Consider the following 144,179-nt stretch of genomic DNA (forward strand, 5'->3'; position numbering starts at 1 on the left):
CGAGCGTGAGAATGCCCCTGAATCTGGGTGAATGATCTAAAAGCACGGCAGGACGCCCCTGTATCAACCAGTCCCGCATCTTCTGTAACACGGAACAAAAGTTCCCCACTCCTGTCACTGCGTGCGTCTATACTAGAACGATCTATGGGGTGTGGACAGCATCCAACGGGCGAGAGGGAATGCAAGAACAAGTACAAGATGCCGTATGTGCTCAAAAAACGGCAATGGGAACGCAAGATGGAAGCCAGGCAGCAACAACTGGATCCGAAAAGCTTTCCGCCGCTGCGAGAGCCGTCTGCCGAGAGACCCCGCGGAGATTCGAGGCAGCGCGACAGCAGCCGCAAGAGGGACAACAGCAAGGGAGGCAGGAGCGCCAGCCGCCACAGACCGTCGCAATCGGGGGAAAGAGTCGCCTGGGCCGAAACAGTCAAGGCAAACATGGCAGAGAATAGACAACTACTGGCGCAAAACGCCACGAAGAAGTTCCAATAAGAGAACGGGGTGGTAATAAAAGCCCTAAGAGACGAGAACGAGAAGCTAAAGCAGAGAATCGCCGAACAGGACGCAACCATCAAGGAAATCAACGCGAAGCTAACGACATTAATTGCGATGCAGCAAAAGCAGCAGCTGCTGCCGAAGCCCGCACAAGAGAGGAAACAAGAAGAGATAACCGAGGACGAACCAGAGGTCGAGGTGGACCCGAGAGCCACGAAAGCGGCGGGACCGGCTCCCAAGAGGAGAGCCATAGAGGGCGCCAAGGAACGAAAGACAATGGAGAGAATCGAAAAACAGGACGACAGACTCGACCGTCTCGAGGCGATCAGCAAGGTAACCAACGAAAGCCTTACTGCGCACGCGCAAACGGTTCAGCAGATGACAACGAACATACAGAGCACGATCCAGAACATGATGGCGCAAACGCAAGCACAGCTGCAGACGCAGATACAGGCACAAATACAAGGTATGGAAGCATAGATCATCGCCAAACTGCAGCAATCATGGACGGGACAGCACATACAGCAACATCCACACCACCAGTGAGAGACCTCTTGGTCTGGCACTGGAACTGCAACGGCTTTACCGGCAAGAGAGCGGTGCTGCAGCAACACTTGCAGCAACTAACGAGGAAACCAGACGTCATAATGATTCAAGAAACACACAGCGAAGAGACGCCGAGACTGCCGGGCTACCGATCGCACGACAGCCCGCCGAGCAAAAGGGACACGTCCAAGGGCAAGGGCAGAGGGGTCTGCACCTTCATTAGGAAAGGGATCACCTTCGTGGAACACGAAATGATCGGCAGAAGCGCCATCGAACATTGCACGGTGGAAGTAATCACGGGCAAGAAGAGGAAGGAGAGCACTTTCCTCGTGAACGTCTACAGCAATCCGTCCCACGGACAACAAAAATTCAAGGCACTGCTCCACAAGGCAACTTCAGTCGCGGGGAGCAATACGCTCGTAGTGTGCGGAGACTTTAACGCTCCGAGCCAAGACTGGGGCTACCACAGAACGACGGTCAAGGGGAGAGAGCTGATGCAAGACGCTACCGACGTCGGACTGAACCTAATCACGGATCCGGCCTTTCCCACCAGGATCGGCGCATCTGTTACGAGAGACACAACTCCGGACCTTACCTTCGTCAAAACTGACGGAGGATCAAGAGAAGCGAAATGAAGAAACACGGGCCAAGAGCTGGGCAGCGATCACTACATCGTGGAGGTCGTCGTACCGCTCGAAGGCCAAGGCAACACCGGCATAAGGAAGCATCGCATTACGGACTGGGACGCCTTTCGAAAGGCGCTATCCGCGGTGCAAGTGGACATTACGGACATCGAGCAATGGGCGGCCAACGTCGTTGAGACGACGGAAGGAGCCACCAAAGAGCTAGAGATGGACGAACGGATAGACAAGATGGACAGTCGGCTGGCCCACCTGATAGAAGCCAAGCAGTCCATAAAGGCGAGGTGGCAGAAGCGACGAACCAACCGAAGTCTAAGGAAGAAGATCGCCGAGCTCAACAGGCAGATCGAGGTCCACTGCAGGGTGCTATGCACCCAACAGTGGAACGAGGCCTGCAACGAAGCCGACGGACAAATGCACAAGGGCAAGACGTGGAACATGCTGCGGCACCTCCTCGACGAAACCAAGACCAAGGGCCACCAACACAACAACCTGGCCAGGATCCTACACAAGGCAATCTGCGAACACGGGGAAGACGAGGTCAAGCGGCGCTTGGACGCCAAGTACCTGCCGACCACCCCCACGGAAAGACACCCGGATTACTAAGGCAAAGAGAACGAGACGCTAGATCGCGACATCCAGACCTGGGAAGTCAGAGTTGCCCTGCAGGATCTCAATGGAAGGTCTGCCGCGGGTCCCGATCGAGTGACCAACAGAGCGCTCAAGAACCTCAACGAAGCGGCCATCGAAACGCTCACGAACTTCTACAACAAGTGCTGGCAAGAAGGAAGGCTACCCAAGCAATGGAAAGCAGCCAAGACGATCCTCATCCCCAAGCCTGGCAGGCCGCCCAACATAGAGAACCTCAGGCCGATCTCGCTCACTTCGTGCGTGGGAAAGGTCCTCGAGCACGTTCTCATGAACAGGTGGCAGCGTTACCTCGAAGAATCGGAGTTTTACCCAAATTCCATCATCGGGTTTCGGAACAAACTCGGGACGCAAGACGCCATGATCTTACTGAAGAACGAGATCATCGACGATACGACGGGCACCGAGGACAACAGAGCCGTACTCGGGCTGGACTTGCAGAGCGCCTTTGATAAAGTGAGGCACTCGGCTATCCTGGCCCAAGTATCCAGGCTAAACATGGGCAGGAGGACATACCAGTACATCAAAGACTTCCTGACGGAACGGACCACCGAAATTTGTGCGGGAGACCTGCAGCTCGAAGAGAAGAAGCTGGGCAGCGTCGGAACTCCGCAGGGGTCGGTAATCTCCCCGCTACTCTTCAACCTCGTGATGATCGGGGTGGCCACCCAGCTAGAAAGAGTAGCGGGAGTCCGGCACACCATCTACGCCGACGACGTTACGCTATGGGTACCGGGAGGAAGCGACGGACACATCGAGACAACGCTGCAAGAAGCGGTCAACGCCATCGAGGAGCAGCTGGACGGGTCTGGACTCGTTTGCTCTCCGGCCAAGTCAGAACTGCTGGTGATTCCCCCGAAAGGATCGGGCAGGAAAAGAAAGAATATGGAAGTCAAGTAAGAGCGTCCCAAGATCACGGTCAAGACGGCGGGAGGACAAGTAATACCGGAGGTCGAGAAGATTCGAGTACTCGGGCTGCTCATCCAGCGAAACCGAGCCAACGGTGAAACGGTCAACAAGCTCGCGGGCAAAGCGGCTGCGGCAATGAGACCCATCAAGAGGGTGTCCAACAGAAAAGCGGGGATGAAGGAGGAGAGCCTGACTAGGCTCGTTCAATCCTTCGCAGTTAGCCACATAACGTACGTGGCCGCCTTCCACAACTGGAGGCCGAGTGAACGTAGCAAGATAGACGCCACCATACGCAAGGCGTATAAGGCGGCACTCGGTCTCCTCGGGGGCACGAGCACCGAAAAATTCATGGCGCTGGGAGTCCACAACACGCTGGACGAAATAGCTGAAGCACAGAGAACGGCGCAACTCGAGCGTCTCTCTTAAACGAGAACCGGAAGACAGATACTGCGGAACCTTGGCCTCGAACCGAGGGAAGGCAAGCAGCAGAAAGACGTACCTATACCAGATAGCATCAACAGAAAGCTCAGGGTCTTCCCGATCCCGAAGAACGTGAACCCCGAGCACAACAGGGAGCGGAGGTTGGCGAGGGCCAGGGCTCTCGTAGACCTCCACGCCAGAGAAGAAGGCGCCGCCTACGTGGACGCGGCGGAGTATCGAGGGAACACCAACGCATACGCGGCAGTGGTTGTCGGGGCATCTACGGGTGCAACGAGGACCGCGGTGAGCGTCCGGACTCGAGAAGCGCACCGGGCGGAGGAGGTGGCCATCGCCTTGGCCGTTTCCGACCCCGGATGCACTACAGTGTTGTGTGACTCTAGAACGGCAGTGAAGAACTATGCCAAGGGTAGGGTATGTAGTGAGGCCGCGCGCATACTGCGCAAGGCCGAAGACATCGGACGCAAAAGTCCTGTGGTGATCAAGTGGTTTCCGGCCCACATGGGCAGTGACGTGTCGGAACGCGGAAACGTGAACCACAACGAGACGGCCAACTCGGCCGCGCGAGGACTAACCAACCGCGCGGCTGCAAGCACGGCCGACTCGGAGTCTTGGTCGCGGCGCAGTGCCAAGGACAAGATGACCACCTTCAACGAAATAGTGAAATGGTACAGACTGAACAGACAGACTATGCCACCACCTCACCCGGGGCTTACCCGGAAGGAGGCAGTGTTATACAGACAGTTACAGACGGGGTCCCTGCTCACCCCGGTGCTAGCTAAGCACATGTGTCCGAGTGTGCACGCGAGCGACATGTTTAGACTGTGCTCGAAGGAGAGAGCCACCGCGGCTCACATCCTTTGGGACTGTAGCGTAAATCCGCGCGAAGCCAGCGAGAAGACGACGATCCCGCCGTAGCTAGAGGCTGCAACGAGGAGCTGTGATCAAGAGACACAACTCAAGGCCGTCCAGCAGGTCTCGGCAGCTCTAGAGAGGCAGCGACCGAGCGAAACCGAGGAGAGGTGGGGCAGCACCCCCAAGAAGGGGGCGGCGGCCCTCTCGAACCCGCGGAAGTAGCGAGGGACGTAACAAGACCTCAAGGAGCACAACGCACGAGACTGACGTAGTGGCCGCATCACGGTAAAAGCTTGTCCTCCCTGCTTGGAGGGAGCCTAACCGATTCTGCAGGCATTTTAAATAAAAGTTGTTCTCTCTCGCTCTCTCTCGCAAACACAGTTGAAGTCACCCATTAGCACAAGATGTCGGTCACAGTCAAGTAAGCTGGCTATGTGTTCAAAAAAACTTATGCGCTGTGTCACAGTAATAAAAGCGTAAACATTAATTATCCGCCATGGCTTCCTAAAGAGTAGTGAAATGGAAAGAGAAAAAGAAGAGCCGCAGTGGAGGGCTGCGGAGTAATTTCGACCACCTGGGTATCTTTAACGTGCGCTGCCATCGCCAACAGACGGACGCCTCTTCATTTCACCTCGACCGAAACGCAGCCGCCGCCGGCCGGGATCGAGCCCGAGTACTGCGGTACAGTAATTGGGCGTCTTGCCACTGCACCACCGCGGCAGGGCGAAACGTAACAAAATTCAAGGACACTTTGGCGACTAAAGTGATGAAAGGCGAAAACCTGAGTGCTGCATTCTGTAACGCGACTGTTGCGCATGTAGCGATGAATGCTGCTACGAGTAAAGCGAGCGCCTACTGTTTCATGCTCTGCGAGTGCATTGATTCAGTGAATTCTGCTTGGCAGCGACAAGATCGTGCTCCTTGTATCTTCGTAGTTCTACTTTTACTTTTGTGCGGATGATTTTACCGGGTGCGCGGTACTAATTAGTAATCAAATAATTACACAACTGTAACAAATTAGAAATTATTATTTAACTAGTCCTTACTGAGTAATTATTCAAGCAGTCAATATTCAGCACTTAGTAATGAATTAATAATGAATATTTATATAATAATAAATAATTAGTATCTTATCATTGATTGTCATATGGCCATATAAGGCGCGCATTCGCGCATACTGTGGTGGCGCTCCGTGATTGGTTGATACCTCCATGTCGTCATCCCGTCTCGACCAATCAGAGCCGCCGCAAAAGCGTGACACTTTTGCTGACGACAACGATAAGGCAATAAAGGCTTTTGCCTTAATACAAAGAAGTAAACAGAGAAAGAAGGAAGTTAAAAAATAAAAATAGAAGAAATTCAATCCGAGTAAGAATAAAAGGGGGCAATACATATATAGAAAATAATATTGCTACCAATAACAAAAATTTAGATGATAGGAAAATTGAAAGTAGCGCGTAAAAGGTAGCAAGGAAAGAGTGCAGATTAACTAAGTTCTACTATACAACTGATTTTCCGTAACACCACCCAGTAGACAGGACAAAGAGGCCAAGGAACTTGGAAAGGGTCCCCTGTCCTCTCAAGTCCGGTCCACGGGGCAGGATAATCGGAAAATTGCCATAGTCATTTTGGGCCCGCAGGTGCGCAACCCGCATCCCAAGAATGGGGCACTCCGCATGACCCACGCGCAGAATTTCGGCGAGAAAGTTCGCACTCATGACAACAAATAGAACTATCACCCAGCTGCGAAGTGGAATCCCTACTGCTATGAGGGCCCATGCATTTAATACATACTACCTTGGTGAGATCGCTTCGCTTCTGCCGCCGTCTTTCAGAATGACCACATTTCACGCGAAAATTACACACCGGAACATGGAAATCTCCCTTAACCTTGGCAATAGTCCATTCAATAGCGAACTTTGAGACCTATATTAATTGCTTCAAATCGGAAAGCAAAAGTCTAACACGCGAGCACACGATCCATATGATATGATATAATAACCCTACTACTTCATTCAAGCCGAATATTTGAATTTCTTTGATTGATTTCTTGAACAAGAAATTCAGAGCGGTTGTCAAGATCCACACCCGGAAGCCGGATGTAAGGTTCCCGATTTTTGAGCATCTTATGGTGAACAGCGGCTTTGACAAGGGGTGCCTCCTCAACTGCTATCTGTAAAGCGTGAAGAGAGTTCTCCTCGTCAGCTACTACAATGAGACCACGCGGGCCATTTTTCAAGGTATTTAATTCCTATCCCTGCCTTCAAAGGATTAATGTTCCTCTCAATAATGTCAGAGGCTGTCTTAGCGGGATACCCTGCAGGGCTGACAGGATCAATAAATAGAACATGACGTGATTCTGTAAGCTGAGGGGAGGGGACAGATGTCAAGTTGCTGACTTCAAAAGAGAGCGCCTCGCTGTGAGATCTGGCTACCTAAGCATAGCAAGGACAAGGAGGGTGACTACTGAGAACACTCAACCTTGAGCGCACTTCCTCCAACCTAGCAGATAGAATATCTATCTCGCGGTGAAGGCCTTCCGCAAGGGTTACCATCTCACCTAGCATGCTGAAAATTTGCAACCATACTGGGTTCATGCAATTGGACTTCTTGTCCATTAATACCGCTGACACCTGAAACCTCAAGTCAGCGAGCTCCCGCATCATAGGATATTCAGCGACAGGTACGATGGTGCTGTCACCCGCGTCAGAAGCAACGTCCGTGGAATCTAAGTCCTCTTCTCGGTAAGACTCTCCGCGCAATAGATCTGGCATGACCACGAAGAAACCGTGACCAGCCTGGCTACGCAAAGAACTGACCGGATGGGTAAAGCGTCAGAACAATTAGCCTCAACCTTACCTGGAGCAGGAACGGAGGAAGTCCACGGAAACAAAACACAACAGAAAATACCAGGGAATAGAAAAATAACTGAAAATGTGAGTCAAAAACACCGAACGAAAGAGAACACAGCCTACAACTTCCACACCTTCATCTTCATGGGTAATAGCGTGGGAAGGCCGGGAGTTGATTGGTGTATTCATAGGAGGTTGTAGCCAATCACTACGCCAGGGTAACCATAACCTGTTGTGCGGTAGTGCTTTTCCGGAAATGGTCAACGGCATCAGGTTGCGCCCTAAGCCTGCTTATACAACTCTATCAGCAGCGGTGTTTCTTCAATCCGGTAAAGAATTGCGCGGCAACAGGATTTCAACCACGGTCCTGCATTCCGACCAGGGCATTTTGAATGAGGAAGTTCCACGAGACGAGTCGTATGGGCAGCGGAGGCAGGAAAAAGTAGGCAGGGGAATGGAAAGCTATATGGCATTGTGTCAGGTAATGTATATTTGTGGGAACATGTGCCGGTGGGAATGAAGGTTGCCAGGCGGGTGAAGAAAAAGCAGATGTAGAAAAAGAAGCGAAGGAGCAGCAGAAGAAGCGAACGCAGCGGCGCCAGACATGCGAAGAGGAAACGAGCGGCATGGTGCACTGCTGGGCACGTTCAAGGCCATATAAAACACACGCAGACCCACTATGAAGGGGCGTACTACAGAGCATAAATGTTCACTTTAACCCAGCCATAAGACCACATCTACGTGCTCCTGAGCAAGCGTTGCCCAAGTCGAGATCCAAGGGTCCTGCAAGACTGGATTCTAATCTTACCCTCTAAGCTCAGAGGCGACGCTTCTGTTGGCGACACCTATCAACTGGACCACATCATGCAGTCTCGTTACGTTACACAATTTGACAGCCAGTTGACGTGATACCACGGTATGCCAGTTCACTTGATATCCCATTCTAAGGTCATGCCTGTATTCCTCCCTCAAACCGCATATGCCGGCGCCAGATTTTCTCCGGGACCAGGCTTTAAAATCATGGGATTAAACGCATGTTCGACTGTACCCTCTCTGAAAACGTTGCCTTTTCTTCGCATGGAGCATGGTTCCAACAAGAGAAAATTCTGATGTGTCTGATGTAGCTACTGAAATAAATATTTCCAATATCGCCTTGAGTTTTGTCTATGTTAAACATTGAGCAGAGGCGCCTATTTCGATGTGTGATGAGGTTGTTTGGTTGAGAGATATGCATTTTAATAACAATGTTTCTTTGAATATTTGCCACAACCGTTTCAAAATACGATGTCAATATCAAAGCATTCCATTTGTCATCATTTGAATTGAATCATGGTTTGGCTCGCTTACGGTATACAAGCAAAGATATTATCCTAGACGTCACCTTGAGTGTTTAGTGGTAACGAGCCGCGGTCCGAAATACCAGTAGTTCTATTTTGAATCTTTTAATGCCTAGCAAAGGTCCATTTTCAGCTGAATCGGCAACTTTATTTTGTCACTGGTGCCAGTTTAAAGCAGCTGCATGTGCACTATTCACCTGTTTATGGGTATTGTGTTGCTGTGCTGCTTTGTTTCCGAGCAATGCTGTTCTCTCTGATGCAGCTCTCGCAGATTCGAACCAAGAAGCTGGACCACCACCTGGGCTTTGGCGTGCATCGCGTCGAGTACGACTATTTAGGCTGTGGCAATGAACCAAAGGGTTACAAGCGGCTCAAGAAATTCCAAGCTGAATCCAGGATTTCAAGACAATAAATGAACCTCGACACATCAAACCCTCGAGGCCGTCATGGTTTGTTTCTTAACACAATGATGCGAACTCCAAACAAATCCTGAGGTTTCTGTTCACTGCTTACACTGTCGTAACAGCTGCCCTAAACACGAAATATTTTTTTTTTCATGGTGGAGGAAATGATGAGTAAAGGCTAAGTTTGTTATCTTCCTTGTCTTCCTTGTGTTCTGCACCTCGACTGACCTCGAATTGAAAGCAGCAGGTAAACTAGCTTTCTAAATAGCAAAAAGAAAATAGTAAGCATACTTAGTTTCGAACAGAAAGACGAGTACACTCCTATAATAAACATTTGCTCACAACTACGCTCAGTTCCACGAGCTGGCACGCCAAAACGACACTTCAACACTCGCGGCTGCCTTACCACTACTTTCTTTTAAAGCCAGGGCCCGCCTGCTAGCGCTATCGCAGCTTCATCCAGAACCGACCCTCCCAGTTCGATGGGCTCCTAAATAACCACGCCCGAATTTCCTGGAATCCAACATGGGCACACATAGAGAGTGCAAACACCGCACCTCTCGCGAAGTTATGCTCCTCTTCGGTCTGCCAGTGGATACCCGAACTTCCTTGCAGAAATCACGACGGTGAGCTGCATTCCATAAAAGAGGAGAACCGCGGCTTGCAACGGGACGCAGGCGCAGGCGAATGCGCTTTCTTGCCCATTGCGGATGGTTCCCGCGGCTTCCACCGCCGTTCCACCCCCAGCTCTCATCATAGCGCAGGCCGTACTCTGGCAAATCTTGCAGACTCGGACTGATCCATACCCTACACTTCTACATGCCCGATAGCAAACCAGGAGACTTCATACACGTCCTTCTTGCATGCCCCAACTTTCCTCATCCCCCATCACTGAACATCGCAGAGCCCTGCTGAGAGTCTCTCATCAAGAGCACTTCAAGTGAAGACGAACGGAAGATCATTTCCAGTGCTATGAGGAGGATTGCTCTCCAATGACTTTCTTTTGCCTTATATAGTGTCTCCCATGTAGTAAGGGAGCACCCAAGTGCCATGCTGGGGCTTCGCCTTCACTATTTGTTCCAGTGGCAATATAATATTTCTACCTCCATCGAATGGGCTGGCTTCCGTCTCGGCGGAGGTGAGGAAGCTCGTGCATGGTCAGGGGCGCGTAATCGGCCCTGCTTGCTTTGGGAAGTTTCTCACTCTGTCCATTTGCGTAGCTTTCTCCGACTGGTGAGCCGGACATTTCTAACAAAGACGCGTCATTATTACCCCTTTTGTGCATCTTCGCACGATTACTAGACGAGCCGCTTACTAACCCCTCAACTCGAACATGCGTATTTCACAATTACAGCCATAAGTTAGCGCAGTAATCTGAAGGGCCATCCAGCATTGATAAAAAGCCCCGTTTCAACCACGCAATTGATCCGGCGATATGTTGTAGGAAATGGAGTTTACTTCTTCGGACACTAGGGACGCTTTATAATGGGGTTAAAAGGGTCTCCTGCACTAGGCAAGAGAGTATTGAGACACATTTTCTCTTAGAACGCCCAAGTCCTTTTCAACATTTCATCTCACCAAACTTCATGGGAGCTCAGTTCATCTCGACTCAGGTCACTGAGTACGTCTTGCCTTTACATCAAAGGAAGCGTTTAAGTCACTTTCTCAACATCCTGAGTCAAAGGTTCGGACCCAAAGGAAAAAAAAAGATGAAGCCACTGAGAAATAATAATTAAAATTCTAAAATTCTGACATGGTGAGGTTCACTCGCCAACAGCGGGTACCGTCCACAAAGTAGTTTGAGCTCTCCTCTCATGGCGATTGCTGTCAGACGCACACTCAAATCTGAAGCGCGAAAACCAAACAAAACGCAACAACTGTCACCTTCACAACCGATACACACGGGTGCACTTGGGCCCTGCTGGCCGTATGCAAAGCAGGGCCGTACGCGAAGCGCGCGCCTGTCCGCCACAGGCAACGTTCGCCGCAGGTAGTTGCATAGTGCCCTTACACGCCAGCATCGTCCTAGCGCCAACCTCAAACTTTCGCAGCCACCTTCGATGCCGCTGCTCACAGGGGTCATGGAATGGTGCTCTCAGAGGCGCGCAGTGCCACGCGGCGTTAACCCACTTTTCAGTTTCGTTTCGCACCCAGTGCGTTCGCAGCGCGCCCAATGCTTTCCTCCTGTCTGCTGTGCGGGATGCAGTGACGTCCGCGCCACATTTTCAGTCTGCAAATTTGGCGTTGGGCGTATTTTTGTCACGTTTGTGCTTTTTCGTGGATTTGCCGACATGCCAAGGAACTGCAGATCTGCTGGGAACCATTGCGTCATCTTCGAACGCAACAGTAACTACCGTAAGAGAAAACAGTTAGCAATGTAAATGTGTGAAGCGCATAACCAGCCGCGCCGGCACTGCAGCTGCAAGCTTTTTCACCTTCGTTGATTTACTGCGGACGAAAAGCAACGGCGGCTTTGGGTAGCAAACAGTATTAGAGAAGCATTGTCGCCTTCGTTATCGTCGCGCGTTTGCTCAGAGCACTTCATCGGTGCAAAACAGACAGACGTAAACACGACGCCAATGCTTCGTCTCAAATTGCCGCTCCCACATTCCAACATGGCGACGAATTGGCTAACTCATAGACGATGCTGCGCATGCAAGATGGCGGCGCCCCGGTGAAATGTGGTACATTATTTAATCCGAAGCCTGGACCTATCCTCTCGGCTGATATTTCCTATCGACAATCCCCGTTCGAACGTTCGTCCTGTGTATAATCAGTCAACAATTCTTACACGAGATGCACTTACGCAAATGTTACACGCACCATGATCTTGGCGACATTTCGGAGAGGTGACCAATAAGGGTAGTAAAGCAATCTCCAAACAATGAATGACCTGCGGCGCGCGACACTCGGCAACGTCCGCGGAACGCGTCGCATCAGGGCGCGCCCCTCAGCCGCCGACCCTTCCCCCCCCCCCCTCTCCAATTAAGGGCTTCTTTCAAACATAATTGTGTCCGCTCCGTCTCCGCCCATCAGCCTGACAACACATATCACCCGGTCCAACCGTTACTACTGGCTTGCTGTCAACGGAACACCTCTTATATGATCCTGGAAGCCCCACTCGAAAACGCTAGAATCAACAATGGTTAAAAATAACAAGAAATGAGAGCTGGCTAGCAGCTTCGGTGGGCCCTCCTCCCGCGCAGAGGCTCGGTATTTGAACCCAAGCTCTACGAATCTGGTCCCGTTGCCTACATATTTATTATCCATCAGCCGCATTATACCCACTGCATGGCGAATTAAGGCGTCTCCCATATTCTTCCCATTGACCCGATTCTGTGCTACCTGCATCCACTTTGCCCTTACGAACTTCTTTCTTGTAGCCTAACTTTCTGCCTCCCCCTACTACGCTTTCGTTTCCTTTGAATCCAGTTTGTCACCCTTAACGACCAGCGGTTCTGCTATGCTCGCACTATATGTCCTGATTATGCCCTTTTCTTCTTGATTTGCACTAGATTGTCATTATTTTCTTTGACCCAGTCTACACGCTTCCTTCTCTTAACGTTACATCTAGCAATTTTCATTCCCTAGCTCGCTGCGTTGTCCTCAACTTAAGTAGAACCCTTTCTGTTGGCCTTCACGTTTCAGCCTCATAGCTGAGTACAGGTAATATGCAACTATTATATAGTTTCCTTTTGAGCCATACCGGTAATCTGCAAGTCATAATCGGTGAGTACTTACCAAATGTGCTTCATACTAATCTTATTATCGTTATTTCCCTTACTTAATCCGGATCTGCGAATACCACTTGCCCTAGGTAGACATATTCGCCTGCCACTTCCAGTGTTTCTCTGCCTATTGAAAACAGCTGTTTCTCAACAGGCTGTTGAATATTACCTTAGCCTTCTACGTGTTAATTTTACGCCTACCTTCCTGCATTTCCTGCCTTCGTCATCAATCATTGTTTTCAATTATTCCCCTGGGTTAATTAGCAAGCCAATGTCATCAGCAAATTTTAGATTACTGGGGTATTACACATCAACGATTCCAATTATTGCTATCTTGCTCTTTTCTCGCGATATGTAATCCTTGTCAGTAAGCGATGCCGGGGGATGGGCATGAAACAACCAGAACGATTGAAGACTTGCGACCAGAACTCAGAACAGAACTCAGAAGTATAAAGGATGGTTGGCATGATGTGACACAGCTAAAAGATAACAGTGAACAGCTATTAACAGAAAATGGCGAGCTCAAGATCGAAAAGGCAATGCTATCCCGCAGGCTGGAAGACGTAGAAGGGTGGCTGCGCTCGAACAATCTCTAAATCAAAGGCATGCCTCTTGGTGGTGAACCGATTGCTATGATTAAGAAAATTGCGGAGCTATTCAATGACGAGGCCACAGAGGCTGATATCGACATCTGTGACAGGGTTTCACTTTGTCGACACACAACGAAACCAGCATAATTATCCGGTTTGTCGCTAGGCCCAAGGGGAACGCCGTACTCAGCAAACCAAGAAAATTTATTATGAATGCTAAATAGCTAGGTTTGGGGAAATCTGGTGATGTCTACGTTAACGAACAGCTGACTAGATATGAAAAGCAGCTTCTTGGTGTATCGAAAGCAAAGATAAAGGAAAGTTTATGTGGACGAACACGGAAAAAGTTCTTCGCAGAGAAAGAAGAGCAATCAACTGCCCTCAAGGTCACTTTCAAAGGTGATCTAAACGAAATGACTGCCGAAGGAGCACAAAGAGCTCTTGTAACCACTGATTGAAATCAACAAAACAGACACTTGAATATATTCGCTAACAATGCATGCGAGTCTCATGACAGCAGATTTAATAAGCTAGCCTAGGATGCACACAAGCAAATAAACGTTTTTTTCATCGTAACATGGAATTATACAAAACAAACAGGGTGAGTTACATTACTTATTTCAATAGTTCGACATTTATTATTGCATTATTATTATACTTCGATCTTTTATTATTCACAAAAATTGCCTGAAATTATATGACGACCCTCTCTATTTTAAGAACTATGCTTACAGAGTGTTAGCGCCGTCTAGCGACAGAGCAGGCGGTGCAGCTGTGTACGTGACGCAAATGGCAATGCACGAAATGATTCACGAATTTTCAATAGCACAGTATCAAGCATGCATATGATGCGCCTAGAAACAGCTTTCGTTGTGGCAATTTATAGGCGTCTAACGGGAAGTAAACGTAACTTGTTTGAAATCTGGACGACATGCTTTCTTAGCTGAGCAGGTCAGGTCTGCTTTTTATAATAACGGGTGACATATAAGTAGACATGTGTTATCTGTGTTATCTGATAACGGTTTTGATAACGTTCCAATAAAATACTTCTCTGATATATCCCCTGTTATAACCCACATTATTACCAGAATGTTTGAAAATGCCGTTCTTCCCGATCGATTAAGGTGTAATGTACAAGCAACGCACAAAAGGGCGCCAGTATAGGTATTGCAGCTTTTTTTAAGTATTTGAAAGTAGCTTGACCAACGGGCTCAATTTTTTTTCCCACTACATATATGTAATAAATGGCATGCAGTATGGGTTTCGATAACAAAAATCGACGGAACGAAACATAATTGACAACTTTGAGAGCAGACTTTATACCCTTAGCTTATTTCTTGAATTAAAAAAGGCGCTTTATTCTGGGCCTAACAACATTCTCCTAAGTAAAATAAATAAGTACAGAGTGGCCGACATATCCAAAATTTAATGCATAGGTAGTTATCAGAATGTCTTCACACGCAAAGTAAAGAAAGATGTCCCCAAAGTGTCTATTCTTGGACCGTATTGTTCATAATCTATGTAAATATACATAACACCCTTAAAATAATTATGTATGCAGACAACCTTAATGTTTTCCGCAAGTCATTCACTCATTTTTCTTCAAAATTACGTTAACGATTACTTGAAACTCCTTTCCAGCTGGCTTGACATAATTTGCAGCTGAGGAGCACCAAGCGGAAGTATATATTTGCTCCAGTCAACAAACCAATGGCACCTGATAATCACTTTAGTTATCATAGTTAAGATATTTTTAGGCGCTTTGTTTCAGGACAACTTGTCATGGAATATTCACGTGATGAAAGTGGCAGTAGACTCGAGCAGGGTGGTAAACTGTCTCTATAAACACTGTTTATTAATACCAAAACGGCTGAAGACTTTGTTGTACTATAGGATTTTATTCTAGATTATCATACTGCTCGCTACTCTGTGGAATGACCACACAAAGAAACATTCAAAGTCTTAATGCTTTACAGAAGCGAGTACAGCGTATAGCGAGAAAGATGAAGCGCACTCTCAATATTTAGAGAGAAGTCCACGCTTCAAAAAGCATTCACAAAAAAGCCAAATACACTGGTATAGGCTCTTCCAACATGTGCAAAAATAAACTTTCTAGTATTGCAATCTGCTCGGCAAAGTAGCACGTTGCTTTTTCATATTGTGCGCAAGTGCTGCGGCGAGTCTTACTTTCTCAGACTCGTACTTGAGCATCTGGTGGGCAGCTCAGCGACCTCTTTACAGCCTTAACATTAAACCCTTCGTTCAAAACATGTAGCAAGTTGCATGACTGTTCTCAAGAAATTAGCATTGGCACAGAGAGTGCAGTCTTTTCCTTAAACTGAACCGTAATAAGGGAGTAATTACTCATTGTCATCCACCCGAACGCAGGCATACGGCTACAAAGGAAAGCTATACAGCTTTCTCGGAAACTTCGTAGTTAGAAAAATTCGTCCTTATGGCTGCGCTCGGATGCATGTCAATGAGTAATTAATCCCTTATTAGAAATCTACTCCACCTTGGTGGTTTCCACTAAATATTTGACCTAGACTGAACCGTTTAACTTTTATCCAAGCTAAGTCGGCGGAGAGATCGGTCAGGCAGCTGAGAAAGAGCTGCGGATAAGGAGCGGCGTCTTACAAGACGGTTGCTATAAAGGTTGCAAATATTGCTGGCTCATCCACAGTTACCCTTCCAGTCTCCACAAAGCCACAGCCTTCAGACACGAAGACCGCGGTACAGCAAGGTGAGTTGTAGTTAAGGCGTACGGCAAATATCAATATAATAAATGTAAAAACCCAAAAACACGCAACCACAAAGCACGAAAATACTACGTGAAACCAACCCAGCATTTTAACTGAAAAAGAAAGAGCCTGAAGCAGTTAACCACACCTGAATGATAACAAGCAGCACGACAATCACACGCGTAAAAAAGGAGTCTGGATATGAACCTCAAATGACAGACAAATCAGCTCGCCCGAATTAAAACAGATACTTAGCCCCAGAAAGCCATAGAGACCGGAAGCTGATACACCGACTGCCGCATTTCGTTATGCGGTATGCTTTGAAGCTAATACGTGAACTCTTGTCAAGGTCGAGTTAAAATATCCCGTTAATATGAGCAAACGCGTGCAGAAAAATAATGTCAGAGATACCAACTCGCTGCGATGATGAAAGATCCAAAGGATTCTTGCGAACTGTTATGCCAAATATTAAAGCACTAAACATAAGATTACCTAAAAAAACTAGAAATTAAATATATAATATTCACACGCACAAATGAATGCAGTTTAAGTTTTTTGCTGAAGAAAAAACGTGCCACATTTGTAATAAAAAATTCTAGCGGGTACTTTGGACCACTAAAGCACGATGAGGCAAAAGCCATTATAGCGCAGTGGATTGTAGCCCTCCACTACGGCACCTCAATCTCCCTCTCTTCTTTCACTCCCACCATCCTTCCTTCCTATTATGGCGTGGTACATATGTTGGCGGGCCTCACCTGCTCACCGAGTAAATCAGAACTGTTGCTCTTGCACCCTTCAAGGTGCCGCACAGACATGGGTCCACCGCCTAATATTAGAGTTAACATTGATGACCAATAAGTCCCCGAGGTTGATAAGGTGCGTGTACTGGGCACCATTATTCAGAGCAACGGCAAGAATACTGCGACTTTTACTAGGCTCAGAAACACAGTCCACCAGACCATGAGACTGATTAGACGAATTGCGAACCGTCACCGGGGGATGCGGGAGAACGCCCTCCGCCGTCTTATACAAGCGTTCGTGGTGAGTCGAGTGGTGTACTCTCTTCCATATTTGTTTCTTTCCACGGTGGAGGAAGAAAAAGTAAATTCACTAATCAGGGAAGCTTATAAAACGGCCCTAAATCTACCCAGACACACGTCAAATGCCCGCCTGCTCCTTATGGGGGTTCACAATACCCTAGACGAGCTTAGCGAAGCCACTCACACAGCACAAGTTGAACGTCTATCATCCACTACAACAGGGAGGCATATTCTCTGGTCCTTAGGCCTCAACCCTATAAGCTCCCTCAGACCCATGCACGCAACCCCGAGAGAAATTCAATCTCTTAACAATCCATCCACTCCCGAAAGACGTCAGCGCACGTTAAAGATCCCCAGGTGGTCGAAATTACTCCGTAGCCCTCCACTACGGCTCCCCTTTCTCTCTTTCTACTTTCACTCCCACCTTCCTCCCTTCCCTTACGGCGCGGTTCAGGTGTCCACAGAGCAAGTGTGACAGATACTGCGCCTTTCCCTTCCTGTGAACCAACCAACCAACCCGAAAGACGTCCACCCGGTCCATCACCTAGCTCGGCGAGAAGCTAGAGCCGCGGCGCTGCACAAACAATACCACGCTGATACCAGTGCAGTCTATGTGGACGCTGCAGAATATGCTACTCATCAAGCCTATGCCTTAAGCGTGGTTTCCAACACACGTCACCCTACAGTTTCTGGTTCGGTTAACGCTGCATCCTCGTTAGAGGCAGAAGAAGCTGCAATTACGTTGGCAATCTTCTCAACCACTGCCACACTAATCTTTAGTGACTCAAAAATAGCAATCCGCAATTTCGCACGAGGCAGGATTCACACGCCCGCTTTCAAAGTCCTTAATTCTATTCAACCCCTGACCGGATCAGTTGAACTCCTATGGGTACCTGCTCATGCGGGCAACTCTGGGAATGAAGCTGCCCACAACGCAGCAACGAACACACGTCAACAGAGCAAGGCCAGCTACAGACCAAGACAGCACCCGCGAACGCTGGTTACCTATAACGAAATTACTCTCCACTACAGGGAGCAACGACTCCAGTTCCGCCCCCATACCAATCACTATCTAAACTCGAGCAGGCGACCTGGCGCAGCTCCAGGCCCGTACCTTCCTATCTCCAACACACCTTTCATATCCACCACGGCCTTTTCTCCCCTGTATGCACCCTCTGCTGGGCACCCAAAGCAGACTTTCATCACATCCTCTACATATGCTCTGAGCTCCAGCCACCCCGCAATTGGCAACTAATAGGCAGAGAGCGATGGGAGATCGCGGAGTCCATATCGGATCCAGCTGCACAAAAGGAGTTGGTGGGCTGGCCTCTAAGAGTCGCTGAGAAGCACGAGCTTACGGCCACCCTGCGCGATATCGAACCGACCCATCAATGCATACAATAAGGCTTAAGAATCAATAAACCCTTTCACCACCACCAGATGCGGCCAAATAACTCTGCTGCCCTTCCACTACGGGACTTCTCGCAAATCTGGCAGATACTGCGCCTTCCCTTTCTTATAAACCAATGTATCAATATACAAAAAATATGAAAGCATAATCTTGACCTGTTTATGTGTAGGTGCCCATAATTCCATGACATCCTCTCAAAAATATCAGGCTCCATTCTTTCCCCGAAAAATACTGCCGTCGTCGAATAAAATACCGGAAATACAGCGGCAGATATGCCCTATCGATATGCGACCTCAATTGCATGCCGAACAAAGGGGAGATGGTTACAAATTTGGACGTGAGCATCTTGCATGCCAGTAGCCGCAATTTTATGACCAGTGAATTCCTTCTGGAAACTTACCGGCTTTGGGTTGTTGGTGAAAATGGATGCGGCTACATTCGAAGCGTCGTGGATGGCGGCAGCCACGGCAGTTTTATTCGTGAGGACATAATCGAAATGTCTGGGCCTCCAGACCTCTCAACAGAGCACATTCGGGACAGCCAACTTTGCGACTAAAATATATCGTCTTGTAGAGATTCATCTTCGCACTCATTACGGGGACAAGGAATACCTTATCGAGGCTATACAAATTCCTCTCTATTATGGGAATGTAACGCAAAGAAGACAAGGGTAAAAAAGAAGGGAAACACTCACGAGATCGATTCCAAAAATGATTTCACAGGAATTCCACAATGGTTGATGAACCATGATTCATCATTGAAGTCACAGATGCACGATCTAGCACTTTGCAAAAAGATCATAATAAAGATTTTCCACCTCTAGGCTGAAAGCCCACAGCCAGCCCCCTCATGATGGATGTCCATAGATGCTGGACAATTTTGTCTGAATTAGAGACCACCGATGGGTCATCTATTGCTAAGAATGAAAGGCAGCTGAGCAGAAAACCTGAAGTAACTTGTCACTAACCAGCTTCGAACAGAATCGCGTGGAACGGTAGGTCACGCTTACTTTTTTTACCAAGAAAAAATTAGCAGATATACTCCCTTAGTCCCTGCAGTTGATAGACAATCCAATCTCATTTCTTCAAGCAGGGATATCGCCCTTCGCTTGACCTTAGCTGTTTTGACGGAAACCTGGTGGAAACTCTTCTGAACGGCAATGCGGGTCTCTGTCACAAACACGTCATCAGGAAGCACAAAGTCAACTTTTGTTGGCTGGAAGGGATCTTTATTCCTGCAAAAATCTGGGATGTGCGCCAGTTCGCGTGTAGCACCAATTCTGTCAGACATTTTTTTCAGCCAACTCAGTAAAGCAACTCAAAATAATCTTGGCGGTTTTTCATTAAGCATTTTTCTTTACGTTTACCCTTATTTAGTTCTCCCTTAAAATCGGTTTAATCACATGGTCGATGATATTTTAGAAGTTTAAACCATCCAACGTCGTGTTGCGGTACCTGAGGAGTTAAGGAGCACTAACTCTGCATCAGCAAATGCGTCCAACACAACACTTCCCCGCACAGTAGAGATAGGGATAACCCAAGTTTGATGAGGGGCATTACATTCCCCTCCAACCAAAATAGGAGATCCCGGGTATGTGTAACGAAGCTGCACAATCCCTCCCAGCTGTAATTTAGGTGCTCCACTACTGTACGGACGTATGTAGCACGAGACAAGAATTATATCAGTTCGAAGGAAGCGAACTAGCACAGCCCCTACCTTTTGCCATTTGTTGCACCATAACGTCAGTGAAACCTCAGTTTTCGTGTAACAATGGGCTACATACATGGCCGATTTGCCAGGTGTCTTGGACGTAGCACCGCATCGACAGTCTGGGATGAGTTTACCAATGCGCAGTCGTGTACGAATCTCGTCTGCCTTGTTGACGAAATTCTGGTAGTTCCATTGCAACACGTAGCTCTGAATTTTCAATGTTCAATCCATGTTTGGGAAACGGGAGGAAGGTTAGCAATTAGCCCCTTTGTGAGTTGTTACATTTGCTTTTCCACGAAATGAAGCAGTTAAACAGGAGACAATGTGACATGTGCTTGTGGTTCAGAAGGGGCAAGCGAACTGTGAGCAGGTGATTGAGACGTAGTAGGACGATGATCAGAAGGGCGAATGAACCATCGTGTAAACAAGGCTCGTCTCCGGGAGAGACGTTGAATCGGCTCCTGCGGAACTGTAAGCTATCTGTTCAATTCGACAATTTCGTCTGTAGGTTCATCAGCGAAGTGTGAGTGTTGGGGCCGCATCGCAATGCTTGGTCATATGTTCGTGTCGCGGAAAAAAACCTTCATTTTGAGAAGGTTTTGCAGTGGTCTCATCTTTCTTAAGTTGAAGCAGTGAAAAACGGTTCGACGTTGGCAAGGGATCATTTGATAACTCTAGTGTTGACTTCACGCGATGTTTCTGGGAGCGCATGCGGCGTTTCTCTTTTTGGCCCACTCGTTTGGCGCATAGACTACGACGGACAACATGTGTGTGAACGGCGCAGTGACCGTGTAGATTTAAACCATATGCTGTGTGGTTGTGCATCGAGCGACGTCTACGCCAAGAGCAAGGAACATTGAGACAAAGTGTTAAAAAGTGCTTCACTACATCATCAGCTTCGGGCTGTCCAGGAGGCCCGCGCGGCGGCGGAGAGCTTCGGGCTATCTGTGCTGCCGACGTGGGAGCTGCCCTCTACACCTGGCGCCTAGCCGAGTGTCCTCCAGGACCCCTACTGTGGGAAATAAAGTTTTACCAAACCAAACTAAACAATAGCAAAAGGCAAAGCATCCAAATGAACCACAAAAAAAGTTTCCTAAGTAAGCGATAATTGTTAGCGCGTTTGGAGCGCTTAAGACAGGTTTCTCAGAAAACCCACTCTCTGACAAGCAAATAAAATAAATGATCTTATAACAAGCACGCGTAATTGGCTGGTTGCGTCGAAAGCACATCCTCCACCCTGAATTAATCTACATGTATTGAAATCTGAGATTCACTTGCCGGAACAATTCAGGATTCGTCCTAAATGTGGACCTGCGGTATTTTTCTGCATAATATATGCAGAAAAATACCGTAGATCCACATTTGATAGAGAAGGCCGCCAGTAATTTTTGAAAAGAGGCTTTTTTGGGTAAGGTAGATTATTGTAATACCAGTGCTGCCGGAATTCAAAAGAGATGTGGATCATCATCATCATCCATCATGTACCCTTAAAAGACCCGTTAAGGGCATTATATGAAAGAGTGAGGAGAGAGGGATAAGAGCGTTTAGTGGTCACACATACATACGAAAGAGGGAATAACACCTAGAGTCTGATAAGGTAAAAAAGGGTAATGAACTCAAATTGACAAATATGGAAATAGAAAACAACACACACACCGCAACAGAAGGCTCCAGCAATATGAAAAAGTAGTCTGATCCTCATTTTAGCATACAACAGGTGATTTTTGTAGAGATGTGGTTATTGCCCTAAAAGGTCATTAGAACCTGCCTTAATCTGGAAGAATTGACTTCAATGAAAATGTTTTCGGACAGCTTATCTTATTCCGCCATCAGCTTAAGAACAAAATACCTGGTTAATGCATTGGTAGAGCCACCATGATTGTTACATTTTGCCTATTACAGGTACGCCCCTAGTTGAGGACCGTTAATAATAGTTCAATTTCTTAAACTTTCAAAACGAAACAGTTCTTGGTGCTTCAGCCCCATACATTAGGTTATATTTCTACAATTGAAAAATCACACGCTATTTACGCACCCTTACAGCTGATCATTAAATTGCGCCACTCCGGTCGCAGTGCATGCAGTATGCGAATTCAGAAAGGAATAGCGTAAATCTTTTGCTTGATACCACCGAGAATGCTTGTATTTGCAAAACCAATTAATCATGGTTTTTAGCAATGCCGCCAAAGAGATAGAAAACAATCAGGGTACACCTAACCGCATTATTTATTAATTTGATTAAACATGTTTTTCGACATATGCCAATGATGGTACTATTTGCCTTAAGACCCATCGTTTTACTTCAAGATCCTTATTCCTAACATTTTACCGCTGGCTCCCTGATCAACCGGAAAAGTACTGCTTGCTTCACGTCTAATATTTGCGCCTTGGAAATAGTACTATCTCTTCGATGTATACTTGTACCTGATTAAGAACTCCTCCCTACCGATATATATACAACGGCTTTGGTGCGTGATAAACGCAAGAAACGAACTGAAAGGCCGACAAAAGCGTTGCACATGTTTTATATTATTTTGAACACTCAAAAATTTTTTTTTCGTGAACATTTGCCTCCATCTTATGCACAGTTCACAGCACACAGCAGCCTTGTCCACGTGCCGCTTTCACGCCAGGCAGGGTGTCACTGACGCGTCATGTACACGGGATCCTTGCGTACGACCCCTTTGATCACCTTGCCGGTGTCCGTGTGGGGCAGGGAAGACGGAAAGAACACGCCACCAATGAGATGCTTGTGCTTGGCCAGGTTGTCTGCAAAACATTTAGAGCCAGGAAATCAGTTCTACCTCGCTCAATTCGGTCTCTCGTAGGTATTCTAAAGGTTGTTAGATGCCCTTCGCCCAGGCTCCCTTCAGATAATGCAGAAATTTCTTAGATACTATAGTTTCTGAAATCAGGCTCAGTGTCGAGCATCCCAGAGCTTCTGAGACAGTGAAAAAAACGGATTCGAATAAACTATTCCAAAGGCATGCTGACCCTTCCTTGGACAAAAAAAAAGGAAACACAAATGCATTGGCCTCTCTCTTGCAATTGGCATGGCGAAGAAGCGGCAGCTCTTGAAATCCTTTCCGATCCAAATTAAGACAATTTGAGATAAAACAAAACTTAAACCCAATCATATTTTTTTGCTTACGAAGAGGGTTAGTGACAAAAAAAATAATAAAATATGGGCTTTACTTTACCTACAATCACTTTAATGCGCAGTTCCTATTAGAATCAGTAGCACCTGAAGTTATACATGCAATTGGTATGGTTCTAGACATAAAAATAATTTAATAGCAAAGGCGTAGAATAATGCTAGTCTCTCTACAAGTAGAGATATGTGTCCCGTTCATCACATCGATCACGCAATTTTAGCAACAAGCAGAATATCTATATCTTGCTAACATATGCAGTGTAGCGGCCAGTGTTAAGCTCCGGTTCGGCCCTGCCTAGTAAGCAAAACGACCATGTTTATTTCTCCTCGATTTTAATACCTTTTGTACGGTCTTGACAATCTGCATTCGAAACTGACAATAGTTGTCTTTCTTCTACAAAAAGCCTGAAACTTTGAGGCAGCGCTTAATTTGTCTATCTACAACCGCGGTGGAGCAGTGGTTAGGGCGCTCTATACTACTGGGCCGAGCGCCCTAAACGGATCGACTCGCTTTATTTATGTTAACAGCTACCATGCTACGTCGTAGGATGAGTTGTTTTTTTTTTTTTCTAACAACTTTATGTTTGCTAATAAACCAGTGGCGCCGATTCACGAACCATCCTTTTTACTCATTTTCATGCAGGTTTAATTTCATGTGATACGAGAGGCTAGATCTATCGCAGCATCGCCGGTCGTCGCCTTGAAAGCAACGAAAGCAACGAGTCGGAAGCCGCGAAAAGGAAAACCGCACGTGGGAACACGGTTGAGATGACGCCTGGATACTCTGCTTGCTAGTTGCGAAGTTGAACCTCCATGTGGCAATTGGCGGTGACGAAGGCAAGAAATGGGCTAAAAGGTCCAAGTAACAGAAGTCTTTCGCAAGCGTCATGAAAAGATTTTAGCCAACGCTCCTGGTCCGGTGATAAAGAATGAAATCGCGGACATTTCATCATCATAATCATCATCATAATCATCGGCCTGATTGTACCCACTGCAGGGCGAAGGCATCTCCCATTTAACCCAACCTAAATCTGACTGAAAGGTGGAGGCTAATGAACAGGTTTCTACTTAAGTTTTGGACAACGCAGACGACTATGGAACACTGCGTATTTTCTTGTGCGAAAGCGTTGTAGTAGCTGCGTGCACAGCAGTGGGATTCTACGCGAGGCTCGGGTCAACTGCGTGATGCTATTGTCCCTTTAAGTACAACGTGCCATACACATCGGATTTTGATCGTCACAGTTACAGAGACAGTCGATTTTGCTGTATTGGTTTGTGCTGTTTAGCTTAATTCTAGTACCAGGAGGATGTTATTCACAATGCTGTAAGCAACGTCGGAGTTGTTCCTTTCATTCCTAGTTTTGATATCGTAGCGAGATTCGCAATGACCATAAAAAGCTTGTTTGAAGAATTAGAGTGCGGAAGTAGCTGTTTGGGCTACACCGTGTGTACAGGTGTGAAGCCTGCGGGGCTTAGTAGCTACCTAGATTTAATTTGTTGACTACCAGCGTTGTACAAAGCGGGAATAGCTTTGCCACGGAGCAAGCCGTCGCCACTTGCAGCAAAAATAATAAAATCGTACGGCTTCAAGCGTTTTCAGCATACTGACAATTAATTGAAACACTTTTTTCGAGTCCGGCACTGTAAAATAACTCATCATTTTTTGAACGAATTCGAACCGAGTGAATAACGTTGGTGGAAAATCAGCGCAGAAAGTAAACGCCGTGTATTGGACGGCGTCATCGGCACGATGCGATGGCACGGGATGCGTTTGGTGAACGTTCGCGTGCGATAAAAAAATATAAACTCGTGGTATTCTCACAAAGTGCATAATGCAACACATTACATCTGGACTTCATTCTTCCCACGAAGCTGAAATGTGCTTACCCAGCGCAGGGAAGCGCTTTCATTTTGTTGACCGAGCCAACGTGGCCGGCGTAATTCCATGCGCGCGCTCCCCTTCCGCGCATCGGGCACCCTAGGCATATTGTCTACTGGAACGATAGAATTTATGCATTCGCAATATTCGCGGAACGGAACAAAAGCGACTACGGTAATTTAATATCTGTTGCCTGCTTTCACAATTTCTTTCCTCAATCAGTTACCTCCTTTTCACCTTCCTAAGGCTCGAGACACCTACGTGGCTATTATGCCCGTACTCGCGTCGCATTTCCCATAGCAACGTCAGCGCGCTTAAGCAATAATTCCTCACTGGTGCAAGTTCATTACAGAGCATTTTAAACTAGAGTTGCAGTGCTAAGAATTTTATCACCAAGTGCACGTAAGAGAGAAGTCTACGGCGCTCTACTGTATTATTTCGCCTTGTTAGGACTGCTCCTCAACGGGACATATATGGACATAAAATATGGTGAGGCAACCATAAAAGAAAGTAGAATAATAAGCCTCTGCCCATGCCACTAGGTATAACAGGCTCAATTCAATCGAACGCAAAAGATTTGGTCCCAAAGGACAAGCTTGGTCTGTGTTTTGCACCCGTAGGCGAAAGAACTCGAAGGCTTTAAAAAAAGTGGGGGAATTCTACGTAGCGGCCCACAGCCGGAGAGCGGGCCCGGATAGATCCCCCATGATCTCCCCTGAGAAGTAGGAGGAGGGGATGGGGCTAGAGAAAGGAAAACGGGATGTAGGGTAGGGATTATAGAGTTTAGGAAAGATTGGGGCAGCTTGGGGATTTTCTCAAATGATCCTGATTCGATTCGAGCTCCCATTCCTGGGCCTCAGTTGAGGGCGAGCACTCGCCTTAGCCGAAATGCGCGACCATCCGCCTTCAACCGTATGCACAACCACATCACGCTCGCCGGGTCTCCGCTACCAGAGACAGGTTGCTGTGCCACTTTGGGGTTCCCCGTACCTCAAGTCAGATTCCCCCGCCCCGACTGGACTAGGGCTACTGGAGGGGCACATTTTGGCAGACTATGATTCTTTCAGCCCTATATTCCAATATACTTGGAAGTGGTGCCCAGAGGCTTCCCTGTTGTAGACCCTCAGTGGTTTCCAATCAATGTTTTCTCTCCAACATAGTATGTTTGACAGGTACTTCGTCAGGTTGGGATACCTGACCCCATCCAGGTTGACCAGTCTGCTTTGGTCCGCCCAATACTCGTGCGCGCACCTATAGAGATACGGTACTAAGGGGTCACCGCTCCCGTTTTTGGCTCTGAATCAGCGAGGCGCGGTTGTTTTAGTACTACGCGAGCAGCGCCACCGGGCCCTTGGCAGTGGGCTGGGCTTTCCCTCGGCCAGCCCTATCGCCCAGGACCAGAGGTTCTCGAACCCCTCACCTAAAGCCTTAGTCAGCAAGCCACAGTTTCTTGAATACTACGCGGACAGAGCCACCTTTAGGCGACCGGCTGGACTTTCCCTTGGCCAGCTCTACCAACCTCGGTTCTGCGAGGGGTTACCCCCTGAAGGAGGTCCAAGGCAGCGAGCCGCCTTTCCTCTCGTACTATGCGAGCAGTGTCATCGTTCCCCTTGATGGCCGGCTGAGCGTTCCCTCGGTCAGCCGTACCAACTTGATTCCTCGCAAGGGGTCTCCACTTCCCCTTACGTGCGAGTATATGAACCAGCAAGCCGCGGTTCCTCGCGTACTACGCGACTGAGCCATCGTTTCCTTGACAGCCGGCTGGGCTTTCCCTCGGCCAGCCAACTGACTCATATCATCGCGGCATCTGACTCCCCTGAATAATTGTGCGTTTTCGTTGGAGGTACTGACTGTGAATGGCACCAGTGCTTTAGCACCGGCACAAAATGCTTTGGCACAAAGTGCTACCACTGTTCTTTTAACAAGTTTCGGACTTACTAGAGATCACATAGCCTACTCTGCCACCGTCTTTTTCGCCTTTTCGACCCTAAAGGCAAGTTCCCCAGAACCTGGACTTGGTTCGCCCCAGCCGCGGCCCCTCGAAAACCCGTTCTCTTCAGCAACGGAAACCAACGCGTCTGTGGTTGGGAGATGTGCTCTCTCGCACCGAGGGGTTTTTGAATTTGTTCTGCTTTTAATCGGATTGCACGTGCCCAGTCCGGACCCCTATTTACCTACCCCTGTGCCAGGCAACAGGCTACGTGGGCTCGGCACGCTCACAATGCCGCGGGGAGTAAGCTGACAATCTCCACGGGGACTCGTACAGTATCTGTTCCGGCGCGCAACCATACTGACCGCTGGCGGTGCAGCTGGACAAAGCCTAGCAGCCTTAACCGCTCCAGACCATCCAGCTGGCGGGAGGGACGACGAGTACATCGCCAGATTGAGTCCCCCCCTCAACGGGACATATATTATGGTGACAGCGGGAACCTGCCAGAACTTAAAATATGCCTTTTAGGAGAGGGACTTACTCCGTGATCTCCCGCTTACGTGGCTCCTTATTTCCCGCAATGCAATTCAGTGCACTTGAACCGCGATTCCCGTGTCGGTAATTTTATCAGCAACAGATCAATGAGAACTTGCGGAGCACAGAACTACCACCAGTTTACGTTTTTATTGTTCTTAAAAGAACCGTGAAATTTGCCGGTGACAACGCCCTCTTGCAAGGTAGTCATTTGATAACGTACAAATACGCGGTTTAGTTTACACCTCCTCAGCTACTGACGTAACAATGAACTGCACTTCTTGCACACATGTCGGATTGACGACCTCCATTTTAATGAAACAACGGCGATTCGATACAATTGGCGAGCATACTTAAATGTTTTATCAATGCCAGTGCTCATAATCAAACATAAAGGAGGAGCTTATTTCAAGGCCTGAAATATTGAACGCCCACCAAATAATGTGCGCTTTTCCATCTTGCCCCAAGGTTATTACGAGGTTATTTCATACACGATGTATATCTGAAATATAACCGAATTTTCTTTCTGCCTATTGTCGCCGAAACTATATTTGATCACGCAGTTCGCTTTTTTCATCACAACCATTATGCTAGGCAGTCATGCAAGGTTTCGAACGATATCGTTAACTCCGGATTAGAAGGCTACGGATACAGCTTTGAGGTCGGGTATGTAAACGTATGAAAATTTACCGGACACAATTTTTTTGATGTCGTCCTCGGTGACCTTGCCCTTGTAGGCGTCGTGCAGGATGACGAAAGCGGTGGCCACCTCACCGAACTCCGGGTGAGGTAAACCCACCACAGCTACTTCGGCCACGCCGGGACAGCTACGGGCAATCAAGTCCTCCAGCTCAGCAGGCACTACTTGGTTGTCCATGCACTTGATCATGTCCTTCATCCGCTCCACAAAGTGTATCCGCCCGTTCTCATCGTAGAATCCTATGTCACCTGCACTCAACAAGCGCGCTGCTCATGTACTTCCACTACGTGTCATTTCCAAGCAAGTACCTAAGCTTGGACCATTAAAAACATTGTACAATAAAAGGAAAGATCGTGCAAATAAACCTTAGCAAGGTGATCGAACATAACGCGGTGTTTTCAAAATTATCGAAGCTATTCGCTTGACATTTCCCTTTTATTTTCCGAAATTGTAGCACGAGATGACATCTCCAGGCAAAGCGCTGTCAAGAAAGTAGGTGCAGAATGGAAACGCGCATCTTCGGCTTGGAAATCATGAAGAAAACAAGCACTCAGAAACGCAAGTCTAGACTTATTCGTCTGGGCTATAAAATATCATTTTCTTCACACGAGCGGACTGTCTGACAAAATTACGAAAATATTTTTCACTGAGAACAGCAACGCGATTAACTACAAAAACGCACCACAGAAGCACCGACAGGTTGCTACTGCAAAAGCGCTGCATTCTGTTTAGCGCTTAGACGCATTTGCGCTCGTGGCTAAGTTACTAGACGCTAGAGCCGAATGCAGCACAAACATGCTGCCAAAGGCTGCCTCGCATATAGAGCGGAAGTTACGGGATCTCCCCGCTCCTCCAAGTATGCTTCAAAATGACTCTCCGGGGCAGGGACCGGCCAGCGCGCGTCCTTGACCATGGGTCGCAGCTCAACCAGGCGCGAATATAAAAAGGCAGACCGCAGCACGCCCACGGCGGTGCGCTCTGGGAATATTCGGTCTTCCGGGCCTCTCTCGCGGCTGCTCGCTCTGAGAAAGTGTCTTGTTTTTCACCGCGCCCGCGATCAGCTCATCGTTCTCCTCATCTGTACGGCCGCCGCTACTGATCAACAATGTGAATACGACGTCTCATCGAACAAGAAAGTCGTGAGAATTCTTTTAGCCACAGACTGTCGGTGAATTGAATATTGTTTTCGCCTTTGTTTAAACCTTATTCTAACATAGTATTTTTACGCTGCGTTTTCTGTGTAACTTTTGCCACTACTTATTATATCTGGAATACTTGCTCAGTTATTTTTATCTTCATTTATAGCAGTGTTCTGTTCATTGTGTTTTCCCTCTCGTCATTTACCCAGTTGTCTTTTATCACTATCGTGTCATGACGTTTTTTTCCCTATTATTATGCAGTGTAACATGGATTTCTAGCTATAAATATTCCATTGTTTGTTAACAAAAAGTTACTTTCTTGGACTTATTCTTCAATCATACACTGACGCACGTACTTTACGGGATGACCGGCCTAACTTTTAACTGTTTTCTCAAACCTGATATAGGGACGACGGGTAGCCGTAAATAGGATCCCGCGCCTCTTTTGACCGTAAAGGCGGGAGTTTGCGACACATGCGCTGAAACATGCACATGATTCCCCCGGTCAGGTATACTGTAAGTGCCCAGTTAGTTCATAATTCGACATCGGCCCACAAAAATGCTGTGAACCAAAAATGCAGAGGTGGCGTTTTATTTACGGACGTTGACTTGTACCTGTTGCAGCATCTAGGCTGCTACCCAGATCGTCACCCCTGGATCTTTTAAGTGCACAGCGTTCTGTTTGAAATTTGATTATAGCACGACCAGAAGGGTGAATAAAAAGATGGCAGCTTCTCTGCTACTCCGTCGATTTGAGACAAAGGAGGAGCTGTTATAAGACTTCTAAAGCATTACAGTGATTTTAAACGCGACATAACTTTACTCTGTCGATTTTAGACAAAGGAGGAGCTGTTATAAGACTTCTAAAGCGTCACAGTGCTTTTAAACGCGACATAACTAAGCTCCCATTCAGCGAAATCAGCTTGCAGAATCTTGACAAAACTGCAAAGGTACAATTGGCTGAAATGCTTTACGCCACAAGTGGTGTAGTGGAGGTGAATAAAAGTGTTCGGAGTTTAAGCATGTCTTGAGCCTAGTTATACGAACTTAAGCTCTGATAAGCAAGATTGTGCATGGTTTGACAGTTTGAATTCGAATAACGATTGTTCTGCTCTTCGAAGACTTCATCGGTAAGAGCCATCAGCGACGTTGCCAGCCGTACAATTAAGGGGTCAGCTGCCCGTCGGCAGCAGCCTCCATATTGATGGCTCTCCTCGTCCTCGTCTCACTTCTGTCACATTTTTCTCTGCCTCCCGTTGCAGGTATCAATCATCACGGGCTTATTGCCGCATTGCCTCAGCTACCTGTTCAGCGCAACGAATGCGCCACTCAATCGGAGTCAACGAGACTCGTTTGTTAGCAGCGAGCGTTGCTGTCTTCGCAAGTCTGGCAGAATTCTTGTGGTCTTGTGCTCCTAGACGCCGTCGCTGTGCCTCTCCGGAGTCAAAGCATTTGCGACGCCTAGCTCGTGGAGCCTTGCTTGTAGATGGTAAACTCTCCATTGCGCAAACACAACTATCAGCAGAGAAGTGACAGGGTAGTGAGATTGTGCAACCCCGCTGACCGCCTCCTCTTTCCTACGCTTGCGATGCCACGCGAATCCAGTTTGCCTCCTGCCATCCCAAGCCTGTCATCGTAGATCCCTCCTCTGCTGCGCTCCATTTCCGCTGCTGTGAAGACGCAGCCATCGCTTCAGCCCACCGAGACATATCCCACCTTCCGTTGCACTCCTTTTTTTTCCTGCTGTGCCGGTCGCCTCAGTGTAGACACAGTCTCTCAGCGCGTCGACATCTACCATCATCAATCGCACTCCTCCGCTACATTCGGTCCCTGCGAGGAGCTTTAAGGTCAGCTGGTGCGAGCGGTGTGAAATCTGAGGTTGCTCTACACTAAATGGACTCACCAGGATTTCTTATATATCAAGTGAGACACATTGCCGACACCATGCATGTATGCAATTAAAGCTTGGTTAACTGGGGCTTCACATTGTGGCGAAGATTTGTGCTGTTTGGTGACGCATACGGCCACTCACATGCGCCTTTCTCACTTTTTCGCAGTGTGAGAGGCGTCCTCGCCAGAATCATCTTAAAGGCCTCAGCGAAGAGCATATTCTTTCACCTTGTTTTCATATTGTTGTAGTTACTTTTGAAACATTACCTTGCGTTTCTTTATCTAAATTTAAAATGAGCGCGACCAAGATCTGCGGCCTTCGATAGAGCGGACGACTACCTAGCATGTTTGCTTCTATATCACCGCTGAGTTGTGCACTTATTTTGCGGGCGCAGGTGACTGTAATACAGTTTCTTTCAAAGCCATTCCGTTTCTTCCTAACTGCCAAACTGCCATGACCACATGACATCTGGCGGAAGCGCTGAATGACGTCAACGTTACATACCGCCGACGATCGACCTGTTTTAGAGATACCGACTCTTGTTTGCGTGCACCTCCGCAAGCCCCTTATGTCCTAATATTTGCTCAATGAAGGCGTGGTAATCTAGCTGGGCTTATCAAACAGCACGCGAATGTTTAACAGACGCAGGCACTATGGCAAGCTTGCGTGCACTTCAGGAGCTCCTTTGTATCTGTTATAAAAATCTTGCAGCCGTTTTTAAGGATTGCAGCGCATTGTAAAAGTAGCTTTTGAAGGTTTTTTGAGCGTCCAATGAACAGAAAAGGCTTCGTCTGTGTTTCAGTGAAGACGTCAATTCTTTAACGAGTCCATCGTCGCTCATATAGAGAGATAAGGTGTCTCAACCACTGCGCTGCTCCTGACATGATCGAAAACCAAAAGCGAACTTGCTCGTGAGCGGCATCAAGTACCAACCATTTGCGGGTTGCACCAGCTCCCAGACGCTGTGCAGGATTTCAACAAAGACAAATGGATGCCTGGATCTTCCATTACAATAGAACACTTCATGTGTTCTACGCAGTCACGATGACATCACAGCTACAATTGGATAATCTCCATGACCACAGACCTGAAATCAAGGACGTCAGTAGCGAATAAGCTCATGATACGATTGCTTCCGGTGATCGACGCATCCACTGAAGCTCAAGCAATTAAAATAGCCGCTAGAGTAGGCAGCGTTTATCCCCTCCAAGACTTCCAAATCGTCTTGGACATAAAGCAGCTGTTCTAGAACACTGCATTTAGCCCCACCCAACCTGCCTACAAGCAACACTCAAGTCATAGAAAGGTTACGCTTGAAGGAGCAGCAACAACGTCTCGCAGGTTTTCCATTGCGGTGCGGACCGTCATGTATTTCTAGGCAGCTAAAATGCACCACAACGCTACTTTATTACATACACGAAAAGACTTATCCGCGCTTTTCTTCGTCCCTGTCTTAAATATCCGCTGTGTTGGAGTTTATTAGCCAAGTATTTCAAACCCCTCCGATCAGCAACTCTCGAGTATTCTTCTTTACTGCCCATTACATGACTCTGCATTTGGGACTTAGCATTGACTTGCCCCAACCATTCACATCCAGCGACTACAGGAAATTGATAACTGCCTGTACAGGAGAGAGTAGGTGTCGTATAGCAGTCTGTGCCAATTGCTACCATTGTTTAAATTACGTCTGCTCAAAACGGCGTCGGTTACGATGCGCTGGGAGAGGGCGAAGGTTCCTAGCACAGGTAGACGAAACTGAGGAAAGCAATCTTTAGATATGGAGTTCCTTCGCAGGAAAATAACGAATATTCTTCGCCACTCAAGAAGAATAGCACCACCGAATAAATAAGTGGATGCCAATGAGATCTGCACAATTTAAAAAAGGCTAAGCCCCAAACTGGAGCATAGGCACTGCCTAGGATGCTAACGCCAAGCATAGGCCGTAGTCATACCGCATGACGAACCCGAGGCCGGGCTACAAGACCAACGTGCAAGGAATGCAAGGACGCGAAATTCGGCCTTGAAATGGCTACTGACGGTTGAAGCTAAGTGCCCTGGTGGGCATTGCAGCTGACTACTGCGTCATCAGTGCACAGTTCGCCATTCACTCGTACAAAGCAACCACTAGTTTGAATGCCCCTTAATCCGCATCGCTGGTATGCCATCCGGGAGATGCATCACAAGAGTAACTCTGAATTCAAATGCTAATCCTGCGAGCTTCGTTTAGCAGCGCTCAGTAACATCTCTTGGGTGTAGAATTTTTAGTTGCATTCAGGAATCAGTGACATTTAATCGAAGCTCATCTTGATTCCCACGCACAAATTGTAATCTCAAACTACAACTCTGAAGCTCATTGGTGTTCTAAATGTCCACAGTGAAAAAATGATCTCGCATTCACCGATCGCTACTCGCGTCGCCGCCCCGTGGGTAACGGAGACATCACGGCCCTTATCAAGAAAACCGCCCAGCTACACCTGAACCCATGACTAGTAACCGCAAGAGGCATTGCGTGTTTCCGGAATTGGCAAGCTCAGGTGCTAGTGACGGAATTCACCGAAAGATAGTACAAACGACGATGACTGCGCGACCTAGGGAATGCCCAACTAGTCTGCATAAAGCACACCTAAGCAAGGCCATCAAACCAACTTCGATATCAAACTAGCCCTACCGTGCAGCAGTGAAGATCAGATCTCCATTCTTCTTCAAACTTACAGCAAGTGCTCTTCGTCATCTTCGAATGTGCGAACAATGCCGATTGCTTACAACAACGTGTTTTTGGAGAGCATGCAACACGAAAGCACCAAAGCCATTGAGTGAAAGCCTCCAATGGGCCTTTAGTGAAGCCTCTGAAGGAACGCCAAGGCGTTCAGAAAAACAAAATTGGTCTTATATGCGTCGCAGCACAAGCATAATCCAGATGCAAAAGTTTTCACGAAGGACAAATGCAGCTGGCAGCTGAAATGAGATCGTCGTTTAAGAATTCGCTTTCTAATCAGTCCTGTGATCTTAATTCATATTCCCAGGCGGCCATCTCGAGCAGCTCCCACAATCTGTGAAGGTAGTGGATGAGCTAAGTAATATTCCAGATTTAGTCAGAAAGCTGGATCCCAATTCCAATCGCTTTATACAATGTCACCACCGGGTTCCGGGCGAAAACATGCTTGCACCGGATCGCATTTATAGTGTTCCATAGCTGGAACATAGATTCTAATGCGAACTCGAAACAAATCTACAGCGCCCATCATTATATCATTCCACTGAGGACGCTGTTGTCGACCTTTATAATTTATCCGATCCCGAAGTACGCCACCTAGTGTAGTTGGTTAATTCCTTCCTTTCTGAATCTGCACACTTGCATCATGGTGGCTGCGTTGACGTTTTCTCTACAGATTTTTCCGTTTTGCAACGTTTTCGAAACACTCATGAGCATTCGCTTTGGCATGAAGCATGTTCCCTTGCAGGCCGCCGAAGAGCCCATTTGGAATGTTTGTCATGCAGAGTTTATGGTCGATGTGAGGATAGGCCGACGTCTTATGCCCACGTAAACATGAGCGGCACTATTGTGAATGTGAACTGGAAAAAGCGCGAACCATTAGCTCCAGAGGTGCTATAAAGTTTTGCGAAAATTGACAGAGCCCATTATGAATTTCAGCTAACTGTCTGCGTCCAGTAACCTAGTAACAAACGCCCAGAAAGCGCCATGAAGGCTTGTCACAGGAGCGCTGATGGACACGGCAGCGCAGATGTCCACGACCTAGTTCAAATTTTCTAAAGTAAGCAGCGGATTATATCTGCTGGTAATGTTAATTCTCGTTGCTCCGACGCTGCTCTATGCTAAGGTACGCATGAACGTTACCGTGCTTCCATATCTTAAATAAGATTTTGATCGATTTAGTGGTTTGTATGTGTGAGACATGAGAGCAGATATATGTGCGCATGCATATGTTGTATGTGATATGAATACGGAAGAAGGAAGAGACCGTGTGTGTGACTTTGGCCTCTGAACAAGTTATTCAGAGCTACATAAATACACAGGACGGGTGCTTCTTGTTTCCGCGTCATTAACGCGCTATAGTTATTATAAGTTTACGCTGCAAAATTAAGAACGACATAGGGGATGGAGTTCCACGACGATGAGGTGTGAACGAGCACGGTAGTTGCATTTATTAGTGCATCACTGGCACTAGTCAATGACAACCGTTTATTTCAATAATGCATCACCAGCCATAAATTGTAAAATTACAGTCTGATTGTTATATCTTGTTGTGTTACTATGTATAACCGGAATATGGCCCTGAGGGTATTTGAAAAAAAAATGAATGAAAATAGGTACAGTAAAAACGTTAAATCCTGAATCACTAAAATCACATATACAAACCGTTTTTGTTTTATATGTGTAGTTGTGACCTCACAGATTTAAATCAGCTAAAATATACAGATATGTGCTTATGATTTCATATATTTATACTAATTCAACATCTTGTAAAACTGCTGCATCTACTTTATTCTGATATCATTTCCAATATTTTTTGCGTTGTGGGTATTTGTGACGTGGCACTTTGTGTGAAATTCGCACAAACGAAATTTGGCAAAATCCCACAAAGTCACCCAATGGCAGCATTTTGAATTTAGTGAATGAGTGTACGTCTGCAAAGAACAAAATGCTTAGCCAGATACGTGTTTTCTCTGCCTACACCCAAGTGATCTGCTTTGTAAAATGTGCGATAGTATATGCATGCCAAGTTTTTGCCGTAGTGCTTTCTTGCAGGGGAGAGCCCGTGCAAGTCCATTTCAGTGAAAGGTGGTGCATCAAGATAAATTGGCAGCCTGTAAACACATGTGAAAGACCTAGAAAAACTCCGTGGCATTACGGCGGACAAGAAAATGTGTAAAGCAATATTTTGCATCATTGCTGCGTGCAGCAAGCTCCACGAAATTAAAATTGCAGTCCCAGACTTGTACCATGGTCAAGTAATTTTGTTACATATATATCTATTCATAAAACGATAAGTGACGAGTGGCGTCCGTGTGCTGTGCGATGTCAGCGCACGTTAAAGATCCCCAGGTGGTCGAAATTACTCCGTAGCCCTCCACTACGGCTCCCCTTTCTCTCTTTCCACTTTCACTCCCATCTTCCTCCCTTCTCTTACGGCGCGGTTCAGGTGTCCACAGAGCAAGTGTGACAGATACTGCGCCTTTCCCTTCCTGTGAATCAACCAACCAACCATGTTTAGATATCTAGAGTATACTGACATTGAAGAGTACTCACCAAGAGAGAAGTGCCCTGCTGTTTACTACATCCCCATCTCTAGGGACAGAGTAGCACTGATTACTCGGCTTTGCACTGATGCTCAAGGCAGATTTGTGGACCATCCTTAGATTGGAAGTTTGCAGGGCGGCAATCCTGACACTGGGCATAAACTTTGGGAGCTCAATTTAATGCAACGAAAAGTTGTCATTGAGTGTAATTCTGCTAAACGATTTTTATTTGCTTAAGTACTCCCTCACGTTCTGTCCATGTCCTCCACAATTTTTGTAAATATTGTGTGACCGTTTATTGCATAGTTTCAAAATACATTTCTAATGCACAGAGCTTTCTTTCTTATTTCTAATCTGGTACAGGATAATGTTTTTAAAAGGCTGAAGCACCCTTTGAGTGGCAACTCAGGCCTAATGACAACAGACGTTTCTAAAAACTGTTATTATAATTTCAGCTTGATGGGAATGTACCCAGTCAACCACACTTCGCGTGAACATGGTTCCGCGTGGCCACGCTTGTGGTTTGCGTCATTTCACATAACCAGTTCACAAATCAATGCTGAGAGGCGCGCGATTGTTGGGACCTTGAAGCGGAGCTTCGTGATACAAGCCATTTTGAGTGCAATGACTACTGCGTTGGGCACGCAGAGCCGTGTTCGCGCTAAGTGTGATTGACACTGTACGCTGCATGGGAGCTACGGTATGCCAAGAAGATGCTGATGCCAATTAAAGACTGAGTGTTTACATGGCAGAGCCCATCAATGCCACTCAAAAACGCCTACCTGGTGCAGGCAATTCACAAACTGAACGGCTACTTCGCTAGTGTAAGCTTTGTACTGGAGACCCACCACTCCCCCACAGACTTGGTTAAATAACAAAGCCAGTTAAAAGTGGCACTTTGCTAAGGTAGACTATGGCTCTGCAAACATACGCTTTTGTAATTCGTTTAAGGAAAGGAAATCTGAAGGCAAGCAACTAAGCCTCGCATTCCAATTATATCCGCCATGTGTGATATTTTCGTGGATTAGTGTCGCATATTGTTAGTTCGTGAAGAGCTGCTTACCTCGGAGCAATATTTGCTGACCTCATTAGCAGGCTCTGCTGAACGTTTTCTCACCTAAATGATTTCAGGCAATCCAATTTCTTTTTAGCATTCTAGCGATTCTTTTTTCTTTTTATATGATGCTGTGAATCCCACCAGGGATTGTAACAGGAAGGGCTGTGAGCATATTACACTAAAGCAAAAAAGCATGCATAATAATACATGGTGAAGAGTGTTACATGCAGCTTACAACAATCGAGGAACACAGGGTATATCACATATATTAATTACATGATTACGGATGATAACTAGTACAAAAGGTTTATGGCGAGAAAAAGTTCAGTCGCAATGTCAGCGAGGGGATCAGTATCAGTTCTAATTGACAGTCAAGGCACAATCAAGGTTTAAAATACTAAAAAAGAAAAAATCGACTATAATGAATTTACAACTTGAATCAGGCGCAAATAGGCAAGTGAAAATAACAAAAGAAAAAGGAAGCATAAAAAAAAAAGGAATACAATTGTTACTGCAATGGGTATAATTCATCTGCAACAAGGGAACAAAACTCAGCTAAGGACGTGCTGTTAGTAATGCGCGAGTGTAAATTGTTCCATTCTCGTGTTGCCCTTGGAAAAAATTAGTAAAATATCAGTATGAAATGAAAATTCGCCCAATGTATGCGTAAGGTAATAACGGGTTGATCTGTTCGAGGACGTCGGGATGTACTTTGTAATAGGCAGTTTTAGTTGATTGTGTATTACCTCGTATATGATTTTAAGTCTTGCAAGATAGGCTCTGTTTTCTAAGGTTAGAAGTTCTGCACGTTTGAGTACTTCTGTTGATGAGTCTGTAATGAAGTGTTTATTATATATAAATCTTAGTTCCTTTCTTTGTACTGCCTCCAATTTTTTAATGAGCTGTTTAGTAAACTAGAACCAAACGGTATTAGCGTACTCTACTACCGGTCTGATAAGTGTTTTATATGCAAGCAACTTAGTTTCAGGTGGTGCTAGTTTAGGACGCCTGTTAATAAAGAATAGCTGTTTTAGGGCGGTTGACGTGGTGTTGTTAACGTGAGAGTTCCACCGGAAGTCAGAAGTTAGTGACACACCAAGATACTTATGCTCATGAACAGATCCAAGGGGAATGTTGTTAAAGGTGTACTGAAATGCTAATGTATGCTTTTTTCTTGTTATAGATAAAAAAACAGACTTTTTTAAATTGATATTCATTTGCCAGTCCTGGCACCACTGATACACTGCAGTTATGGCGTTGTTTAGAGTTAGATGATAATCAATGGAGTTAATTTCCTGATAAAGAACGCAATCATCAGCAAAAAGTTTAATATTATGTGAAGCGTAAGCTGGTAAGTAATTTATAAAAATTAAGAATAATAGTGGGGCTAGTTAAAGGAGATTTTTCTCGTTGTTAATTTCAACAAATTGTGTGCGATTACTAAGATAATTTTAATCCAATCTAGAACAGGACCAGGTCCCAAAGTTAGCTCAAGTTTTACCAGACGTTTCGTGCGTGATACGCGGTCAAATGCTTTAGAAAAGTCTAGAAATAGGAAGTCTATTTGTTTCTGTTTATCAATGCTCAACGATATATCACGTGTTAATTCAATTAACTGAGTAATGGTGAAAAGGCCCTTACGAAACGTGTTGACAGGAGGTTAAAATATCATTTACTTCTAGAAAGGCAATTATGTGTTTTAGGATAATATGCTCTAGCAGCTTGCATACTGTGCTGGTTAATGATATATGTAATGCCATATGTAATGTCATATGTAATGCCACATTCATGACATAAGGTCTTTGAAATCCCACATGTGTCTCTTATCGGTGAAGGAACCAAACGAGAACAAAATAGCAAGCCAGAGGACATTTTATGGTGTAAGGTGAAGCGTTTTGACGGGCAACAGAGTGCACTTGCTTCATTAGGAACTGCCCATTATCGTCGGCTTCTTGCGAGATGTATTAGAACAAGATCGATCAAGCATCACGGTTATCCGAAGAAAGGCCGTCGCAGCCAACCAACCGAGGAAGCTAGCCGAGGTTGGAGTCCCTCATGTAACGCAGTGGTCTTGTCCGGGCGTGTGGAGTCGGTACATAACGAGGAGCAAGTATTCGCTTGTCTGCCAAACACCCGAAGGAAACCTAGGGAATGAGCGCAGCTGGCATCCTCGTCATGTGCAAGCAGCTCGTCTTCCTGTCACAGTCTCTTGCGGCGGGGGCTCTTGTGTGAAGAGATTTATCCCGGCAACCTTTGTCAGAATCCTATGCTACCAAAGCCAAGCTGATCAGCACTTCGCGAGCTTCCCTGGCTGCCAGAAGGCGGCGGCAACTCATCTGTACGAGCCTTGGACTGCGCAGCGCCAGAACACTGCATTGGACTGCTGCGGTCAGAGGCTCAGCGTATAAAAGGCGAGCCTCAAGGCCCGATGAGAAAGAACGAACAGCAACGAACATGACCGCCTGGAGGATGGGTCAAGAAACCGTTATGGCATCGAACCCCGAGCGTGATTCCGGTGCTAACGTATTGTCGGTGTTTTGAGTCCTGAGCAAAAGCTTGCTGTAGATCAGCCGTATATGTGACTACTATACAGCAAATACAGTTATCCATTGTGGCTACCCAGCTACGACAGTTATTAGTAACAAAACTAGTAAAGCCCCCTACAAGAATGGTGTTAACCAAGGAGAAGCGATCATCTCGATACTATTTACCGCATGCTTACAGGAAGTATTCAGAGACTTGCAATGCCAGCAGTTAGGAATGAGGGCTGATGGAAAATACTTTAATGATTTCTGATTCGCTGATCACATTGCCTTGCTCAGTAACGTAGGCGACCAAATCCAAAAACAATTATCTGGACAGCAAAATTAGAAAGGTATCCCTAAATGTGATTATGCAGAAAACTAAGGTTCAGTAGCTATGGAAAGGAAAAGCAGTTTACAATGCGTAAAGAAACACTGGGAGTGGTAGGCGAATATTCCTGCTTAGGACAAGTAGTAACTACAGATTCGGACTACGAAAACAAGATAACTAGGAGAATCAGATTGAGAAGGGGCGTAGTTCGTAAGTATTCGCAAATAATGACTAGCAGCTTGCCAGTGCACGTGAAGAAGAAAGTATTAACAGCTGCATCTTACCAATTCTCAGCTACGGAGCAGAACCGTGGAGGCTAAGGAGGAGGGTTCTACTCAAACTGAGCACAATGTTGAGAACTACAGAGCGCAAAATTATAGGCGTAGCGTTGACAGATAAAATGCGTGCAGATCTGGAAACACACTCAAGTTCATAATATTGCAGCTAAAATCTATAGAAGGTCAAAGGGCATGCGCAGGACAATAATGTGAAGGTAGGGTAATCTATAGTTGCTAAGGTTAACAAATTGTATTCCAAGGGAAAGCCAGTATAGGCGGTGCGACAGAACATATAACATGATATAACATAGGCGGTCAGATGAGGTTCAGAAGTTTGCAGAAATCAAATAAATGCAGCACAAAACCGGGTTTTTCGCCCTGCAGTGAGTATAATTAGGATTATGCTGACGACGAAGGCAACAGCGCTGAAGGTCTCGCTCCACAAAACACTGGCAGCTGCCAGGTGCCATCACGAGTCCACTTACCATGGCTAGCTGGCAGGCACTGCCACGCGGGCTCCGCCTCTCAGATAGAAGACGGACATCGGGATGAAACCCTTCCCGACCCTTCGTAAAACTTCGCTGACCCTAGGCTATACCAGCACAATTGTACACCTTGGCTAGAGAGGCGCTTTATAACTACATCGGGTATTCTTTCACATCTCAAGGCATCTCCCCACTGAACCTAAACTGTACGTGCGAGATGATAACGGCACAAATAAGGGATTAGTGATAAAAAAAATTAGCTAAAGCAAATATACTCTACCAGAATCCGTAAAGAGCTTTCTGCACTGCCGCACCCTGGCCATAAATTCGGAGTTTTAGTGTTTCGCCGAATGTTTCACATAATAGAAAAACAGCGCAACAGACGTGGACGGAGGTGAAGAACAGACAGCGCCCGTCCTGTCTGTTCTTCACCTCCGTCCACGTCTGTTGCGCTGTTTTTCTATCATGTCACCATACCAACTCGCCCAGATGTCTCTTCTATTACAGTATGTTTCACATAAATGCGGTATATGAAGCTCTTCTTTCCACGAACGACTTTCTTCTGTTTCTCCCAGTGTAGACAGTCGGATGCCATCCGCTCAAACAGTGACATCAACCGCGTGATGTCTCTGACCAAAGAGCAAAGGCGCAACAGCAGACCCCCCCCCCCCTCTCCCCTCTGACGCAGCCAATCGGCCAACATGGCAAGGATTGTTTGTAATTCCAGCAAGAAGCCATGCTGCTGTTATATGAGTACTATGCATACCAATCATGTTTTGCGCTCATGAACAACGCCGACGAAACCGGACAGTAGCGACACGAGCTCCTTAACGTTGTTGAGTTTGTACATAGGACATCGACTACACCTCAATCGCAACGCAAGCGACGGCGATACTGGCGTCTTTATCCTCTGCCGTGTTTCATCGACGAAAAAACCGCAGAGCCAATGGATCTCGCCATAACGCGCAACTGTAGCCAGCATCAGAGTGTAACGAACTACCACATTGCAGGACACAAACTGTCATGCTATCGCGAACTCCGCTTCAGAACAGTTGTAAGGCAGTGAGATGTCAATGTCACTTGACGCAGGCTTGGTGTTCTCGCTTTCTTTCGCCGGAGAGCATGAGCCCAAAATCATAATGAAAACTATTACAATGTTGGCTAATTGTACTGGGGACTTGAATGCAAAACGTTTCAGGAACTTAATTTTGAAATTTTCTCAAGAACCTAGCAACTTTGCCCCTCAGAAGAAAAGGTGAGAGTGTTTGTAAAGGATACTGCATCCATGTTTCTAAGTAGATTGTTTCTCCCCACTGTTCCTTTAAGGCACTTTGGAGACAACTATCGGCTAGCATTGTGCTCGCGCGCACGCGGATACTATCGCCGAGTCTGCCGGTTCTCTCCGACATTGGATGCCTATCAAGGAAGAGTTATGTTACACTGAATAATATCCCCCATTATTAATTATTTTATTCACAGTGCACCTGTATTGGTGTGCACACTCCCAGGCATCCTTAGAGTGTGTGTGTGTGTGTGTGTGTGTGTGTGTGTGTGTGTGTGTGTGTGTGTGTGTGTGTGTGTGTGTGTGTGTGTGTGTGTGTGTGTGTGTGTGTGTGTGTGTGTGTGTGTGTGTGTGTGTGTGTGTGTGTGTGTGTGTGTGTGTGTGTGTGTGTGTGTGTGTGTGTGTGTGTGTGTGTGTGTGTGTGTGTGTGTGTGTGTGTGTGTGTGTGTGTGTGTGTGTGTGTGTGTGTGTGTGTGTGTGTGTGTGTGTGCGTGCGTGCGTGCGTGCGTGCGTGCGTGCGTGCGTGCGTGCGTGCGTGCGTGCGTGCGTGCGTGCGTGCGTGCGTGCGTGCGTGCGTGCGGGGGTCTCAAAAAAGTGCCCTCGACTTGCGTGACAAGCTCAGCCGAAAGTCAGCTACTTGTTAAAGAAGAAGGCCGTTTGGAGCCCAGCTTTCGCCAGTTCAAACCAGAGTGAGGGTCAGCCTCAGAATTAACAAGCAAAACAAACTTTATACAGCTATAGGCGATACAGAGGAATTCACACTAAGGCCTGTTACACGTGCTCCGAATTTTGCCCCGCGACACTGCAATTCTCGTCGGTCTAGCCGCAGAGCGAACGTCGCTCCAGCCGCAGAGGAAGTTCCCACCGGTCGAAATTGAATCGCAATGTCGGTTCGATCATTCTGCGACTGACAAATAAGAAGCCGAAAAGCGTCGCGACGTCATGTTATGTCTGGTGAGGTAAAAGGAGCTGGCGAGGCAGAGCCACGACCGGTATCGGAGAGCGCGCGCATCCCATGAGGCCGGCCGTGGCAGAACAGAGCTATATTATATATCGACGCCTACGCGGCCAGTGCTATTTTCACGACCGAGTGGTTTCATTCGGCGCAGCAATGCACTTTTGTATGTGCTGAAATACTGCCCGTGTTCGTAAATACTTATGAATTGTCACTTAGCATCCAAAATACAAGTGAGTATATGAAATAAACATGCTCTGTGTACGCATTTTCTAAAAACACCAAACCACCTTAAGGGTATATCTCGCCGACTTCGCACGCGGGCTTGCTGGATGTAAAATCACTGTGCGAAAATCGCCCTGCGATGTTACCGACTGCACCGAAACTTTTTGCTGTAGTCGCAGCAAGTGTAACAGGCCTAACACTTGAAATACGCAGACGAAAAGTTCACAGTGAGGCAATCTAAAGCATGCAAATAAACAGGCTTTCAGTAAACGCAGAGGCTTTACAACACTAGACAATACACGGGAAAGTCAGAACAAATAAACACCAAATTTTTTACCGGGCACAGTTGCAGAGCGATGTCTGAAAGTCACATTGTGACTGTCCAGTAGACGAGCGCCGCACCCTCGCAGATCAGTGGGCTTGCCGAGCAGCAGTTTACCCCAGGAGCTAAGTAGTAGCACTCATGGAGGAAAAAAAGAACTAAGGTGGGAACGCGCGGCAATACCCTTGAGACCTAGTCATACAAAATAAAAGGAGCGAGTCGGTCCCCGCGTGATTAGAACATCGGATAGTGTGCGGTGTTATCTACTACCTCTGCGCGTGCGCATGTGCGAATCGGAGCCGCGCGGGATCCGCCGCGCGCGCAGCACCAGGGAATCGGCGAGGTCCCATTCTCGCCACTGCAGACAGCCGCGCGCCAGGGCAGACGCCCGCACTGAAACATACCGACATCGAAACATTAGGGACTGACTCGGAGAGCGAAAGAACGCAGGAGGGAACGGCTTCCTCGGCGCTTGCCTTGCAGAGGTTGGCCACGTGACGTCACGCTCTCTCCTTAGATTTGTTTTTTTTTTACCTCCATGGTGCACTCGACGCTGCAACACTCGCTGTAACTAACGTTAGTAGTAACGTTGCCTGTAACAATGGATGACTGAGTGAAGCGACGCGAGCTCAATACATAGGGAACTCCCCCCGTCTGTCTGTTACAACGCGCCAAAGTCCATGCAGGTAACGTTCTCTCCTGCAGAGTCCTCTTCTTCCGCCGAGACGCATATCGTCAATGCTCAGCTTCCGCCGAACCTTCTAGAGGGATCTGGTCGCTTCTCCGGCCGAGTGACCTCACCGTCGCCGCCGGGTAATGAGGAGGGGGTGACGCCGATGCGCGCAAGGCTACGGGTTATCCTAGCGCGGAAACGGAGACGTTTGTACAAGGTGTACTGGTGTTCTACTGAAACGCCTGACGCAGACGACGCGCGGTCGTCCTGCGCGATGCGCTGAATAATAAAAATGTATGCCGATTTGGTAAAAAGGAGCACCATGGCAGAAAACATTATAGTAAATACTCCGTGTACTACGTGCGAGCGGCATCACTGAACAAACTTACCCGAGTAACACCAACCGGCGGAGTCGATAACTTCGGCTGTGGCCTTGGGCTTTTTGTAGTAACCGCGCATCATGGCCGGAGTGTGGAACAAAATCTCCCCGTTCTCTCTCGGTCCCAGTGGCTCCCGCTTGTCCAGACTCACGAACTGCGAAGGGGCACCATGGCAACAGTGAGGCCCCGCGCGAGTACAGGCACGATGTAATGCACAAACATACGACAGTGCGCCGCCTCCTCATTGAAAATATCTGAGGCAAATACAGCCTTCACGAAACACACATAGCTGTGTCGACCTCTGTGACTTCTGTGTATGTGTATATATATATATATATATATATATATATATATATATATATATATATATATATATATATATATATATATATATATATATATATATATATATATATATATATATATATATATATATATATATATATATATATATATATATATATATATATATATATATATATATATATATATATATATATTTTATAGAGAGAAGTGTACGCTTCATTTAAAGAAACATTTTATTTTACACGAGGTTTCGACCGACCAGAAGCTGGCCTATATATATCCAGTGCGTGTTTGTGTTTTCATTTGGTTCGCTTAGACGTACTGATCTGGTTTTAATAGGTTATTTGGCATTCAGCCACGTTCTTTTCAAACGAGAACACCTTCTGCCGAAGGAATTCGGTTTCTTTCTTGGCGCTCTCATTTTCGCTGAGCGCCGCCTCTGCGCTACAGTTTGCCTCATCACACGTCTTATATATGCCATTATTGCGCAACATCTGCAAGTTAGCTTTTGTCTTCTACTCTAGCATTTCGTATCAAGGCCCCGCTCTCTACAAAATGAGGCGCTGGTACTCCGAGCGAAACATCGCGAGGATATATTTTCAATGCCCTCATCGCTCAACGCGGATATAGAATGGAGTTCAAAATAGAATAAAATCCTCCATGTAGATTTGTTTTTTCAACCTCTCTCCACCGGGGTGAGCTTACATATTAGGAGTATTCCCTTCAGCTCCTAACGCCAAGGTCATGTTTTATTATACTGTACTAGGCTCTCACGCTGATTTATCAAGTGCGTCAATATATTGCCTTTGAATTTCGTCGATGCTGTACGTCAATCTCCACAAGCAGTAGTATCACTGAGGCTGTGTCTGGCCATGAAAGCTTCGTCCTGTAGATAGCGTACAAAGCTTTGCCTTGTCCTTTCTGGTTCTTTGTTATATTGTCGAGGAGAATGAACCAGTTATAGGGAACCGTGTTTGAGTGTGGAATATTTATCGTTTGACTGTAGTTACGGTGAAATGAAACGTATGATATTCTTTGGAACCAAAGGGACCGGATTGCTTAGTTATGATAATATACTTTATGTAAAAGTGGCAGCCAACATAAGTTTCTTTGAGTCAATAACAGTAGTTTGTAGATGCAAGTATGCACTCATGTTTGCAACGCTGACTATCTGTTCATAGTTTAAGATGAATCAACGGGGGCGATTTCGTATTCTGTGACCTCACGAGGTGACATGACATAGCAGAATACGCATACACTGTCAAAGCTAGCTTCATCTTTGAGATTTGATGGTGAGATTAGATATTAAAACTCCAAGATCTAAGGGTCTCGGCCTAGACACAGGCAACACAAAAACTTGGTATGACTTCGTAAATCGATGCTTTATTTCTATCTCTGGTACTCATTCGTCTATTTTTGTACATAATGACTGTGTGCAAATGAGTATCTGTGGATATAACACGTACAAATTAAAGCATTGTTACTAAAGCCAGCAGTAAAGTTCATGTACACTAAAGAGGGTGCGCAAAAAGGGATGCTGACGTGAGCGTTTAAACGCCTTGCGCCCCACACTTAAAGCTCGAGCTTGAGTACCAACAGAATTTTACGCGAAGCTGCTTCGGTTGAAAAGCCGTCGCCGTGCTCCAGTTTAGGCTCGGGTTTTGTCGGAAATGGTTGGAAGTATTCGGAACATGGTAGGAGGAATGTAGGCCTGTATCTGAGGGTTTAAATTGGATTGAATGTGGATGAAGCTACATTATTGGTCGATAAGAGAGTTGTGAATGGACAAAACTAGAATAAGTAAAATGAAATGCGAATTAGGGTAGTTTTGATTTAGAAGTGATAACAGTAGACGGAATTTGTTTAAGGCTGATGGCAATGTTTTAGGGAGCGTTATGTTGGAATAATCAGGCTAGGTAGGAATGAGGTCATTAGTTTAATTAGGATGAATTACATTTGTTACATTTGATTAAGGGTGATTACGTAGGTTAGGATAAGATTGCTCTTGATTAAGAGTGATTATTTTGCATTAGGGTGGATTGAGGATATATTAGGTATATTTATGTTTCAATCAGGGTTGTTCCATAAAATTAGGGTGGATTAAGATAGCTGCAAACAGTATCCGCTGGAATATGGTACATTAAGCTGGCTTACAGTGAATTAAGGCAAATTAAGTTGCCCTGGGGCGGGTTAATTCTATCAAAGGTGATTTCATGTATTGTGTGGATTACTGGATTACTTTGCATTAAAGGTGAAAACATCAAATTAGGATGGATTAGCTTGCACTTGTGCTGATTGCGTCTCATTAAGCGTGGTTACGTTGGATTATGAATGAATAAGTTGGATTAGGGAGGATTATATTTGTATAAGGGTGGTCACTTTGGATAAGGTTGTATTATTGTGATTAAGTTGGATTAGTGCGGATTAGGTTGAATTAAGGGCTACTTGCTTCAGCATTATTAGCACGTAGATAGCCCCAACTTTAGAAGCCCAAATAAAGGGACCAGTAATTAAACGAGTGGGAACTAAATGTATGCGAACGTAGAACTAAGTGAAGCCTCAAAGGAAAGCTATTGCAAGCATCGCGTCATGCCCTCAAAGGCGAAGCTTAAGAATTCCTTAATTTGTGAAGTACCTTAAGTCTTCGAGCTGCTTCGCGAGAGCCATGTGTTGCAGTAATGAGTTATGTTTAGCTGCATCATTGCAATTTTAAGATATTAAAGGAACTATGAAATGCCTAAAATGAGGCAATGAGCAAAATGGTCGAGAGATCAGTACTATATAACCAGTTAATTCATCGCAAGAATTTCCCAGCTGGCTTCAACACCGGAGATATCGGCGATTAAAATGGCGTTTCTCCTCTTCCTCGTCAACTCAACACTCCGGGACATGTAAAAAAAACAGCTTGGGAACTCAGCCCCACCAATGAAAAATTCACAGTGGCTTAGCTGTAGTTAAGCCTAGGAGATTGAGAAAGCAATAGCCTTGGCTACACATGTGTCCACTTGTGGTGGTGCCCATTCTAATCTCCCACCCCGATAAGTCTTGTTCTGCTTCGGTGGCTTGAGAAGAAGCACGCATTCGCCGAGCCGCATATTGAGCACGACGTCTGGCTCGACGCTCTTCATGTTGTTCTTCTGTCTCTGTAGCTCGCTGTCGCTCCCTGGCTTCACACTGGCGAGCCGCCTTCTCCCTCTGTTTCTCAGACAGCCTGATGAACTCTTACAAGCACTGAAATGGCATGCTTTATATAGCGCAGCCGCTCCTCCTCTACCTTCTGAAAAGAGAAGTGTCTCCAATGGAAAACGACACCACCTGTTAGACCACAGCGCATCTAGTGGGAAAAGCGCGAAACACCCGGCGTGGCTACGAGCCACGCTACGCTGAAGAGCCGACATGTTAGCCCATCTTCGCCTCGCTTATGACGTCACACCACCTGTTAGACTACAGCGCACCCAGTGGAAGAAGCGCGGAACGCCGGGCGTGGCTACCAAGGAGGTTATATATATAACCTCCTTGGTGGCTACGAACCACGCTATGCTGAAGAGCCGACTAGGTAGCCTATTTTCGCCTCGCTTATGTCGTCACACCACCTGTTAGACTTCAGCGCACCTAGGGGGAGAAGCGCGAAACGCCCGGCGTGGCTACGAGCCACGCTACGCCGAAGAGCCGACTTGGAAGCCCAGCTCTCGCGCTGGTATGACGTCAGTAGTGACGTGGTTTAAAGCGTAACTACCGGACCACGCTACGCTGAAGGCTGGAAACCTGGCGTAGTATTGCTTTCGGAATAAAAGGTCATCAGGTGACGCTCGGTTCGCAGACTTCCGGTTGTCGCGAACGTTTTCCCGAGCGTCACCCACGCATTCATTGGTCTCAGCCTTTCCCTTCCCTTCTGCGCTTGCAGACCTTTCAACCTTGCCTCGTGTCTTCCTCGGCCGCTGGCTTCTGCACTTTATTGACATCTCGGAATTGTGTGCGATAGTAGTCCGAACGACCTGGATCGTTAGCGAGCGCATGTCTGCGATCGTTCGCAAGCGCATAGCAGCAGGCGGGCAGCCTGCTGTCGACACCGGCAGCCGCTGCGGAGAAGCACCTCCCTTCGTATCGATGTCCCATTGAGCAAACATTACCGTGCACTCCTGCTAAGTATGGCTTTCTACAAGTACTCTCTTTTCTCGCACTGCCGGTCAGTCTCCCGTGTCTGTAGCTTTGGTACCGTCTTCTGCGGTTTGACCAACGTCGGGCGGTTTCCTCGCGGAGTTGACGCGATAGCAACGACTCGGCATGGATGCTAGCAGACGCGCGTGCGAGCTGCACGCGTGCAAATATGCCATCGTCGTTTTTAGCCAGGCATCTCTTGTGGTGCATAACGAATGGAATGTACGTTTCGGCGGGAACATGGACTGATCATTTCAAGAGATCGCTACGAAGTTTGGATATCGGAATAAAGTTGTGTTAATTATGTGCAAAAACAAACTCCACGTAACTGGTAACCCTGCTCATACACATACGCTCACCCTTCGCAGACAAGTGCACAGAAAGCCTCGAACGAGCACAAATAATGGTAAACAACATTTAGATTACCAAATTCCACTTCTTTTGAATAAACTGTCACCTGATGTCGATTCGAGCAAGAGAATGAAGAAAAAAAAAACTGTAAAAGCACTGGTTATGGAGAAAGAAATTCAACACCAGTGACTTTTACTTGCAATTCTTGCATGACCTCTGTAAAACCGTGATTTTTTCTTTTTTCCTGGGTTTTGATGTTACCTTTTTTACTTTTTTTATCTGCACACGTCTGTCCAGATGACTGAGCTTTGCGTCTGTGTTCATCGTTTTGGTTGTTGTTTTGTTGTTTGACACCTGTACGGCAATAAGTCTCGTATGTGTTTGTATTATACCCATGACGAAAGTCTGCATGACAAAAAAGTGTTTTTGATTGTATTTTAAGTGTCTCACAGTAATGCTGCCGAAACTGCTAGCCTCGTCCGGCTAGCAGCCTTTAGCCTTCCCTTCATCAACATTATTTTATTGCGAAAGCAATACTACTCACACTTTCGTGACCCAGCCGCAGTTACGTCTTACCCACGTGACGCTGTGACGTTACACCCCACGTGACACACGGGCTGGCAGGCGCTACATACTTGGTTCTCTCGTTTCACATGGAACGGTTATATCAGAATCAGCCTGCTAGGACCCTGGCATTCACGTTACTCCTATAGGACACTAAGGCACGTTCATATGAGTTGGTTAAAGCGGGGCTTTATATGTGGGCTGAGGAAGAGGAAAAAGAGAAGAACGCTCGGTCATCCGCAGCTAATGCTTTCGCTCAATATTTGGTTCAGCAGCGTTGAACCCTCGTAATTTTTTCGAAATCCTTTCGCACATCGTTTAGAAATTGCCAATACGTAAGCCGCACGCGTGTCTTATCTCATGTGTACACATTGTCCGAGCCAGAATCGACGTGCAAAAACGTCAAGAAAGCAGCTCGGCACATGCGTTCGGCAGCGCAGGTTGTTCCCGATTTCCACAGCGACACGCAGTAATCGCGTACAGGAGCACGTGCAGGCTACGCTAGAGAGGCAGCGAAGCGGCCGATTCCAAAGCGCCATCCGTCATGATTTCGGTGCCATTTGCACGGCTACCGAGAAACTCATGCAATTGGGGATACATAACACACTAGAAGAAATGATCGAAGCACACCTCACGGCGCAGTACGAGCGGTTGACCGCAACATCGACCGGAAGACAGATACTGCAAAAGACCGACATACACTACGAGGGCAGACACTCACAGGTAACGTCGGTTCCCCGTCCAATACACAAAATACTGGTAGTCCCTCCACTACCTAAGAACATGCACCCGGAGTTTCACCTGCAGCGTCGGGTAGCAAGAGCCCAATCATTAGAGAAATACTATTCCAGTCTATCAAATACGACATATGTGGACGCAGCAGAATACGGGAATAAGAGAGCCTATGCCCTGGCACTAGTCGATCACAAGTATCGCTTACAAAATTCAGCGACGATAAACGAAGTACGAACGCCAGAGGAGGCAGAAGAGGCGGCTGTAGCTCTGGCGATTGTCACGACGGACTCTAAATACATTTTTAGCGACTCAAAAACAGCCATTAGAAATTTCGCAAAAGGTAGAATCTATCAACCAGCAGCCAAAATTTTGAATTTTTTTGATTACTCTAAAAACGCACGTTCGATTAAAATTTTGTGGGTCCCCGCACACGCGGGTCATCCTGGAAACGAGGCGGCGCACCAGTATGCCCGAGGATTCGTCGTAGGCCGGGAGGTGCGTTACCCCGAACTGAGATCTGTTCGCGAGAGAGACCCTGCGTACAGAGGAATTACGACTTGGTATAAAAACAACAGACTGAAATATCCGGAGCCCCACTATACACTCAACAAATCACAACAAACACTACTTAGAAAACTTCAAACAAATACGTGCTTTAATCCTTATAAGCTAGCACAATGGTATCCAGGCGAATACAGCCCCTCATGTTCACTTTGTGGTGACCAGAGGGCAGATCTCGAACACATCATATTTAAATGTGAAAGCATGCATCCGCCGGAGGGCCTGCAGATTACCAATTCGGAACAGTGGGAGGCCGCATTGCTTAGCTCTGATCCAAGCCGGCAAAACGCAATCACGGCTTGGGCCAAGGAGGTCGTCGAGCGCCATCGAGCGATGACCACCCCTGGGGCGGCTTGAGGAGAAGCGAACTCCCACGAAGAAAGAACTTTCCAAATTCTCCTCAATAAAGTTTCCTCCTCCTCCTCCTCCATGCCAAACACAGAAGGCCTAGTGGCGATCAAGGAGCAGCGCACGGCCGGAGGAGTGCCGTCGGTCGTAGCGCTCGCGGATGACGTCTCTGCGGTAACCTGGCGGCATCCGGTGCTGAACTTAACCGGTGAAAATTTGTGTACTTTCGCGATGCCGCTGATGACGGACGTTTTCTTATGCACATTTTTGGAAGACGGGGCTACATTACGCTGTTGCTGCACCATCTGTCGGTAACCGAAGGTTGACGTTGCCTATTTCACGTGGTGCTCCTGAAACGTGATCTGAAGCAGAAGTGTACAGTCGATATGATGTCGAATCGGACCAGCTGCCACCATCTTCTCAGTTAACGTCGCGAACCGAAGCGCCAACATAAAGGGTTCACGCATGCAGTGCATGTAGCAGTCGAGGAGACGACTTTCGCTGCTACCGAAGAGTGCTCGTGACATAGTGGCCGTCCTGGCTGCAGCTAATGGTAGCCCGTCGCTCTCTGTAGTTGTGACGTATGACAGTTCCAAATCTCACCTCACCGCGAGAACCGACCAACCCGCGAATTTAAAAAAAAACGCTGCTCTTAAACAATAATAAATCACTGGCTCTGCTCCAAGGAGTTGTACATTAGGCGAATGCTCGGAAGCATTCGTTCTGCGCATGCAATACGTTTATCAATGGCCTTTCTAGCAATTTTATTGTCCACTTATATAACCGAAAAGAATAATAAGTGTGTGTGTGTGTGTGTGTGTGTGTGTGTGTGTGTGTGTGTGTGTGTGTGTGTGTGTGTGTGTGTGTGCGTGTGCGTGTGCGTGTGCGTGCGTGTGTGTGTGTGTGTGTGTGTGTGTGTGTGTGTGTGTGTGTGTGTGTGTGTGTGTGTGTGTGTGTGTGTGTGTGTGTGTGTGTGTGTGTGTGTGTGTGTGTGTGTGTGTGTGTGTGTGTGTGTGTGTGTGTGTGTGTGTGTGTGCGTGTGCGTGCGTGCGTGCGTGCGTGCGTGCGTGTGTGTGTGTGTGTGTGTGTGTGTGTGTGTGTTTATTTTATACTTATTCCAACTTCGTTTGCGGATTTGCGTTGCCCTGGCACGGATTTGTAGCTTCCAGCTAAAACTAATATTTGTGCTTTATCAAGTGCAGAAGTTTATTATATAGGCAGATGACCTGATGCCACACGCTCTTCTGAGGGCGTTTGTTCTACTAGCTGTTAGTAAGCAGTATATTAGGAGATAGATTTTTTTCTCAGCTTATTCCTAACTTAGATAAGCGTTTCACTTTCAAAGTCTACAACATTAGGCAATAAAAGTAGCGCCTAAGCGTGTGCTTGTGTTCAAGTGGTTAGCACATACAAATTGAGAGAAATGCATATCAATCAGTGCCCAGACGTGAGAATGTTGGTACTTGTATACTGAACCTTCATCTCCACATTCGGGGTGGGAACTCCAAGATCCTTGTAATCGATCTCGTCCTGTCCAGGGGTAACGAGAAGGCTGCAGCACTCCGTGAGACCGTAGAAGTTGCGGAAGTTAAACAATTTGGGAAACACCTCCAACGTCTCCCGGGCGAGCGCCTCCGAAACCTGGCTGCCACCGACGGACACCTTGCGAACCTTCTCAAGTTTCACATTCATCCGCTTCATCTCGTGCACAAGGCTTCGCAGTCTCGTGGGGAAGCTGAATAGCGCCGACACCTGCGAAAGAATTTTTGAAAAAGGGGGCGCTCAAGCTTCGCCTTAGAAGCAGACACGGCAATGACTTTAACACCAGTCTGGACCCATCTCTCTCTTCCTGGGAGAGTGCTCTGCTTGCCGCCTACCTGATAAACTAGCGAACGGGCGAGGAGGCGGCCAGAAGGATCCCAGACATTTACGAGCCCTTCCAGGATACAAGAGTATTTTTTTAATAAAATGTATTTCTCTTCCTCTCCTGTCGCCTCTAGCCGTCGGCCGCAATCTCTTTGGAAAAAGTACCAGCAAGGGCTTCACCGATTACGTCCTGCTGGACGTTAGGGCCTGGGCTGAATGGCAAAACCTCCCAGGATTCTAGGCTGCGTGAGCTGTCGTGCTGAGTCGGACATGTCCAGATCATCTAAGACCAAGGTTGCTGCCTCATCAAAATATTTACACTTTGACCTGAAGACATCAGGATTACCCTGCAAGCAACATCCCGACATAGGGGGGGGGGGGGGGGGTAAAACCCCCGTCTGTAATGTTCTACAAATTACCGCCTCTTATTTAGCATTCTGTTTGGGGGTGGGTAGATCTTATAGATTTAGTAATTTAATCTGAATGATTTAGTAATTTAAATTCAGTCGGAATTATCTTTTTTCAGTGGCTCGAAATACGAGCTAACAATTCATTGATTGTGTGTTTATTTTCAATACGTACGTTTATTTCTAATTGTAATGTATGTATTAATTTGCAGCTGTAGAAATATGACATCCTGATGAATTTTTTTTTTTTTTTTTGCTTTGTTGTTGTGCCATTTCTTGAATACTCACATTGAATTACCTGCACTAAGCATAGGAGTACTGTGATTTTGTAACTGTTTTTTGTAACCACCCTGTAACGGCCTCTGGCCAACAGTATGAATAAATACAATAAAAATTTATTTATTTTTCGAACGTAGATTGCTATACTGGAAGGGAGAGATGCTGTATCTATTTAACTTTCTCCGTGGACATCTGACCCACACCGCGAGAAAAGGAAGAAATTGCTCAACCTTGGGTACATGTGGGCCGTCCATCTTAATTTTTATGTTCGATGGCGTCTTGAACCTGAGGTGCTTCGATTTATATATAAATAGTTCGGATTTTTGTGGAGAGCATGGACTCGGAAAGGTTTTAACCTGACCAAGTGGAGCATAGAAGCTGCCAAAGAAGTTACGATAGCGTTGGCTTGCCAAGGAATGGAAGCACGACTATTAATAGTGGACAGCAAAACTATCATCCAAACTTTTTGCAAGTAGAGAATCTGTCCTGCTGCGGCCAAATTGCTAGGCCAGAGAAAGTTGAACCGTATGATTCAGATAATCTCGACGCCGGCGCGCGCAGCCATCACCGAGAACAAGCTGCCCCCACCAGACGCTAAACTAAATAACAGAGAGGCAATTGCGTGGATGATTACAAGCCTGCAAATGCAAACACTGATGAGAGAGAGACCTGCGATCACATAATTTTGGGGGTGTTGGCACTCCCCCTGTGGAGCGCTCACAATAGATACCTGGGAGATATTGCTGCGTAGCTCGGACCCTCAGAACCAGTTCCTAGCCATCCGACTGACGGAAATGCCACCGGGACAGAAGACCTCCCAGCCAGTACTGGAGCGGTACCCCCTCCTGCCCCGTAGGTCAGCAAGCTGCGAGGGGTCAGGCCGGACCAGCGATTTTTTGTCGCAAATAAATGTCTTTCCATTCCATTTCAGTTCTTTTATAATATTTTTTATTGTTATATCCCGGCCTCGGCGGCCGCTTTTCCGTCGAGGGGAAAAGCAGGGCGCCCGTGTGCTGTGAGATGTCAGTGCACATTAAAGAACCCCAGATGGTCGAAATTTCCGGAGTCCTCTACACTCTCATGGCCCGAGTCGCTTTGGGACCTTAAACCCCACAAAACAAAACAAGACAAAACAAACAAACAATTGGTTCACAGGAAAGGAAAGGCGCAGTACCTATCAATTGTTCTGCGGACACACTCTATCTGATTGATTGATTTATAGGAAGGGCAAGGCGCGGTAACTGTCTCACTTGTGTTCTGTGGACACCTATACCGCGCCGTAAGAGAAGGAAGGAATGTGGGAGTGAAAGTGGCAATAGGAGCCGTAGTGAAGGGCTACGGAGCAATTTTGACCAGCTGGGGATCTTTAATGTGCACTGACATCGCACACCACATAGACGCCTCTTCGTTTCGCCTCCATCGAAACGCAGCCCCAGAGGTCGGGTTCGAACCCGGGTACTCCGGCACAGTAGTCGGGCGTCTTACCACTGCACCACCCCGGCGGGGCCCACTATGGCACAAATAAAGCCGTCTCTCATTGCTAAACATGAATGACCCCAACGAGCTCAGCCGGGGAAACTTATACCTCCCGCTACGTGTATCCTGACCTAGCTCAGCTAAGCCATTCCCAATTTTCCATTCCTGTAAAACATCTTTTTAATTAAAGAGATCCAACTGCCAGTGGTTGAGTTTCGATGCAGGCGTAACGAACATTCATCCTGTGACTGTGCAATGTCAGTGCATGAAGATCCTCAGGTGGCCGAAATTATATCAAAGCCCTCTACTACAACACCTGTTACTCTCCGCTTTCAGTCCCACCTTCCTCCCTTCCGTTAAGGAGTGTTCACTGTCCACAAAAAAGTATGACCGATACTGCGCATTATTAATCCTTTCCACAAAACCTAACTGAAATGCAGAGGGATCTCTGTGTTTTTATTGTTGTTGCGACAGAAGGAAGAAGCAAAGGAACATTCACGGGCCTGCTACTGACTGTAGCTGAGACACCTCAGCTGCCTCGTGCGGAGAGATGAGAGAATAGAAAAAAAACGTAAAATGGGGAGAGAAAGACGCGCGTCGCCACAGCCGTCATCCAAGCGGGTTCAATGACGACCTAAAACAGATAAAAATGCGGTGGCAGGCTAGCCTCCGCCGCAAACGGCAGTGACCAACAAGTCCCAGCCCCGTAGCGCCAAGAGCAGCTACACCCTCAGCCCTATGTTGCGCAAGGGCGATGTCGTTTTGTTGTTGCGACTGTAGGAAGATGGAAAAGAAAATGTACGGATCTGCTACTGGTTCTGTACCAACGCCACCTCCGCTCTCTTGTCCTGAGAGAAGAGAAAATGGAGAAGAAATAGGAGAGAGAAAAAGGCGCGCGTCGCAACAGCCGTCGTCCGCCAACGAAGTGGTGGCGGGCGCAATGACGGCCTACAATAAGTACAACCACCGGTGGCAGGCTAGCCCCCGCCGCAAATGGCGGGAACCTATCATTCCTAGCCCCGTAGGGTCAGGAGAAGCAATCCCCCCCCCCCCCCCCTCCTCAACTGCCCGTGTTGCGACGTCAGCGCACGTTATACAAGCCATCCGCCTGGCGGAGGAAGCCGCGAAAAGCCAAGACCTCTTTGCCTGCTTCTGATCGCGGAGGTCTCCGCTTCCATCCCTTGGCCTGCGTGCCGGTGGCGGGGATTGGGGGCCTCCTTATCTGCTGGAAAAATAAATTTGTTATCACATCACATCAAGGTCCCCACGTGGCCGAAATTACTTTGTGGCCCTCCACAACGGAACCACTCCCTTCGCTTTCACTCCCACCTTCCTCTCTTTACTCACGATGCGGTTCAGGTGCTCGCTATGTCGCCCCGCCGGGGTGGTGCAGTGGTAAGACGCCCGACTACTGTGCCGGAGTTCCCGGGTTCGAACCCGACCTCGGCGGCTGCGTTTCGATGGAGGCGAAACGAACAGGCGTCGTGTGCTGTGCGATGTCAGCGCACGTTAAAGATCCCCAGGTGGTCGAAAATACTCCGTAGCCCTCCACTACGGCTCCTCTTTCCACTTTCACTCCCACCTTCCTCCCTTCCCTTACGGCGTGCTTGCGGTGTCCACAGAAAACAAGTGAGACAGTTACTGCACCTTTCCCTTCCTACAAATAAATCAGTTTGTTTTTTTCGCTTGTCTGAGAGATACTGCGCCTTTCCGTTCTTTTAAACTGTTGCGTTCTACCGGCCAAAGGCCGGCAGCTACGCGATGAAAACCAGGCAGATTCGCAGAGCGGAAAAACGATGCTTTATTTCCGCCTCGGAAATATATAGAGAAGGAAAGAAAGGAGAGGAAGTAGGAAAGAGGGACTATCTACGCATGCGCTGGTTATCTGCAGCATTGTTGTCAGCAGCATAAACCAAATTATATTTCAGAACAATAATTTTTTAATTGGTTCACAGGAAAAGAATGACGCAGCATCTGAAAACACTTCCTCTTCCATACGCTAAGGTTAGCACGGAAAATTGTGACAGATGCTGCGCCTTTTCTTTCCTATAAAGCAATTTGAAACGCCGCTGATGCCTGCTGTACTATGTGTGCTCCTGTATGATGTGTGGTACTGACGTCTGGATCGGACGTCCGGCGGGGTCCGCTTCATATATCCGCGAATCGCCTGGTAACGTCATGAGCGGATGTGACGTCATCATGAAGTTAGTTCCAGTTATTAGATATGGCGGGATCATGACGTCACCAGTTGACGCCAAAGACACTAAGTCATTATCATCACTGCCACTATCCCTAACTGTCATTGTCGGTTACTATCAACCACTAACTAGTGGTGGCAGTCTCCATTTTAACCGCGCTAGCATGACTCTAGGCAAGAACTGAGATCCGTTTCTAACGTGGCCAGCGAGGTTGTCGAGATGATTGACAGCTATAGTGAGACAGGACGTCGGACGTGAATATTAGGCAGTAAAGGCTTTCGCCTTAATATAAAAACGTGACCTTCAGCTCATTAGATGCAGGCGTCCACTATTCCGTGCTGTCAACCCAAGATTAAAGGGCGACTTTTTCCCAAAAATATAAACTTAAAATTGTGAATAACACCGCGTATTCAAAAAGACAGTGTTACAGGGGCTATCGGTGCAATACTCACAGCTTTTGCTCTGTTGTTTGGCTGGTGGTTTGGTTTGTGTTTTTAACGTCCAAAAGTGACTCTGACTGAAATACGCCATAGTAGAGGGCCTTGGAAATTTCGGCCGCCTGGGGTTCTTTACCGCGCGCTGACATCGCACAGCACACTTCTAAAAGCGGCCGGGATTCAATCCCGCAACCTTGAGCACCGTAGTCGAGCGGGCCACAATGTTCACGCAATGCTTAAACCCCCACAATTTGTTTCTACTGGGTTCCGAACACTTCCAATAAAACTGAAGTCGAAACTGGGGCACAGTGACGGCCTTTCCATCGAACGAGCTGTGTACGCTCTCGCGTTAAATATAAATTGCATAGGCGAAGGGTGTATTGTAAGGGCGCGCATTCCATTGGAGACAGACGCACTTTCTTTTGGTTTGGTTTGGTTTGGCTTGGTTTGTAGGGTTGGTATGTAATGCCCTATTGGGCCTTTAGGGTATTTCAAATAAATAAATAAAATAATGTCCCAAAGCGACTCAGGCTATGGGGCGGAGTAGTGGAGGATTGCGGAAATTTCGACCAGCTGGTGTTCTTCGACGTGCACTGACATTGGCCATGATTAGGTCGACATTTTACTCAGAAACTTCTTGAGCCCTTGTTTCAAATTGATCAGGTAAGCTCGAAGATAGCTAACTTGCCCATCAACTCATCTCATGACCGCTGACAGATGAATGATTATATTACTACCTATACAATCAATAACAACCTAACTAAACGGACTAACGAGAACAGCAATGTGAACTAGTTGGACAGGATTCATCTTAACGCAGCGCGAAATGCGAGACGAAGTGGAAGAAACATTCGTGCCGTCCCTTATTAATTCCGCCTTGTCTCGCGTATCACGCTCGTTTAAGATCAACTCACTACAAGACATGATTCTCCCCATTCCCTTCCTGTCCTGTCGCAGATGTGGCATTCTTATTCCATGAAATATTGTTCTCCCTAACCCCACCAAGAATCTGTCGCCACCGTGGCATTTCTTTCTCTTATTTGTTCCGTTGCTCTTCCTAATATATATGTAAAGTTTCTGTCATAAGTTTAGAGTCCTGGAGTTCTGCTTCTATAGAAAGCGGAGTAATGGCAATCCTTTAGTATTATTGGAAGTACTTCTCATTAGAGAGGGTTGGGGGAAACATCTTTTTGCCTTGAGAAGATTTGCAGAATAGGAATGCATTACGAGTCACACGGTGTGGATCAGAGGCGTATTCGCTGGGCTCTGAACTTTTGATAAATACTGCACATCTGTTTAAAGCTTCGAGCACAGTTTCTCCCTTGGGCATTGATCACAACTGGCATCTCGCGCCAACGAAGCGCCTACACAGGCTGCGCGGAACCCATCTTTTTTTTCTGCGAGATACATGGGTCAACAGCTTTTGTACAACGCCCTATTATAAGGTTTCCAACTGCCGAATTTTCAACTGCATTCAAGGCCGGACATTTCAAGAAGAAATAGGAAAATCGGGAACTCTTGGCCTCAACTGATAATATATATCACCTGTACATTGTCGCGCTCGATTTGGCTTTTGATATCATTTTATGCAATTTGATATTTATTCCAGCGATACTGAAAACTGTTTTCCATCACTGGAGGTTGTACATCGGCAGAAAATAGATATTTGTTTTTCTTTCGGTGCACAGTAATAAGGCAATTCGAAAGTTTTGTCCACTCTCACCTGGTATTTGGTACAAACATCGATGAACTGGTTGAAGGTGAGTGCGGGTGACACGATGACACACGTGGAACCTATGCAGGCGCCCAACATTGTGAACAGGAATCCAGACATATGAGTGATTGGGTTCCACGCTAGAAACACGTCCGTCTCGTCCGAGGCGGTTACGCTCCTGCGTCAAGCAACAGTTTGCGAACTGACTCGCTTCTCATCAATTTATCTATTTCTCCCCTCACCTAATCAATCAATTCATCAGCCACTCAATGCGTCATTTTTTTTTTCATAGTACACTAAACAATGTTCTCCTTTAGACCTGCATGAATAAAATTACTAGGGTGGGTTGCACATTTCTCTGAGTAAAAATATTTTATACAAGGATGAATACGTTACGCGTTTTGAAACAATTTAGAGACCGGTAGGTTACAAATATGTCAGAATAATTCGTTCGCAATAGCTGTTCTTGCTTTTAATTGCATCTCGTACACTATTAAATTGAATCCTTAGCAAGTGGCCAGTGCATTTCGGCAGCTGCATGGAGGCTCATCCAGAAGACGGTGGTTCTAGTTTTTGACTTCATTAAATCTTCTGAAATATACCCGAACTCACTCTTATTCCATCATAACCCACCTAATCCAAATAATTTCCCCTCTATCCACCGTGTCAAAGCTTAATTCATTATAATCCACTTCTAATTTCAACAATTTAAAACTACCACAATCCAACTTATTCGCATATTCTGCCCGAATTTACTTTTAACTGCGATATTTCAGCTCTCTCCGCCTTACTTCACCTTAATTCACCCTATTCGAACCTAATCCTAAAATGTCCACTACACTGTCTACTATAATACTCTAATTCCCCTAAACAAAACACAATTCACTGCTATTACAACTTGGCCTATTCACAGGCGAGCATGAATCCAATGTTGTACACCGATAAATTTATGAATTTCTCGTTCCCTTCTGAATGTGGCGCCAGTAACTGATTGGTCTTCGGGCTGGTGGTGTTAGCCCTGCTTGACCAAACTGCTCTTTTGGTACAATGCTTTGCATTTGACAACTAGCCACCACGTTTTGCTGGAGATAAATCATTCACATTTTCTCCTCAAAACCTTTACGTGAAGAGAGTCCTTGGAAAAGTGTTGCTATCAGTAATTCACATTCTAGGATAGACATACCGCAACAAGAATCCCTGAAACCAGCGAAAAACTGATGCATTCCAAATTTGCTTCAAAACTTTATTTCTAGTGCATGCTATTTTCTTTAGGTCTGTGAACAGTATAGCCAATATTGCACATGTATTATAAAGTATTTGTTCAGAATTTTGAGTACATACATCGCACGATTAATACTTTCGTTCTTAGGACTGTCTCTCCTGCCTTCTGTCGGCTTAAATAAAAATTTCAAAAGCACCCCTATCTTTTTTTACTACAAACTTCTGACTGCATGCACTTGCACATGCCGTCGCGCAAAGCCTTCTTACACTTCATCTTGGTTTGCGGCCAATCCTGCACTCATACCACCGGTCTTAGGCGGGATTGCAACGCTGCTGGAAACGTCGTCCTCTTAGTTTCAACTTGACCGCTGTCCTCAAAGCGCGGTCCTCAGCCACCATCAAAGCAATGGGACGTAAATACAGTGAGACATGGAGGTGGTGCTTCGTGTGGCCTGCCACTTGGCTGCGCAGTGGCCCGCCACTTAGTTTTTTGCGCAGCCGGACCTGACACCATGGCGTTTTAAGACAACGACCGTGTTCAAACGAAGAGCGGACGACCATGTACCCCTTTACATTGTGCCGATCTTTTGGATTAAATTTTCGAGCAGTTCACATTTCAGGTAACATTTACTCTGTCTTCGGAGTCCGTCTCGAAAAGCTACGATTCGTGATGTCTCTTCTCGGTAGGTTCTCTGTTTACATTCTGTGATGCTCGTTTCGTGATGTTGCGTCCAAATCCTGCGTTCGTCCACGACAGCATCAGCACTTAGCGTGGAAGCTCGGCTACCTCGAAGAAGGAATCGTTGTCGGAAATATTCCTGCACTTGTTCACTTCGTCTCGGAATGCAACGAGGCTCGCGCGGCAGTTAAACCTAATGGGAGTGGGTTTTCTTTGCGGTTCAATCGCAACGATTCTTTTGCCGTAAGTTTCGTAAGCGGTACTGACGAGTCTTTAACTACACACTCCGGTGCGGTAATCTCCATCGTTATAGCCACTGAGATGCTTCGTCCTCAAACGCGCCCGAGGACAAAGTTGGTCGCTATCTTCGGAGCTATACGCCTGACGTCCTGCTGCAAGCCCATCCTGAGCAACTGGATCCATCTGGGTCGCCTGAATAAACACACTCCTACAGTTTTAATTTACATCTCGAACTTCAGTACCCTGTCTTGCAACTCAGGGTCCTTCAGCAAGTATGTTCTTATTTTCTGTGCTTTACACATTTCCATTCGCCGGACCGCAAGCCCTGCAGCAGCATACACGACAATTGCATTACAAAACACCGCGCAAATCAGTTCAAAGCTTATTTCGCCTGCTCAAATATTCGCCACTTTGACATCGTAGTGATGTCAGAAGCTCACGCCGACGTTCTCTTCCGGAAATCAATATTGCAGAACTTGGTCTATTTGAACATTATATGTAGGCCCACCAAACAAATTAGAAGGGTTCAACGCTGCTGGACCGAATGTGGAGCGAAGCATTAGCTGCGGGTAACCGAGCATTATTCTTCCTCTTCTCTTCTTTCTTCGTCCTCTTCGTCTTCTTCGCGGCTGTTGAAGGTCATTCGTGGCTGCGGCCACGGCACACACGACGAGTTGAAACCTGGTGTAATGTTGCTTTCGCAACAAAACCACTAAACAAAAACCGAGACCCTAAAAACAGCTTAAGATCCCGCCTAGCGCAATACAACACTTTTCATCACTAAACGGTGCAAAAATCCCTAAATTTAGCAGGAAAACCGCAATCTTGTTTACACTAGCACTGGCTGTCCAAGTATTTCTATAAATTAAACTCGCTCTGTTAGACACCATATAGGCACGCCTGATAGTTCTTTAGGCATGCCTGATAATTCGTCCACGCTTGGTCGGCTCACCGATATCAAATGCTTTTCTGTTGGAGGGACCTTAGCCATGCCTCATTAGAATATACAAAGAATGAAGCACGCGTTTTTATGAAAGCAAACAACGCGAAATTGGCTATAACTTAGAACAAAAGGAGTCCTGGAAAGCAGACTTCACCTGCAGTGGCAGCATCTGTACATTTACGTCGACAACAGCAGAAACCCTCTCCTGGTGAATACAAATAAAGTAAATTTCTCTTATAACAATACTGCAAAGCGAAGGAAGTACCATTGTTATGACCGACAATCCTTAGGCCAGTTATGCAAAAAAAAAAAAAAAGGGAATGACAAACTTCAGCGCATTCGGTGATAAGGGGCCTACAATGTTTTTTGCATTGCAGAAAACATCTGACTGCTTCATGGCAGTTCACATTTTTTTGCAGGACGCCTAACTACCGCAGAAACAGGAGTAGGCAATCGTTTGCATAAATAGAGCTGCTAAGTAATTCTACCATTTGTAAGGCTTCTTTTTCGTAGGCTCCTGTCCGTCGTCGCAGTTAGCAAACGTGAGAGCTGAGATGATTGCTTCCTCGCTGAAATCTTCGTTTTTCATGACTCCACCATCCACAAACAAAACTCCTACGCCTCCACAAGCTGCTTTTATCATTAAATTACATCGAAGTGTCATTTCTCCTCCCTTGCACAGCCATCGTGTCCTCGCCGAGCAAAACGTTTGCGCCTGTGACCACGTGGAGTTTTCAGTTTCACTGAATAGGGGTGATCCATCGATCGGCTCCACCAGCTCCTCATACAGATGTTTTTTTTTTTTTTTTGTTGTTGTGATTGCGCTTTCACTGGCTTCGTTGCATTGTTTGCCTGTTCGTTTCTGATACGATTGACACTCAAATATTACATTTAATTTTTATAGTTGATAATGCGCTATAAGCACTGGTATAAGCGGTTAATAGACATGAGTAAGCTGATGCCGTGCAAGTTCATATTCAGATTAGATATCATGCTCTCAGCTTGATAATTGGGTTTGACTTCATGCCGAGAGGTTCCGAGATTCGAGAATTAACCGCAACCTAGTATTAGGAAAAGGTCCCACAATTATAATTTCGCGGCTTTTTCGATTCCAGGAATGGTACCAGCACTGCCTTCATCCAATAATGAGGCATTTTCTAGATGCCCTTTTTAGCAAAATGGGTCTCTACCGCAGGTTTTGAGAGATAGACTATCATATTCATGTAGGCTGGTGGAGTTTGTTTACTGACGGAAAGTACTCTCCGATTTACTAAAAGGGTAGGTAAAATATTGTAAGTCTCGTCGGCACTGGCATTTATGGCAATATCTCACTGTTTTTAGTAGAGTTTTTGTACCTCAAAAACAGTATAGAGGGTAAGGAACTGAAACCTTGAAAAAATGATTCCCTATGGTGTCTGCCTCTTGTTGATTTCTGTATCATGCAGAGTGTCGCAAACAAAATCGTGTAAAGGGAGAAGCTGCTATTTGTTTTGTAGGCTTACGCCACCTGTTTCTCAATGTGATGGAGCTATATAAGAATAATAGAAAATTTTGAATAATTTTGCATTAAGACGAAATACCGTGCTTTGGCCTTCTTAGCTCGATCACAAAGAACAAGCGCACACAACCCCAAGACGTAATAGTGGTAATGAGTTATCAAGTGGACGAGGGAGCTGTATGTCGTAATGAGAGCTCATAAATACCGTATATCTCGTCGTGCGATGGACACTGACTGACTAAAAAACTTTATTGACAGATAAATAAGGTTAAAGTGTGGGTGGGGTCCAAATTTAGGGACTCCAGCGGCTGCAGCTGCTATCAAGGCGCGTGTCGCGGAGGCCATTTGGGCCACGAGCCCGCTGCTGGATAGGGCAGCTTCCCACCCCTCAATAGTTGGTACTGCGTTTCGGTCGTCCGGTGGACTGCTGCGGCAGATATGTACCATGTGATGCAGGCCTGGCTTCTCGCCGCAAAATGTGCATTTGCGGTTGAGAACTAAGAGTTTATTAGGTTTAAACAAACTGGTGAATTTATGTAACTGTCTGTATGCGTCGCCATCTCTCCTCCTCCGCTTTGAAGACTCCCTTGGCTGGGGCAGATATTTTCTGCGAGAGTCTGCATGCTTGTAAAATCTCCGCGTACATCGCCAAGGGGCCGATGAGGGGTGAGGTTGGAATGGAGTGGTCGAGTCCCAGGGGAGGGGAGCTCGGGCAGTGGCAAGGGCGCACTCGTTCTCTTCCACTCCACGGATGTAACGGTGTTCAAACGAGGCACTTCTCGCCGTGGATACAAGCACAAAGCTATCGTTCTGCTCTGTCACGATTCCACCCTGGCGCCGTAAAAATACTCCATGTGTCCGAGCCTTAACGGGGTTCTTGAATGTGCATTCGCACAATAATATTTTAGTTGGCGGAGCTGAACACATCCGCATTTTAGGTGTTTTTGTAGCCTTAAGTGCTTTTCTTGGAGGTGCATATTGCTATTGGGGAAGGTTACGGCTAAATCTGTCACGCGACTGTACTCTTTAGATGCCATCAACAGTTCCAGGATAAGGTAAGAACCTGGGTTTGGGGCTCTCTTGGACCTGCTACTGAAATTCTATCCCTCGTTAACACTCCAAACATTTTTCTCCGGCTCTGCAGCAGGAGCGACGGAGACATTGTGTCCGTCACATCCTCAGATGCGCTGGATGACTGGGTGGAAGACATAAGTAGGTTTCCAACAGTCCTCGCCTCATTGGCCTAGGGACCCCCTGATCTGGAGGTCCGAGCAGCTGGCTTCGGTTGCTGTGTAGTAGCGCTAAGTAACGCCACCCGAAGCGCATATGCCCGTACTCACTACGCGTGGTCTGGATGGTGCCGAAGACGACTCAGTGATGCAGCGCTGTCACACTGCGCAAGAGTAACTGGGATTTTGCGCCGCTTTGAACCAGAAAGAAGAAGGAACTAGCTTTTGGTGCTCCAGAATATTTGGTTTTATCGAGTCCCCAGGGTCCCTTTTGCCAGTGCGTTCCCCCGTCTTCTTCAAAGAGACCCTCCGGAGGCCTTCTACTGGCCGGAGGACTTCTACTGGCATCCTACCACGCTGCAGCGATACTTTGCAACCTTCAGTGCTCAGCTGGCAGCCTGGCTAGGCCTGACAGTTGCTCAAACGACCATGGCCGACACGGTTGCTGTTGCTGGCAACGCTCACCTCTCTGTTGATTCTACCGCTCACCCTCCCGCCACAGCGGTCTCTTCGCACAGTAAGACTGACCTTCCGGACGTCATTCCTTTCTTGGAGGATTCTACCCCAGAAGTGAACGCTGATTCTGATTCGCATTCGCCTTCGGAGGCGAATTTGACTCATCTGACTGCCTTACCGGGCCTCTCCCCGCATCCTACTGCCATTGGGCCGTCCAAAGATCTTGATGAACTTCCACTGGGTTCCGACGCTGCCATTTTGAGGGCACACGAGCCGCTGATATCTACAATCAACGCCAGCAAAAGCAAGATTGTCCCTGATATTCGCGCTGTCCTCGTCTCCCTGGCTTCGCCTCTCAATGCACAAGCAATGCAATTTTTGGTTATGCTGTTCGGGACAGGGAGCATATCCGTTCTTTACACGACTAAATTTCTTCTCGCGACCGGGAAATATAAGCTCTTAATGCCCACAATGCGGTGCTTTCTTGTAGGACATCTGCATGCGGAGTTAATCCGCTGAGGACTGGACGTAATGTTTCTCGGACCTTCGCAGCAACTTTGCGGGCCGCTCCAGATTCCGTGGCACCACGCGAAGCAATCCCCAGATCCATGGATGGTATTCAGGACTTTATAAGACCTCATGAGCATCATACTATTGAGCCTCACAAGATGGTCTTGACGTCTGCGGCCGCTACAAATCATGTGGGACAGGAAGTTGAAACTCTGCTCAAGGCATCAACAGACCCAGAATACGAGGGCATTGGCGCTCTCAACCTCCGGCCCACGCGTCGTGCCCTTCTAGTAACTTCCAAAGACCCAGGAGATGGTGAGCGTTTTAGCGCAGCCATGACCCGCATTGAGGCCACCAACGTCTCAATTAAGGTCCGGGCTCCCTCGAGGATGAACCTGCACGTTCGGCTGTCAGGTGTTGACCCGGACGTCCTCCCGGATGATTTGGTGGCGGTCGTCAACCATAGAAACCCCGGATTATGCCTCAATCCTGAAACTTGCAAGATCCGACTTTCTTTTACTCAGCGATCTGGGCAGCGGGTTCACCTCATTGACGTCGACCCTCCCGTCTTCTCCTGACATCGCGCCGCACGTGGACTTCAGTTGAAGTTCAGGAGGATCTACATTTGCCTTTATGTACTTTGTGTGCACAGTATGGTCATCCCCTTCGAGCTTGTATACAAAACATTTCTCCGGATAATGCGTGTTGTACCCGATGCGCCGGTTCGCACGCCCTTGCGCAGTGTCCCAGATCGATTAAAGACCCAAACATAAAATGCGCCCCATGCGCAACGGCAGAATCGAGTGCCCATCCTGCTGGTGACGTCTCCTGCACCACCTTGCAGGATCAAGTGGCTCGAATACGGGCAAGAACCAACTATGGCTTTTAGGACCACGGCAACCCCTCATCCCAACCTTAATGTTAAGTTCTTACGAGTAAATTTGGATCACACACGTTGTGCAACTGCCCCGATGGTTAATGCATTCCAGATAATGACATCGCAGTAACTGCTCTCTGCGATCCACACATTACCCTTAAAAAAGAATTTGTAGGAATTCCCCCTTCATTTCATAAAATTTATTGTACTGAAAATCCCCGCTGCGTTGTATTGCTCCCAATACTCATTTTGATGTCTTTCCTACTTTTGTTTCTCCTGAGCTTGTTGCCATTTTGTGTTCGATATCGACTTATCAATTTCTTGTCGTAGCAGTATATATACCACCTCGCCCAGATATCAAAAGCTTTCTTGCTTTGCTGGCAACCTTTGTACAGACTTCACCTACAGATAATATTATCATTTTTGGCGACTTAACGCAAAAAATATCTTTTGGGGTGGAAGTGTTACGGACCTAAGAGAAACTCACGTTCAAGCATTTGCCGCATCCAGTAACGTGGTTGTTATCAATCATCCAAATTTCTTGCCAACATATGAAACTCCGTACGTTTCAAGTTGGATTGAAATCACATTGGCTTCCCCAAACTTACTTAACGAGGCCTATTTTTGGGAAGCTATGCCAGATTCACCGCTTTCTTAGTACAGATTTATTTCATTTTCTTTCATTTCTCAACTTTCATCACAGTTTAAGAGGCTTACTAGAGCCAGTTCATGTCGCTTAATTTCACAGTTTTTGAATTGGTTTCACCATTTTTACAATCATCAGATCTATTCAGCGCCTGCCCTTGATAGCGTCCTTTCAAAATTTAAACAGATCTTTATCAAACTCTACAACGAAAACTTACGAAAACATTTCTTGAGGGGTCTATTTAGTGGTCGGTTGATTTGCGCATAGAGCGCTCACATGTGCGGGCTCTTCGACGTCGTTTTCAGCGTATTTCCGATCCTTCACAGAGAATTTACCATCGCTCAATTTATTATAAAGCTCTTGCTGTCTATAGAACTAACATCAGGCGCACACATGAGAATTATGTAAAGGAACTTTGCTCAAATGTTACAAGGAAATTCCTTTTTGGCGAGCTCAGGACTCCCTCAATAATTCTTATGCTGAGATACCCTGACGGTACCCATACAGAGACGTTTCAAGACACTATAAAGATTCTGCTGAATACGCATGTCGCTGTGGACGATTTTGCTTTAAATCTACCTTTACATACTCACGTTAGGGATATAATTAAGCAGCCTTATAATAACTCAATCCAGGATCCACCTTTCACTCTTGAAGAAATTGAGGCTGTTATACCTTCAATAAATTTATTGTCTTCTGGCGGCCCTGATCTTATCTCTCCTCGTTTTGCCGTTTCCTTGTTTATGTTCATCCCTTCTTTTCCTCTATCTTCAACTCTTCGGGTCACTTCCCTCAACCATGAAAAATAGGCAGAGTTATTCTTATTCCCAAACCCAATAGACTACCGGACCTTCCCAGTTCATACCGCCCGATTTGTATTAATTCTTCATTTGGTAAAGTACTCGAGTGCTTGCGTTATGGTCGACAGTACTACTTTTTATCACAAAATAACTTGCTTCACCGGAATCAGTATGGTTTCACTCACGGCCGGAATTCTGTCCAGGCCCTTTATAACTTGCATGAATTATTACAAGATTACAAACAACAGAAGCACCCAGTGGTTTTAATTCCTCTCGACTTTAAAGGTGCATTTGATAGTGTTTGGCACCCTTTAATTTGCGTTTTCTAAGCCAGCATCGATGTCCAAAAATATATATATTTCCTTTTAGCTTTATTCTTAGATGACTGGCATTTACCATATCAATCTCCTCCTTGTTCTATTTTTGCTCCTTCTTCTCTTCTATAGCCCACAAGCTTCGCCTCTTTCCCCATTACTTCGGAACATTGTCCTTTATGACCTCCTAAATATGTATCTACCTCCCCCAATTCGCATTCAGGCATATGCCGACGACACCATCGTCCTTGTACCTGGTAAGACAGGTCGCGAGTTACCTACAAGGGCAACCAGCGTCCTAACTTTAGTCCACCAATGGTGCATCGAAAATCTTGTTCAGTTAAACGCACAAAAATGTTCTTATGTTTTATTTCATAATGGAGCACCAGCATTACATAAGCATAAACGCACCCTCCGTCTTGGATCTCACAGCCTTACGTGCGAGCCAACTATCAAATTATTAGGGGTTGTTTTTTATTCGTACCTTACCTTTATTCCCCGTGTAAATCACTTGCAAACTAAAACTTCGGCCTCTACTACTGTCACCCGTTAATAATTAGAGGGTATTATTAGACAGTTTTACTTTCACGTACGTGGGAGCTTCACGTACGTGAAGCGCCTACGTGTGACCAGTGCGCATGCGCAGAACGTGAAGAGTCCGCGGGAGTTTCATGGACGTACGTGAGATTCGGATTTTCACGTTGGCGTCTTCACGTTGCTGGCGTACGTGGAGTTGACAACATGGCGACGCCCTGCCCGCCCGCTTCACAGCAATAACAGCTTCGCCGCTAATTCCTCGGCGCGATATCGTGTTCTAAACTGTTGTATTCGCTTTAAGCTTACCAAATCTTACCCTCGCGTAAAGTTTCAAGTGACAAATAGCCTTTTTTTTAGATAGAAGGACGATTTTTCAGCTGTTAAGCCTGACGCAGAAGCGTTTGTCGTCGTCATAGCAAAGACCTCGCGAGGTCACGCCAGACCGGAGTTGAGCGAGAAGTGGCTAGAGAGTGCCAGATGCAAGCCGGCAGCCAACCAGAGGAGCCAATCCGTTGTAGGGGGAAGGTTGTGAAGTTGTAAGCATAAGTTCTGTTGGTTCCGTTGCCTAGCGAATTCGCTTTTCCAAAAGCGACGATCTGGATATGCTTCACGACGTGAGAGAATGCAATCCATTCGAAGACTGCATGCGACACGATGTGCGGTGGACGCATATAGGTATGCGTCTTGCTAATTGTTCACTGTAGAGCAACGACGTTGAAAACAGCAATTTCCAATTCGACCGACTCTTGGCTACGGCCGCAGCGTGGCTCGGCTCAAGGCAGCTAGCGACTGAACAAAATTAGTTTGGTTCATCTGTACTTGATGGCGCGGCATAACAAGTACGTACAGTTTTTCGAGGCTTGTATGAAAGGTCCATACATTTTGCTTCACGTACACCACGTACGTGAAACTAAAAGTAGTCCTGGCGAAATTCGCGCAGCGCACGTAGACTTCTCACGTTTGCGTACGTAACTCTGTACGCACATGAAACTAAAACTGTCTATTAACGATGCCCCCTAACGGTGCGCACACTCCCAGACACCCTTAGAGTGAGTGGGGGTAGCTGTTCCGGTCGCAAAGGAGATGCCCTCGACCTGCGTGGCAAGCTCAGCCGGAACTCAACTACCTTGTAGTGACAGAAGGGGGTGGCCGTTTGGTGCCCAGCTGTCGCCGGTTCAAGCCAGAGTAAGGTTCGGAGTCAAAAGTAACAAACAAAACACAATTTATGCACAGCAAGAGACGATACGAAGAAATACACAAACACTAAATTTGCACAGAAGAGGGGTTCAAAGAATAACAAATGCTAAGCATGCAATTACAGAGGTATTCAATAATATAGAGGCTTACAACACAGGTGAAACACGAGAGAGTTGCATAAACAAACACCAAATTGTTCACAAATTGTTCACCGGGCACTGTTGCAGTCCGACGCCTCAAGAGTCACGGCGGCCGCCATACAAAACGAGCGCCGCTCCCTTGCAGGTCTGTGGGCTTGCCAGCAGCGGGTGATCCCCGGGAGTCCAGCCGAAGCACAGGCGAACACGTCGCAAACACTGACTGACTGACTGACTGACTACACAAGCGGCGCGCTCTCTTTAAATAGGGCGCGCCGCGTCTGTCTGTTAGCACGCGCCAAAGCTAGCGCGCACACACACTTAGCTTCGCTGGTGATAGCGCTCTCTCCTCCTCCCGTCGAGCCGCGCGTCGTCATTGGCTAGGTCCCATAGAAGATTCTGGAATTTTCTGGCGTATTCCAGACCGACGAACCACCGTCCTCCCCGGGCAATGGGAAAGAGGGTGACGGCAACGCGTACAAAGCTACGCGCGCTCCCGCGCGTGGAAGGAGGCTTTTCTCTCCATGCTTTCCACGCAACGCCGCGCGGGCCTCGCGCCGTACCGGCTTGATGAAAATGTGCGCCGATTTCGTGACAACTACTAAGCTCCATAATTGGTTTTATTTATTCTTTCGTGTTTCACCTTCTCATTTGCATCAAATTTATCACCAAGTCATTCTCCCTCGATTACATATGCTGCCCCTGCATGGTGGTATCACTGTCCTCTTTCTGAACCAAGAGATCGCATCCTATCACCACAACGAATACCACTCCTCGCTCTTACTGGCGCCTACGCAACAAAGCGAACAGCTGCACTTTGTGTTCTTGCAAATATTGCTCCATTGCCTATTCATCTAGACCAGTTATGTGCCGAAATCAAGCTTTTTACACTCCGGCAACCTATAGTTACATACAACCATTCTGAAACACAGCCACTGTTCAATCCCTAGACTGATCATCCCTCAATGAAGTTTAAATTTCATTTTAGTAAACTTACCTACCAGGAAGCCATGTTTTGTTCTTCTCAACGCACACTGCATATCTATACTGATGGGTTGTTCACACTTCATCCCCGAGGGCGCAGCTTTTGTAGTGCTTAACTCAACCCAAAACATATCATTTGTTCATCGCCTTTCTTTGCGGGCCACCTTCCAGTGCGTATGAAGCGGAACTTGTAGCCTTCAATTCTGCAGTTGATTATGCAACTAACAACCCTCCCACTACACCTGTTCATTTCTATACAGACTCTCTGTCTCTGCTTTCTGCCATCTCTTCAGTATATTCGTTTAACCCCACAATTATTACCATTAAAAAGTCCCTGTCGCGCTTATCGTCTCTCGCTCCATTCATGTTAGTCCATATCCGGGGCCACTCCTGCATTTATGGCAATGAGTTGGCCGACCAAGCAGCTGGTAGCGCAGGCCAATACGGCCGTTTAAATCCTTCTACCCTTTCAAGGCGTAATGTCCGTTCACGCTTACATCGTTCTTCCCTTGTTTTCTGGAGCACATATTGGCGCGAAAATAATGGCGCCACCGAATTATTTAATTTGTATATCGGATACCCTCGATATACCACACATTTGTCCGCCCCGTAATATGCTAACAACTCTATACAGGGCATGGCAGATTTTTTTTCTGTTTTAAACGAGTACGTCTATCCTCCTGTTCACTTTGTTCCTGTGGCAAGATATGTAATGACGTCCGTCACTACTTCCAAGACTGCTCCCTTACTGCTCCTTTTGTTTCTCGCCTAAAGTCTTTTTGCTCATCAGATATTACAACTTCTCAATACCCGACGCTGCTTCGGAATCCTGTCGCTTGTGCAATTTTAATTCAAATAGTTCAACACATAAGCAGCCCTATACCTGACTATTGCCGCTGACATTCTTCTCTTATGTGAACTATTTGCTTGCTATTTCGCATTCTTTAAATCATATGCCGCAGGTCTTATTTTTCTACATATCTCCTCTGAAAGGTTACCTATGTTGCTGTTTTTTTCTCTTTATTTCTGTCCTAATCCACTTTATATTTTTTTTTTCGAAACACGCGTTCCAATTATGTACCTAATCATTTAGAGTTGATTTCCTTTTCTTTTTTCTCTAATATTTTTCTTGAATCGTTTTTCTTCTCAGGTATCCATTATTTTTCTCTATTTTTCTGGCTGCCTTATTACTTGGGTGCATTTTTGACCTGTTTCCTGTTGTGGCGTGCACGCTGCTGATGCAAATAGTCCATCCTTAGCTTTACAAGCACCAGTGGATTTCCATTAGACCCTGTATTTGAGTCTGGCAATGAGGGACTCCTCAGAGTATCCTGCCGACCCCCAACCACGCTCTGTGAAGAGGAGGAAGATTGCTTTTCCTTTCAGCCTGTCTGATTGGGAAACGCCCACTTGCTTGCATGGAGGCGCCTGCTGTAGTGCGCAGGTCACTTTTGCCTACTGGATCACAATTCTACGTGTCCATTGGTATTTCGTCCTGACGTGCCCTTCGATGCCGCCAACTCTTCACCTTTGTTTTTACAAGCACCAGCGGTGACCTGCTGATCCTGTGCTTGAGCCTGACGGTGGTAGGGCGAGGGTCTCGTCGGAGGATCCTGCAGACCCCTTACCACGCTCTGCACAAGGAAGGGCTCCGTGCTCCTGTGTTGAGCAGAGTGCTTTAGGCATGCCTTTCAGTTTTTCTGGATGTGCCCGTGACTGTAGTCACTCTTGCCTACAGAGCCAGGTCCGCATGGGCAGCATGCATACTGCTATGAAATGAGTGGAGTGACTTTTTTGTTATTCCTCTGTGATATGATACTTCTTTGCCTTTTCTACTGCAGTTGTCAGACGAGTCCGGTACAGTGGTGCAGTAGTTTTTTATGTATTTTACTCCATCGTTTCTCTTACCGTGCATTTTGCGGTTAATATAATCTGGTTTAGTGACGGACGTCTTTCACATCAGACTAAGTTTAATAGTTTTTTTTCTTAATGTTTTGTCTAGGTTTTACAATTCTTTCTCATCCCCTCCCTCTTGTCTGTGGTGTCGGCACTTTCTCAATTTTTTCAGTTTTGATTCTTCTCCTCCTTTTGTGGACCAACGATTACAATGCAGTAGGAGACCGCAATTCTTTATTGTTCACCCGATTTTTATTTCTTTGTTGGGGACTGTCCTGTATACTATTCTACCTCAGTCTCCCATTTTTCTTATGTTTTGGGTTTTGTACGTCTGCCTCTCTCTCCGTACGTTATTTGTAATTTTTGTATGACTGCTGTTTTGCTGCTGTTCCCTTCTTTTCTGATTCTGGTTCCTGTTTTTGTTTCATTTGCAGGTCTGGATACTAGCTTCTGGTTTTTTTTCTTTTTATTCTTCTTTAAGCCAGCATGGACCACCTTGCGACACGGACCTCGAATTTTGTTTTATCTTCTTTCGCTTTTTGGAGAAGGGTTTTTTTTATCTCGAGCTTCTGCTCTCTTTTATTTATTTTTAATTGGTTTTACTCCTGGCAAAGCTTTTACTGGTCCGAGCTCCTTCTCCTTTTTTAAGGTTTTTTTTTCTCAGTTTGAGAGGACGATTAAAGTGGTAAAATGGGCATCACCTAGTTAACCTCCCTGCTATCCTATTCTACTATTTCTCTCTTGCACCAGCGACAGTTGCTTTCGTGCTTCCCAATATGAGACATTTTCTGTTCCCCCTAGTGTCGCGGTTTCTGTTTTTCATGTCGAGAAATAACTGCACTAATTGGGATGGCCGGTCTTCTATTCCATGCAAAGTTCGATTTGATTTCGCAATTTTGAAGGGAATTTTTATCAGGTGGCAAATTATACCATGTCGGTCGGCCTCTGAACTCAGCGAGCCATTGCCGTATTTTCGGCGTTCGTATCGACATCGTGGATTCAAAATGTTTGGTGTAAGCTAGATCTTGGCACAGCCTCCCTGCACGGATTCTGCAAGCAGTGCTGACGCAAAGGTGAGGACAATCTGCTTTGTTTCAATTTTTTTGTTACCAAGCCTGGCCTCGATCCTGCAATTATATGCCATATTGTGTCCTTTCAGGTCGTTGAGTTCTTTATAAAAATCGTTAAGGTACGTCAGGCCGCCAGATGACTCCACAGACAGTGTTCATAGAACAGTGTGAGCTACCCGGTACGGGAATTTCTGCAAATGATTTACTTGACAGAACTTGACAGCTTTTCATGTTGACGGTTGTACAGTACTAATAAAAGGTTGTTGTTTGCTAGTTTTCTAATCTTCCAGCCCGGGCATTTAGGCTCGGTTAAAGTACTTCTAAAAAGAAAGTGTGAAGCAATTCATGCAGTTATTTCAGCGCGTTAGCTGTGAGCGGCGTGAAAATGGGAAATGTTTTTCTTCAGAAAAAATTCTGAATTTTTCTAGGTACACCCACCGCTCAGGGAGGAAAAACAAATGTTATGTTCCATCACAGTGCCAGGCACCCGCCACCATGCCCATCAAATTGAACGAACAGGAAACTGGAAAAAGCCAGATTCAGCTTTAGCCAAGCATGGCATGAGCCAACAGCCAATGTAGCAAGAAGCATCACTGGTTCACTTTGGGCTGTTAATCATTTAAAAAAGAACACTGAATGTTCTCCTCGGTATCAACTGCTGCTAGCTCTCTCTGTATCTACCTCGCAACAAACGTCTTCTTTTTCATTTCTTTGCTCACAGCCCAAAAAGAGCCTCGAATATGGTAGCCTTGTTGTAATGGGTAAATTAAGAGGATTATCCAAAGCTCGCACTTTCCCCTTTAGACCACGCTCAACGTGGTATTCGCGTCACCATCAAAACAATGTCCACTTCCGCTGCTATGCACGATGGTGGCACTAGTGGACACTCAAGGATGCGTTAAACCTGACATAAATATCCCGAAAAGTAGAGCAATAACACCTTCCACCGTTTCTCTGGCGGTAGAACTCCGGTCACGAAATTGGGAGATTGTGGATTCGGACCTCACCAGTTGCATGTGGCTGTTTTTCCTCTACTTTGTAATCGTTTATCTACATGCCACTACAATTTTATTTCACAACGATCGACACTGAAAAAGACCCTGCGCATTCCTTGGTGTCAGTAGCTGTTGTCACAGAGCGGTAACAACAGGACCAAGCAGGATCTCAGATTGTTGCTTGGTCGCGACCGCTAATACCTTCGGTATCCCTGTATGATCGCTGTCTTGACACATACGCTGAAGGCAGTGCAGAGGAGGTGAAATAGACGCCTAAGGAGAGGGCCAACTGTTCACAAACATTCAGGAGGATTGAGGACGCAAGAGCTCGAGTTGACATCGCCACTACTTCCTCTGTCTTCATTCCTGTCAGAGGACCTACCTTTGAAGTTATCCGACCCATTTTCGACTTCTAAAACCAGGAGCATTGTAATATTACATCAGGCACCGAGTTGAAATTTACGTTGTGAGAAGGACATTGTATGTGTTTACGCAAACGCTTGGAGCAAGTGGCCAAAATTGCACTTCCTTGCCTGTGTGGACCAATACACATTCGAAATTGCAAGGTTTTCTCACTGAACTTATAGCACATGTCTTACCACGAAACTCAATCATTTTCCTGTAGCCTTTTTTCGCTATCTGCTCGCCAAAGCCATTTTCAACTAGCCTGCTTACCTGTCCTAGGTCGTTAAAGTGTCCTCGTGCATAAAAATCTATCCACCCGACGAAAATGAAGCAGTGTCAGCAGGCAAGAAAACGACGTTGGCAAACCGTCGGCAGGTACACCTAGTGTAGAGGCTCACGCGCTGATAGTGGGTAAGGTGCCCGTCAACGTCGCTGGTAGAACTCACGAATGTTTACGGTTCTCGGTAATGCTAACACGAACTACTTGGCAGGGGCCTGCAAGCGTTCCGTATGCGGACATCAGGAGCAATAAGATTCAAGACCAGCAAATCGACAACTCCAGTGTAGTTTAAGGTGCGGATCTGTCTTCGAAGGAATGGTAAGCTCCGCACTTCAACTAAGTTGTTGCGAGCAGAGATGCACTGGCTGCGGAGCGTACGCTTCAGTCCAACTGATCGCACTTCCGTGTTCGGTCACGAGTTACCTCCAGGGCATTATCTCCACCTTCTGCGTGGTGACCGTAGCCTCCTCGTCAGCGGCACGATATGGTGAATCCGGCATCTCTGGCATAAATCTTCGTTGTTTGCAACTTAATTTTATGTTTCCAAAATCTACGTTGGTTTTGTGTTTTAAAAACTAAGCAAATAGCTTTTTTGAAGCGTGTACGCGCTACTAGGGATAAACTTTTTGGTCTGAAAAAAAAAAGTGATAAATGGTGCCTGCTCGCTTTAAACTTGAATTGACGACAGAAACTTGAAACGTCTCAACAAGGTACTTTGACGAGCCTTGGCACTGTATACAAAACGGTCATTTTTTTCCTTCGCTGGATGAACGCATTCCAATGCACACTGGCTGGCAGGGCGAAGACTATGCAAGCCAACTCATTACCATGGCGGGAGGGGCGGGGGGGGGGGGGGGGGGAGTGTTCAAACGCATGGCTATAATCCCGCGCCTGGCATCTGAATTCAGACAGCAGGTTGTATGAATAATCAAATCTCCCTCTGTGATTCCGGTAATGCTGAAGGTGCGCATGTATAGAGGGCGCCTTACTTGGACAGCACCATGTTTGCAACGAAGGAGAAGTGGCTGATCTCTACGCCCTTGGGGAGGCCAGTAGTGCCTGACGTGTAGCTCAGGCCCGCCAGGGTGTTCTTGGGGTCCGGCACGGGCACCTCCCGAAACAACTTGGGGTCCAGCAGCGCGAAGCCCAGGACGGAGATGAAGCCTGGAGCCTCGCCCAGTATGCAGCGTCCCTGTAAAGTGGCGACCACTCACGAGCAAATCTCCACAGTTGCGGCCAGCCCACAACCTACCTCCTCACTTGATAGCTATTTCTATAGCGGGACTACGGCAATCGGTGCTGCTCACTCACTTAGCGTCCCCAACTAGAAACGCGAGTGGCAGACGCTAAGACAAGCTCGACAGCCCAGTTGAGCAGTGCTGTATCTGGCCGCCTCTAACCCAACACCAGGCTCGGCAAGGGCAATGGCCATTTCACTGTACTCTGTACAATGGCTATGCCACTACAAGATAGCTGACGGGTGAGCTCGCACAAGCAACATCCGGTAAGTCGAGGGCGGTCAGTCGCTCAGCGAAACGGCCCCCGGGCGGAGGCTAGTAATCACGCCCGGGACCTACAAGAACTTCAAAGCATCTACCACATCATCAAAGCTGGGTGTCCCTCCAAGTAACCCCTCCAACAAACTTAGAAGTACAATAAGAAAAGGGAAGGGCAAATAAAATCAGTAGGGGGCAACAACACTAACAGGAGATGGCCGGGGGCGGGGGTGGGCTTTCGCGATCTCGTTTTCCTCTCCTCGTTTGGGGGCGCGGAGAGCGACTACCAATTACAGCAAAAATAACAATTTAAACTACCAGCCAAGACAACACCCTAACTTCATCTAAAATTATTAACTCGTTTTCCATTCCACTGCCCCTAGAACGACCCAACCTCAACACCTCCCCCAATTTTCTTCCCACACCTCTCCTGCTCTCCTCAAGAAGAGAGAGGGGAGGGGAGAGGAAAGGAAACAAAAAACATTATTTCGTTTCCCTCTTTTTCTTCCTTGTTTTCTGCCTTGCATCTCTTTATCCTCTCATTCTCTCCTACCTTAATCTCCTTCCTACATTGCATAATCTTCAACCAAGGGTCCCATATCATCGGGCCCGATTTCAGCTAGTCTTCCCCCGGAACCCCCGGGGTTCAGAACCGTTAATCAACCATACTACAAAAACGAAGCGCCACTCACAAAATTGAAGCATACTAGGTGTGGGGCGTAGGGAGGGGGACGAGGGCGGGAAGGGGGAGGACAGAAGGGAAAAAAGGGGGAAAACAGTCAACCGGAAACAAAACCAAGGGGCGGGAGGGACTCTAACTTCCATTAAGAATTCACAGATTCCCAAGCCAACAGCTGACCAACCACCACCCCAAGGAATCAATATCCGGGCAATTTCAAGCCCGGGACCTCCAGCCTCCTCCAACCGACGCAAGCCCGGCCCATTCATCCACCCCTCTCTCCGACCTGGAAAACAACCGTCTAACGAAAATGTTAGCATCAAGAATCGTGTAAAGCACGCGACAACAATTCGAGATGAAAACAACCACAAAAACCGAATAAATAAATCCGCGATAAGCTGGGCCGTTCCCGGGGCGACGGTTGGGCTGGATAGTGGAACTTATTTAATTTTTCCCTTCCCCCCCCTTTTTTTTCTTTATTTATCTTCAATGCAGAATTCTTTTAATGGAGCAATCCCTATTCATTATTCTTGCTATTGGTTTAAGCCCGTTATACCTAGTGGCACGAGGAGAGGCACATTGTTTTCTATTACTTTTAGGTAACCTCACCATAATATATCTCCTCGTCTTCTGGATATGAGTAAAGACGTGAATATCTTGACTATAGATGATTCTTTGCTGACAACAGCAATTACTTTGGAGCACACTGCGTCGAATTGACTAAGCATTTCATATAATTAGGCTGAATATTGTCTTTCTAAACCAATCTGCATACCGTATCCTGATCCTGTGCTGAAATCGTCTGCACTTAAGTTGTCAAATAGCTGTTAACCCATCCATCATTAGTTCTGACACTAAACCATTTACATAGGTAAGCATGGCTATATATTCTATATGGCGGTATCGCTCAAGAGAAATGTATACAACAGTTGCATCTTATATGTATTCACCTAAGTGCCTGAAGCATGGAAGCTAACGAAAAGGATTCTACTCAAGTTGAGGACAAACCAGAGGGCTATGGAACGAAAAATGGTAGGGGTAACATTAAGTGATAGGAAGCGTGCAGAATGGGTCAGAGAAATAACGCGAGTTAATGACATTCTAATCAAAATCACGAAGAAATGGACACTGGCAGGGCATGTAGTCTGAAAAGAGGATAACCGATGGTCGCTTAGGGTAACAAACTGGATTCCGAGGGAAGAAAAGCGTAGCAGGGGGCAGCAGATGTGGGTGGATGAGGTCAAGTTCGCAGGAGTCAAGTGAATGCAGCTAGCACAAGACCGGGTTAATTGGAGGAATATGGGAGAGGCGTTCGCCTTGCGGTGGATATAATCCGGCTGATGATAATGATGATATTCTACAGCCTCTCTTATTTCTAATTTCTAGGAACGACTTATCTCATTGTGATCGTCTCTTTAATGTTCCTAATTGCGGATGATTCAAATATACATCTTTAAACATCCACCAATCATGTAGTACCATCCAGTCAAAGATATGCCTTAATAACAAATTTAATGTGTCTTATCAAGAGCTGTTCATCAATCCTGCAAAATAGAAAACCATGATTTTCTGTCCGCGTCGCCAAACATATTCTTGCAATGCCCCAGTGACCTTTAATATTTATTTCTCTTCCACTATTTTCTGCCAGCCGCGGTTCGTTTGTGGGCGCAGTACTGTATCAATAAAGTTTCAGTGCTTTTTTGTTTCGCGGTTAAGCTGTATATGACGTCGGCGTTCTTCTGAAGGACCGGCGCTCTTTTGAAGCCTGACACTACTTCTACTTGTAATCATCATGAACGCTGCATTACGGATTCAATCATCGTGACTTTATTTATTACATCACGGGAAGGTAACTTACGTATCATGCTGCACAGCACGCCGCTACGACTTTCGAAACTAAACCCGAACGCATGCTTATCTTCAGCTTATACTGTAGCAATATTTCTGCACAGTGACAGCAGCTTATCATTTGTCCGAATTGGGCGTTTTCATACATCCTTCTGATAGGAAACTTAATCTTCTCCTATGCATCGAAAAGGTTTTACGAATCCTAAGTTTTGCGAGAAGTAAATTCTTCTTTCGTAAGATCCACAATAATTAGCCAACGCCACAGTTGGATTCGCATGCAATAAAGCACGAAATGGAATTACTTTCGAAAATACATTTAGCTCACCGCTGAATTTGCTTAAGCCATCGCGGTTTAGGCGCTCTTTATAAACCTCAATTCGTTAGTCATGATAAGTTTTCATCTAAAGACAAATTGCACAGCGATTCAAGTAGTCGTTTCTACCTAAACAGTCATGACAGCGCACATTTGTGCTTCTACTCGTATTTTGATAGTCTGTTTTTGTTTTAAAAGCAGAGATGGCAGAGCAGAATTGTCAGAGAAAACGGCTCTGTGCTTCTTCTTTGGTCTAGTTTTTGGCGCTGCAGAATATTTCGAAACAAAGACACATACAGCCTTTATCAAAAGCTTACAGCCCAAGGGGTCTACTTCTGAGCTATACTATGTGGCTCGTAATGCATTCCCAGGTTTCCATACTTGCTGAAGGCAAGAAGATTTTATTGCGAAAACAAACAAACAAACAAACAAACAAACAAGCAAGCAAACAAACAAAAAACACTACACTAGATTTCGAGCCTTCAGTGTTGCGCGGCGGTAGCCACGTCTTACCCACGGGACGCTGTGACGTCCCACCCCACGTGGGCTGGCAGGAGCTGCCAACTTGGTTCTCTCGTTTCACATGGGACGGTTAGGTCAGGATCAGCCTGCAAGGACCCTGGCATTCACGTTACCCCTACAGGCCACTAAGGCACGTTCATACGGCTTGGTTAAAGCGAGGCTTTATATGTAGGCTGAGGAAGAAGAAAAAGAGAAAAAGAACGCTCGGTCACCCGCAGCTAATGCTTTTTCGTCCTACCCTCTCCGATGGCTAGGACTTCCACGATTATTACAGAAGTCGAATTATACGGCTTAAAAGCAAACCCTCTGGTATGTCAACTTTTGATAAAGACTGTACCTACTCATATCCTTCGCTCGCAGAAGAGCGCCAGCGTACACCTTACCTTGTCGGGCAACTTCAACTCGTCGCACACCTTGCGCACTTTGTCCGCGTTTGGTGGGTCGGTGACTACGTATGTCGCGTCTCCGTCGCTCATCTGGTACAGCAGTTCCCCTGCGCCAAATATTTGGTTTGATGCGCACCTTACGTTTTCCGGACAGTTTTGCTAAGGATAAACGTCATGGAAGCAACTTTGCCGCATAATTCAGCACACCGCGTAATCCCCTAAGTTTCTTATTACATTCATTTCGTAAGCTTAGACTTGCTTCTTCTTATCTCGATCTGATCCTTATCAAATATTTTCTAATTCTCAATGCTAACCGCATTTCCATACGCCCCACGTATTCACTACCATTTTTGTTTTGTGCCACGCAAGTAATTTAACCATGACATACAACAAATTACGATACCCAGAATTCTTGTCCCACGATCCTTTCGCACAGGTCAAGGCATTTGGGGACGGACTGCATGGTTCAAAGCTATATTTCATGAAGCTATATTTCACCTTCCTGCGTTTGTGTGATTGAATTGGAGGAACGATCGGGAAACTCCAGTGTGTTAAGTATTTATTTATTTAAATATTTTAATATTTATTTGTTTGTTCGTTTGTTTGTTTTTTTTTTGTTTGTTTGTTTTTTGTTTGTTTGCTTGCTTGTTTGTTTGTTTGTTTGTTTGTTTGTTTGTTTGTTTGTTTGTTTGTTTGTTTGTTTGTTTGTTTGTTTGTTTGTTTGTTTGTTTGTTTGTTTGTTTGTTTGTTTGTTTGTTTGTTTGTTTGTTTGTTCCTCACAGGCCTCAAAAAGCATTGGGTGAGGGGTGCATATAAAAAAAATTAACATACAGAAGTATTTCGTAAAGTGCCGGCCAGTTGGTACATACTTCTTTGCAAAGCAGCACGCACGTTAAGACATAGACAAGTAAGCATACAGTGCATACGACCACGTAGATACGACACAACTAAGATAACTTTAAGACGCTAAACAAGGTAAAAGACGTATAGCTTATGTAAGGTAAACGACGCGGAAATATTTCACGGGAGGATCACGACAGGTCTACAGAAGTCGGAAGCCTAGACACTATCGAAGAAAAAGTAGGTATGCATAGATTTCAGATATACGCATGAAGACAAAACAAGAGCAGTAGCTTTGGGAATGTAGATGATAATGCTACAGTACTGCAGTTTAACACCTATTTGTGCAGCAATCGATATCGCCATGACCCTAATCACGGAGGGACTGGCTCGCAGCAGAAACGTGAAGGGAGTGAAGAAATAGTGTTATTACAGGCTTCAGGCGAAAGCCTGGTACAATGGCTCTGAGTTTGTCCGCAATGAAGGACTTCGATTAATCATCATCGCCTGCATTCTTTTTAATGTGGACCGACACTGTGCAATTAACCGGCTCTTTGCATTCACCGAAATGCTGCTGGCAAGGTTCCTATTGCGTCCAGAAGCATCGGGCATAGGGGCCGAGCAAAGCGGCCACTAAGTCACAGCCGCGAATTGAAGTAGGGACAAGCAACGCGGGGAAGGAAAGCTGTCGAAAAAGGTGAAACAAACTACAGATCTAGGATAGGTTGTGCTATAACAAGTTACCTCTACATCTGATGCCCAATTATCTTGAACCTACCGGAACAATGAAATAACGTCAGCATTAGCCTCATCCATAAAAAAGTGGTATAAAACAGTACAAACTTCGTTGAGCATTTGAATAATTTAGACACGAAATACGACACTAGGCACTGAAGCGCCAACTCACCTAGTGTAGTTTCCGTGTTTAAGTTTTTCAACAGCGCAACGATGTTTAAACATGTTAATCACCAACTAGCCCGACATGAAACCCTTTTGATGAAAGAGTGGCCAGAAACACAGACTTATTGTAATTGGCTTATTACTGCAAGATAGTTGCACCGCAACAACTAATGAATTAAACGGCACTATAACCTTGTGCTGGGCTAGTCTATCGCTCATTGCTTGAATGTAATGGAAGCGCCTAACCAGACAAGGCTACGGCGCCCTTTTCGTTTAATGAGCGTTCTTTCTCTCGTGCCCTCCAGCACTTGCTTTTAAGGCGACAGCCTTTAATGGCTCATGCTGTCGTGGAAAGTGTGTGTCGTGCTTTTGCAGCGTTCTGATTGACCGAGGCGGGATGCGTCCATGAATCTGCAATGCCACACTTGAACGTGCGCCAAAGAACGCCACGCGACAGGAGAGTTGGTGTACTGTCTAGACTCACACTTAGCGGAGAAAGTGCGATAGATTCTGCGCCTTTCCTTTCCTGTAAAACAATTATAATTATATGTAGCACTGCAACGAATGCCGACAAGAAACTGATTTATTTAATTTTAGGAAGAGAAAGACGCGGTACCTGTCTCACTTGTTTTCTGTGGACACCTCAACCGCGCAGTAAGGGAAGGGAGGAAGGTGGGTGTGAAAGTGGAAAGAGAAAGATGAGCCGTAGTGGAGGGCTACTGAAGAATTTCGACCACCCGGGGATCTTTAACGTGCGCTGACATTGCACAGCACACGGACGCCTCTTCGTTTCACCTCCATCGAAACGCAGCCCCCGAAGTCGGGTTCGAAACCGAGTACTCCGGCACAGTAGTCGGGCGTCTTACCACTGCACCACCCTGACGGGGCGAATGCCGACAAGAGGCTAACGATTGGAGGCAAATTATAGGATAGAAAGGATAGGCTTTGTTGTTGTTGTTGTAGCTGTAGGAAGAAAGAAACAAAAATGCACGGGCCTGCTACTGGCTCTGTAGCTGAGCCACCTCGGCTGCCTCGTGCGGACTGATTGATTTATTTATTTATAGGAAGGGAAAGGCGCAGTCACTAGTCTCACGTTTTCTGTGGACATCTCAACCGCGCCGTAAGGGAAGGGAGGGAGGTGGGAGTGAAAGTGGAAAGAGAGAAAGACGAGCCGTAGTGAAGGCTATGCAGTAATTTCGACCACCTGGGGATCTTTAACGTGCGCAGACACCGCACTGCACACGGACACCGGCCTTCGTTTCGCCTCCATCAAAACGCAGCCGCTCGTGCGGACTGGAGAGAGTGTCGAGAAGAAAACAAAAAAAAATTGGTCTGGCTTAGCTTATGGTTAAGCCTAGGATGCGAAGCATACTAGCCCAAAAAATTAAACATTACCTGGCTATACCTGGTTAGCCATTCATAGACAAGACATTACCTGGCTATACCTGGTTAGCCATTTCATAGACAAGAACAACTCATGTGTTACTCTGCTTCTTCCTTTATTTTTCTCAAACCAATAAATACACTATGCTGATCAGTCTTCAGCACGCATTTTCCGTTTGGTAGCATTTCGCCGCTTGAACCGGGTAGAAGTACTCGAAGCTTCATCCTTTGCCGTTGTCAGATGGGGAGGGGGATTGACACCCGGAGGTGTCGTGCCCCAGAGTCACACATAACTCATCAGCCCATCATCATCCATTCAACACCTCCGGCAAAGTCCCCCCCAGGGCCAAGTGGGGTCTGGGAGAGTTTTTTAGTTCGAGGTGAGGGTCCTACCCGGACAAGGGGGCCGCCGCGTGATGCCCTCACAGGAGTGAGTGTCATCAAACGCAAAGACGGCCTGCAGCGCCATCGTGGCATCGAGCCGACGAGGCGAACCTTCATGACAGCACAAGTGTCACTAAGGACAACCAATCCCTGTGAGAAAATCATAATGACACAGAGAGTGTTCCACCCTTAACCGAAAAAATCACAGACGGTCCGCACCAAATCTTCGAGAACCTCTGCTCGCCAAGAATGCGACGTTCCCGCTGCAGGCAGAACCAGACCTCTTTCCGTACTTTTGCAATTACTTCATGGAGGCCCGGAACTCTGCTGTTGTATGCGGCCGCGCAGCGTGCCAGCCATACTTGGTACGCGCACTCTACGAGCAAGAGGACGAACTGGTTAACGGCCACGCCTGGCAACGGGTTCAGGTATTGCACGGTCTGGTACGGTATACCCGGAAGCTGGAAGAGGTTAGCTACACGCAAAGAAGCGCTTCAGGAAGGAGACACTGCGAGAATATGTGCACAGTGTCCTCTCTACCACCACAAGTCGGACAAGTTGGTCGCAGGCTGGTCCGTGTAAACGCCGGCGCCTTAATGGGGAGGACTCCCCTGGCGAAGCGGTACATAAAGGACGCTCTGCTTGCTTCCAAAAAATCCGCTGTGATATACCGCCAGCTGGGCTTAACATTAGCGAGGTCGTAAAGACGGAGGTGAGGGGGGAGACTGGGAGTCAGAAGCCTAACTAGTTCCTTTAAGGGAACCGAAACCTTCACCTCGGCATCGGTTGTCGAACGCTGCCGTCTAGCTGCATACTGTGCATGTCGCTTGGCAAAGCCGTACTTCTCGTTCTTCTTCCGTTTCCGTGGCTGTTTGTAACTTGCGCTTTGCGTTCTGGCGAGCCGCCCTTTCCCTGGCCGACATCTCGCTGCTCAACTGACTCAACGAGTGCGTCGCCTTTTATACAATTGCGTGACGTCAGTATCTCCTAGCGGTAGGAGAGGGAGTTAGGCCGCCGGCGGAGGCTGCGCGTCCGCAAGCGAGCGCACGAGTTGAGCCCCAGCATTCACAGCTGTTGTGACGTCATATCACGTGGTGCTCCGATGTAGGTCAAGTGGTAGCTACGCGGCCGCGCGCGGCGCAGCAAGGAAGAGCTCGGTTGTGCGGCTAGTATGCTTCGCATAAAAGAGGGAGAGAAAGATGCACGCCGCAACAGCTGTCGTCCACCACCTGGGTGCAATGACGTCCTACAACAGATAAAAATTCAGTGGCAGGCTAGCCCCCACCGCAAGCGGCGTTGACCTACCTGTCCCAGCCCTGTATGCCAGAAACCCAACCTCTACCACCTCCGGCCGGTAGGCTTTCGCCATGCCCCTCTTAGGACATCTAAGAGACGCTCTAATTTTTTTCTGCTCTAGCGTTACCCTCATTTTCAAATAGTCGTTAAAGCTACCATAAACCTAATAATAATAAATTAATAAATTGGTTCACAGGAAGGGAAAGGCGCAGTAACTGTCACACTTGCTCTGTGGACACCCGAACCGCGCCGTAAGGGAAGGGAGGAAGGTGGGAATGAAAGTGGAAAGAGAGAAAGAGGAGCCGTAGTGGAGGGCTACGGAGTAATTTCGACCACCTGGGGATCTTTAACGTGCGCTGACATCGCACAGCACACGACGCCTCTTCGTTTCGCCTCCATCGAAACGCAGCCGCCGAGGTCGGGTTCGAACCCGGGAACTCCGGCACAGTAGTCGGGCGTCTTACCACTGCACCACCCCGGCGGGGCCTACCATAAACCTCCAACATCAGAAAAGCAATCGCTCTCTTTTTTGTTGCATAAAGCACCACATTCCCGCTATCGACATTGCCCCAAGTAACTAAGATAAAACAGCCAAACTTTTTAATCAGGGGTCCTGGCGGAGTTAGGTCACCCTAAGCCTGTTTAGAGTCGTTGACCTGATCTGGAGTCCAATGTTTTGTTCTGGAAGTTTCATTCCAAGGTAAAGCCTAGTCAGCCGCCAACCTTTCCATGATTAAGAATGTGTGTCAGTTCATAGGGAGTAGATAATCCTGAACAATATCCGACTAAACCTGCTACACCAGGACATAATTTACGTAGCTTTACTAACAGACTGTAAACGAAGGTTGCCTTGCGACGTCTTCCGGCGCATGTGTCTTCAGTTACCACGTATGTGCCCGATGAGAAGAATGCTCCAGAGGAAGCATAGTTGGCTCTTTAGGCGCGTTTGCACGGGTAAAGTAACATTGATGTGTCGTAGAAACTTTGTAATTTGTGGCTGTTATAATGAGATTTTCGAGTGATGAGTAACGAGAGACGGCTGTCTCCAAATGGCGAGCGAGGGCAGCTTGTCGGCTTCCAAACGAAGTGCGAGATTTGGGCTGGCTTGGACGCTGGGGCGTCCTCCACTCGACACAGCGCCTTTCCAGATGGGCCTTGCACCCAATGACCAGTGTGCCAACTGCGCTGCTCCAGAGAGCCTCTCGCATGTTTTTTTTTGTTTTTTTTTCGAATGTGTAGTTGCAAGGACAATGTGACGGCTCGCATATAGAATGTTTAACGTCCGCATGAACCCTTTCATGAACGTCCGCGCAACCCTTTTGAACACATTGTGTTCACTTTTCTGTTTGCGTTGTGGCGTCGCAGGTGCCTCGCTGAGACGCGCCGCACGGTTGTGTATCCTAAGAGGCTTAAGAATAAGGGACGAGGACTCTTCAAGCCAGGTGATCTTGCCAGTAGAGAGCGTGAACACCTTCGAGTCAAACCACTCCCCAAGAACATGCAAGCGGATCGCCACGAACATTGGAGGAGTACCAGGGCGAAGTCTTTAGGCAAAACGTATCAAGGGCATGATAGTATTTTGCATGTTGATGCGGCAAAATACAACATTACAAGAAATGAGGCCTTCGCTGTAAGTGCGGTGAGCATTTCCCGCAGGGTAGCAGCTACGGTGGTCACGGGCCGAGTAGAAGAAGCCGAAGAGGCCGCAATAGCCCTAGGAATTGTTCAAAACGAAACCAGCATCATTCTCAGTGATTCCAAAACGGCCCTTCGCAACATCGCCAGGGGTCGCATCTCCGCCACTGCATTCAAAATTCTTACTGCGTTGCCAAAGATAGGAACGTAGTGGATCTCGCATGGGTCCCGGCTCACTCGGGCGTCCCGGGGAACGACGAAGCTCACCGCTCGAGGTTTTGTCAGCCGAGCTGGTGAGGGGATCTCGGACGCGGTTTATTGATTGAATGTCCTTTATTGAATGCGAAGGCTCATGCCCATGGATGGGGATAAAGGGGAGTAGACAGAATCTTCATTGTTTAGGTCGTCACTCAAATCACATTGCTCTAATCAGGCCACTAAGCGAGCCATACTTGGCAAATATCGTCTGTGTGTTAGCATCAGTTTCTAGAAGGGAACGGTAGTTCAGGCCGTAGGGTTCGATCTCGGGGCGTCCAGTAGAAAAAGCAGGGCAACCCCAGAGTAGATGAGATATGCCGCCGCGAGTTCGAGTCGTACAGTTGGGGCACGTAATCATTTTCTCTGTATACTGACGCCAGCGGGCCATAATACGTGGTTTCCCGATGAGGTGAGTCACTGAATACGTACCAGGCCATTACCACGTATTACAAAGAGATCAGGGCGAGCCTGTCTCATCCGCACGCTCCGCTCCGCCGATAGCAGCCTACCACGCGGTCGTAGCCAAACCCCTGGACTTATGCAGAAATCTTTCCCCACTTAGTAAATCCATACTGCCAACTGTGCGGCGAGCCTACCACCATATACCATAAAATAAGGGATTGCGCAGAGGATACGCCTCCGGTAGATCTAGTACCAACTCCCTCGCTGGAAAACTAAGAAGCTGTTCTCACCAGCCGGGACCCAGACGTCCAGTCCCGGGCCTCGGCAAGAGCGCAAGAGGTCGCTGACAGACTTGGACTGCCGGCCACCTGGAGCAGCTGAATGCAGCCCAAGGCAAAGACAAACTAAATCGCTGACGAATAAAGCTTTCTCTCTCTCTCTCTCTCTCTCTCTCCCGCCCGTGCAATGTACCCAGCCTTGCAGAGGCTGCGCCTCGCCATTTGGAAGTATCTGTCTGGACAGTTAGACGCGGACGTTGAGACGCGGTTTCTGCGGCGCTGTCACACGCGCTTCTATGTTGTACGGGGGAGCAGACGTGAGATGCCTGTCGTCCTTTATTAGAACCCTTCCCCCTTCTTTGTTTTCCCCTCTCTGGGGAATCATGTTTTTCAGTTTATTATGCATGTGTATATCCTATGGTGTTTTGTATAGCGCTTTGGTACGGGAGTAATGAGCGTTTTTGTATGTATGTATGTATGTATGTATGTAGGTATGTATGTGTGTATGTATGTATGTATGTATGTATGTATGTATGTATGTATGTATGTATGTATGTATGTATGTATGTATGTATGTATGTATGTATGTATGTATGTATGTATGTATGTATGTATGTATGTATGTATGTATGTATGTATGTATGTATGTGTATGTATGTATGTATGTATGTATGTATGTATGTATGTATGTATGTATGTATGTATGTGTGTATGTATGTATGTATGTATGTATGTATGTATGTATGTATGTATGTATGATGTATGTATGTATGTATGTATGTGTGTATGTATGTATGTATGTATGTATGTATGTATGTATGTATGTATGTATGTATGTATGTATGTATGTATGTATGTATGTATGTATGTATGTATGTATGCATGCATGCATGTATGTATGTATGTGTGTATGTATGTATGTATGTATGTATGTATGTATGTATGTATGTATGTATGTATGTATGTATGTATGTATGTATGTATGTATGTATGTATGTATGTATGTATGTATGTATGTATGTATGTATGTATGTATACCCAATATATTCTTTATATCTCAAGGTCGACGCGACATCCTAAACACTGTTGATCGTTTCCCGCTTTGGATCGAGGCTATACCCATTTTACACATTTTTGGGTGCAAAAATGGTGATCGAGTGTCCTCGGGCTAATACCCTTTGTGAAAACTGACAAGGCAGGGTTAAGGAACGGCGTTAACAATCATGGGCATCCGGTTGGCTATCCTGCGTTGTAGAAAATGGAAGAGGGCATATGAGAAAAGGCGAAAAATATGATCTGAAAGTCAAAAACCACTGCAGTAGTGTCCAGAGCACTGTGACAGCTGCCGCCAGCTGAGGCCTCAACCATACACATAATTCGCTTTTCGATCAAATAACGTTTGCACAACGAAGAACGTTCCACAGTAAAGTAGTGCTGCTCTATTCATAGGGTGTCAGTCCGTGACAGTGTTAAACCTTTGAGGGTGTAAAAGGGTTCAGTGTGTGCATGGGTGCCTCATGTTGGCTGTCTCGACATCGTCATAATAGGCAATGAGCGCTAGTTCAAGTCCGCCCATTTTGCTTGTCCCATCCTTGTTTTTGGTGCCAGTAATTGCAGCACAGCTCTGTATACTATCAAAGCGTCAGGACTATTTGATGGAATGCTGTGCACTATAGGTGGTGGTGGTACAAACTTTATTCATTGAAGGCCAAAAAATTAAAAAAAGTAAAATTATGTTGCCGCCGTTCCGTGGGTGGCCTTCCGGCTGCTGGTCGTGGCCTCCAGGTCACGCCTGGCGGCGACTTCCGCTGCCCAGGTCGTAAGCCGCTGTTGAATATGCGGCTCCGAGCTGGCCAAAGCAGCCTCCCACAGCTGCGGGCTGTTTATTTGCCAGGAGACGGGGGGAAAGTGCGCCGGACAAGAGTAAAGAATGTGAGCATAGTCTGCTCGGGGAGAGCTGCAAAGCGTGCATTGGGGCGAGAAGGCACCGGGGTGAATAAGGGCAAGGCGTGCAGGGGAGAGGAAAGTGTGGGCCTGTAAATGGCGCCACGTATTCTGTTCGATTTTAGATAGGGACTTGTGAGGGGGAGGGAGGGATAATCGGGAGTTGCGGTAGTGGAGGGTGATGTCATGGAAGGTGAGGAGGGAGTCACGCGTGTCCATCCCGGGGTGGAGGGGGCCAGCTCGGTCGGTCATTTCGCGAGCGATAGAATTTGCCGCCTCATTTCCAGGGTGCCCCGCGTGAGCCGGAACCCAAATTAGTTGGATAGATCGGGAAGGGGGGGAGGAGTGCTTAAGGATATTGAGCGCAGAGGAAGAGATTCTACCCTTTGCAAAGTTGCGGACTGCGGTCTTAGAGTCGCTAAATATGAAAAGGGCTGGTGTGCTGGCAATGGCGAGGGCGATGGCTGCTTCCTCTGCGGCAGTGGAAGTGAGAGCATGGATAGTGGCGACGGAGAGGGGGGCTCGTGTATTAGAGACAGTGGCCAGGGCATAGGCGGGATGCGAGAGGTAGGGTGCCGCATCAACATACACGGCGTCAGACCGTGTACCGTACTGGCACCAGAGGGTGGAGGCGCGGGCAGATCGGCGAGCGGCATGATGCTCAGGGTGCATGTTCTTGGGAAGGGGCTTGACAGTGAGCATGGAGAAGAGGGAGCTGGGCAAGGGATGGGTGACAGAGATAGGGGAGACAGGGGTCAAGCGAAGGGAAGTAAGAAGGGCTCTACCAGGGGTGGTGCGAGATAAACGATCGAGTTGTGCCACGCGATGGGCATCCACAAGTTCTGAAAGAGTATTGTGGACGCCCATCGCTAGTAGACGAGAAGTGGGGGTGGAAGTGGGAAGCCCGAGAGCCGACTTATAAGTTTGGCGGATGAGACAGTTGACCTTGTCTTCCTCGGTACGAGACAGAAAGAGGTAGGGGAGGGAGTATACAAGGCGGCTTAGCACAAAGGCCTGAACAAGACGACGGAGGTCGTGCTCGCGCATGCCGTAGTGTCGGTTAGCGACCCGTCGGATCAGCCGTACCGTCTGCTGGACGGTGGTAGTAAGGCGGGAAAGGACAGTAGTGTGTTTGCCATTGGATTGGAGAAAGAGACCGAGAATACGGATGCAAGAGACAGAAGGGATGGGATGTCCGTCGATAGTGACGTTAAGGTTAGGAGATGAGGTTGGAGCTATGCCTCGAGCCAGGAGGAGCAGGACCTCCGACTTGGACGGGGAACAAGCTAGCCCGACCGTGCGAGCATAATCGGCGACCGTTTTAGCGCCTGCCTGGAGAGCTGCTTCCATCTCACCAAGATTGCCGGTAGTCACCCAGAGGGTGATATCATCAGCGTAGAAAGCATGGGAGAGGTTAGGAATGCTAGCTAGAGCACGTGCCATCGGAAAAAGGGTGATGTTGAAGAGAAGGGGAGAGAGAACAGAACCCTGGGGGGTACCTCGATTTCCAAGAGGGAAAGTAGGAGAGGAGAGGGTGCCGAATGAGATCTCAGCCGTGCGATGGGCAAGAAAAGCCTTGATGTAACTATGGATTCGGGAGCCCACGTTAAGGGTAGAAAGGGCGTCTAGGATGGCGGTATGGAAGACATTATCAAATGCTTTTGTCAAGTCCAGTGCCATGATCGCGCGAGTGCGCTTGGCGTGAAGAGGGTGAAGGACCTCTTCGGAGAGCTGGAGCATGACATCCTGTGTAGAGAGGGATGGGCGAAAGCCGAACATCGAATCGGGGAAGAGATGGTTGTCCTCGAGGAAGCTCTGTAAGCGGTCTAGAACGACGTGCTCAAAGAGCTTACCGAGACAAGAGGTGAGGGAAATAGGACGGAGATTTTGAATGTCTATGGGTTTGCCGGGCTTGGGGATGAAGGTCACCTTAGCGTGGGTCCACTCAGAAGGCAGGGTGCCTTCGTGCCAATGTTTGTTAAAGAGGTCCGTAATGGCCTCTAGGGATGATGTGTCCAGGTTACGGAGGGCCTTATTAGAAATTTGGTCTGCTCCTGGTGCGGAAGTGGTGCGGAGCTTATGTAGCGCCGCACAAACCTCCCCCAAAGTGATATCTGCGTCAAGCGCAGAATTAATGGTGCCGAAGTAAGAAGGGAGGGGGGACGGAGGGGAAGTGCAAAGATAGCGATCTCGGAGTGCAAGAAGGAAATCGGAATCGGATAGCGGTGAGGATTGCAGGAGGCGCGTCACATCCCTGCGTTGCGTGGCCTTGACATGCGACGGGTCAAGGAGGGCACGTAGGAGCGCCCACGTATCCCTCAGCCCGAGATTACCGGCCATGCGGTCGCATGTCTGGCCCCACTGCTGCCTGGTGAGGTATGAGCAGTGCTCCTCAATTTCCATACCCAGGCGGGCAAGGCGGAGGCGTAGTGAGCGATTGTGTTTTTGTGAAAGCCAGCGGCGGTGCAGGGAATGATGCGCCTCCCATAGGTGAAGGAGGCGGCTGTCAGCCGTGGAGGAGTGAGGAGGGGTAGGGACGGTAGAGGTGGCGGATGAAACATCTTTGAGCAAGGTGGCAGTCCATTGAGAAAGGTCTGAGATGGAGGTGGGGGCATGTTGCCGCGAGTGGCGGAACCGATCCCAATCGACTACCTGGCTCAGACGCTGGCGGGAGGATAGGCTAGGAAGAGAGAAAGAGATGGACAGGATATAGTGGTCGCTGCCGAGAAAGACCCAGGTGTTCGTCCACGCTGCATCCACGACGTTTTTGCAGATGGAAAGGTCCGGATTAGTGTTGCGTTGGACGCTGGAGCCGATGCGGGTTGGGTCAGAAAAATCATTAAGGACGGATAACTGTTCGTTCTGGATGAATGTCCACAGCGCGAGACCTTTCCTACTGTTCCCGGGATAACCCCAGCTGACGTGATGTGCATTGAAATCCCCAAGAATGAGGAGCGCGTTGCGATGTGCGCGAGAAAGGGCTTTGCGTAGAAGGAGGAGGAGAGGAGCTGAAGGTGTGCGAGGAGGGCTGTAGACATTAAGAACAAAGAGACTGGCATCCTGTCGCCGCCGGGGGAGGAGTTCTAGGAAAAGGTGCGTGCACTCTGGAACGTCGAGAGGATGCTCTATCGCCGTGTAGTTGCGGTGAACCAGAGTGGCAATGTTCGGGGGGGATGAGGAAGAAGGATGGAAAGCAGTGAAGTCGCGCAGCTTAACTGGGGAGAAAGTTTCTTGGAGAGCGATTAAAGCGGGGAGCTCGGAGGGAGGGATGTTCTGGAGGTGGAGCTGCAGCGCGTTCCGCTTTCCGCGGAAACCACGGCAGTTCCACTGCCAGAAATTAAGGCGTGAGGGGTGTCTGGCCATCACGAGGCCTGGGTGCCCCTGCTGGTGCAGGGGGATTGGGAGATGAGGAGGAGGGGAGGAGGGATGACACCATTAGGGTCGTCTGGGCAAGTTCGGCTTCGTGGGCACTCTGGCGGGCCTCAATTCTGGCTACGCGTTCGTTAATTTGTTCCATCCATTTCTGCGTGTCGGTACGCAGCGTAGAAATTGCGGCCATGAGGCGTTGTTCATGGGCTTCAAGAAACGAGGCTGTGTGGTGGATGACGGCCTCCACCTCCGGGATGGATGTGGGCTGGTTGGTGGATCGCCTCTTTTGTGGAGGGGTGCGGGAAGGGGAGGTGGCGCGGGAGGAAGCATTGGAGGAGATGGACATGGGGGCGGGTAGGGGCGGCTGGGGCTTTTGAGTGACAGGTGGTGGGGGGCATTGTGAAGAAGGGCTGGGGAGTTGGGGGTGCCCCAACAACGCCTGCAGCTGTTGTTTTAGCAGGGTAATCTCCCTGTTTTGGGCAGCGACTTGAGCTTTGAGCTCTTCTTTTTCGGGGTCGGGGGTGGGAGGCTGCAAAGGCCGGCTCACCTGGGAAGAAGTCGATGAGGTGTCTTGACTCGGCAGTGGCGGAAAAGAGACGGAGCGGCGGCGGGGGCTGCGTCCTTGGCGGGTCCCGGAGTTGGACCGCTGGCTGGGTCTAGATGGGCGGGAGTCTTCGGTGGACGGTTTTGATTGCGGTGGGGTGGATGACGTTGACTTAAGGCTGGAGTTGGTTGGAGAGGGACCGGTCCGCGCGTAGCGAAGTCCACACGGGCGGGATCCCGTGACATGTGTGCCTTGGCACAAGATGCATTTAGGTGTGCAGTCGGGGGGCTCCCGAATCTCGTGCACGGCTCCGCAGCGAGTGCAGCGTCCGGATCTGGGCTGGGTGCATACGTCGGAGCGATGGCCGTAGCTCCAACAATTGGTGCAGGCTTCGGCCTTGCGGCGGAAAGGGTGGCAGATAAAAAGGCCGCAGTTGAATATCACGGTGCGGGGTAGTTCTTTTGTGCCGACGAAGGTGATCAGGATGGACCGCGTACGCCCCATCTGTCTTGCATCGGCAATGGCGTAGGTATTGCTGGGGTTCATAGCTTGAAGGTCTGCTATGATCTCCTCTTGGCTCTGTTGGTCCACGGCGTTGTAGATTACACCGCGGAGAGCGTTGTCAGGAGCGGCAACGTAAGCGCGCAGGGGGTACGAATTGGTTGCGAGACGCAGCTCAGAGGTTTGGACATATAACCGGGTGCGTTGGTCTGAGGGTGAACTAACAGTGAATGAGTTGTTGTATGGGTTGATACGTACGCGATCCTTGGCACGGGCGGTGGCATAGTCAACTTTGGCGATGGCACAAAGTGAGGTCAGGAGGGCCCCATTGGTAGTGGTGCGGAGGTCGAGGCCACCGCCGGGGCGGAACACGATCTTGTAGTCTTCTTGTGGAAGTCGAGGTAGAGGGACATGGTGACGTAATCTGGGAGTCTTCAGTGATGGCGGGGACGCTATTGCGGACTTGAGGGGGTCGCTTTGAGGAGTAGCGTCTCCTCTAGGGTAGGCCGAACGCTGGGCCTTAACAATTCGGGTCCAGCGGGGGTCGTCGTCAAATTCTTCTGGAGTGATGGGCGTACCGTCGACTTGGTTCTCCATGTCGACGTCTTTGAGGCTACAGCAGCTGCGGCGATGGCTCAGCGGCCACAGGGATGGCGTGAGACGCAGCTCTGCGCTGCGGACAATGCGGTGCCACGCCGAGCGTTAGGCTTAGCTCGGCTGCTTCGTGGCGGGTCAAAGATGAGGTCCTAGTCAACCGGCGGTCGGTCGGATGAGGGCAAATAAGGTGTCAGGTGAATCCTTACACCTTCACGGGCTTGCTCACAAAAATGGGTGAGTATCCGAGGCGAAATATGAAATCCACGCACTGAAGAATACGGATCCCATGCGAGGTACGTTCGCACGCGTTCCCTGGTGAGAGTACCTCTGTGCACTATAATACCAACCGAAGACAGGTCAGGCACCCTGCTCAACGGCGCCGATTAGATTGACGCGTGCTACTCGCCAAAGGAACCAAAGGCACCTCTATCTCCCTCTCATCTTTCACTCCCATCTTCCTCCCTTCCTTTACGTACGCGTCCGCGGAGAAGGCGTCCGTGTGCTGTGCGATGTCAGCGCGGTAAAGATCCCCACGTTGACCTATATTCCAGTAGGTTGTGATGGACTTGCAAACGGCGCAGGTTTTACTTCACAGCAAATCGATGTCGCAGCGTTTCAGAACACAGAAAATATGCACGTGACTGCGTTGCAAGTGCTCGAAATTATTCCGAAGCCGTCCGATGGCTCCTCTTTCTCTCTTTCCACTTTCACTCCCACCTTCCTCCTTGCCCTTACGACGCGGTTGAGGCGTCTCCAGAAAACAAGTGAGACAGTTGCCGCGCCTTTCCCTTCCTATAAATCAATCAATCAAGCAGTCCGCGGAGAATTGTGACACGTACTGCGCCTTTTCTATCCTGAAAACGCCGCTGATGCCTGTTGTACTAACACTCCTAGATATCTGGGTCTGCTTCTGTTTGCTGTGTGGTTCGATATTCGAGGAAGTGGCAAATGAAAGGCGCCGCACGAACGCCTGGATCGGACGCTCGGCGGGGTCAGCTTCGTATATGCATGAATCGCCTGGTGACGTCATGACCTGTCGTGATGGTTCATCACGCGCTCCTTGTCGAGCACAACCAGCATTTCATTGCACGCATCAGTTCACCGCCGTTCTACAATTCGTTTACAGGAAAGGAAAGGTGCAGTAGCTGTCACTAACGGTATAGTAATACTAGTGGAATCCCGCAATTATCCTCACAGTTTCACAATCCGGGGCGTGGCGCAGTGGTAAAACGCTCGGCTGGGGATCCAGGGTTTGGAGGTTCGATACCCGGTGGAGACAAGATCTATTCATTTATTATATGCGAAGCATACTACCCGCACAACCGAGCTCTTCCTTGCTGCGCCGCGCGCGGCCGCGTAGCTACCACTTGACCAACATCGGCGCACCACGTGATATGACGTCACAACAGCTGTGAAAGCTGGGGCTCAACTCGTGCGCTCGCTTGCGGACACGCAGCCTCCGCCGGCGGCCTAACTCCCGCTCCTACCCTCCTACCGCTAGGAGATACTGACGTCACGCAATTGTATAAAAGGCGACGCACTCGTTGAGTCAGTTGAGCAGCGAGATGTCGGCCAGGGAGAGGGCGGCTCGCCAGACCGCAAAGCGCAAGTTACAAACAGCCACGGAAACGGGAGAAGAACGAGAAGTACGGCTTGCCAAGTGACGTGCACAGTATGCAGCTAGACGGCAGCGTTCGACAACCGATGCCGAGGTGAAGGATGAAGCTTCGAGTACTTCTACTCGGTTCGAGCGGCGAAATGCTACCAAACGGAAAATGCGTGCTGAAGACTGATCATCATAGTATATTTATTGGTTTGAGAAAAATAAAGGAAGAAGCAGAGTAACACATGAGTTGTTCTTGTCTATGAAATGGCTAACCAGGTATAGCCAGGTAATGTTTAATTTTTTAGGCTAGTATGCTTCGCATCCTAGGCTTAACCATAAGCTAAACCAGACCAATTTTTAACTCTCGCTCTACAAAGCGTGACAGCTCTGCTGTCAACCTTCTAATCACAACCTTTTGTCGACGACGATGAGGCATAAAGGCTTTTGCATTAAAAATGAATTCGCAGCTATGCGCCTTCTTAGTATTGAACTACGTCATGTGCATACATATTGTCAGTGATACTGGTGCGGTTCTTAGAAACGGCAAAAGTAAGTTTATTGCAACTAGCCATATCGCTAACATGACCTCGCTCAGCATGGCTCACGCCCGGCATACAAATCAAATGTTATGTGAAACATTTGTGAAGCGTTGCTTGATAGCCTTATTCGAATACCGTCCCACACCTCGGGGCTTTTTATTTGCAAAACTATGACCTTTATTTCGCTTTATTTTCGCACACCATGTTGGCACGCGATAACAGGTCGCGAGATCAGCATGCGACATAGCCTATATCACACCGCAACACCTGTTTTGTACAATCGCCTATCAAGATAATCTTGATCAACTTGGATTACTTTCTTAATCTCCAAGCTTCAACACAGCTGCAACACAGCTCGTACAGGGCATGTTTTCATCTTCTGTAAATACTTCAAGAACACATTTTCGTCCCAAGTCCTTGTTTTCTTCTTTCCCATCGCTCGCTTTTTTCTCTTCTGTCCAAGTTGAAGCTTCTGTTTGGCCTACACATTTCTGCCCGTAAGTGAGCTATAGTAATATGCGACTCTGCATATAGGTTTCTGTATAGGGATTCTGGCAACCTTCTACTTACGATCTGATGCTGCAACATCATCTCTAAATTCGAATATCCACGTGGCGGTGACTCAGTGGTTAAGGCGCTGGAATACTAGACCAAAGGACGCGTGTTCAAATCCCAGCTACGGAAGCCACTATTGCTGGAAGTTAAAAGCAAGACGTTTGTGTACTGCATGATGTCGGTACACGTTAAATAACTGCAGGTGGTCAAAATTTCTGGAGTCCTCCACTACGGCGCCTCTCATAGCCACAGTCGCTTCGGGACGTTAAACCCTACGAACCAAGCCATCTAAATTCTATTACCTGTTTCGATCAGTGCAATATCCGGCGAATGCACGTTATTTGACAATGATTTTAACGCTTGTCGGCAGGTTAAATTGTGCTGATACAAGGATCGATTAGACTAAAACTTGGCACTGAAATACAGAGCACCACTGATATGCACCGTGTGATATCCGCTGGCTAAAATTGATTGTAAAGCAGTCTAGAGCAGTACGCAACACTCCGATAAAAATGCAATCGTTTATTACTGGCAGGAAAGCACATGAAATGCTAAAAGAATATATTTATTGAAGGCATGCAGTGGCCGATCATCCATATCATAAGAGGCAAAAAGTTAACCAATATTAATCTGCAGAAGTTAGTTTTGAAAGTTCTCCATAATAATTTTTACGAGATTAGCTAAATCCGGCAGTAGAAAAAGACAAAAGTTTTACCTTGCCAGTATTCGCTTTTCAACAGGAAATTTAACGACTAACTGAAAATGCCCCATGGTTGGGTGAAAAGGCTTTGAGTTCAAAGGAGGTTAAAGGGACAGAATGCGTAAACCTTATCGGTAACGCATGAGACGTTTTCTCCGCTGACATCTGAGGCGGTGACGTGATCGTTCTGCGCTGGTATTTACGTTTCATCGCAGCCCACTGCGCCAAGCAGAGTGCGCAATAATGACGTCATATACCTGTATGGTATATTTCTAACGCAGAAACATTCATTACATCTTTCGGAGAAAACCTCCAACGCCGAAAGTAAACACCTAGTAGCAAGGTTTGGCGCCATCGGGCGCGACGCGCAGCTGAATATATGCGTATTCTATGTGAGTCTTATAACTCGTAATGATGACGACGTCATTCAGAGCATCATTTCCGTACTGCTCGGAACCTATGAGAAGCCCGAAAATTTAGTGATCACGGGACTATTCGGAACGCTAGCGCTAACACCCTTTCAAATTCCTGAATTCCCTTGAACGATAACACTTCAGTCAGGCTTCGTACTGAGCGAAGTGCTCCTAGAAGGTGATTCGGTAACTTATAGCTGCCACGTTAACACTCGGGAAGAGAGCCGAGTAAGGCAATAAACGGGAGTGAACGACATCCAAAGCAAAATGAGGAAAACAAAATGCTGATTGACAGGGCATTTAATGAGAAGTCAATTTAACCTATGGTCACTAAGAGTGACAGAATGAACTGCAAGACAAGGCAAGCATCCCGGAATGTGGCCGAGGAATTCGATAACTGAGTTTTCTGGGATAAGGCGGCCGAAGTCTGTCCTTGGTAATGTTTAGAAAGGATTCGAAGATTTCCTGGAACTACAGTGTGCGTTGTTACGCTTATAATGATGAATATTGAAAGTACAGATTCAAGACACAAACTCTTAGCATGAAAAAATGTGACCACTACGCATGCGACCTTTACTGTATTTACTTCCGAGAGAATAAAATTGTCCTTTACTGATTACATCCTTAAATATGATGCCGCAACTAAACACGTTTAAACCTGCAGGTGAGACAGCACTGGGTAAATTACAACGATGAAAAGAGTACTCTTAAATAGCCTCTGAAATACTGCCCGCGGTAATATTCTAATCAAAGAAATGCATAGAGGTGTCCTTTTTGAGTATTCGAGTCACTTCGAAAACTTTCCATAGAGCCTATAATTCACGAACAAAAAGCGTGCTCGTGGCGATCCATTTTGCTCGTGCGCGCTTTCAAGTTTTAATATATAGCTTTCCAGGCGCTTTAAGTGCCATGTTATAAATGTAGTTTGCGTCCCCCTTGAGCGAACCCCCCTTGAGACGGACTGACATGCCAGACGCTAGGCCGCATTTCATGGAGTCCGGGTGGTGAGTAGCGTAATTATCAAATCGCACAGGCCCCCGGCGCACGAGAATGGAAACTATCTTACGATGCGTAAGTGAAGTCTTTGCGAGGATGACGGTGGCCCCGGCGAAGATGAGCCCGAAGACGACCACGAATCCGTCCACGGAGTTGCGCATGTGGACGCACACGTGGTCGCCCAATTTGACGCCCAGGGACTGGAAGCCCGCCGCGCATCGCTCCAATGCTAGAAGCAGCTCCTGGCGCGTGTAGCTCGTCGTGTAGTCCACCTGGGCGCGACGCGACGAGGGCTTAGCTTCGCAGCACTTTGCAGTGCAGTGAATTTTCAGAACAGGTAAAAAAACAGTCGTCCTTTTAGAACTGGCGAAGCAGAAAGCTCTTGAATCTCCTTTCACTCTGTGATGTGAAGGGTAAAAGACAGCTTTTTTTTCTTCTTTTATCACTGTTATTCGTAGGTTTTTCCCTGCATTCTTGCCTCGTTTTTGCTTTCTTTTTTGGATCAACATCTAACTACCTACTTCTACCCATTTTTCAAGCCAGCTATAGCTACCTCATAATAATAGCCATATTACGTTTGTCACCGCGAGCATTTATTCAGTTATGTATAATACTAGTATAATACCAAGGCACTAGACTTTTGTGCCCAAGCATGCGGGATCGAATCCCGACCGCGGAGGCCATTTTTTTAATGGAGGCGAAGAGCTAGGCATCCGTGTGCTGTGCAATGTCAGTGCGCGTTAAACACGTCCGGGTGGTCGAAATTTCCCGAGCCCTCCACTACGGCGTCTATCTTAGCCCGAGTCGCTTTGGGACGCCAGTCCCCATAAACCAAACCACCCATGTGCCTGTCTAGATAAAAGAAGCAGTACCTGGCAACCTGGAAGTTCTGGGGGCCCGTTTAGTTCACCCAGCGAATATGATGAATACTGAAGCTCTACCGCCCTCTTTACCTCCTTCAACCTAATGCCTCTTCTACACTAGCAGTTTCGGCTACCCTTTAGGTGGAAAGGCACTCCAGTATCTCATCTAATCTTGAACTGGACGAAATTGAGATGTAGTCGCACGGCCTGTTTCACGAAACAATCTTCATATGAGTGGTTCTCAGTCTTATAGGGATGTTTCAGGGACCCCTTGTGTACTAGTGAAAGCGGTGGGGACCCCTTATGACAGGGAGGAGGGGGGAGGGGGGGAGGGGGGAAGAGTGATGGCCACGAGCAAGTATGCATGCCGCCAGAAGTAATTCGACTCCTGCTAACACCACGCCGGTCGCTCGTCAGATAACCGTGAGGCTTTGCGTTGAAGTCCTGTCCGACAGTCGTGGAGCTCGATTCCTCTGGATTGTTCCGTTTCTGCTTCGGTTCCAAGATGGCGAAAAAAATGTGTTCGGTTCTGTTCTGGTTGGTGGAAAATTTGATTCATTCCTGGTTTCGACACCTTATCTTAAACATCAAGCCTAAACGCTACAATTAAACAAAAAAAAAACACTAAAATAAACTACTTATTTAAGACTTAGGACTGGTGAAACATAGAGACACTGAAAGGGTATACATCCCATGTAAAGTGAGTGCGTGGAAATCAATACCAGAAATGTATTATGTGCTGGCGGTTTGCAGGTTTTGTATCATTATTTTTTTTTGTAATCTAGGCGTGCGACGAGGAGTTTATAATATTGCTACACTCGATAACATACTTTAATTTTAAAACGGGAGAAGGTTTTAGGGTAAGTCAGGCTATGATCCCGAGTGAAGGTCTTGTCGAATGTGATTTTGCTATTGGTTGGTTGGTTTGTGGGGTTTAACGTCCCAAAGCGACTCAGGCTATGAGAGACGCCGTAGTGGAGGACTCCGGAAATTTCGACCACCTGGGGTTCTTTAACGTGCACTGACATCGAATTCGCTGTCGGTCACAACCTTTAGTGATGATTAGCAGATTGGTCTGTTACGGATGTATAGCTTACTAACAATTTCTGGGGTTCGTTTTGAGAATGCCTACTTATTTCACGTGAGATAAATTCTTACTGTTGCACGCATAGTGATAGGCTCTGTATGCTTCCCAAGCTCCCAGGGCGGCTTCGCTAACTGTTAAAGTCGCAAAACTTTTGCATTTGTTTTCTTACATTTTTTCACTGAACTTTGGCTCAGTATGTTTTTTTTCTGCAGCATGAATACAACCATCGCGTGTAATCTTTTAACTAATGAGCAGCAACACCATCCTTCTAATTTTCAAGCATGCATTATACGTTTGTATTAGTTGTTAACATTTCCGCTGTTTCTGCGATGCCATTATTGATCGTAAAGCCGTATCTACTTGTTTATCGAGCCTATTTGTGCCAAAGGACGGTAGAAGTTTTGAGAATAAACCTATTGTGAGGTAATAAGGCAACTACAAGCTAGCGAAATCCGGCAGTAGCAAACGATCGAGCATTTTAGTGGTACCTGACAGTCTCTCTAGTTGGCTGTGCGGTTCTAACGGGTTACCGGTAACTAGCAGGCAGGTAACAATTTATTTGTAATTTCCTCAACTAATTATAACTGTTTAGATCATGGGTATGAATATTATTAGTTTTAGTTACGAGAGCTAGAAACTAAATATATATATAGATATTTAGTTGGTTTAGGCTCTGTTGGTGTTATTAAATTTGATTTCAGTTTCAGCACATAACACACATAAAACGACAAGTTCTCCGCAGCTATTGCTCATAATCCGCAGCCGCTCAAATGAATTGCCTACCTTTTGTGCCCTATAGTAATAGATTTTTTTCTGTGTTGCAGCCGAGACGTCACGGCTGCCACTGGGTAAACGCTCTTTTTATTACCAAAGACGTCCGGGTATTGGAGAATGTAAACATCTATTCGATGCTTAGGAAGCGGGACGTGAAGGTAGCGACAGGAAATTATGATGCCACCTTTTCTGAACAATGAAATATATCTGTCCTATAGCACTTGTGCCCCGCCGCGGTGCCGCAGTGGTTAGGGCGCTCGCCTGCTGTACCCAAGGATGCGGGATCGAATCCCGGCTGTTGCAACCACTTTTCGATGAAGGCGAAAAGCCCGCGTGTGCTGTGTGGCGTGGGTTCACGTTGTCGAAATTTCTAGAGCCCTCCACTATGGCATCTGTTATAGCCTGAGTTACTTTGGGACGTTAAAACCCATAACCGAACCTATAGCACTTGCCCCTGCTCACCTTGCACTATATCTCTCTAGTGTGGAGCTCTGTGAAATGTTTATATCACGCACGGCAATCTGGTAGCATCTTTAGTGACGACCTCAAACTGGCTTAGCCGCTCCCTAAAAGGATACGACAGCTTGAGCAAGACCTAGAGCAAAAAAATACATCGCAAAAGCAGCCATTCGATTAATTTTCCTAGTCTTTTCCATTGATGGAATTCTTCTCGCTGTCCTTCAGGCCCGTCACAGAACTTTAAACTTGGACTCATTCACTGCATTTAACTGAAGCAATTCATAAACAGCATTTGATAGTCACGAGTTATTAGAACGCTAACAACACCTATCACGAGAACCAGTAGGTGAAGCCGGACACTTTTTTAAATGTATCCCAAGACCGACCACTACACAGCGTACTGCGCCGGATAAGAAAGAAGAGAAATCATTCAAGGGCAAGGGTGCGCCTACAATTCCTTCTGTAGCAGTGAGCGTCGTCTGCTAGGTCGTTCTGATTAGTGCGACACAATCGATTCCCATAAAGCAGAACTTCCAAGCAGACGATGCTGCTCCAGGAGCATGACTGCTGCGCATGTTCGTTCCCTCTCCCGATTTCTGCTCTGCTTCACGGTACCGCTGCACATGAAAATTGACGCTCGCGCGATACTTTTAAAAAATGGCCGGCTGTATAATCGGTGATAGTCACTTGACGATGGGTGCTTTCTGAGGGATCATACTAGGACGATACCTTCTAATACGGGCTCACCGCTACGAGTTTGGTTCCAGCGACGCTGAGGAAGGACTTGACTGCAGTATACACGGAGCACACGGGAATATTGAGCTTGGGGTGCGGTGAGTACACCACCCGGTTTTCGATGCGTCCCTTCAGCATTGTGGAGCCTGCAAGAAACGAGAGCCTTTCTTTAGCGCAGTCTACGACTAGTGCCACATTTATCGAATCCAATGACCGCCATTGCGACAGTTTGCAGAATTGCATTTCAAAGTTATTCCGAGCGCAGTTCCAAGACTCATCACGGTACTCAGTCGGCACTTTAAGGTGGCTTTGACGTTAAAAAGGTGACACAGTCAATTCGCCGCTGACAAGATTTGGCGTCCTCTAGGTAGTGCGCAACAATATTTTTGTAAGTAGAAACGTTTGGGCGACCCATTGTTCAGCCTCAAAGAATATGACGCGCTAGTGCTAATAGTTCCCATCTGTAGATCGTCTAGCGCATACTCGGCGGCGAACATGCTCTAGGCTAGTTTCAGGGCACAAGGCAAGGCATGAAGCGGAAGACGACTGTCCAGCACACCACAGAGCGAACAACACGCGCAGCACTTCGTCCTCTTCTCTCGCCTTCTTTGCAGCATGGCCCCCGGCACAGAAAACACCGTTCCAGTGCCGGTTAGGCAGTTCCAGGACACGGCGAATGGTAAGGTTCCGGCGAGAGGCATTCACGATGTCAGATGGGTCAGAACGGGATGTAGATTCCAAAATAGTGAGAGCAATCTCATATGTGACAGTGGTCACCTGACGGAGCCCATGGTTTGGGCCAGTATAACTGCTGGGAAATACGGCGGCTTTTTACCCGCTCAAAACGGCGGCACTCTTCAACGATGGCGAAGGAATCGATAATCGGAGTCGATAGTGAAGGAATCCTTTCCGACGAGCAAGTGAAAAGCGTCGCCGGCTATTCCTTTGACGACGTGTCCAACCTTGTTGGCTACATTCATGGCGCCGTCGGCCTTGTGGAAAAGTGCCAGGATGTCTTGAATGTAAGCCGTAACTCTCGTTGAATACTGGGCACGACAAGCCATCTGTTTTTTAGCAGCGAGCTGACGATCATCAGGACTTTCAAACAGTGTTTGCAGCCTCTCTTTACAGGTGTCCGATCTAGCATGCTGCTCTTCATGGGTTTCATACCATACCCTTGCCGCGCAATTGAGAGAAAGGAGTACGTTGGCCAGCATAAGCGTAGGATACCAGTGGTTGTAAATGCTTACTCTTTCGTACAAGCTCCGCCAATCCTCGACGTTGATGCTGTTAGTGCCCTTAAAGGTTCCAGGTTCACCAGGCGGCTCAATTGCTACGAAAGCAGCGGTATTGTTGCTCCGTAACCTGCCGGGTTGAGCCATGCTGACTGTTCCGGTCTGGCGATCAATGCAAATCTCTATGGTGCGAAGATCGAACCCAGCACCTCCACCACAGATGCTACGTGGTTTGGGGCTAGGCTCAGGACACAAGACAAGGCATATAGTGGAAGACGACTGTCCAGCACAGCGCAGCACAATGTGAACAACACGCGCAGCTTTTCGTCCTCTTCGCTCGCCTTTTTCATAGCAATATAATTATGTACATTGTGCCTATATATATATAATTACTTCACGCCTATTTATTAAAAAAGTCGCAAGATACCACACTATTTAAGAGACCATATGACATTGATATAAGGCCCCGCTGCAAAAGCCTTACGTACTAAGGCATAGTGAAGTGGTAACGGGTCTGAATCGATATACACGGATACCGGCTTTGATAACCATCTCATCCTGCCATTTTTAATCAGCTTCTGCCCACTCGGCCATGCAAGATACCTCGCTCACAACTCGAACGCCGATAACGCCGATGCCACAGTTTCTGCAGAACGGGATATTTGACGTTATTGCCTTCAACCTAGATAACAAGAAACACAACTGAACGCCGCAAACGAACATGCAGAGATGCAGCGCATCATACTGACGACTTCCACCACCTTCACTTTGCGCCTCCAGCAGTGCTGATAAATTTGTGCTCGGTATAACCTGGGGCTTTGCTTTGAACCAGTGGAACTCAGCAGAAGGAGAAACTAAAGAGCCCGCTGGGCATGCGCAGAGTGACTGCAAGAGCGAAATGTAAAATCGTCCACGGCGACAGACGTTCCTTTAAGTACAAGTTCGCTCTGCAAAGAGGGGTCGCATTTCAACTAAATTAAACCGATGGCTTATGCAGCACGTTCCAACGCAAATCCGCCGTCACCTTAAGCGGCTGTCGGGAATAATAGGACAAGCACTTGATCTAGAGTAGACACTTAAGGTATGTCTAAGTATTTGGTGGGAGAGCGTTATAGTCCTCCTTTTTCGGCTCGCCTTGCGGTTTCTTGCGCGATGAAAAAACGATGTTAAAGGCGTTATAGCTCCTCGTCTTGAGATGAAGCTTAAAGCACCCTCCTAGTTATTCTGGTTGCCTTCCATTTGGTCAGTTCCCCTAGTGACATGAGCCATATGAGCAGATGCCGCACTGGTGGTAGCATAAGCGTGGCCATGGTAGCACAATAACCTTCCGCCCTTATGTGCCCCACGTGGACCAGAAATCGAATGACGAATTCTGACAATGCTCTTCACACGCTAGCATTATAGGTGCTTGCTTCTGCGCCACGAACTGACTAGGCAATGCACGTATGATAACTCATTAGGACAATATACAACGACAATATGGTGACGGCACCGCGGCAAGACCAACCTTATCTGAAACACACAGTGTGCGCCGCTACTCCCCTTTAAAGCGAAGCTCAGGATTCCTGTGGCGCAAAAGCTCCGGTGTTACCGTCGTCCCTGTCCTCGACGGAGTGGCCGAAAAAATTCCTAGAGGAGCGTAACGTAGCGGCGTCTGTATGTGGGCCCCACTGATTCATCAATTTATTTATAAATCCTTATTCACAAAAATGACATAAGGCCTAAGTAGGGAATGGATAGGTTAGGTGAGGGAGAGGATGCCGGTCTCCGAAATTAAGTCTAGCAGCTACTGTCAGTGGTGGAGTCGTCTATATTCGTACGTCTTTCTGTGGCGGGCAAAGGTGTAGCGAGCGCGTAGGCTCGCCGCACCAAGACATGTCTAGACATGTCTATAGAAGGCGGTGAAAATCAACAGAGTAAGCAGGGAAGTTTGGACAGCCGATTTTGGTTAGGCACCGTCGACAGAGGATATATGGTGTTCCCGCTACAGCGACTCGTACCTTGAGAGCGATAACTTGAACCGGGAGAGAGAGGCCAAGAGGACTCGGAGGTGTAATGCCGGGGACAAGGTCCCGCAACAAACCCCTCCGTTCAAGTTCAAGGCGTGTGATGAACAAGTCAGGCATTATGTGGGGGATGGAAGAACAATAAGGGTGCTCAGAGTAAGACGGGTTCACGCGAAAGCAATGCTGACGGTCTTCCTCTATATTCGCGCTAGCGGCATCGTGGGCAGTCCTGTTCCCGGTTCCTTGCCAGTGATTTACGGGCGTCCTATGAATGCATACTAAGATTTGGCAGGTCTCCAGCAGGCATATAGCAATGCTCTTTGATGCAGAGTTGCATTTAGTCTCGCCCGAACAGGCGCTAAGCTTCATAGCCGCTTTCCTGTCGGTGTAGATTTGAAAGATACAGTGGAATTTTTACTCAATGATGATGGGCCTCGTCGATAGCTGCTAACTCAAAAGTTCGGCCTATCGTCATTGTGGCTAATGAAGTGCAGAAGCGAACCGTCCTGGTATCAGGCGGTAGCTGGGACGTGATTACATTGTTGTCGTCGTGGTATAGGGAGGCGTCGGTATAACTGTACAAACCGGTGCACTGGTCTTATTTCGAGTACCTAGCGTTGACTGTGGTCTCTGTCAAGCCATCCAGCGTTGGTTTAGATGAGTTTTAGATCCGCTACACGGATTTCTGTCCATAGCGCTGTAAGGCGGTCCAATACGCGCAGGTAAGATTTAGTTCTCCGAAGATGCCAGTAAGCAGACAGTGTCGGATATGTGTTGAATACGAGTTTCATGGTTGGCTCGATACGTAGCAATAGTGCACTCATTGGTGGGAGCAGGAAACTTCTGTAAAGTTCTGTGATGCACGTGTGTACCATTAGACCAACTATAACCCTAACGGCATAGTTCTGAAGTGTGCCAACTGTCCAGCAGTTCGCTGCCTTCGACGGGGTCAGTGGCGCAGGAAATCGACGGGGAGATGAGTTCTCCCTTGCACGGGCAAGGAAAGCTCGTACGTTCGTTCTCCCCTGGGATCGAAGCCCAGTGGCAGCAATGCGTTTCTTTTTATTGAACTTTCTTGTGCGGACGCACTAAGTAAAGAGATCCTCTCCACGCCACTCATGGGCTATTAAAACGTCTCTTCCATTTACAATTGGGCTTATCTTGAGTCATTCTCCTCATTCTCGTAAACACATTTATCTGCCCTCCTGAAGTTTCGCCGCACCTGCTACGCTAATCTTCTGCTTGAATCCAATCAGTTACCGTAAGTGACCACAAGTGGCCTTGCCTCCGCACTACGTACCCTGTCCATGCCCATTTTACAGCCTTAGCTCTAATTCTATACACCAACTTCAAGGTCAATGGACGGCGCCATTTAGCCTTGACCTCTTGCGCTGTACAGAAAACATCGCAATCTTCATCTTCGTGTCCAGGCACGAGAGCACAATGCTATTGCCACAGCTGTGTAAACCTGCAGCAAACTCTCGCGCTGTGCAACATACACCGTCGTTTTCATCAAGCTCCAACTGCAAACCACTCGCGCTGTGCATCGAATATTGTCGTCTTCATGAAGTTTCATCTGCCCCACTCCTTCATTTACCCTAAGTAATTACGCCATCGCACTAAATACAGACCGTACCCTTACCAGATAGGCTTCTGAGGCTATCGAACAACGAGAAGCCGCATTATCCCGTTGCCGAGAGCCTTACCAAGCGCGGAAGTGAGCCAAGATCGAAGAGGCAACAGCGAATGCGGCTACGAGCCGATGACTAACGCTTGTGAAACTCGAATCAGAAACAGTTGAACCTCTACAACTTTTATTCTTCGTTTCTACTCAAACGTCATTGAGGTGCGCTTTTCCCGGACCCACAACACCCTATCGCGGTGACTCAACGTCGCATCTCTCGCTTTTCTTTCCACGGGCCAGTGTGTTGTCCTCGATTTCACTCTAGCCTTATCGTTAGCCTCCAGCATTTTGCATCGGTGGAGAATCTGAATATGATAAATTTGATGGCCCAACGGCAACCTTTATCAAAGTAAACCAGGGCACATTTTATTCTACTCTCAGTGGGGTTAAGAACCCATTATCTGAGCACCTCACCCCAAAGAAGTCACCACGATGAAAGGAGAAATGTTCTTAGCCATTGCGTGACCTGCAGCATATAAGGTGGGTATAGGATATAATCGCGTGCTAGACAGATGCTCAAACCACTATGCCATCACTGTGCGACCAAGGTAAATACTGCAGGATACAACTGGTGCATGCTTTCCAGTAAATATTATCAGAGAAGAGCTATTCATAAAGTAACTACACAACGCACTACTTCCTGATTATATTAGCCTACATCTTCCACTCTCGGCTTTCGCTTATGTGCTAGCTAGCTGCACTAAGATGTATTTCCTACCCCTAAGTACTGTCATGGAGCATGCATCATCGTGGCCGCATTGCCAAGCACCGCTGAGATAACTAGCGACAAATACTGTTGGCTGCAGGGGATCAGAAGGTGTACGCACGTGTGTGTGGAGTCGACGCCGCGCTGGTGCCGGCCCCGGCAGTGTCCCTGCGCTGGCCGCTGTACCCAGGCGACGTACGTCGCTTTCCTCTTCTACCGCTGCACAACAGCGTGCGTCGGACGGGCCAAAATTCAGGTGGCGCTGCTGATTTTGCCGATACCCATTGAGATAGCATTGCACCGAGCCCGTTTCCATTTCTTCAAGAGCGAAGTGCATCGACTTGCTGCATTGTCTCCCGATTTTCTTCGAAGGTATTTTAACGCTTTATCGGCAAAAGCCGCATTCTAGATGCAGTCCGGTTTTATTAACATTGTAAGCAAAACATTGCGTGCGTGGCTCTGGCAAGTGATAGTTGGCGGGTCACATAGCCAAAAACTGATTGGTCAGCATGTTGTATGACGTCATGTGTTTTTTGAGAATGGATGATCATATGACAATCGACCCCTTCAGGACCCTTGGATCCATCTCAAAGCCACGCAGGCACGTCCTACGGCTTGGTTAAAGCGGGTCATTATATATATATATATATATATATATATATATATATATATATATATAAAGAGGGAGAGAGAGAGAGAGACAAGAGAGGGGGGTTGGAGCCCGAATGGGTCCGGTAGAGTATTTTCCTTGTAGTAAAGGAAATATAAAGTAATATTATTATTAGTGGTATTCTGTAATAAATGGAAACAAGATGATGCATGATACAAAAACGATATACTTTATCCCGACGTTGTGACCAAATCTAATTCATTCCTTGTAAAAACCGGACGTCGTGGAGAGAGAGCGGTGGCGCGATGAACAAACAGCCTTCCTAAAAGTTAGTGCACGTCTCCTCCGTTTCAGGCGCTTCCGGTTTGTGTCAGGATGCCACATGTCTATGCGAACGTCGCCGATAAGAGCGCCGCTGTACGCACGAGCCCCGGCCTGGCTAGCAAAAGTTTGACAACAAGCGCGCGATATACCGTATGCAGCATGAACTCTCAGGCTTTCGCACTTCTCCAGTACAAATTCTGCATTGCTGTCTGAATTTTATTATCCCGTTTCTTAGATTCGGCTTTTGTGGTGCGCATACCTGCCTGTAAGGCGGCAAAGTGGAGAGATAGCGATATCCCTCTCTCGCGAAAGAGGGAGAAGAGGAACTGTGGGCTAAAGAGCAGATCATGATGCAGTTATATCGACATCATGAATTCGATTCTGACATCTACAATGAATTCTGGCCAATCCCTCACTGTGGGGATGTGCTATATGCACCCAAAGATAAGAAGAAGACGACGGGTAGCATAGAGGCTTAGGCGTACGTCTCGGCTGCGGGTGGTCGTCGTCGGAAGCGTCCTCCTGCATCGTACTGCCGTTCTTAAGGCTGTTCGCTTAACAGCCTCTGCCAAATTCAATTCGCCTTTTGGAAACAAACTTGGTTGTGACAGTTGCACCTAAAAAGGATTGCATCAGCACGGGTTCAAGTTCGTATGCTCTAATTAGACAGACGTCAAGTAGACGCAGTGGTTAATTGCAACTGCTGTGAGCGATATTTCGAGAAAAGGTTTGAGCATCACTGGCATTTTGGGCAAGTCTAGGCTCATCCCGGTTATTTGACGTTGCGAGAAAAAAAACCTGTTTTTCAAAGATTCCTTTACTACCACACCGCGAGTAACCCCCAAATATATACACGTTGTAGCCATCTTTAGAGTTCTTCAATTTCTTCTGAGCGTGAAGTCACCCTGAGCCTCCAGCTTTGAAGCCGCGGAAACAAGCTGGCCACAATGCTCAAGTCCTCGCTTATTGTCCCAGATGTCTGGAAGGCGGCGTGACTAAGTTCATCTAAGCGCTGACAGGTGGTACGAATGTCAACAACAGATAAGGGGCGTTGAGCGGCGAGAATGCGAAAGGAGAAGCAGTCTATTCCTTTGAGAACATGGCGGACCCAGTCCGCTTGAGGAATGGTAGGGTTGACACGCCCATAAATAGCAAGTACGTCCTCAATGCACGACGTGTAACTCTCCCCGGGAAGCTGCACATATGTGTTCAATTTTTTTAAGCAGAGATGCTGGTGGCCACCATTCCAAACATTTGACGGAGCTGAGTAGTGAACTAAGGCCAGTCAGGAATGGCGATCCGATGATTGACAAACCAGGTCGTGGCTACATTGCTAACGAAGAATCCGACATTCAAATGTGTCCCAGTGGTTGTCGGTGCTAGCATCATCAAACTGCTCAAGCCAATTCTCAACGTCGTGGCTGGGGAGGCCAGGAAAAACGGGGGGGGGGGGGGGGGGGGGGGGGGGGGGGGATTCCTCTGCCGGGTGGAATAATCCACGTTGGCTTACGTGGCGGCGTAGCATAGGACGAATGTGTGCGTGTGTGCGAGCAATGCCAGTAGAAACCCGGATCCGGGAAGCACACCACTTGGTGAAGCAGCAGCAGTTAGGGGGACGGCAGCCGGAACATGTGGATGTTGACCGTGATGTTCCATCCTGGCAGATTGCCCGACCAAAATTCGACCAGAACATGGCTGCAGGATTTTGATTGAAATGTACTCGGATCAACAGCGGACTCCACAGCTATTACGATCCAACGATTTACCGCCGTGGCCAATGGTAAAAGGCCATATAGGTCACTGCCTACAACTTTGAAGCATGCAAAAGGGCAGGAAAGAGGTTGAAGTAGGCCAGCTGGCGGTTACGACAACCGTTTACGGCGTTGGCATGGCACACATGGCATTGTACTTGAAAACAATCGTTGAGACATCGGGCCAGAAAAAGCGGCTCTTCATTCTGTCGTAGGTCTTATGGTAGCCAAGGTAACCAGCGATGGAATCGTCGTAGAAGGCTTGCAAGATCTGACGGCGAAGAGAGCTGGGAACAACTGGCACCCACGGTTTGCCGAAAGAGTTGTGGTGATGCCAGTAGAGTAGTCCACCCTAGAATATAAAGTTGGCAATTTGATGGCGCAATCGAGAATTCGGTGGCAGCGAAGGGCCCTTGAGTCGATCTAATTGCGTGAGACAGTACGCGTCCAGTGGAAGCCAGGTCATGCTGGATGTCGGATGAGGCAGCAATCGACGCGGTACTCACATCCTGTTTATACAAATCATTTGCATGTGCGGGGAAGCAAGTACTCAAGGAATTACTAGATGACAGGAAGACAAGGGCGCTGCAAGAGAGGGCATCGGCGCCAAGATGATTCCTGCCAGATTTGTAAATTATAATGAATTGAAATTCACCTATGAAAGAATTCAGTGCCCGAGTCGATCAGATAAATTTCTCAGGGATGAGACCAGTACAAAACGTCGTCGTCAATGACTACCAAGAAATGCCGAACGTAAGCGTGAGGGTAACACTTTTGACTGGCCAATACAATAGTTATTTCTGTCTTCAAAAAATAAGCAAATATTTTATTTCCAGGCTTCCTGACAATCCGTCCCATGTGCTAGTGTATTCCGCTCGGCGTAACGCATCGAAAGGGGAAAAGCTTTCCAGAGAGTAGCGAACTATTTTTACAGCTGCCTCCCTTAAACTATGTAAAATGGTATATATTCAAAGCCATACCACGTGTGCAGTCTCTTTCTGGAGCTCTGCTTTGTGCACTGGCCCCTAATGTTTTAGGGATGCTTATAAATGTTTTTATTTGCCTGCTTTTTCTTTTGATTGGAGACTGCGTACTTAGATTGGAAATTTTCAGTCTCAATAAGTATCACTGTACCAAAAATTACTCAAATCAACTGAGCAATCAAAAGTAATCAGTCATTTTCAGTACACGTAATCACAGCCCAGCGAGCTACTGGCCCTATGTCCTGCATTAATCCTACGCCACTGTTAAAATTTCCATGCGCGTAAGCAGCCTTTCATTTTCTGCTTGCTCTCCTATTGCATGGTTTCCTTATAGACAGTCGGGCACACTGATCTTTTTTGGACTCAAGCCAGTCGCCAGAAAATGATTCCTACTTTCATCGCCATCATCATCATCAGCCTGACTATACCCACTGCAGGGCGAAGGCCTCTCCCATATTTCTCCACTTAACCCGGTTCTGTGCTAGCTGCATCCACTTGACCCCCGCGAACTTCTTAACCTCATCCACCCACCTAACTTTCTGCCGCCTCCTGCTACGCTTTCCTTCTCTTGGAATCCAGTTTGTTACCCTAAGCGACCATCGGTTATCCTCTCTTCGCACTACATGTCCTGCCCATGCCCATTTCTTCTTAATTTCCACTAGAATGTCGGTAACTTTAGTTATTTCTCTGACCCACTCTGCACGCTTCCTATCTCTTAATGTTACCCCTACCATTTTTCGTTCCACAGCCCTCTGGGTTGTCCTCAACTTAAGTAGAACTCTCTTGGTTAGCCTCCACGTTTCAACCCCATAGGTGAGTACAGGTAAGATGCAACTGTTGTATACTTTCCTCTTGAGCGATACCGGTAAGCTGCTAGTCATAATCTGCGAGTGCTTGCCAAATGCGCTCCATCCCAATCTTATTCTTCTTGTTATTTCCTTTTCATGGTCCGGATTTGCAGTTACTACCTGTTCTAAGTAGACATAATCGCCTACTACTTCCAGTACTTCGCTGCCTAATGTAAACTGTTGTTCCTTCCCGAGGCTGTTGAACATTACCTTAGTCTTCTGCATATTGATTTTCAAGCCTACCTTTCTACTTTTCCTGTCTAGGTCATCAATCATTACTTGCATTTCATTCCCCGAGTGGCTTAGTAAGGCAATGTCATCAGCAAATCGCAGATTACTGAGGTATTCTCCATCTACCCTTATCCCTAACTGCTCCCATTCTAAGTCTCTGAATACCTCCTCTAAGCAAGCTGTCAATAGTACTGGGGAGATTGTGTCTCCTTGCCTAACACCTTTCTTTATGGGAATTTTGTTACTTTCTTTATGCAGAACTATGGTTGCTGTGCAGCCACTGTATATATCTTCCAGCACTTTCACGCATGGCTCGTCTAACCCCTGATTTCGCAATGCCTGCATCACCGCCGATGTTTCAACTGAGTCAAATGCTTTTTCGTAATCAATGACTGATATGTATAAAGGCTGATTATATTCCGAGCATTTTTCTATCACCTGATTGATGGCATGGATCTGATCGATAGTAGATGTTTCCGAAAACCTGCTTGATCCTTTGCTTGATTGCACTCTAAGGTTGCCCTGATTCTATTAGCGATTACCTTAGTAAATACCTTATACGTAACAGACAGTAAGCTGATTGGTCTGTAATTTTTAAGGTCCTTAGAGTCCCCTTTCTTATGAATGATGTAATTTTTAAGGTCCTACTTTAATTATAGCTTATTTCTAAAGAATCACTCAGGGAGACCTCTTCTCAACCGACGCAAAAAATGGATTGTAAGTTCCAGTTTAAACTACAGAATTAAGACTGCCGATAGACCCTGAAGGTATTACGTAGAGCGGCAATGGACGTCTAGTTCAGGACGCCTACCCTGTTTCAAGATGTTGGAGTGAGGGAGCCTTGCAGCAAATGATACAGGTGTACAAGCGCCACATGTGTTACCGTCATTCGTTATAGATGTAGTATGGCTAGATCTTTCAAAGATATGCTTTTTGTTAAGAAAGTACATTCCTTGATAAATTTTGTTCAATTATAGCCATTTAATGTCAATAAACATGCTCACAAAAGTACCCGTAACCGCATGACATGTCATTACGGTATGTAACAATACTTCTCTAAAATATCGCGACCTTGTGGTTTGTCATAAAGCTAAGGTTGTTGATTCTAATGTTATGTGACCTTGGGATCTATTTAGCTTTTTTTTCTTTCTGTAACTCTTAAAGCCAAATGAGTAGTTGGTAGTCTTCGGCAGTTGTTTTGTAATAAGGGGTTGCAGCCTTGTCAAGCTATTTCGGCAGTGTTTCTGCAGCTCCTCTTCCCATGTACTTCTGAGGAAAAAGTAAATACAACACTGTTATTAAGAGGTCACAGCTTTCCAGGTGAAACGCATTGTACTTTTTTGACAGAAAATAGACGTTTTTTTCACTGCCACTCAAAAATAGCGTATCCCAAGAGGTTCGGGTTCAATGGCACTGATTTGAATAGTGATGATTCAAGTTTATTTCCCCTTGCTAGCTCTTTCCTGATTTCGTTCTCACGAGCGCTAATGTTCATCTGTTCGTATCGCTTTTACAGCAAGCCTAGAAACATCCTCACGGCTTTTTCAACTGCGAAAGAAAAGTGCGGAATAATTTTGCTCTTGTGGGAGCAGCTTGGTTTGCACCCAACTTAGCATCTTCCAGGGAATGCCGTTATTGCCGTGGGTGTTCACACCCGTTTCTTTCGCCGACTTGAACCTTGAGTGGGCCGCGCAGGCATTGTCGTTGCACGTAAGACCAGAACAGCACTCGTAGTCGCAAACGCACTGCGAGAAAGATTAAGGGAACACAGTACAGTTGGGACGATTTTTGTCTTATTTGCGAAAGTCTATTCTAAACATCTTTCCACCACTGGCGATAGTCGAGAAAAGTGCACTTAAGAAGTTTTTGCGAATAAACTCGCAATGCTAGCAGTAGCAATGACTAGAGGATCACCAATGTAACTGGAAAGCTAGCGGCCGTGGGCAAACCTGCGTGAAACATCTGTTCACTCGTGAAACCTGCCAGCTCTTCTTTATTAACACATACATGTGTTTATCTTCTCAAAGTGGGGACTTGGTCTCTGTCATCAAGATGTTATTTGGGCATCAATAACAACAAGGTTGTAGCATAGTGAATGCTGGTAGCGCGAGGGGAAAAGGAACACTTGCGGGGGGAATAGAACGTAAAAGAGCGTAGAAGCGTGTTCACTTGTGCTTCATCGTTTTGGCTCATAGTCTTGGTTCTTTGTGGTCATTCCCGAGACCTAAGCATCTGGAGCGGACCTCCACGCGTCCACACAACACCCAGAGCCACGTCTTCGCAGCATTCACGACAACACCGGATCCGGCATCGCCGCGGACTGAATGCCAAGTAGAACCCTACGCCTGCCTCCTAGCATGGGTAGACAGACCCTGTGCCCTTAATTCCACCAGAATCTGACCAACCTGCCAGGATCGGGCAAACACAATTTCCCTCCATGCCAGATCTGAGCAAGTTCGTACCACCGTAAGTGGTTAAACGGAGCTAGGATGCTATCCGGACCCAATTGGGATTGTCGGGCTTAGAACTTCGCGCATGGATCGGGAATGAACGAACAGCGCTTCGAGCTGAACGCGCAGCCGATCGAGAAGCAATTCACGAAGCCACAGAAAGGGGGGAGTAAGTCGCAGGTGCGCCTATTTCCTTTAGGTCTCTCAATGGTCAAATATTACTTACTTTGTTCGATGAACGACGTGACAATCTTCATGCTTATCTGCAGCGATTTGAGCTTGCAGCTACCGGACAGCAATGGACTCCAGAGAAATGGGCTGTAGCCGTTAGTATGTGCCTAACAGGGAAAGCCCTTACAATCATCCCGGACGTCCTTTTGGAATGGGTCCCCACTCATCAGAGAATAGAAGATAACGAAAAAGCACATGTTCTCGCTCTCAACACATCTAGCAATCATTTGCATTAGTCGTGTGATTACAACTCGTAAGATGATCGGGCGACGCGCCGAAAACAGTGAAAAAAAAATACTGCTTGCTACAAATCGTCATATCCTCCTCTTTGTAAACTTGCTCGCTACGAATCTACTTTCATTAGACAGAAAGTGCAAGCCAATAATCTACCATTTGACCTTACAGCCACCACACACTCAGCTGTTCTTCATGGCCACCCCCACTGTTGGGCAAGTGACTACAACCCTGTCAACAAAGGCACGTACTCTACCTGCCCATGTGCCCTACAGTCATCAGACTGATCACTCTCCCTGACACTCAAGTTCCTGTCCATACACGTACCTAAATTTTGGGAGGGGCGCTCCATCTGTTCGCCCCTGTATCATTACTACGGCCACCGTCAACAGCCCTTATTGCCTACGTGTGGGGCGATATAGACTCTTCACTCTCTGACTTGAGACGACGGCACGTTACACGGTCAAAGAATGAACGTTTCTATCTCTGTCTCGCCTGTATTTTAAGCTTTCGCGGGTTTACATCTCCAATTCTTGAAGATGTTCAACAATACGAACCACAGTGGCCCAGTGTCAAGTTGTTTAACTGCTGACCATGAAGACGTTGTTTCGTAAGGCGCCCCGGAGCTGTTCGTGCCTTTGTGCTGATTTTTGTCTCTTGTTAGTCCGTGTCTCGTGCGCTCAGTCCTTGTTTTGCTGTGCGATGTCAGTGTGCGTTAAAGAACTCCAAATGGCCAAAATTTCTGGACACTTCAGTGCGAGATCCTTCATAGCCGATGTTCTTTTTGGGACGCTAACCCCTATGAACTTTACGAAACCAGATTGATCAATATCAAACCAATCACTCCCAGGACGTTTTAGTACATGACTGCGAATAAAACATATCTAACGTCTGATGTACCTCAGTGTTTAGTTTTAGAGCATTTACTGTTTGCTTTACATAAGTAATATGAGTATTACTGTGATTGAGATATTAGTACTTAAGTACGTACCTTCTCCGATTAGGTTTTACGGTGATGACTGTGTTCTGCAGGGCCCGACTTAGAAAAGTTGGGGCCCTGGGAAAGCACTTGTGTAGGCCCCTCCCCTCTCCTGGTGTTCCCTACCCACCTCTGTCCTATGCTACTTGAATATTTCTCAATTTCGTTTTCAGCGTATAGAGTTTTCATAAATTCCCAGACAGTCAATGAGTGTTACTTTGCTACTGCTTGCAGATTATGTTATGTAAATAAGCTACACATACTAATTCTCGAAGAGAGCGAACGCAGGCTGGTTGATACATGTTCAACAAAGGAATAAAAGAGCGCTACGAAGATGGACAAACGAGGAGCAGATACATGCGTTTACAAGCAACAAAGTGGTTCATTGCTGCAGATTAGGCAGCAAAAGAAAATGGTAAAGGTGAAAACTAATAACGAAAACCGCACTAACACGCGACCCTACTTGTTACAGAACGTCCCTCCCTACTTGCGGATGTGTCTTGCTTTTGCAGGCGATGTAGGAACAATACTCTACACCGAGTGCCTGAGCATCGCCTCAAGTAGAAAGCGAAAGACTAGGACAAGACCTGAGCTTAGAGTCCAATACAGCAGATTCCCGGTGGTGTCAGATCGTTCCTTGGCTTCCACGGCAAAGGAGACCTCCAGCTGCAGTCCAATAAAAAGCGGTCGCTCTGGGCAATGTCAACGTCCCCACGAAAGTGAACAGCCTTCTTAAGCTTGAAGGCCCCTCGAGAAGACCTAGAAAATGGGTCCGTGAGACACGGTCTTCTTCGACAAGTGACAAATCCAGTTTCTCTTAAAAACACCAGTTTATTCTGGATAAACGGAACAGCTTTAAAAACGAAACCTCGGGCGCCACTGTGCTGCAAACATGGGGTCGCGACTCGCGACAATGGAGCACCAAGAATAAAGGAGAACTAGGCTTGGTTTTAAAATGGCAAGAAAAAACACACTGCAGCGCGAATAGGGCGCGTGTTGTGGCTAAAGCGCTAAAGGCGGTACAAGAAACATTGCTCCTCGCGTAGCAGCAACTCACGCAAATACTCCTGAGCCATTCCTGCAGGCACCGCTTCTGCCTTCGTCCAGACAGGTCTCCGCTCCGTCGCCAGTGCACATCGCCCAATACAAATAGCAAAAAGTTTGTTGAAACACTAAAGGAAGCTGCAGGGCACCATAGTGCTGCTGCTGCCGCCGCCGCCGCCGCTGCTGCAGTAGCGGCAGCAGCAGGGACGGAAAGTGTGTTGCATAAGTCTTCCTCCCATTGCCAGGCCCTGTCTAGCGAGGGCCTGTAAATACCAAGCCACTGGATGGCTGGAGCGGGACTACAACATGGGTGAGCAGGCACCCGAGAGCCCTCCGCAGAAGCGGAGAGGACTCAGCTGTTTCCTGACGAAGAGGGACAGGTCCGCCTGGTTGTTTTTTTTTTCGATGATGGGTAGAATGACTTGGTTGATCCCTGGGAGGAGCCGCGTCCTCCTGTAACCAAGCGGGGTGCAACCTTTGGCGATGAAGCTTTGAGGAATAAGGCTGGGAGCAGTGGCGCGCTCCTGTAATCGAGAGAGGCCATGCTGAGGAATGTTCAGAAGGCCGACTGGAACCTCGGAGACGATGATGACGGCTGCTGCTGCTGCTGCTGCATGCTACTGCTGAGTCTGCTGCATGCTGAATGCTGATGCATGCTGCTGCTATTGCATGCTGCTGCATGCTGCATGCTGTTGCTGCTGAATGGTGATACATGCTGCGTGGTGCTGAATGCTGATGCATGCTGCATGCTGGTGCTGCATGCTGCTGCTGTTGCATGCTGCTCCATGCTGCTGCTGTTGCATGCTGATCCATGCTGCATGTTGCTGCGGCATCATGCTCCTGCTTGTTGCATGCTGATGCTTGCTACTGCTGCTGTTGCATGCTGCTGCATGATTCTGCATGCTGCTGTCGCATGCTGTTGCATGATGCTGCATGCTGCTTCTGCATGCTGCCGCTGTTGCATGCTGCTGCTTGCTGCTGCTGCATGCTGCATACTGCTGCCGCCACCACCGCCGCTGCTGCTTTTGCATGCTGTTGATGCGTGCTGCCGAATTCTGATGCCTGCTGCAGCTGTTGCATGCTGCTGCTGCTGCATGCTACTGCTACATGTTACAGCTGCTGCTGCATGCTCTTGCCGCTGCTGCATGCTGCTGTTGCATGTTACAGCTGCATGCTGTTGCTGCATGCTACTGCTGCATGTTACTGCTGCAGCTGCTGCTGCATGCTGAATGTTGCTGCCGCATCATGCTGCTACATCATACTGCTGCATGGTGGTGCATGCTGCTGCTGCTGTTGAATGCTGCTTCTGCATGGTGCTGCTGTTGCATGCTGCTGGTGCTGCCACCGCCACCTCCGCCGCCGCTGCTGCTCCTGCATGCTGTTGGTGCATGCTGCTGCTGCTACGTGCTGCTGCATGCTGCTGAATTCTGATGCATGTTGCAGCTGTTCCATAATGCTGCTGCATGCTGCATGCTACTGCTGCATGTTACAGCTGCTGGTGCATGCTGCTTCTGCTGCTGCATGCTGCTGTTGCATGCTGCTGCTGCATACTGCTGCTGTTGCAAGTTACTGCTGCTGCTGCTGTTGCATGTTGCTGCTGCATGCTGCTGCTGCTGTTGCATGCTGCATGCTTTGCCGCTGAATGCTGATACATGCTGCATGTTGCTGCTGCTGTTGCATGCTGCTGAATGCTGATGCATGCTGCCTGCTGCTGAATGCTGATACATGCTGCATGGTGCTGAATGCTGAAGCATGCTGCTGAATGCTGATGCTGCTGCATGCTGCCGCTGTTGCATGCTGCTGCTGCTGCCACTGCCGCTGCCGCTGCTGCTGCTCTGACGGGGTGCCCTTCTTGAAGGCATCCGCCGGTGTACCAGGTGGCTCACACCTGGTACACCGAGTACCTCTACGTACTTTCTGCCCGCTCGTAGTACTTTCTGATGTCGGCGACATTGACTGGTCTGGTCTTTCGGCCAACCTGCACATTACAAAGCACGTAAGCGAGCTGCGACAGACGCTTCATTACCAAGAATGGTCAGTCCATCGAGGAGCGAGAGAGGCGGCAAGCCCTATTGCTGCATCACTTGGTGGGTGCGAGCGGCGGAGTACCTTATCTCCAACTTCCAACTGCAAAGTATACCTGCCCTTGATGCACTGGCGCTGTGCTCCAAGTGGGCTAGGTACAAATTCTGCCTTGTCACTTTTAGGGTTCCAGAAGGGCGACTGGAAACATCCTAGGCAAACCTGAAATAACTGGGAACCTGTAATTTAGAAGCATTTGCAAAGGAATGCTCAATAGAAAATGCGGGGATCACGACTGAGAAGAGCCGCCAGCTTGAAGCCAGTTGCACGGTTTACCGTAGTCCTTCCGGCGAAGGCTGTCACCTGCACACGAGAATCCCAGACTTTGTGACGCTCCGTGAAATCCACGAGCATGTTTTTCAGGAAGTTCGCTAATGCGCACTCGCGCTGCCCGGGCCAACACTAATACAAATAGGAAGAGGCGCGCGCGGTTTGAAACAATATAATGAGTTGCAGGGCCACACACTCCTCCACTCTCAAGACGGGACACCTCCCGAAACGTCAAACGAAAGAAAGAAGGAGAGGGGGAGGAGTGCTAAAAGTGTACTAGCTCAGTCGGTAGAGCATGAGACTCAATCTCTGAGCCGCGGCTTCGGCCCCATGTTGCTCCTCGCGTAGCAGCAACTCACGCAAATACGTCTAAGTCATTCCTGCAGGCACCGCTTCTGCCGTAGTCTAGAAAGATCTCCGTTCCGTCGTTCTTTCACATCCCGCTGGCCCGTGACTCTCGGCGGCCGTGCAAGTCCACTCTCCGGCCTTCCGTCGGGAAAAACCGCGAGCCCTGCTTCTGACGCCCTTATCTACCCTTCTTTCCCCGCCAACAACATGCCGCCCCCTCCCCCTCACGTAGTGGCAGCTCGCTCATGCAAACTCGAAATTCCCGTGCAAACAACAGTACAAATAGAAACTGCACCCGCGATTTGAAACACTGAAAGGGGCTGCTGGGCCCCACAAACTAGGCCCGAATTTCGGTGAACACCCACAACTTGACAGAACGGAATTACTGTCTCTTGTGCGGACACCTGCAAATAATTAGTTGTGGTTTAACTCTGGTTAACCCTGCTGAATTGCGAGAGCAACGGACGAAGCTTCCTTTGTCTGCTACATTATTCCCCTATCACGCGTTATGAGTTCAAGGTGCTACATCATTGGAGACACTTAGGCTCATCCTTTAAGAGTATGATGCTAGAGCGTAAGTTACCAGTCTTCTTCCAGGTGGAGCATGGCCATGCGTGGCTTCCGCCAGGGCCGCGCAACGGCTCGAAACTTGGCGCAGTATTACTATAGCAATAAAAGCGTAATCAGGATGACGCCGACAGGTGCATCATGGAAGTAGTGTAGTCCCTTCCGCAAGACGTCAAGGAGCGAAGCACGCGCCTTCTCACCACCCCCATTGCGGCCCTCAGGGATGCAAAAGTCAAGCTTATTTGTCCGATAAGGAGGGTGCCTGTACAAAGAAAAGGTCAAAAACCAGTCCATGCCAATTTTAGAGAAAGTAGAGTCGTCAAACCTGCAAAACTGCGAGACAAAGCAGTCCAGCATTGTGAAAAAGCCGGCCTATTCAGGCCAGCCTCGTCCGTGAAGGTATCGGAAGGAACCAGTGTCGGTGTTCTTCGGCGCCAAAACACACGGAGATCAGTGTCCGTTCCGCGCAATCGTGTCTGAAAGAGGCACGTGGTCAGACGGCATGTGGCAGTGTGAAGTCTCTGCATTCCTGTGCCTTCCTCACCTGGAAGGGAACAGCCATTTCCTCTTCAGGAGTCCCGCGGCTGTTTTAGTTCAGTTCAGTTCAGTTCAGTCGTGTCCGACTCTTCGTGACCCTATGGACCATGTCACGCCACGCTTTCCGGTCTCTCACTATCTTCTTAACATCACATAGCTTCATCTGCAATGCCTCGAGAATGCCATCTAACCATCGCGTTCGCTGCCTACCCCTTCTCCGGCGACCCTCAACCTTTCCCAACATCAAATCTTTCTCCAGCGACTCCTCTCTTCTCATCAGATGACCAAAGTAGCTGAGCTTTAACTTTAGAATTTGACCCTCCAATGAGCAGTCAGGGTTTATGGTCGACGATATCGACTGATTTGATCTTCTGGCAGTCCAAGGAACTCATAAGAGTCTTCGCCAGCACCACAATTCAAACGCGTCAATTCTTCGGCGGTCAGCCTTCTTCACAGTCCAACTCTCGCATCCATACATCACAACTGGAAATACCATAGCACGAGTTATACGGATCTTGGTTGACGGACTTATGTCTCTGCTCTTTACTAGGCGGTCAAGGCTAACCATGGCTCTCTTTCCCAGAAGCAGTCGTCTCCTAATTTCATGGCTGCAGTCTCCTTCCGGGGTAATCTTGGAGCCCAAGAAGAGAAAATCTGTCACAGCTTCCACTTCTTGTCCCTTGATGCTCCAGGACTTGATAGGGCAAGACGCCATGATCTTTGTCGTTTTAATGTTCAGTTTAAGCCCAAACTTCTAACTCTCTTCTTGTACGCGCATCAGAAGTCTCTTGAGTTCCACTTCACTTTCTGCCATTAAAGTGGTATCATCCGCATATCTAAGATTGTTGATACGTTTTCCAGCAATCTTCACTCCAGCTGAAGACTCGTCCAGACCGGCCTTCCTCATGATGCACTCTGCATATAGGTTAAATAGGCAGGGCGACAGTATGCAGCCTTGCTTCACTCCTTTCTCAATCGGAAACCAATCAGTAAGACCATGCCCAGTTCTGACTGTGGCCTCTTGCCCTTCATACAGGTTCCTGAGGAGACAGATGAGGTGAATTAGAATTCCCACCTCTTGGAGAGCTTGCCACAATCTGCTGTGATCTACGCAGTCAAAAGCTTTCGCATAATCAATAAAGCAGAAGTAGATGGGTTTCTGGACCTCTTGTTTTTTCCATGATCCAGCGAAGGTTGGCAATTTGGTCTCTCGTTCCCCTGCCCTTGCGAAACCCAGCTTGCACTTCCGGAAGCTCCCAATCCACATACTGCTGCAGCCTACCTTGGAGGATTTTCAACATCACCTTGCTAGCATGCGAAATAAGCGTGGTAGTGCGGTAGTTGGGAACAATCTTTGGCACTGCCTTTCTTTGGAATGGGGATGTAAACTGACCTCCTCCAATCCTGTGGCCACTGCAAGGTTGTCCAAATCTTCTGACATAATGTATGCAGAATGTTAACAGCGTCGTGGTTGAGGTTTTGAAGCAACTCAGCTGGAATAGCATCAATTCCGCTAGCTTTGTTCTTAGCAAGTCTGGCTAAGGCCCATTCAACTTCACTCTTCAGGATGCCCGGCTCAAGATCAGTAATCAATAATGGCAGCGTTTGGGCGAGTTGGTTAGACATGTTAAGACTGGAAAGCGCAAAATGCACAGAAGGGGTTGTGTACAAGGTGCCATTGACTTGCGGTAAATATTACATAGGCCAGACTGTTAGATGCCTAACTGAGAGATTAGGTGACATAATTACGCTGTGGACAACAAAAAAGGTGGGAATTTGAGCATTCATTGCCTCAAGTGCAAAAGCAAGAAGAATTGTCGTCCTCTCTTTCCTCAATGTGAAGTTCTTTATAAAAGCAAGTGTAAGACAACGCGCCAAATTGTTGAGGCAATTGAAATAGCACGAACTGGCGATAATTGTGTAAGTGGCGCGTCGATTTTGCTGTCTGAGAAAGAGATTGCATATCTTTCATCTTTTACATGTGCAGCCAGATAATATTTTTCCTGTTTTTTCCTTCGCATGCGCATGTTATCTCAAATGTACATATATTCTGCTTCTCGCATGAAATTAAAAATCAGTTGGAAGTAAGCGCTCGTGTGTCTGTCTCTTGCTGTTGTCCGTGTGTTTTTTATGCGCTTTCCAGGTTTAACATATAAGTAATCACAACCGTCTTATGTTTCGTTTGCACATCCGAGTCCTTCTTGTACAGTTCTTCTGTGTATTCCTGCCACCTCTACTTTATCTCTGAGGCTTCAGTGAGGTCCTTGCCTCGTTTGTCTTTTATCACGCCCAGCTTAGCACAGAAGCTTCCTTTGATATATCTGATTGTCTTATAGAGAGCTCTTGTGTTCCTTAACTGGCTGTTGTCCTCAACTGCTTGGCACTGTATGTTCAAGAAGGCATTGTTATCTCTCCTTGCTATTTTCTGAAAATCCGCATTGAGAACCTTGTATCTTTCTCTTTCCCCCATAACTTTTGCCATCCTCCTTTCTTCAGCTATTTGCAAAGCCTCTTCAGATAACTAGTTTGCTCTTTTCATTTCCTTTGCTTTGGAAGTACCTTAGTAGCAACTTCTTGTATTATATCACGCACATCAGTCCACGTCTCTTCAGGCTCTCTGTCTTCTAGATCTAATTCTTGAAATCGATTCCTCACTTCCACAGCATATTCTGAAGGAATTTGATCCAGATCATATCTGAAAGGTCTTCTAGTTTTCTGCGTTTTCCTCAATCGAAGCTTAATTTTGGCTACAAGAAGCTGATGATCGGTGCCACAATCGGCCCCAGGCCTTGTTTTTACTGCTTGTATAGCGCTTCTTCATCTCTTCCGGCAAAGGATATAATTGATCTGATTCCTGTACAGACCATCTGGTGAAGTCCATGTGTACAGGCGCCCCTTGGGCTGTTGAAAATTAGTATTCGCTATGGTCAGGTTGTTTTCTTGACAGAACTCTACTAGCCTCTGCCCAGCTTCATTTGGCTCAACAAGACCGAACCTAATTGCCTGTAATTCCGGATATTTCTTCACTCCCGACCTTAGCATTCTGCAGTCTCCTATAAGAAAAACGACGTCTGATGATGAAGTGCGGTCTAAAAGGCATTGCAGGTCCTCATAAAATCTCTCAACTTCAGCTTCTTCAGCAGTAGTGGTTGGTGCATAGACTTAGATAACTGTTATGTTGAAAGGGTGACCTTGGATCCGGAGTGAAATCATTCGGTCGTTTTTGGGTTTGTACCCTAGCACTGCTTTGCCCATTCTTCTGTTTACTATGAGAGCGACCCCATTCGTTCTTTTGAATTCGTGCCCACTATAAAAGACATAATGGTCGCCGGAGTTAAATTCTCCTATTCCGGTCCACTTAAGCTCGCTGATACCGAAGATATCAATGTTCAATCTGTTCATTTCTCGCTTGACGACATCCAGTTTACCTTGCATCATAGATCTTACATTCCATGTTGCTACGTGATATATCTCCTTGCAACATCGGACTTTCCGGTCGCTTCCCGACACATCCACAACTAAGTGTCCTTTTGGCTTTAGCCCAGCCGCTTCATTCGTCCTGGAGCTACTAGGAATCGCCCTTTGTTCATCCCCAGTAACATGTGAGGCGCCTTCCAACCTGGGGGGCTCATCTTCCGGCGCCATATCCTTAATGCTATTGTGACTGGCCATAGGGTTTTCTTGGCAGGAAATACTGGAGTGGGTTGCCATTACCTTCTCCAGTGAATTACATTTTGTCAGAACTCTCTGCCGTGACCTGTCTATCTTGGGTGGCCCTACACAGCAGAGCTCACGACTTCATCGAGTTCCGCAAGCCCCTCCGCCACGACAAGGCAGTGATCCATGAAGGGGGGCTGTTTTAGACTTCTTTACAAATTAATGCCCACCTCGTGTAAGCGCTTTTTGGGTTGATGTGGAGAACGTTTAGTATTTCTTCCCTCAAAGGCTGAATTCAGCCTTTGCATCGACCCCTTTTGCGTAACCGAATTCCAAAACGCATGGCGAATGAACATTAGCATGTTTTTAGAATTGCTGGGTTTTTATCTGTAGTCGACCTTTATTACTCTAGATAACGAATATTTCATACAAAAAAAAAGAAGTCTACATTGGATCTAGCATTCCTCCTGTATTAAGCGACCACCTTCTAGCTTATTGTGACAGGAATCTTCAAGCGAAGCTCGATACGTGACCATTGTTAAGGTAATGCGATATGTTTATGACATTTTTAATTTTGTATCGCACTGATGCAGCATATCAAACAGCTGCCGAGATTTTTGACGTCTTCTGTAATGAACTTAATGATCTCGAAATAACTACTAAGCTTCCCACCAATAATATGCTCAGGCATTTAGATATAGAAATAATTTCTTACAACCATATTTGGTTGGGCATACTCGCCATGGTCCAGGAAGAGCATTCTGCCTTCCCAGTCGGCTCACTCCAAGATTGCAAAGCTGAGTGTCGCCAAGATCCAAGAGCCGCATTGCAGAGTGCATGTGCACATCGTGCGGCTTCTTTTTTCTTCTTTTTACTCTTGTCGTTTCCCTTATATATTGCCTCACGTGTGCGCATCATATCAAAGCAAGTTTCTACGCACAGGTGAATAGGTAATCTGCAGCAGAATACCCCAAGAAGATTCTGACAAGTGTTGCTGAGCTCTTGCTTGCAGAATGTACACTGCCAAAAAATAAATGCACCGATGCTAGTCTAAAGAGAAAAAGAAAACAGCGTGCATCCCGTGCGTGCACAAAGTTTCACACAATATAAAGAAAACTGTGAGCAAAGCGGGCTTTGGGTTAGTTTTTTTCGGCCTGGAATAAACTGAGCGAATTCTGGAAACATGTGAACGACGATGGGAACAAGAAGCTCCTAGAAGATGCACAAGAAGAAGTTTGTCGACTGTTTGCGTTGGTGTTGTTTACAAGATCACAATGTCGTGTGACCTTTGTTACATTGGCGAATCTGGCCGCTGCATTAGTGATCGACTACGTGAACACGCAAACGATAGAGCAGTTCAAACATAAACCATCTTGCAGTGCTTTGCGCAGAGTGTAAAAATTGCGAAGCGCATCACAATCGGATCCCTATGATAGCCTAATCTAAAGATGGGACGTAGAGGATCAATTCTGAGGCTTGCACTATACTAAGGTAAGTTAACATTTGCATCTGCAGCCCGTCAATAACCTTATTCTCTTAGCAGAATACGTATCTGATTCCACTTACCAGCGACATACCCGTGATTTTTCGAGCCTGTCAGCCTTCAAACGGTTTACGCCACGCCGATGCTGGTGGACGTGAGGTTTCAAAAGCTCTCGCACTGGAAGCCTGTCAGCATGCTCATAACTTTTGAAGTAGGCGAGGCCTCAAAATTGTCTATCCCGTCGACAGACATTTTTTTTTTTTGAAATGGGGATACTAACGCATTCGTAATAAAAAAACAAATGCGATCAATATGGTTCACGCGAAAGCAATGCCTAAAAATTTGTTTTACAGAACACAAATGCAACCAGTACTCATAAAAGGAGACAACAGGCGACTTGTTTTTGGAGGCATCCTGGCATGCCCTTTCTATTTCCCTGTCCCAAAGCTGGAAAACGTTAGCTATGAAACTATACTTGAAAACAAAATGTGTGGCCGTTGGGGTGGCAGCTCGGTAAAAGGAAAATTTTTGTTTTATATACCGTCTCCGTTAAATTGATCAGACAATAGAGCTCCCTGTCTCTCCGGACAGCACTGAACGGAAGGTTTCACAGCAAATTACGGTGCAGTGGTAAGACGCCCGACTACTGTGCCGGAGTACCCGGGTTCGAACCCGACCTCGGCGGCTGCGTTTCGATGGAGGCGAAACGAAGAGGCGTCGTGTGCTGTGCGATGTCAGCGCACGTTAAAGATCCCCAGGTGGTCGAAATTACTCCGTAGCTCTCCACTACGGCTCCTCTTTCTCTCTTTCCACTTTCACTCCCATCTTCCTCCCTTCCCTTACGGCGCGGTTGCGGTGTCCACAGAAAAACAAGTGAGACAGTTACCGCGCCTTTCCCCTCCTATAAATAAATCAGCAAATTACGGAGAACTCTCTCGGGTCGTAAGGAGACCCAGATCCCCTCATTAAAAGGGCAGCCCCTGGGTGGCGAGGAATTCGTTTTTACAGGGCCTTGGACAACTGATCAGGCTAAACCAAGTTATATTGGGCAGGGGCCTAGCTCTCGGTTGTAGTTTGCTCGCTTCATGCGTACCGCTCAAATTTCCATTAATATGGTTCCGTATAATCACCATGTTACAATAAACGAGCCCACTCAGTGCACGTTAAAGAACCCCAGGTGGTCGAAATTTCCGGAGTCCTCCACCTTTGGGACGTTAAACCCCACAAACCAACCAACCAACCAACTTTCCCAGCTACTGCTGATTTAAATATTTGATTGGTATCACGCCATAGTAACCCAGATTCCAAAATGAAGTCCATATTTTTAGATGTAATTAGATCATTTTGAGTGAAAGCTTCCAAACGTGGATGAAACTTGTCATTTGTATACAGAGAATATAATTTTGATCGATAATGTCACTTGCCTTCACGTTATTTTTGCTTAAACCTCACCTGAAATAAACACATAAGACGAGTAGCTGTTAGAACTAGTGTGAAGTTAATTTTATGAATTGAAACTTCATGACTGTACTTATCCAGAATAGGGCAACGCCATTTGTGACACTCAAATGGCACGATCCTAACATGACCACAATGAAGACAGCGCGTTCACTGGAAGCCCCCTTAAAACGCGCCGTTCCTTATCTAGGTTTGCCACGCTCAAATAGCGTCCAGAAAAGTTTCAGTTGACCAAGATCTTAAATTTGCAGCCTATGTTTATCTTGGCCAGAGAAGGACATTGTTGCAAAATACGTGAAACAGGCACACACCTGCATAAAAACCATGGAGGCGAAGCGAAGAGGCGTCCGTGTGCTGTGCGATGTCAGCACATGTTAAAGATCCCCAGGTGGTCGAAATTACTCCGTAGCCCTCCACAGCGGCTCCTCTTTCTCTTTCTACATTCACTCTCACCTTCCTACCCTAGCGCACGTTAAAGATCCCAGGTGGTCGAAATAAATCCGTACCTCCACTACAGCTCCTCTTTCTCTCTTTCCACTTTCCCTCCCACCTTCCTCCCTTCCCTTACGGCGCGGTTGCGGTCTCCACAGAAAACAAGTGAGAGTTACCGCGCCTTTCCCTTCCTATAAATAAATCCCTTCCGTTACGGCGCGGTTCAGGTGTCCACAGAAACAAGTGTGACAGATACTGCGCCTTTCCTTTCCTGTGAACCAATTATATTAAACTACGAATTTTTGTATTTTTGTTTCAGATGCTGATGACACTTTTTCCCATTTTATTGATAGAACAACTACAGGCTCCAATGCAAAACTGTGTTGTTGTGTCGTTTTTTTCGTTTGTTTTTGTTACTCGCCTAACATGCCGTCTCAATGGCTTCCGGCTTCTTTTCTCTGGTTCCTCTGATTTGTCTTGCCTTGTGAATTTTGTTTCCATGTTTAACACCAACGTTTCCTTACTAACATGCTGCCCTTTTTAGTATAACAGCTCTCTAATTGCAATTCTATCAAGGCGCACAGTAGGTTAGTGAAACTCAGCTCCTTCAGTTCAGTTCAGGCGTTCAGTCGTGTCCGACTCTTCGTGACCCTATGGACCATGTCACGCCACGCTATCCGGTCTCTCACTATCTTCTTAACATCACATAGCTTCATCTGCAATGCCTCGAGAATGCCATCTAACCATCGCGTTCGCTGCCTACCTCTTCTCCGGCGACCCTCAACCTTTCCCAACATCAAATCTTTCTCCAGCGACTCCTCTCCTCTCAGCTCCTTACCAGAGATGAAATTACAATAGATAAAAACTAAATATATCTTACCTTGCTTCCCATGCCGCGGCAAAACGTTTGAACTCTGATCATTTCTTCCAAAGGACAAGATTCCGCCAGTTTGCACTGAAGCAACAATGCTGTCAGGGGCAGTGTCACCTGAGAAAACATCACCGCTTGTTAAATACGTAAGAGTGGCTAAAAATTATCGTTTCCCATTAAGCAAAATAAAAAAATGTCATTTGGATCTAAACTAGCCCGAATTTCTAAACCATTTCAAAATACCTCGAGGGAACTTTTAGTTAATACGAGGTGGATAAAAAACTTGTACAGGCATCACACAGTAAGGCCTAAATAATCGAAAAAGGCAAGGTTGCTATTGCCAACTGCAGAAAACCTACAGAATTTGCAAGCTTAGTGTGCTTTGTGTTCTAATACTAAAGAAAGGATTGTTTTGCAGCGTCGATCGCCTGTGGTGCTGCTACATGGACTTCTTCCGCTGCAGGCAGAAAAGCAGAAACTACACCTGCGATAAAAACAGGTTAGCTCAAAACAAGTCGGACACGAGAGAGGAAAACAGGACGACGCGCTTCTTGTCTTCCTGTTTTTGAGCAATGCCTGCTGGGTGGAGTGGGCGTGCTCTCGATTAAAGCTTCTCTGAGAGGTACCGGCTTTAGGACCACCATCAACACCGTGGTTAAGTACTTCAATGAGAACGATGTTCGTTTTCTGCAAGCAAACAAGGACAGAAGATTTGTGATAGTGCCAAATGGTATTTATATTGAGAAGGCCTGTCGTGCACTAGAAAAGCACTTCTGCCTACCAGGGCGGAGTCCAGGGCCATTTCCTTTTGTTGTGAACCGAACCTGCGAAGACTAGCAGTCTATAAGCTGTTGTTTTCTTATAATTTCTTTAAGGTCAAGGCTCATAAAGATGAAGCACCTTTTCGTTGCATTGTAAGCGAGCGGAGGTCTTGGCCATGCTTTGTTAGTCAGTACCTTTTAAAGAACCGAAAACTCGTTGGAAGTATCCGACTTTCTTTAGACAGTCAGCCGATCGGGCATAACTTTTCTGCTGATGCAAAGGATCTTTTTTTATTCCATCACGCACGAAGAATTGTCCTTAGCTGTTCGAGAATGCATTGAACAAAACGGGGTTACATCCTTTCACAATGCAGCCGTGGTTTCACTTGGCAATTTAATGTCATTGCTAGGATTTTGCCTGAACGCTACAGTGGTATAGGTTGGGGTCGGGGTTTTCATTCAGAATAAAGGGATATGTATAGGCTCGTGCTTAGCTCCGGTTCTTTGCAGCATTTTTCTGTCAGTGATAGACCGAAGGATGGACGAGTACTTAGATAAGAGAGTGTATTGAAGGCCTTCAGGTTTGTAGACAATATTCTGGTCCTTCTGACCAAACAAGAAAAGCTCTCCTACCTAAGCACATTTAATGAAAATCTAAGGATGTTTAGTGATCATGGAAAAAGATTAGAATTTACGAAAGAGCCGCCCATGTGTGATAAGTTGCAGTTTTAGACTTAGAAGCATCAATAGTGTGTGTGTGTGGGGGGGGGGGGGGGAGGTAAAAAATGCTGGATGCACCACCCACGTGCCCAAGAAGAACTATTAGCTTGTGAATCTACGCACTCGAAAACAGTTAAGCGGGCAGTTGACACGTCAGGTTTACAGGCAGCAATTGAGACGACATGCTCTCACACCATGGAATGTAGCTTGCAACTACAACTGACTAGACTTCAAAGTACAGACTTCTCCCAGTCAAACCTGAGGGGAGCTGTTGAGCCGCTTCTTCAAAGAAAACGAAGTCGCTTCTTAAAAGAAGAAGAAAAGGAAAAACCATCTAGTCCCGAAGGCGAAATAGTTAGGCCAGTGGCTATTCCCTACTGTCACCGAGTAGCTCATAACTTGAAGACAGTAGCCGCCAGATACAAAGTGCCGGTTGTTTTCTCTGCTGAATGTACGTTGGCTACCCTGTGTCCCCTTGTAAACATGAAAAAACAAAAAGGAAGAACCGGCGGGACAAGGTATGGCCACAAATACGTAGAATGTAATGAAGGTGTTGTTTATCAGGTTCCCCTCACATGTGGTAAGACATTGGTCAGTCGAGGTGCTGTTTAGAATGAAGGTTAAGTGAGCACGAACGCTCGATGGGCACTGGAGCGGGGTTCAATCTATCTCTACCCTACGCTCATTCAAACCTAATTTCGAAGAAACTAGTTGTGCGCAGAAGCCGCGAACGCGCAGCCCACGAACTCCCGAAACCCTTCATCATTAGAAGGAATGCCTAAAATTAGGTTACTAACGCTGCTATTTTCTAATATGGAAAAGGCTTTGTAGAGAAGTTCTCCTGAGGAAAGGTCAGGGTACCAGTTGGCCTGCTGTGCACGGCGTAATCATAGGATGATGCCATTTTAGGAAGGCCTATGTTGTTATGTTGTCGTTTCTGTTGTCGACTATTTATTGCATTGTCATCTGTCATCTTTGCTTCATTATTATAATTCAGTCTGTACTTTACTTTAGCAGTACATCACGCTCTCTTGTTTTCTATTCAGCCATATATAATATAAAACCTATATATGATATATAAGCGAGTCATCCTGTCATCCTCTATCGTGTCCGTGTTGTTTTGCGCTAACCTGTTTTTGACCGAAAATGCACCAACTAGCCCAGCAACAAGTTTTACTTCGCCACACCTTCAAGTAAGTGTCATAGCTAAGGCCATTTATTGATTCATTTTATTGAACACCAGAAACATGTGAGCAAATCGGTTTGAAAAAGTAGGATAAAAACAGCACACCAACGCAAAAACGAGAGAAGAGACGAGGCGCAGTGCTGAGCCTCGCAAACTTAGCATACCCATTTGATGAAGAGACGAGCAATAAATCTTTCTTCGACGTAAACTCTAGGCGGGATTTTTTCAGAATGCAGAAAAACGGCAAAGCAACCAGCTTGTATACCTTTAACTAGAAATCACTGGCCAACCAAGTCGGAAAAAACTACAGAAAAGTTTCTGTTGTTACGACAAAATTTCTGTGTGGCTTTCCACAGGACACCTGCTGTGACAACAGAACTTCCTACAGCAACATCAGAATTTTCTGTAGTTGCAAAAGAAGAATACTACAAAACTACAAGCAACAGAAAACTACTTCGGGATAAACTACAGAACTACAGAAAAGCACTACAGAACTAAAGAAAACTTTGACGTTTACGACAAAACTACAAAATATTTTGTCGTATTTTTAAGATGGTTCTGCAGTTTTTATCGACTTATATTAACAAGACACCGGGCTAACGACAGCTGCTGCAGTCATCGTTGCTGAAGATCGGAAAGAATTCTGGCCACAGTAGTTGATGCGAAAGTGCTGATACTGATTTAGTGACAGCTCTGTATCTTTCAATACATACGAGTCGACGACGCCTGTTAGAAGCAAACGCCATGTATTGTATTTTACGGGGCGTTAGCAATGGGGGAGTGGACTGGAGGAAACTCGACAAATTATTCGTCGGATTTAGGAGCATGAATGTTTACTTGTATTTTTGCACGACAGTGTGTACAGCTAGTTCCGACGAAGAGCGCCGCAGTTGCAGAAATGCTCTGCCGGAATCGTTCTTTCTGCAGCGTTCAGAATGCTTTAATACTATTTCGCTTCCTGTTTAGCACACATCTGCAACTCACGTTGCAGGCTACTATCCGACAGGGATTCGAACCGACAACTTATGTACGTACAGGGTTATCCGCTTCTAACTATAACGCGGTCACTGCTTTCAAAGCAACATTGCGTCCAACGCAGGCGCATACCGAAGCAAGGTTACACATGCACGAAGGGACCAAGAGGTGGTGCTTCGCATGGCATGTCACTTAGCTTCATTTTATAGTCAGGTCAAATGCAATGCTATTTTGAAATCAGTGACAGTGTTATAGCAAGAAGTGGATGACCCTGTACCTCCAATTGTATGCTGTTAATTGTAAGTGTTGCCATTTCACTGAGAAGTGAGACAGTACTGCGCCTTTGCTTTCCCCAAAACCCGAACCACTTAAGAACGTTTATGATTTGCCAAATTGAAAAGAGAAGGGGGGAACCCTGCCACACGTTTTGGCAGAATGCACATACCTCAAGACCCCCCACCCCCTTTTGCCCTTCCCGCCAGAACCCCCAATCTCCAACCCCTTGAGCGACGGGAGACTTTGTTCTCTAGCCCTGCACTGTCCATTCAGCTCGCACTGACGAAGAAGGGCCAGGAGCTGCTGGGATAATAAGGGTCCCGCAACTAGGGAACCCCCCGCCTGGTGCCTGCGTGCAGCACCGATTTATTTCGGGCAAAATAAATGTTTATTCATCATCATCAAACTCAGCGCCAGTTTCTCAATATTAAAACGCAAGGCAAAACCATGCCAAAACGCTGTTTCGCACGTCTTGGTCCACTTAAATGAAGTTAAACCGTTAATAATTTTTTTCAAACTCGTGTAAATGGAGTAAGCATTTTCTGCCGTCCTCCTCCCATCCCCCCTCCAAAAAACCTGATATATTCCACTGTAATCGACACGAGAAACTGTGGTAAACATTAAGGGATGAAACTGGATAAGTCTCTTTGGAGATATTCACTCACCCATGCACGAATGTTGTATCGCACAGAGCAAGACGTAGTTAGCGCTAAAAAAATGAACACCCAAATCTTCTCCGCGTACATCTTTCTAGGTGCGCTTCGCTGTTGCATGTAACAGAAAAGGAGGTTTGTGCACAAAATTAATCGGACTCAGCTCTTGCCGATTTCTGTTTTTCTTTAAGTACCGTTATGAACGGTGTTAACCAATAAAGGATACTTCATTATAGACAGACAATCGCATGGTACAAATTCGTAAACTAACCTGCCTACCCGCAATCACCATCCCAAACAGCGAGTTTCATCGTAAAAACATAACAAATGCAACGACATCTGCCATGGTCTCAGTAAGTTTAGTACTGCAATGCTCTGAAACAAAAGGTGATTTGAACTTAAGTGCGACATGGCGAGTCTTGGGAGAACACATGCAGCCGCCAGCTGCTTTATGAAGAACAACTCAAAGCTCAGTTTATATTCTAATAGAAAGCAATTGTACGCGAGGGATAGTAGGCTGATTGGTCTGTAATTTTCCAAATCCTTAGCGTCCCCTTTTTTTATGAATTAAGGTAACGTTAGCGTCCTTCCAGCATTCCGGTACCATCGATGTCACCAGAAATTTCGCATACAGGACGGCCAGTTTTTCTAGCACGATATCTCCCCCATCCTTCAACAAACTGTAGTTGCCTGATCCTCCACAGCTGACTTCCCTCTTTTCAAAGGTTCTAAAGCTTTCTTAACCTCGTCCTTCGTTTATGGCAGAACGTGTGATTGCTTTTCACTATTGTCAATCTAATTATTACCCTGACTACTTCGGTAACTGTATAGGAAGGCATAGAACTCCTCAGCTACTTTGACTATCCTGTCCATGCCAGTGATGGCATTGCCTGCCTTGTCCCTCAGCTCATACATCTGATGTTTGCCTACGCCTAATTTCCTCTTCTATCCTACCTTTCCAATCTTGCTGTCTTGAATGAATGACGAAATGCGGTAATGGAATGTGCCACTAATGGCATTTTCTAAGCTTGATTGCAGTACTAGCTTTGCAAGAATGACGCTGATTTTTGCACAAACAAAAACACAAAGCAGAAATACACTGTTCAAACGAAGGTGAACCTCATTCCAGTGGATAGACTACATGACGACTTCATGAGTGTTTAGTGAAAATGGCACGACAGGCAGCACACCAGCAAATGCTCGGCGCTGTTGCCAAGAAAAAATTCTCTTTCCGGTGGTATCAGGCGCCTTTTTGCGTCAGACTTCAACATCATCGTCCGGACTATACCCACTGCAGGGTGAAGGTTTCTCTCTTATTCCTTCAATTATCCCGGTCCTGTTATGCCTGCATCCACATGACCCCTTAAAGTCCTCAACATCATGCGCCCACCTACTTTTCTGCCACTCTCGGCTACGCTTTCTTTCCCTTGAAAGCATTTTAGCGGCATTAAGAGGAGTTAACGGCAGCTCGAGCGCCGTCGGAAATCCAACGGCGATTGACACCAACGGAGCTCGCCGGTCTAAGTTCCGCCGCCGTTTCCGTCCGTTTCGTCGTGAAATAGGTAGATTGGCAGTTCCCAGCAGCAACGTGTCTCCGCTACAGACGAGCGCTCCAGCGCACAAACGCTTTGCCTGGGCAGCGTCACTGACGAATTTACTCATCACCTTGTGGCAGGATTACCTCGCCGAACTTTCACACAATACGCCCGAACCAGCACGAACCAGCTCGAAGTGAACCGACCGAACATGGAAAGTGCCGTGTGAGCGCAGCCACCACCGTTCCGTTCCCACGGCCGTTACGACGTTCGATTGACGATCAACTGAACTGCCGTTGAAAACGCCCGTGTAACAGGGGTATTATAGCCTCAGCGAGCATGTCTTCTTCTTCTTCTTCTACCTTGATATATGGCACATACCCACGAAGGGGGATCGGCCAGGGTTCAGTGTGGACTGCCAAATGTCCTACACAAACTGAATTAGTGCAATAAAGTAATTGTCAACTAAGCAAAAACATAAGATTTAAGATCACATGTCCTGTCCATGCCCACTTCTTCTTCTTGATTTCGACTAGAACGTCATGAACTAAAATTATTTTTTTAACAACTCTACACGCTTTCTATCTCTTCACGTTACACCTACCATTTTTCGTTCTGTAGCTCTCTGCATTGTCCTCAACTAAAGTAGACTCTTCTCGCTAGCCTTTCTGGTTTCTGTCCCATAGGCAAGTACCAGTAAAATGCATCTGTCTCTTAACCATGACATCGGCATGTAAGGAAACTATCGTATGTACGGAAATGGAGCCCCTGGCGAGCTGTCTTGTCAAAGCCTTAAAGTCGACTTCTTACTTACTTTTAAGTATTCCTCTAGTGTGATTAGAAAAAATGATGTTTGGTGCATAAATGTCACTTGAGTGGCATAGCAGTACCAAGAATGGCATATAGTGAGAAAGCGGTGAACAATGCTTAATAGTAGTCGAGTTACTTCAATAATAACGGTTAATTAGTATTCGCCTATTCGTGTGCAGTAATCATTTTAAAGTAAAAGCGAAAATATATGTGAAATTTGTTCTAGACTAAGAACCAAGAAATGTACTACCAGCGCTCGGCAAATAAATGCTCCCTCTGAAAGTAAATTATGCACACTGGTAATCTGTTATTATCAATGAGGTACCAAAATCATTAATGTAACAACGATAATACTCTTCATTCACTCCCCGCCAGGGTGGCGCAGTGGTTACGGCGCTCGACTACTGTTCCCAAGGACGCGGGATCGAATCCCGGCCTCGGCGGCCGCTTTTCAATGGAGGCGAAAAGCAAGACGCCCGTGTGCTGTACGATGTCAGTGCACTTTAAAGAACCCCAGGTGGTCGAAATTTCCGGAGTCCTCCACTACGGCGTCTCTCATAGCCTGAATCGCTGGGGACGTTAAACCCCACAAACCAAACCAAATCTTTATTCACTGATTTATTTATTAATCATTTCACAAACCAACCGCACTGCAATAATCTATATGCAACAATCCTGCACTTCACATTTATTATCTACCATTTGAATAGCCGTGGCTTGAAAGCGCTCGCTAACATATATTCAGCCAACTTCATCTCAGCGATGAGAAAATAAGCAGGTCTGTTAATAGCGATTTACAATTTTCTTCTGCGGCTCTAACCACACAGAATTATTCATCTACTCAATATGAACTTCTAAATCGGATTGCCATTCTTGATTTTCCTTTCCTTGTACACGTGACTTCCCAGGGCTAAATGCCCTTGCTGCGTACTTAGCCTTCCAAGTACAGTGTTGTCTAAATACCGCGCCGAACGTAATTTAGACATTTCGCTGGCTTTAATATAAATCGGTTCCAGTGTTCATCCTCTAGTTCACTAAATTTCAGAATGTGCTAGGCACTATATCGGTACCTGCTCTTTCTGCCCTTCCCGTTGGTAACCGTACGATTACAATTGTCAACGTTGTCACCCATCGCCTATAAAGCAAAAACGTCCCGTTATTCGGTCAGTTAAGAATATCAGCTCGGAAGCAACAGTCTAAAACACTTATCTCGATCCATTTCACAGCTAAGCTGTTTGAATCCGTCTTGCTATTAAATGTTTAGCGTTCTTATACTTGGATGCGTGTATTTATTTTGGTTTTAATATGCTTCAACACTCTCAGCCAGCGCTTAGAGACCGAAAGGGGGCCGGTGTAGAACTGATATTGTGCTCGTTGTTTTTTTAGTAGAGTTATGTTATAGTCCGAACACTCTCCTGTAAAGTGACTCCCACCTCCAGCTTGATGAACACGTTTCATGAGCGGTTGATAATCTAACTTTGACTAACTTTCTGGAAGGCGTGAGGCGTATTAGCTTGTTTTAATGTTTGTACGAGCTATCAGAAGTCTTACTAAACTCACGTCATTAGGCAGTCCTGTTGAAGAGCAAGTCCTGATGTACACAAAACTCTTTTTTGAGCTGGAATACAATTCTATTGCATTAGCTACTCTTTGAACAAAGCAAAAGTATGGAATTACCAAACGAAGAATTCACTGCATTCTTCTAAGACAGCATTTGTTCTGACAACAATAACATTTTCCTTTACGCAGATGGCTCGCGCCCTCCGCTTCTTTGTTCAAAAACATCTGGGAATGACGCTGTTCCTAGGAGTTCGCCATGAGAAATTTTCAGCCAGAAACTGCAACTGTTTGCAAATAGAAACATCGAGGCATGAGACACCACCAGTGCAGTAGTTTTCTGCAGAAAAAGCGTGCGTACGTGCGTGTGCGCGTGTGTGTGCATGTGTGTGTGTGTGTGTGCGCGCGCGCGTGCGTGCGTGCGTGCGTGCGTCAAGGAATTCAACGCGAGCCCTCGACACACTACTCGAAATCAAGGAAACGAAATAGGCACAGCAGAACATGAACGCGAAGACAAGATACACATACGTCAGCCAGGCTTCCTCCCTGGACAGCGGCCATCTTTGGCGCCGTGTTACACAGCACGCGGCTGTTCACGTTCCACTTCTGGCGTGCATGGGCTTCTTTGCATTCACGGTTTGCATGTGACTGTGTGCCTAGGCGTGATCACACTATATTCTTATCGGAACTGATGCAGCGGCGACGCATCACAGGCTCTTCCAGCAGCTTGAGACCCTAAAGCCCCTGGGCTTTATGAGACCCTGCTCCATGACGCCACCACGTCGCTCTTGTGGGCGGCGTTTGCAACAATTCGAACTAGTGACAACTTATGTAATGGCCCTACGGGAAACTTTCAAAGTAATAAACACACACCCGGCGTGCCCCAGCGCCTTTAATGGCCGGAATGACTGGAGTGTCCTGCTGATGATTTTACGCAAAAGCGCATCGGTCTCGTTTGTCCGTAAACCGTAGCCTTAAGCCATAATTTAGTTATCTCCTAAATGACGTCTCGAAAAAATTACGCACATAATTTCATATCAAACTTGTGACGCAGTCTTTTTCTGCACAGCGTTTTAGATGGTGTAATACCATTTCGATCTGATAGTCAGATTGGAGGCTAATTTGCGATAGGGTTCGAACCGACGACATATATACAACCACATACGAACAGGGTCGTTCACTCTATAGTTTGAACACGGTCGCTGTCTTCAAAGCGTAATTGTGTCTTGCCCGACCGCACAACGAAGTTTTGTGGCAGGCCATGTGAAGCATGGTTTTCATATTACAATGTAATTGTCTCAGTTCGATTCGATATGCGAACGCGTCAGGCGCAGTGGCGCGTCGAAGATGGCTATCGTGTTCAATCTAACAGCGGATGAAGGTGTTCACCTTCAATTAACGACACACTATCACACTGTCGCGACGTAAGTCGCGACATACTGCGCCTTCCCTTCCTTAAAAACCAACTGAATAAAAACGTAGAAAAATATTCGCAGCGAAAAGGCGGTGTTAAATGAGGCGCTATCACGTCAATTCTGCAGGCAACGTTTGAGCGTCCCCCTAAAGCTTGGTTTGCTACGCTCTTGGTGACCGCTATCCATTGCGGTCATCGCCAGGAGGGCCTTTAGAGAGACCCTCCGCTTTACGTGCTTTGTCGTCGCGTTACCATCCTGTCGCAGCTGTGGTCTTTGTGCGCTATGTCTCGGCATCGTTCGTGACCCCACTTTGACGGCAGCCGTTCCTCGGTGACTGATAGCATCGCCTTTAAGGTTATGAAAGACGCAGTAGTGGAGGGCGCCGGTAAGTTCGACCATCTGTGATCCTTTAACGTTTACTGACATCGCACAGCACACGGGCTACTTATTTGTCGCCTTCATCGAAAAGTGGCCGCTCAGGCCAGGATTCGATCCCGCACCTTTGGGCACCGTAGTCAAGCGCCCAAACCACTGCGCCGTCCCGGCAGTTGGAGCCACTTAAATTCATAAATACAATCAATGTCACTACGCGAAGTCTCGGTGTAGAGGGCTCCATCTGACGAGTTCACTCAAGTAGCGAGAAGACGGGCATCGATTTAAACGCGATGACACGTACTTGCGGCTTGCTTCTCTTTACGCTCGGAGACTCACCGAGGTCACGAACGGTGGCCTCATTTAATGCATGTAGAACCTCTACTGAAGCTGTAAGTAATAAAAGTTTTCACCATACCATTCTCACCATACCCACGTGTTGCCTCTCACACTCTCTCCCCTAAATAAGGAAGGGTATTTCAAAATCCTCACTTTGCCACCTAGCAGCAACCCGCCAGAGTAGTCGAGCGGTTAAGGCGACCGGATATTGATCCTGGGTACCCAGATTCGAACGCGGCTATGGCGACCACGTTTCTATGGAGGCGAAACGCAAAAGCATCCGGTGCAATTTAAGTGCATGTTCGAGATCTCCAGGTGGTCGCAGTTATTCTTCGGCCCTCCAGTGCCTCTTATTGACACCTTCCTCCCCTTCTTTATGGCGCGGTTCAGGTATCCACCGAGAATTTTCTTCTGTGCTTTCAAGTTTTTTAAGCGATACCTTTTACAGCTCGTTCGGCCGAGAGCCGTCCGCGTATAGTAGTAGCAGTAGACGGCACCGCGTGTTGCAAACAATAGGGGATTGCGCAAAAAAAAAATCGCGTCCTGGTATTTGTGGCTCTAGTGACAGATGACTTATTGATGTGTAGATAGCCTATGACGAG

The 144,179-nt window shown here is 47.1% G+C and overlaps 1 protein-coding gene across 1 annotated transcript; it reads right to left on the bottom strand.

Moving 5' to 3' along the window:
• Positions 1 to 22,948: 22,948 nt before the first annotated feature.
• LOC146208826 (uncharacterized) lies at positions 22,949 to 119,042 on the bottom strand. Its single transcript, XM_084579404.1, has 10 exons — positions 119,012 to 119,042; positions 105,970 to 106,103; positions 102,110 to 102,311; positions 82,897 to 83,006; positions 78,645 to 78,847; positions 60,751 to 60,919; positions 53,841 to 54,116; positions 45,351 to 45,495; positions 28,533 to 28,790; positions 22,949 to 23,114 (listed from the first exon to the last, which is right to left on the bottom strand). Exons 1-10 carry the CDS (start codon positions 119,040 to 119,042, stop codon positions 22,987 to 22,989), a joined length of 1,656 nt encoding a protein of 551 aa, XP_084435530.1. The 3' UTR covers positions 22,949 to 22,986.
• Positions 119,043 to 144,179: the final 25,137 nt, after the last annotated feature.

This window comes from Amblyomma maculatum, chromosome 1 (genome assembly GCF_055883805.1).
Source record: "Amblyomma maculatum isolate TAMU_Amacu chromosome 1, ASM5588380v1, whole genome shotgun sequence".
Classification (NCBI taxonomy): Eukaryota; Metazoa; Arthropoda; class Arachnida; order Ixodida; family Ixodidae; genus Amblyomma; species Amblyomma maculatum.

Excerpts from the sequence above, each read along its gene's own strand:
- LOC146208826 (XM_084579404.1), bottom strand. The coding sequence starts at position 119,042 with ATGAAGATTGTCACGTCGTTCATCGAACAAA. Across the intron at positions 106,104-119,011 it reads CACGTCGTTCATCGAACAAA|GCTCCACAATGCTGAAGGGA; the intron begins GTAAGTAATATT and ends CGTTTCTTGCAG. Across the intron at positions 78,848-82,896 it reads AGTTGAAGTTGCCCGACAAG|GGACGCTGCATACTGGGCGA; the intron begins GTAAGGTGTACG and ends GCCACTTTACAG.